The following is a 144179-nucleotide window of genomic DNA, read 5'->3' on the forward strand; positions in this document are numbered from 1 at the left end:
AACCAAGAAGGAGAAAAGTTACATTTAAAATCTTTAATAAATAACAAATCAAGTCATTTGTTTGTTGCAACTTGATTGGGAATTACATGTTAATTTAATCACTAAAACTTGTATGAAGCTGGAATGATATGTCATTTTGTAAAATGATTCAGTTCAGCTATTGAGAGATAAAACAGAGTTAAGGCTATTCATAGATGGTTGTGCTTTCATTGTACTGGTCTATTCAACTCCAAATGAAATCCATTGTTGGACCATAAAATATAAAATGACCACAAATATGATCTACTAATGTGCTTAAATGTTAGGAAAATGGTCATAATGTCACTCGCATTGGTTTTATGTGCAAGCTACTGAGTGTCTGGACAATAACAATAACCTTGTCAGAGTTTCAGTGAGATTGCTCGTTCCCCCTGTGTGTGTGTGTGTGTGTGTGTGTGTGTGTGTGTGTGTGTGTGTGTGTGTGTGTGTGTGTGTGTGTGTGTGTGTGTGTGTGTGTGTGTGTGTGTGTGTGTGTGTGTGTGTGCGTTTGTTTCCAGATTTTCAGGGTACCCCTACAGTTCATGATGTAGTGATGACCTCTGTTTTCACTCAAATGAAGGATTGGCAGAGAATGGGTGGATGGATTCATGAGGTGCTGATAAACAAAAATAAAATACTGCAACAAAACAGGAATGTCTGGACAACAGCAGCAAAAGAAAAACCTTGCAGAACTTTAAAACATTAAAGCAATGAGTAATATAAGTGTAATATTTAAATGAAAACAGAGCAGCAGGGTTTGTTTTGTTTTTTTACAGAAACTATATCACAAAAAGAAATGTAAAACAAAAACTCTTGAAAAAAAGCCTTTTGATTTTTGTTAAAAAAGTCTTTGAAGGTGATTTTTAAAAAGTATACTGATAAGGTGAGCTGGAGCTCATCAGGGTTTTTTTTCTAATTGCAAAACTCATTTATTGTATTTTTGATCAGGCAGTATCACTGTCAGTGGATTGTTAATAGAAAAATAGTTTGTTTTTTCAGTGTAAGAGTCTCCATAGTGTTCCTTCATCCTGCGAGTCATTTCTTTACATCTCAAGATCAATCGTACTATCATTTGATTGAAGTTCATTCCTCTTCAAGCTGCATCATGCCATATATTATATCACCAATACCTGAGTCGCTGCTCAACTCACGGGGGATTTGGCTTCTCCAGCAAACTGTTTTTGTTTAATTATCTCCCATTTTTGTGTGCATTCTAATCACTAGGCAGGTTATGTCAAGAATCTTGCAGCATTTTTCAAACTTCTCACTAAATTTCTCCCATCACTTTCCCAATTGCTGAAATAAATCCATCAACTATTAAAATTGGGGCAAAATGTATGCATTCCATTTCTGTGCAAACCACTTATTTTGCTTCTCAGAAAGAATATAATCCACTTGATATTAGAGCTAAAATTAATGAACATCTGCTTCAATGTGCTGAACATGTTCAATAATCTGAATGAATGGGTATTTACGAACAAACTCCTGTTTCTAAAGTCATCAGAAATGCTCTTTTTGTGGAATATAGCACTATAGTATTGACATGAATTTTGTCTGCATATTGAGTAATTGAGTTCTTATGAGCGCAGACATGAATTTTGAAGGAAAAGTACGCAGAAAACCAAAAGGCACCAAATGACATGGAGCACGGTGACGAGCTGTAGATGACTTCAAGGCCTGAGAAGATTAGCCATCCAGACATGTGTGGCAGGCCCGTAGAAGAAGGCAGTCAAATGAAAATGACTACATAAAACCCTGCCATACATCGAAGGCATTATTGAAGTGGCTTGTGGCGGTAACAACACTGTTTGATGTTGTTGCTTTCATTTTCATAGTTTCCCAGTTTAACAAAGGCAGAACAAAAAAATGACGTGCCTGCACATTTTAATCCTCTTAACTTCCTTAAACCAAGTTGCACCAGCGGGCTTTTTAGAAACGAGACGTGCTTGGAATTGTTGTTTGTTTAATCCCAGCAGTGACGTCTGGCCACTGGAAGAAGTCAACCTTAAAACACAACCAGTTTAATGATCATCAAGGTAAAGGTTCAACAGAATCCTCTGAGAGGCGAAGTCTTGTGGGACCGACATCAAGTTAAACAAGTCTGACCCCACAGGGCATTTAGAGGGCAGAGGTCAAGAACATGGCCGCCAAAACAGACCATGAGCAAACTTGAGAGCCAACAATAACATCTGCTGGCCCTGCACTACGTCTTGTTTGTGTGCATAAATAGTATCTCTGTAGGTGTGCTGAGTGACACGGCTCTGCAGTCGTACTCTGTATTTAGAGATGTTTACATGGTGGAACATCTGGATAAAGCCTGAGGTCACAGAGCATGTTCTCATCGCCGGCACGCTATGAAAGGTCTTTCCCACGCTGGGTGGCTCAGTCTGCTTTGTCCAACCTCGACACAGAAAAACAGCCAGGACTGATGCTTTATGAGGGAGTTTAATGGCTGAGTTTACCCAACTGAATCAAAAGGTAAAGATAATGGAACAAAAGAAGATTTTTGTTTGTTATACCTTAGTTCAAGGTTCTTCACTCAGTTGGAAGTTGTTTTGTAGAAAAGTATGCTCTACATCCCCCTGAGTAAAATGTTTAATTTAGGACGGAGATCTCTTTTTTTTATATCTAATACCCCTGAGCACTACGATCCTCGAAACCAGCAATGAACAACTAATTTTCCTAAAGGGCCACATGAAAAATTAATACTGCTACAGAGAGATTCAGCTTCACTTGAGTTTTCATCAATAAGAATCATCTCCAGATAAAATATAGGGGTTTTTGTTTGCTTTTTGGATACAGTTGCTTTGCATCACTTTCTCTTTCTCAGCCCTTGTCTGGAACTCATGATTGCATTTTTCTAAATCTTGAGTTCAGTAAACAAAGTAAATAAAAACAGGATTATTTGAATTAACCTCGTTTGTTTTCTCATTGTCAAACATTGATTTAGAGAGGTAAAAATGTTCTACTCTGCTAGCCAAGATGTGAGAAACAATAATGTAATAATGAAGCACAAATATAAAAGCAATGACCATTTTAGATGCATGAAGTGAATAACACTCATTTTTATTTGATTCAGGATTTCCCTGTGCGATAATGGTGCGCAGGTCTGCGCTGCACATTCAGTTTTTAAATTCATCTATATATTGCTTGACTGACTGCTAAGCCTATATCCTTTTTTACATGTGTGGAGAATGATGTGTTCTGGGTTTTGAATCTGTAACTGTGGCAGTACACAAGCTCGCTCTCGTGCCAAGTGGCAAAAATATTGTTTGACAATGAGATATTTGAGATCAACTAAGAGCACATTCTGATTGAGGTAGTTGGGTAGTTGTCGGGTTTTGTTTGCACTTTTATAGGCAGGTTCATATGTCAAATTGTAATTGATAATGTGGTAATGTTGTTGTAGAGTTATGACTCTCCCTATAGCCTCAGATACATTTTGTCCGGTGGTACTTGCTGTGAAATCATCTTCTCTGTCCTTTAATATGCACTGATATGTTAATAAAAAAATCAATGAGTTGAAGTGAAAAAAGAAATACTGAAATCAAGCCACCACACTGGTAAAAGGAGTGAGTATTCACACCAAAATGTTTAAATATGATGCAGCAACGTCGACTCAAGAAAATGTAGTTGGCAGCAAGACTCCACACGAGTAAGATTTTGTTCACTTGAATCTTTATTGTTTCTAATTCAACATAGATAATAGGTAATCATGTCCTTGATGTGTTTAAAATGAGAGAAAAAAATGGTAGGGTTAAGCTGAACCTACTGGTAAAACATTGCTTGACCTTGAGGAAACGACACAGCTGCACAGACAGGAAGTTTTCCATTGGCAGAACACAGAAGCACATATAATTCTGGAGTGGATATCATCTCTGAGTCTCCTCCTCTCCGTCCTCCTCTTCCAATCTAAAGCCAGCATGGCTAAAAATCTAGCAAATATTCAACGGCTGTCAATACTAGAGGTGGATCTGTACATTGGGAACAACATGTACACTGAGCATTACTGACTATTTTTCTGTGCAGTGAGAAATATACCGACCTATTATCCTAAATATCACTGAAATACATAGAGTAGGATGGTAGGGTCACAGTACTCCAGCAAACCCACTTTCTTTACTATTCACACACCACTGAGAAATTGTCATGTGAAGAACAGGACAGTGTGTATTTTAAAAAGACAAAAAAAAAAAAAAAAGTGAATGGTATTTTTATACGTGTGTGTATCTACTAACCACAAAATACCCAAAGAAATATTATCTGGCACAATCTTGACGGGGAGAAATACAATAGCAATGAAACAAACAAAAAAATAACAACCAACAACCAAACACAAAGGGTGTTAAAATATTGCAGAGAAAACATCAAATCTAATCATGCTTGAAGTAAGGCAACCTACTGCATATGCTTTTTTTCTTTCTTTTTTTTTTAAACTTTTGAAGATATAGAAAAAGATACGGTGCACGCACTATGAGAAGTGCGCCTATTCCTACAACACCTGTAAGGACTATCGTCAGCACTGTCTGCTGAGTGGACACTTAGAAACGGGGGCTCCTGGGTATCTGGCCCCGCCTACAGACAGACAGTCTGGTGCAGACTAAAGTCGTCACTCTATTGTACAGCAGAGGTTACTGGTAGTGTTGACCATCATCGATAACTTAAGTAATGCAAAGTATGCTCTTATGCTACAATAAAGCCTTACTGTGGACTTTGACAGGAAAATAGATGTATCAAATTCCAAGTTTGTTCTTTTGAAACTACAGAATTTTTTTTAATTTTATTTCTCTTCTCCTTTTTACATTCACTTTTATTTTGCAGTTAATATTCTAGGAAATACTTTCATAGATGTACTGACTTATATGTATAGGAGTGTGTTAGTGTGCGTATGCACATGTAGAAATGTGCAGTGGGGTGTGTGTGTGTGTGTGAAGCCTGTGGTTGTTTGAGAAGGTTGTGTTTTACAAATCCTTTGTCTTGATGAGGGTAACCAAAGGTTTGTCATCAGGACTGTAGTCTTCGTAGGCGATGGGGGTGGCGTCGTACATGGCCGGCCGGGACTTCTTCCCAAATCTGATGAGGAAACACGAAAAACAAATGTCAACAGATGCTGAAAAACTGAGTGCGTGGCACTTCAGATTTCCACTGATAGGTGTTAAAATCCTCCAGATCTGGCTGAATATGCTTCACGACAGAAAACAGCGACTGACTCCCCGCCGCCGCTCACCTGGCATGGCGGATGGAGGCGATGGCGTTGCTGAACTCGCTGTCAATGCTGCGGCAGTTGTAGAACTCCTGGTAGGCGTGGCGCGACGAGCCCTGGTACTCGATGCGGCTGATGCGGCAGATGCCCACGATGAGGATGATGAGCATGAGGACGAAGGCCACGCACAGCGCCCCGATGATGATGTAGAGGGAGTGGCGGGGCATGTTGGTCAGGGTGTCCTCGGTGTGTGCTGGCTTCCACTGCAGATCTGATACACGCAAACACACACACACACACACACACACACACACACACACACACACACACACACACACACACACACACACACACGCAGGTCTGCATATGTCGCAGCAGAGATTAATGGCTGAGGACGTTCGTCCTGACAGGCCGACTTACGGATCTCGCAGCAGGGCCCCACCCACCCAGGTGGACAGTGACAAGTGAAGCCGTTCGATTGGTCAATGCAGGTGCCTCCGTGGTGGCAGGGATTGCTCTCGCACTCGTTGATGTCGATCTCGCATTTCTCCCCTGATCAGACATGAAGGGTTGCATTTAATGACAGGAACACAAACAGTCAGATTCTCTCATAACAGGTTTTTAGGTTCCAGATTCATCAAAGGACATCAGGGTTATTTATTTATTTTTTATTTATATGATTAGGAATCGCAGTTCTGTATTCTGTAGTGAGTGTGCTCCTTGTTCATGGCATCGGCACTCACCCAGGTATCCCGGTGAGCAGGCGCAGGAAGCATTAAGCCCTGTGCTCTCGCAGCGCCCTCCATTCTGACAGTGCATCTTCAGACATGGATCCTTGTAAATCTCACAGTGTCGGCCTGCAGAACACACACACTTGCTTTGTGAGGAGTGGAAGCTAATTGCACCGAATGTTTAGACCTGTGAAAATGTAATTCTGGCTTGTTCACACACCTTCAAACTGTGGCGTGCAGACACACTCGTAAGCATTGATGAGGTCTCGACAGGTGGCGTAGTTCTGGCAGGGGGCCGACAGACACTCATTGTACTCCTCCTCACAGTACAAGCCATGATATCCTAGTCGGGACACAAAAATACAGTGTTTACTAAAGTTACAGTCTTTTAAAAATGTAACCGATGGTACTGTTGAATTATTAATGCACCTCTGAGAGGATGTTGAAACCTTTGTTTATCAAAGAAAGACTTTGCTGCCTTTTCTGTATGTGGAATAAAGACAAAGTACTGCAGCAGGAAACTTGGCTATAACCTAACGGGGCCTTCTCGAACCAGCAGCTCCACTGGGCCCAGAGTAACTTTCATCTCATTTGCATTTCAATGTATTAAAGGAAACTACTAAACCACAACAGCAGGGCACACAGGGGCGACTGAATCCCTTATCCACTGTTCTTGCTCATAGTTTACATAAAGACAAAGATATCCCTGAGTTATACTTTAACCAGCTACACAGTGTTGTCGTGACTAACTCTCTCTCACAGCTGGAAGACCCCAAGTCAAATCTATACAAGATACCTTCATGTGCAAAGACTGCATGTCCTCCACATGTGTACGAGGGTTTTCTTGGGGTTCTCCAGCTTTCTCGCACTATGCATGCTCGGTTAGATTAACTGAATTGAGGATGGATTGAGTTTATCCATCCTTGGTGAGGTGACTAAGATGAATAGCAATCTGCACATTGCTGTTTAATTGCTTAATAACTGAATGATTACACTGTTTAACTATTGTGCCATTGAGTTTCAGTGGAACTGGACAGAAGGTCGAAAGACATGCAGTGCACTGTGTTTTCCATGGGATGGCAGCTGTGCACTGAGGCAGAAGAAGCCACCAACAGTGGAATGACTTGTTCCCCTTTTCCATCACACTAACAAGTAAAAAAAACATTTTTTAAAAAGAGCAAATATCAAGTGGGGTTTAAAGACATAGTTTTATTTACCTTTTATGTAAATATGTGTCTCAGTTATGAATCTACAGTCAGGTGACGAAGACTGGAAAATAAAACCAGCAGGGAGGATTAAAGGTTTTATTACTCTCTCTCCAAATACTGAGCAGAAAGACAGATCGCTGCGCCGCTGACATGTGCACTTGTACACAGTCCTGACATGGAAACAGTATTTCATTATAGTGTTCCGCCATCGACCACAGAGATCTAAAACCACCAGAGAACCAATTGAGCTCTTTCATGACTACTGTAGCAATCTGTTTTCATTAGCTCGCTTCCAACTTTGACTGACTGGATTCCTCATTCGGGTTACAATCCTGAGTGTGGGTTCACCTCACCCTCGCCGAGCCGCAGTTGACTTGTGTTTTGGGGAAGAAGAGGAGAATTAATGAGGGGCCCCGGTCGGAGCCTCTCGGGTCCTCTCTGTGAAATGCCAGTGAAATGTCAAGTGCCTTTCCAGGACTCTATCTGCTTTCTGTGGGCTGGCAGCCTCCGAGCTGGATTACAGGAAACTGGAGGACGGATCCTTCTACATATCAGCTCCCCGGCAGCTTTGTTTCCAAGCGGCCAATGGGCATTTACACAGCTCCACACACGGACACTTGACTGCCGCAGTCGCACACACACATGTGCATGTGGGGCCCAGTAATTGACAGAATAGATTTCCTCGCTCAACACTTGGTGAAAGCAAACACCACAGCTACATGCCTAACCTCAACCTTGATTCCAACCTTACCGAACACCGAGTCATCTGAGGCAATGGGAAGCAGCAGACGCGTGCTCTGCACCACGGCACCGTGGAAGTCGCACCGTTTGAATAAACACAAAGAATGAGAAAAAGAGGAAGGATTATCCACTTTAGTAAAAACTCAAAGAGTTCAAATATGTAATCGTTGCTTCGAGGTGTGAAAACAGTCTGGAAGGGAACACGATTTAAAAAACCTCGAAGTGTTTCAAAATCTGCAAGTGAACGGCAGAAGCAGCTAATTATTCCTCATTCTGTGTTTATGTCAAAGGGAGACGTTTCCAAACAGCGAAGCAATATACACATAATTAACATCAGCACAGCACAGGTTCAGGTTCTGAACCATGTTGGGACAAAGACAGGAAAAGGAGCAGATCTTGAAGCTGGAGGATGAGTGTGGGCATGAAATATGATGAAGATAGAGACGAGTAAAAGCACAGAGGAGCTGGAGTCAGGTGTCAAATCACGCTGATGGGTCACACCGTCCCACAGAGGTAATTACAAGACGATGGATAATGATAAGTCATCATTCCACTCAATTGATTCAATCACAGAAGCACCAGCAGCACGATCGCCGCATCTAAATAGAACTGCTCACTGCGGCGGTTTTTACCACTACCCCAAGTCTGAGCCTGTGTCACAGCTTTTTATGTATCACTAGGCTTTATGTGCTGGTTGTAAAGTCTGATTTGCAGTGGACCTGACAGAACAGACAGGATTTGGAAGTCTTTCTAAATGGCAGTCTTAAACATGGACTTAGAATTTAAAGGATCTGTCTAAAGTAGAAATAGAAACATGTGACAGTAGAAATAAAAAAACAGAAACCGAAGGTATATTCATCCTTTCTGAAATATTTTAGATGTATCTGGAGGTTCTGATTTTCAAAGCTACAGTTGATGGAGTCACCTGCACTATTTCAGAGACCAGAGCTAATAAACTCCCCTCCTGTTTCCTGCCAAAGCTTCACTTTCACAGGAAGCCTCAATTTTTGTGTCTTATTTTCCTCATACTTTTCTTTGAATGTCTCAATCATATCATGTCAGTTTGGTCATGTTTTGTTTCATTCTAACATAACAAAACATGTAAATCTGTCAGCTTTGGTGGACATTATTGGAGCGCCAAGAGGTTCCACAGCTACATCGTTGTGTCGTCCCTTCTGTTGGACTTTAACTACATTCCAAGTTTGAATATTTCACCTACGGCTCAGACGTTTCATCAGTTCTGACTAGTTCAGAGTTTAGGATTTAAATTGAGGATGGAAAATGCGTAACACTGACATCAGGGCTGGCCCCAGTCTCCATGGGGAGCTACTTAAAATATGAATGCCGATAATATGGATCAATGATCATTAATGCACCTACTATAAACTTATTTCATTTTCTATTTTGCTTCTAAGAATACACTTGTAGAACTCAATGCGCGACTTCTTGTTTGAGTGTAATCCACAGTGATAAAGGCCACGGAGGCAGCCCGCACCATGTACTGCACACCACACTGCGCACGATGTGGCACACTGCACCGTGCGCTGCATGCAGCAGCCTGGCTGCAGCACGGAGCTTACCCCCTTTCACACTAACCTACTGAGTCCGCAGAGGTCTGCGGAAAGTCACGGGCTGCAGTACATGACTGTGCGGAGTTGTAAGAGAAGAAATTTCTCCTCAAAAACAAGAGAAAGAACTTGTGTTTACGTACTGATGTTAAATCACTGCAATATTACACAATCATCCTCAATTATCCCATTTGGCATAATTCATTTTCCTACGACTGCCTACCATCTCGTATGATTTCGGATTAACCACACAGTGATGTCGGACAGTTCTAACTCTTGTCGCATTTTCTGGATTCATCTCGGACTGTTATCGTACTCCGTACCAGCCAGTCCGCAGCAAGACATATAAAGTTTTTGGAAAAATCCTTTGGAACTGTTTCGGACAGCTTCGGACTGTGTTCATGTTATTTTTGCAATGCATTTCATGAAGCCACGTGCCAGTCAATCCTGCCATCATGGACAGAACACAGCCCGGTGTGAAAGGAGTATTAGAGCAGAGGGAGGAGAATAGTAGCACTGGGTTTTTATATACAATTTTACAACTTTGGCAATACATGAATCATAATCCAAACAAGCAACAAAAAAATCAGTTATTCTTAATAATAAAAGTGTAAAAAAATATTTCAGAACATGAACTGCTCTTGGGGGCCTCCTCTTGGTGAGTCCAAATACACACCAGAGAGCGTTGAGCTGAGGACGGAGAACACGGCTCCTGCTAAAGTCACACTGATGAGTGAAGACGATTCACACCCTGTAAGTTGTCTATTCTGAGGCTTCTTTAGTTTTGATGAAACTATTTCTGGCCTGGTTCTTGTATTGGACTCCATACTTCAGCATCCTCTTTAGTTCTTTTATTGACATAAAATACCAAATTGTTTTTAGATGTGTGACAGCGTGGCTCACCTGGGACACACAGACACCTGTAGCTGTTGCCCACGCTGCGGCACACCCCGTGGGCACAAGGGTTCAGGGCGCAGAAGTCCACCAGCTGTGCACATGTGGGGCCCGTGAACCCTGCCGTGCAGGTGCAACCGAACCCCAGGGGCCCGGGGCCCTGGGCGTAGCACGTCCCGTTGTTGTGGCAGGGACTGGAGGCGCACGGGTCCACCTTCTGCTCGCACGTAGCTCCTTGGTAGCCTGCCAGACGAGAGAGGAAGAGACGGCAGATAGAAGGAACGTAAATTGCAGAAAGACGTGTTTGTGTGACGTCGCTTGAAAAAAAAGAAAAGTGCAGGAAAGGCAAGTGAAAGTGACTGAAACTCATGTTTCACACATAAAAAATTCACACCTGCACATGCCGAGGTGCGTTTTGTCAGTTTGGTGGCAAAAGAGGGATGGAAACTTCAGATTAACCCACTTTCACAGTTCAGGAGTGAAACAGCAGGGGTGGTGATCATGTAAATTGGGTGGTGCAAAGGGATATGTGACATTCGTGTTGCCATGAAATCACACCCCCTCTTCGGCCCACTGAGACATCCTCCTCATGCAAATCAGCGCACACAGAGAATTTGCAATGTGTTGTCAGAGGAAACATACAAAGGTTTTTGAGTCCAAACAGCACAGTTTGGTGTGTTCAGATGACGACTTCATAATGGTTTGATCTCACTCACAGAGTGAGGAGGGTACTGAACACGACACATCCCGAATACACAGAACCAGGGACTGGAATAACTACACAACAGAGGGACTGAGGGTGACTCCTCAATGGGAAAGGACAACCATTGTGGATGAATGGATGAATGGATGAATGAATGAATGAATGGCTTATTACCGTAATAACTCATACATCTGACGTACGAACACACAGACACAAAAAAGTGCACGATTTAAATGACCCAAAAAGTAACAGGCTGAAGCCAGAAGCTCATCTAAGCTTAAATCTAGTGGAATAAGCAAGAATATGAGCAAAAAACAGATTTAAATAAACAATTAAGAATTATTTTCCATTCTGTGTCATCTTCCTTCTAAACTGCAGCAGCTGTTCCAAAGGTCAACAGAGAGCTAATAAATTTAATTTCATTACTCACACCATTTCAGTTAGAAAGACGTTTATATTGTCAATTTATCTGATTCTAAAATATGGAATTCTCTAAAAAGAAAGAAAAAAAAAAAACTTTGGATACAAATAAGAATGTTTTACCCCAAATCAAATATAATTTCAAATGTTTTACAATACACAATATTAAAAAAATAATAATAAGGCATGGTGCAAATAATGAATTTGTGAAATCTAAATAACAACTATTATTAATTAAGCTACAGTCCTTACTAAAAATAAAGCGATAGTGGGGCTTTGTTTGTTTTAAACCTTTGAAAAAAAAAAAAAAACAAGAGGAACAGCACTACATTAACTCACTACTGCCACCTAAAGACCAAAAAAGGCTTTCCTTAAATCGTGTACTTGATGAGAGAATTTTAAAATGCTTTCATTAGCAGTTCTGAATTTCTCTGAAACAATAGCTAAATAGATAAAAACATTTTAATGCGTAACAAAGGGATGATCTGTAGCTACAGCGGGAGTTGCATGTTTTAATGATAATTTATGATTAAAAAACATAATAATACCTTGAACAGGTGTCTGGGACAAAACTGACAGCGGTGTGGAAAAAAGATCTTTAATTGTATTTTTTTCAAAATGTTTTCCAGAAACTGTCTCAGGGAGTAGAAGCTCAACAGATACGACTGCTTCCTCAAAAAGAAGAGAATGAGGTTGGATTCGGTCAAACTCGCCGCCGTGAGCAGTTTTAATGTTTTATCCGTCCCTCGCTTGTTGTTTGACACAAGACAAACGGAACGAAAGCAGCTTAGGCCGAATTGAATCCACGACGCTGACAGGAAGGCTCCGCTGATCTGCTGGAGCGGTGTTTTTCTGGAGGAGGGCTGCTCTGTTGGCCTCTCTGTTCGAGCCCCCAGCTCCTCTTTCTCCTTCTCTCATTAGCTGGCAAGCCTCCGCTCCATTCACCTATCTCCCACTTCTAAAAATAGCCTCCTTTCTTCAGTCCATCTCCTCCTCTGTCTTCATCTCCCATGAGAAGCCCCGCTGTGTGCTGCAGAGGGGCTGAAGGCCTGCACACGGCTGGAACATGTGGGCCGTCGATTCTACTGTAACGGCGCAGTAAATCCTCGTGCTGACTGCACCGGAGCGCACACTCCATTGAGCTAATGAAGAGATCTCTGGTAAGCATCCATTGATCTGCAAGACTTTATTTCAGTGTGCGAGGAAGGCATTCATCATTCGGCAGAGGATGGAGTAATGTGCAGCCGTCAGGGGGAACTCTCACCCAGGTTCCTGTCTCACCCCACCACCCCCCCTTACTCCTCCTGCCACCTCATCTCTTTTCCTCCCTCCTCTTTAATCTGAAGCACTGGCCCTCACACAGATGCTAACACATGCATGAATTTAATTTTGCGATTTGTATTTGTTCCTGTCACGGTTTAATCCCCAGCCTTCCCCTACATTTACCGTCTTGACTCTCTCTAAGAACTTGAGCTCATTTATTTTCTCTCTCTCTCTCTCTCTGTTTTAAGCCTATTAGTGTCCACATCTTTCCAAAATGACCAGAGCAGGGACCGCACGCACGGCGACACGAGCCGACGGAGAGGAGTCCGTCGGTTTTCCGCTGCGAACGGTGGAACCTGCCGAGGAGGTAACAGTTTAAATTTAGCTGGCACGCTCACTCCTCCGCTCCCTCTCCCTCTCTGACTGGAGGCAACAACAGTCCCCGCGTTCACACCTCGCTCTGCTCTGTCACTTTGTGCCGCTGGAAACAAATTTCATCTCTGCTGAGGAGCCAGACTGCAAAATGAACTGGCGCGCACACACAAACGCGCACGCACACGCACGCACACACAAAAGTCAAACTGTGAACGCGGGTTGACTTCTTCATCACCTAACATTGAACTGAGAATGCAGAGACTTCAAAAACTATATTTTCACACACTTTTTTTTTTAAATTTGCATACACAGTTTTCATAGCAGAGGAAAATGAGGAGAAGAGCACAGCTGTGAGACACCTGCAAACACAAACACACTGTGTGTTCTTCTTTATTAATCATATATTCTAAAATTACATGAGGACGTAAGTCAGGAGGAGGGATAATACATGGTGGCTAAAAAAACCAATATATATAGTTTGTAGTTGATATAGTTTGGCTCAGCATTGCAGAAACAAAAAGGAGTATATGTACAAGATTGTGTATTCGAGTGTAGCATTTGTAATTTTCCACATCTCTGTAACTATAATGCGAGCATATTAATGACCCAAAAAAGGCGCTTCACCCGGCTTTATGGCTCAATGATCATTTAAATTTCCTCAATTCTTTTCACTTGTAATAAAATGAAAGTGAGAGCCTTATGGATAGAAAATAATCTGTAGATAATAGAAACAACAAATTCAGATATTTGTTTGCCAATCTTTAAAGAAAGCATTTGATACCATTGATCATAATATATTAATAAAGAAATTAGATAACTACGGTATTAGGGGAGTTGGGTTGAGTTGGATATCGAGTTACTTAAGAAACAGGCAACAGTTTGTACAGATAGGGAATCATAAATCAAAACTGATGAATATTACATGTGGGGTACCACAGGGGTCAGTATTAGGCCCAAAATTATTCATAATGTATATTAATGACATATGTAGTGTATCTAAATTATTGAAATTTATTCTGTTTGCGGACGACACAAATATCTTTTGTTCCGGTGAGAATTTGCAGCAGATTTTGGAGACCATCACAACAGAAATGAATAAATTAAAACTATGGTTTGATAAAAATAAATTATCATTAAATCTAAGTAAAACAAAGATCATGCTGTTTGGGAGACACAGAATAGATTGTAATGTAGAACTTATAATAGATGATAACAAAATAGAGAGAGTAAGTGAAATTAAATTTCTTGGCATGATTCTGGACAACAAAATCTGCTGGAAACCTCATGTGAGCTACATACGAGCAAAACTGGCAAAATGCACATCAATACTGTGGAAAACTAAACATATCCTGGACATTAAGTCACTGCACACCTTATATTGCGCACTTTTTTTGCCATATCTGTCTTATTGTGTTGAGGTCTGGGGAAACAGCTACAGAACCACTCTACAGCCGATATGCACGATACAGAAAAGAGCAATTAGGATAATAAACAATGCAGGATACACAGACCACACTAACCCACTATTCATAAAATCACACTTGTTGAAATTCATGGATCTGGTCAAATTCAAAACAGCACAAATAATGTTCAAAGCAAGAAATAATTTACTGCCAAAAAATATACAGGGGATGTTTGCGGAAAGGGAGGGTGGTTATAATCTAAGAGGAGACCTGAATTATAAAAAAACCAAAAGTTCGAACTACACTGAAAAGTATGTGCATGTCAAGCTGTGGAGTGGCTCTGTGGAACAGTCTGGACCCAGAAATAAAACAAAGTAGCAACATAAATCTGTTTAAAAAAAAGTACAAAAAAATATTTCTTAATAAGTATATGGAGGAGGAAGTCTGGAACTCTGGACGATGACAACAAATGGTGTTGAGTATTATACATATAGTGGAAATTGATATATTGCTGTTATACTGTAGTTATATTATAATTATTCTGTTATATAGTATATATTTATGGGGATAAGTATATGGTATGTGTGGGTATATATTATGTATTTATAGGGATATCTGCACGGTATATGTATACATATATTATATTATGTGATGTCCTATGATGTATGATTTTAAAACTTGTTAATAGTTAAAAAGGGGTAGGAATCTCTAAAAAGTGTTTACTTCTTCCTACTCCTTTTTTCGAACTGTGCTGTTATGTTGTTTTTTTTGTTTTGTTTGTTTTTGTTTTTTTTTCTTTTTTCTTTGATTCGCATTAACTTTCCTTTTTATCTTTTTTCTTTTTATACATGTTCGAAAAATAAATAAATTCATTCATTCATTCATTCAATATTACAACAGGGATTCACGAGAGGAAATACGGCAATGATTTTCTTTTCTCAGTCGAAAATCAGAAAAAATTATGCTCTGAATAACACTTGTTTTAGAAAATCTATCTTTAACAAATAATCTCATCTTTTTATATTCAATGTTGTAAATAAAACAGCAGCTTCCCATGGATACACTTGAACAAATAAAAAATATTGATGCTTCAATTGGTGAATGCGGATTATTTTTATTCAGTTCCGGTTAAAAGCCTTTAATGAGCTGATTAGACACAACGCTGCTGCAACGTCTCCACAATACTCTATTTGTGAGCTGAGTAGAGAAAAGTTCAAGGCAGCACTTAATTATCACATCGCACACAGCCGTACTGCGGCGTACACTCATCGTCCCATTAACAGTCAATGAAAACAAGACCTTGTCATGAATTCAGAAACCCTCTAGGATGAAGTGAACCCATCCTGGTAAAAGAGGACGATTCTTTATCATGCATGACTTTCGTGGACGAACTGCTTTTGAGCATTTTTATTAGGTAGCTGCTGTAAACAACGTCACAATTACTGGTCAAAATGCTGTACTGAGCTGTGACAGAAGATAACATTTTGATTGTGGAATCACCACTAAGAATCGGGCCGCTGTCCTCATTACGTTTATCCCTGTGGCTTCAGGCCAGCAACGCGCGGACAGACACCCAGAAGACCGCATTCGGCTACTCAGTTGCGACTTGACTGGCGTTCTCCCACGAAATTTGTGGGTTTCTGAGAAAGGCTGCTGACAGAAAAACAAACATGGAGGAAAATATCTTGATCCCTGCGGGGTGAATCGAGCCAAAATAAAAATGCGGCTCATGCTGTCAGAGCTGGCCTTGTGATCACAAAGCTGATGCATCTCTGATGACAGCTCCTCGATTTGTCATGCCACCCATCATTATATTTATGGCTGGTGTCTGCGCAGAAACACCGAAGGAAAGCTTGGAGGTGATTTATGGGGATGAGAGGGAAGATCCAGGCTAAGCACCGCAATGCTGAAATAATGTGAATATGCTGGAGTGAGCTTGCTTTTCTTCACCAGTTGAGGACACTTGAGTACAAATCTAGGCTCAATTATCATGCGTCGCCGAGCTTTTCCGCTCAGTCCCCGAGAAACACAAGTACAGAGACTGAGAAGGATGTGTGACTTCTGCTCCAAACAAAGAAATAAAGGCTTTGTCCAGAGGGAAATGAATGCTGGAAGAACAACCGTGAATCTAATTCTTCTTACAAAATACTCATCAGCTTTTGTTTTATTCTTTCTCGTTCCTGCTCGTGATTTATGGAAGGATTTTATCCGAATAGTAAGAAATGAAGAAAGAAACTTGGACATACAGTGTTCATGAAAGTCTTGTTTTGATAAGAGATTAAATGTGTAATTCAACCATGAAATCTCCTATAGTCACGTAAAGGACCTTATATTAAAAACATCAGCATAGAGAAAGAGAAATGTTCGTCCTCGTTTGGAATATTTGTACAAATGCTGTCTGTTCAGACGTTCCAATCATCCTCTTTAGACTTGCTCATCAGAATAAGTGCAGGTCTCCATCCGCCTGCTTTTTTTCTTTACAGACAAACTTCTGAAAATGAAATCCCTTCATCACCCCTAAGAGACTCACACCGAATATTAAGCATAAACAGCCGGATTCATTTCTGATACACATTCAGGAACAAGCAAGGCACGGAGAACAATCAATACTCAACCGAGGAGGATGTTTGTTGATACTTCTTATGTTGTCCTGCTGGAATTTTTAAGTACTTTATTCAGTGTTTACTGAGATTCTGTTGGTTTTCTACATTGTTCCAAACTACTGTCTTCATGTGAAATGCAGGGCTGTCTCATCACTTGTATGAGGACAATTTTTTTTTTCATTTGTAGTTTTGAACAACGGAGCTTTTGGTTGATGTTGCACTTTCATAAGAATTGTGTCACTTATTCATCAAAGATCAACTAGAAAACAATATAAAGTGCAGATGATATGTCTGCAACTTTCACTGTAGCTTTTTTTATCATTTAATTTCCCCTTCAATGCATTAACATCACATACAGTTCTGAAATGTTGACTTTAAGTCAAATTATTGACTTGATAATAGAGACAGACAAAAAATGAGTGACAGCATGTAGGCGTCAGGTAGACTTGTTACAACTCCTGACAAAAAATATGGAATCACAAGTGTTGGCGAATGTTCATTCATTTTGTTATGTTTGTAGAACAAATATCAAAAAACAGACACACCACCAAACTAAAGTCATGTAAAATAATAACTAGCTGACTTTTATGAACGCATAAAAGAAATCAGGAAAATTTTTTGTCAATAACTGGTTTTTTTTTTTTTTTTTTAGATCAGATGGAGAAACTTATGGAATCACTCAATTCTGAATAAAAAAGTACAGTAAGTGTTCTCTCTTGATGCTTCTTCCAGGTCTACCAGGATGCTTTCCTTTTACAACCTTCCCATGTTGTTTGCACTTGGTCCAGATTTCAGAAACAGCTGACTACAAAAAGCCAACATCTTTTGCAACATTCTGTGATGATTTATCTAATCTATGTGATTTATGTAAATTTAGTAATCCTCCCCTTTGTTTCTGCTGACATCTCTGGGGTTGGAGCCATGATTCATGTTGATCCACTTGGTGAAACAGCTCTCTGGGGTGTGAGCTCTAATGCAGACTAATGAGCAGGTTTGATCTGATGCAGCTGTTGGTTTTGGAAAAGAAAATTTACAGGATTCTATACTTTCATTCCCTACTGAGAAAAAAAAACCTAAAGCAGCTAAAAATAGTTAAATTGATTCAAAACTGTTTGAAAAGTGTCTTTTAATAAAGAATGAAACCCTGATCAACTATCTCAATCTAATAAAACCTTTAATGCTTAAAGGTGCATTAAGGAGTTTTACAACCTTAAAAATACTTATTTTCCACCATAAATATGTTACATATTTTTAATGATGTGTACAATGTGCCCTGACATATTCATTACAAGTACCTCTAACAGCGCTAAATTGTCCCTTGAAAGTTGCAGTGCCGGTCCGGCACCAGCATTTTTTTGGGGAGAATTTGAAAGGAATGACGTAATGCGCGCTCCGGCTCGTTAGGTTTCATTATGTCCGCCATTACTCCGCCAGATGCTTAGTGAGCAACAACTGAGCAGGATCTTCCAGAAAGTAAGAAAAGACTGGCTTCTAGCACTGCCACAGCTCCAGCACAGACTCCACCAGGTAAAAGAAACTTAAACCTTACTTGAGCGCTTCTAAACAAGCGAAGACGGAGTCCCCCTCTTCCGTGCACGGGAGCCACAGGGACGAGTTTTTCACTAAGCTGTGTTACGCCCAAGGCCTGCAGGGGGCGGTGTTTCGCATAACATGCAAACTCCTTAAGGCACCTTTAAAACTGTATCGACAGTATTTATACATGGCAAAACTTCCCACCTTGACGAACGGTGTTTATTGTCATTTCCCCGGATAAACGTGTCTTGCAACCTCAGATGAATGTTATTAGCTGGAGAGTAACAGAAAATGGCTCTTTGGGTTATGAAGGTTGCACACTTCTAGTGTCAGCATTACTCTGCAAAATCGATCGAAATTCACCAAATAACTGACTACAAGTTAAATCTAGGGTTGGCGATCTTGGAAAACAAGCACGTAGCATGAATCTAGCATCTCCCTAAGGCTCTGCCTAGCTCCGCCCAACTCCCATCCCATTGGAGGAGCTCCGGTTGGGAGCGGAGACGTTCGTGGAGCACCTCCAGTGCGTTCCTGGCGTAACCTGTCCTCAGCGCTTCGTTTCTTCGTTTTTCGCACTACGCCAAGTTATGGTGCACTCAACGGTAAGTAAACCCCCAAAACATTCTTCTCCGCCATTCTGCAACGACGCTCTGTCCTTCTACGCGCGCACTGAATCAGGGTCAGTGCACGCCATTGACATGTACGTGCAGGGGGCAGGTCGAACGGCGAAGGGATTTGATTGGTTTAAAAAAAGGTGTCCTGGCAAGACTATTGGTTGCTGTTTTTCCCGTTTTACTCCTGCTGTAGATAGCGGATATTTTCCCAACTACTTTAAGAACACGCTATGAATTGCTTCCCATCGGGTCATGAAGATCATTTTAACCAGTATTTAAAAAAAATGTATCTCATTCAGATCGCCAACCCGAGCTTTTAAAATAAAAAATCTGTCAGATTTATAAGTCCTCTTGTAATAACTGTGCTGGCGGTGTTATTGCTGCAGCTTTTGCCGCTCTTCCTCTCATTTTATGAGAATAAATACATGAGCAGTGGATTATGAATTCCGTCCCTCATTGGAGACTGTGTTCTTTTGGCAGCTGTGTGTTAATAACGCAGTCAGGCCTCTCTCTGGATCAGGAAGAAACTGACAGTCAGGAGGCGTACCTGGACCTGCTAAACCACTTTATTGCCAGGTTTTCCATCCATCTGCTGCTTCTTTATCTCCACGCTGATGTCCGCCGTTACGTAATAGTATCCCTGTGATTTGGATGGACATGCATAGTCGGTGTACGTCGTCTGGGTTAATTGCAAACCAACGGGCTCTGGTTGGGAAATGCTGTTTCGGCGGCAGTTTCGCGGTCACATATTTCCCCAGAGAGGCTGATGCAGGTCGCTCAGGCTATGAAGACTAATTAGAATGAAGGAGGAAGGTTTAAATTAAGCATCTCGGTGGCACAGATACTGTTCGACATGCAGGCAGCCTCGCGCTCTCGATAATAACTGGGATTATACCAGTGAAAATAAATGCAGACGGCATTGCAGGATACACAAACCCTAATCCTACGCTCCCATTTATATTCAGTTCTTTCATAAACAAACATCCACAGCAACTGAAATTCACATCAAGCTCAAACAAAAGAACGAAACACAGGTGTGTGATGAGTGTGAGTGTGTGCGTGTGTACCTTCAGGACAATAGCACCTCGGCCCCGCCAGGCTGCTGAAACAAGTGGCTCCATTCTTGCAGGGCCGAGAGAGGCAGTGGTCAACCAGCAGCTGGCAGCGCTCCCCTTCATAACCTGACAAACACACACAATCTGATAGTTTCAGCAATCAACAAAAACTCATTATTAAACCAGATCTTATCTTTCAGTCATGGCCTGGCTGCAGTTCAGTGGCCACATAGAGCCTAGTTTGATTTCAGTAGGTCCAATACATAAAACTGAACCATAGTTACCTCTGAATGTTCCTTATGTTTTAGTGTAAGAAGTATGAGCACTTTATGAAATTTACTTAATCCTTTTGTACCAACCCAATATGAGTAACATACATTTCATATTGTGGAGTTTCTCTGCGGACAGTTATTAGTAAAAGCCTAATTCTTCTTTGAGCAGTAAGACCTCTGCAGCCTTTAAGGAGCATATTTTCACGATATGACGTGTTGTTGCCATATATGAAGATTGATTTACCATTTATGAGAGTATAATAGAACCACACCACAACACGAGTCGTCATTTTACCCACACAAGGAACTCCTCCCCACAGCCATACGACAGACAACGTAACAGAGGCAGTCCTGATCTCAGGTGGTCATATTGCCATGATGCATTCAGGAACACACCTGGCTGGCAGGCGCAGGTGAAGTTGCGTCCTTCCCCTCCCTGTCTGACGTCGGTGCACGTGCCGTTGTTGCGACACGGCCGGCGGTGGCAGGCGTCAAACTCCTCGCAAAATATCCCCGTGTATCCGTCTTCACACTCGCAGAAGAAAGTGCTCTGCGGGACACAAGTGGACATGAGCTCCTCGTGCAGAACGGATGAGGTGCGACGCAGGCAGGGGAGAAAAACTTGTGAAAAAAGAAATAATGAGATTGCTGATTGTAAAATGATTCAGTGACGCAACAATGCAATTATGGGCCACAGTGACATAATGTGATGTTCTGGACCAGCCAGGGACTTTATAATGAGGGAGAAAATAAGGACATCATGACACTCTGTGCACTCCTCATGCATGGAGTCACTCCTGCTGCTTCTCTCAGGGTGTGGATGTAAACCGCAGGATCTCCACTGAGGCTTCCTTCTGCTGCTGCGCTTCTGTCGCATTATGTGTAGCTTCTGTCTATTGATAGATTTAATAGCCTTCACGTTAAAAATGTCTGTTTTTCCTAATAAGCAAGATGCAGTTTATGATTATTTTGTTTATTCTAAAGTAGGAAGTTCTTCTAAATGTCTCCAAAAACTTACCAGTGATAACAGTACTTTCCACAGTCACACACTAAAGCCTGATCACTCTGAAGACATGTATGAAGCGGTGAGAGAAGTTTCTCTGAGCTTCTTACTTTACATGAAAACAGTCGAAGAGCTGCTGTCTCTCTATTCCCAAGTGGGGGTGCTGTTGTTTGTTTTGTAGTGAAACGTCTGTATGTTTTTTCACTGTATCTCAGCTCATTGGTTTCTGCTTCTTCTTGTCATTAGATCACAGGTTTCATTAAGGGAAACAGGATTAACTACAGTACATGCAGTGAAACATCCATCCATCCATCCATTTTCTACCGCTTATCCGGGGCCGGGTCGCGGGGGCAGCAGTCTCAGCAGGGATGCCCAGACTTCCCTGTCCCCAGACACTTCCTCCAGCTCTTCCGGGAGGATCCCAAGGCGTTCCCAGGCCAGCCGAGAAACATGGTCTCTCCAGTGTGTCCTAGGTCTTCCCCGGGGTCTCCTCCCGGTGGGACATGCCCGGAACACCTCCCTAGGGAGGCGTCCAGGAGGCATCCTAACCAGATGCCTGAGCCACCTCAGCTGGCTCCTCTCGATGCGGAGGAGTAGTGGCTCTACTCCGAGCTCCTCCCTGGTGACTGAGCTCCTCACCCTATCTCTCAGTTAGCGCCCAGCCACCCTACGGAGGAAGCTCATTTCAGCCGCTTGTATCCGGGATCTTGTCCTTTCGGTCATGACCCAAAGCTCATGACCATAGGTGAGGGTGGGAATCAGCCGCGGCCGGTGGCGAGGGGCGCAGGTGGCGGGAGCATTTGTTTTGTCCACCAAGACCGCCAGCGGCGGGCGGTGCGGCATCAGTTCACTTCCGCATTGGCGGAAGCGCTCGTTTCCATACCTGTGCAGTGTTGAAGAAACCAGCTTATTAAAAATAATCGTGGCCTACCTGTTGTGTTGTTTGGAATGCGCCTTGAATGCGCGGGTGTGCAAACGAGCGCTTCCGCCAATGTGGAAGTGAACTAACACCGCACCGCCCGCCACTGGCAGTGTAGATGAACAAAACAAGCGTTTCCTCCACCAGCGCCCCTCGCCACCGGCCGCGACTGGTGGGAACGTAGATTGACCGGTAATTCGAGAGCTTCGCCTTTCGGCTCAGCTCCCTCTTTACCACAACGGACCGATACAACGACCGCATCACTGCAGCTGCTGCACCGATCCGCCTGTCAATCTCACGTTCCATCCGTCCCTCACTCGTGAACAAGACCCCAAGATACTTAAACTCCTCCACTTGGGCCAGAGTCTCTCCACCGACCTGGAGAGGGGAGGCCACCTTCTTCCGGTCAAGGACCATGGCCTCAGATTTGGAGGTGCTGATCCTCATCCCTGTCGCTTCACACTCGGCTGCGAACCGCCCCAGTGCATGCTGTAGGTCCTGGTTCGATGAAGCCAATATGACAACATCATCTGCAAAAAGCAGAGATGAAATCCTGTGGTCCCCGAACCGGACCCCCTCCGGCCCCTGGCTGCACCTACAAATTCTGTCCATAAAGATTATAAACAGAACCGGTGACAAAGGGCAGCCCTGCCGGAGTCCAACATGCACCGGGAACAGGTCCGACTAACTGCCGGCAATGTGGACCAGACTCCTACTCCGGTCATACAGAGACCGGACGGGCCTTAACAAGGGGCCCCGGACTCCGTATTCCCGGAGCACCCCCCACAAGGCACCACGAGGGATGTGGTCAAATGCTTTCTCCAAGTCCACAAAACACATATGGACTGGTTGGGCAAACTCTCACGAGCCCTCAAGCACCCTATGGAGGGTTTAGAGCTGGTCCAGTGTTCCGCAACCAGGACGAAAACCGCATTGTTCCTCCTGGATCCGAGGTTCGACTATCGGTCGGATCTTCCTCTCCAGTACCCTGGAATAGACTTTCCTAGGGAGGCTGAGGAATGTGATCCCCCTATAGTTGGAGCACATCCTCCGGCCCCCCTTTTTAAACAGGGGGACCACCACCCCGGTCTGCCAATCCAGAGGCACCATCCCCGACTGCCACGCGATGTTGCAGAGACGTGTCAACCAAGACAGTCCCTGCACATCCAGAGACTTAAGGTACTCAGGGCGGATCTCGTCCATCCCCGGTGCCTTGCCACCGAGGAGCTTACCGACCACCTTGGTGACTTCAGCTTGGGTGATGGACGAGTCCACCTCTGAGACCTCAGCCTCTGCTTCCTCTATGGAAGACGTGTCGTCGGGATTGAGGAGGTCCTCGAAGTCTTCCTTCCACCATCCAACAATATCCCCAGTTGAGGTCAGCAGCTCCCCACCTCCACTGTAAACAGTGTTAGTGGAGACCTGCTTTCCCCTCCTGAGGCGCCGGACGGTTTGCCAGAATTTCTTCGAGGCCGACTGATAGTCCTCCTCCATGGACTCCCCAAACTCCTCCCAGACCCGAGTTTTTGCCTCCACAACCGCTCGGGCTGCAGTTCGCTTGGCCTGCCAATACCTGTCAGCTGCCTCAGGAGTCCTATGAGCCAACAAGGCTCAATAGGACGCCTTCTTCAGCTTGACGGCCGCCCTTACTTCCGGTGTCCACCACCGGGTTCGGGGTTTGCCGCCACGACAGGCACCAGAGACCTTACGACCACAGCTCCGAGCAGCTGCTTCGACAATGGAGGTGGAGAACATGGTCCACTCAGACTCAATGTCCCCAGCCTCCCTTGGGACATGAGCGAATCAGTCCCGGAGGTGGGAGTTGAAAACCCTGCTGACAGAGGGCTCAACCAGACGTTCCCAGCAGACCCTCACAACACGTTTGGGTCTGCCAAGTCTGTCCGGTTTCCTCCTCTGCCAGCGAATCCAACAGTGAAACACTTACAGTGAAATAAATAAATAAATCTCAGACCTTAAATGTGACTATATAACTAACTAATTCACAGAGATAATTAGAAGTGACAGGTCAGGTACTTCTCACAAGTCATGTTTGTGTCAGTAACTGGGAAGCACATTCTTTTTCATTTTTATTTCACTAAACTGGATTTGAAATGCACAGAGGTCATTATACTCTTAGAAACTCGTACGTGTGATCCGTCAAAGGTAAGCTGGGACTAACTTGCATTTTCTTCAGTTTTATATTTTACTCTATATTTTCTCTTTGGTGGAATCTTATCAGATTAACAGAACTTTAACCTGACTCTTGTGTGAATGCAAAACAGTTTTGAATGAATCCAATTATCCACAACATGTCATTAGACCTTGAAGCACATCCTGGTCTCATTCTAAAATATATATCTATTGCAAAGTCAAGCTGTAATTTGTTGCATTGTTTATTTTCTCCAGCTATTTAATGAAATCCACTAAGATTAAAATAAGGTTCAACCACTAAAAGTACAACATCAGTGATAATATTGGTTTTTAAAAAGGAAACCTTTGCTGATGTTGGTATTTGTGTGCGAGGCGTGAAGTGGATGATTGCTGAAATCAAGCTTTTTCAAGCATGTTTCCATTCAGATGTGCTGCCTGACAGCTCCATTTTCATTTGACTGTGTTTGAGCTTACGAGATTTTTTTTTCATTCAATCACAAAATGATGCAGCAGGATTTTCTCCGGTGCAGCCCAAATGGGCTCTTGATGGAAGAAAAGAAGGATTTCATGTTTCCCAAACCCTCACCTCAGAGGGCTGCGTGATGCATATGCCCTTGCCGGAGCACTGAGGGTCGCTGAAGCTGCTGCCCGGCTCCACGCAGCTGCTGGCCTTCACCGTCAGGTTGAGACGCAGGGTGACCTCGGGGGCTGTGGGAGCCCCCACACGGATCATACCTGCCACAGGACACAAGATCACCTCACATACTGTTCAACTCTTCTTATTTACAGGCTGAGAAATATTACAAATACCGGTATATATATGCATATTATACACAGTATCACAGCCCATCATACTGAGGGTCACAGGGGACTGGAGTCACTCCAAGCTCACAATGGGTGAAAGTCAAGGAAGTAGTTGGGAATTTGATCATTAGGACCTGAGACATATTTAAATGTGTGCAGCATTTGTGTGCTTCTCTCTTCACATAAGAATTGAATGTGATCTGATTTTGTATGGATTTCAGCCATGAACAAAGAATTACAGCCCATTCAGTCCAGATCATGTTGGGTTAAAGATTAAAAGTCACTCATTATCAGCCTCAAATTAACTGCAGGCATGCGCAACAGATAAAAACTCTCTTATTTGTATTGTGTAGTTAACTTAGTTATTGTGTTATTGTATTATGTGTATCCTGATTATCTCTACATTCTACATGTTAGATTATTTTTGCCCAAGGCAAACATTCAGTTGAGGGTTGTATTTTGTTCCTTGATTGCTTATTTATTTTCTTTGTTCCATCAGTACAGGGTGCATACATATTGATGAAAATGTGGATCATCAAATAATAAATTTTGAACTTGTTCAACTTGTTTGAGCAGCCTCAAGGAGATCCTACAAAGGTTTTCAGAGGACGACAAGATGCAAACAGATGAGCACTAAATGTGAATAAAAAGCGTTCGTGGCGGCTGGTAATTATAGCGACCACGCCACAGTGTGTGCATCTCCGACTCCTCCCTCTCTCCGGATCTATAAATCCAGACCATCTCCTCCAGTATGTTCAATCACAGCTGACAGCTACACGGGCCCTCGGATAAAAATAGCGTCATAGTGAATATTAAGTGCTATTTTTTAAAGAGCCTGATCTGAGCCAACTCGCTGTAACTCCTCCGGTGACGGGCGCGGTGATGCAGGCTCTCACGGCCAGTCAGGACACAGATAACGCCGCGCATGTTCCTCTGCCACACCCCCATCGGCCTGATGACATCAAACAGCAGACCTGCACGGTCATTTCTCTGTCAGACTGCTGAGGCACACGGCCATCACAGCATTTCTGTCACGTCACTCCTTTGACCTTGCATGTACGGACAGAATGCATGCTGGGTAAAACACTTGCGAGCACCCTTAGGCGTAGATGTGAGCATGCTGTTACAACAAAGTTTCCTGCTCTGCAAGGCAACCTGGAATGTAACAACAAAAGGTGCATTTAAGCCACTTGTTTCTTCGTCTTTCGCTCACAATTTGACCTTCTTTCTGCATCCTCTGTAATCCCTTCCTGTCTCCCCATCTCCTTCCTCCTGTCTTTCTCCCTCCTTATCTCACGCTCCTCTCTCCCACCCACCCCCATTATCCTCTCCCTCCCCTCTGATTTAACTCCCCAATGTCACCCCGTCTCCCCCTCCCTCCCTCGTTCTGGTGAAGCCGAAGCTGTTGCTGCCACACAGTAAGCAGACGTGTCAAGGTCAACAGACGGGAAGTGTAATACAACAGCATCAGGTCCGTAACGCCAACCCTCCGGTAAAAAGACCTCAAGATCTTCAATTACGACTTCAATTGCTCCCCCTTGAACTCACTTCACAATCTCCCTTCTCGCATTGTGTGACAGACTCAGCATTAAAATAGAGATATGAGTGTCAACGCGTCTGTTCGACATGCAAATATACCAGTCTGACTCATACATGCTAATGTTGTGTTATTATCCCCAGTGGTCTGTCAAGAATAAATGTTGTAATTACAACTTATTTAAATTCATTAATCCTCTGATGTTTTTTGGCTCGGCTGTAAATGAGCTACTTGGAGGTAATTCAAACGGTTTCCCATTCACCCACTCAGCTCCTCCGAAGGAGGCTGGATCAACCGTCCTGCACATCAGATGTGATGGTGATAGGGACGAGAGAAGCATTATTATTATTGTTGCTTAAAGTCGCATGTAAAAGGACTTTACCACTAAGTCACAATTACTGTTCGTGTCACAAAACAATTATGGTCCAAAAATCATCCACTATCTGCAGCTGTTAACTTAGTCGTAGCAACTGCATTTCTAAAAGAAAGAACTCCGAAAGATTTAACAAACTGCAGCCTGTCGCTGCATGCTGCAATTTTAAATACAGCATGAATTATTATCTCCTCTTGGATGTATAATTTAATGACTCTGTATTCCCAAACTTCAAATCTTACCTGAAGCCGAGACAGTGAAAGCCAAGTAACTGGAAAATATGGATCTCTTGCCTTGTACCATTTGTACGAGCTTTCCAAAACAATCTGTACAACAGCGAGCAGAACTCCAGAACGGTCAGGTCACTACAGAATTTGAGGGTTTTTTTTTTGTTTTTGTGTGGTGACTCAGCACTGCACCAAACACACCAAAGTGGTGCTATATACACACACACACAGATGAAGTGGAACAGGAGCCGATGCACTACGTTAACAGAAGAGTTTTTAGGCCCTGTTTACATTTTCAAGTGAAAACGAAGACCCTTGGTTGCGTTTTGGGTGTCTATTGACATGAGAAGGGTGCTCAGAGTCACTGAAAAGTTAATGTCACGACCTGCATATTACATTTTTGAAGTTTCAGTTGTTTCCATGGCCAAAGCAATGTTGCGCAAACGGGGCCTTAGTTCAGAAACTGGAGACTTACTGAGGAAGTAGTTCTGTCCCAGGGGCAGAGAGTGGTCCGGGACCACCAGTCCATCAGCAGCCTGCAAAAACCACATGGCGGTGCCGTTCAGAATGGACGATCGCAGGAAGCCGTCTTCATTCACCCGCCACAGCACCGGAGCGCCACTGGCATTCACCACGACCCTGAGTGGACAAGAGGGAGGAAGTGAAGAAGGTGAAGAGACATGAGATCGAGGAGGGAAGAACGGGAATATCAGGAAGACAGTCCTGCAGACAGTTTTGCCTGAAAACAAGTTTTCATCCATCACCATGATCCACTTTTAATTGGTGACACATTTCAACAGCTGCTTCAGCTCGAGCTGCAGGTTTGCAGCCTTCAGAGGGTAAATAAAGGATTTTGCCAGAAGAAACACTCCAAAAGCCTCACTGACAAAAACAGAACTGAGAAGTCATCAGACAGTAAAATGATCTACAATCAGAAAACCACTTGGCTTGATAATACGTTACCCTCCACGGGAAACACAGTGGTCAGCAGCAGCTTAGCAGTCACGAAGCAAACAGGCCGTTTTGTAGTGAAGGTCACTGTGCCCCATGTTTGTGTCTGATCATCAAAAGACGTGTTTTCCCGTTTGTTACACCAGTCTTGCATCATGGCGAGCTCTGTGGAGCAATAGCTGCCAGAACTGGTGCCAAAGTTAAAAGAAACATGAGGACTTTTGAACTTTTTCAAAAGACAAAAAAAAAAAAAAAACAGTGGAGGGCACAAGTGGATCTTGACACACAGTATGCTACAACTCCAGGGCAGAAATGTTTCTGTGACTTCTTTAACATGTCAAAATAGTCCATATTCTTCATTAATACATTTCAAGTTTAAACAACTGTTTGGAGAATTCAAGCTTTTTTTTTTTGCCGATAACAGATGGAGAGTAAAGTCGCACAAATAACTGCAAAATATATGCATTTAAAACAGATATTTGTATGACAAAACCTGAGCTGGTAAACACTGTGTAGAACTGGTATTTTTACTGTTGCATATTTGAGTTTTTTTAGGTGGTCTGGACATGAATGGAAGTGTTGATGTTAAATATTGTATTGTAAAAGATTTATTGATTCCTTGTGCTACATGATGCTCCGGCTCTGTGTTTTTGTAGAGTATTACTACTGATATCAATTATAGATCTTGCCTCGATCCATAGCTCTACGGAGGACAGACAGTTTGTCCGAAATCAATATTTTCTGCTTGTGAATTAGTTGTAGGGAACACAGAGCTTCACAGCTCACTCTCAGTAAAGCCACGAACGACACAGACCATGAGGACAAATCCTCTCTCCGGAGATCTGCTGTGGTCAAGTATCTCGCTGCCAAAAGCGGAGCCCCTTGATAGGGCTCATCATTTTATCTGTAAAATTTCCTCCCCCAGTTTTCCTCTGGGTGGAGCGAGGAGAACAATGCAGGCTTTGCCCCAATGAAAGAGATGCTGACTCCACCAGCTGCTGGCTGAAGATGCAGGAACGACCCGAGCCAAGATGAGCAGAGCGTGGTTCTGTTAGGGACTGAACCCGACACAAGAGCACAAAGCGATCTATCACGCCGCCCTCGAACAGAGAGATTCAAACAATGAACCAAAAACAAACAGGAAACGGTCATGTCAGTTCTAAAGCAGGAAAATGAACATGACAAGAAGGATGGAAGAGACACAGGTTGAAAGAACGATGCAGTCAGGGAAGATGCAGGACAGAAATGGAAAATGTAACAAGAACCAAGAGGGCATTACTGGAAAGCCACAACAGAAGGCAGTAAATACTTGGGTTGTGACAGGATTCTTCAAATACAGTGACGCAATTAAGACAAACAACCTGACAGCATCAACTAAACAAAGCAAAGAGATGAGCTGTTGAAGAGCATTGTGGATTCCCCACAGTGTGGATCAGTAGTCTTACGAATGCTGTGTTAAGTAGATTTCATATAGATGGCTACAACATTAAGTTTTGGATCATAACTCCAACCTCCAGAGGCGAGAACAACCATATTTGTCATTCCTGTGCAACATTAAGATATGCTGCCAGTGTGTTAAGGGAATAAGTCAATGAAGATAACAAAGGAAAACATGCTTGGTGTAGAAATGGACTTGGTCAGCAAGTCTAAGGTCATTACATGTTACATGGTGCAGTGGGACGGCAGTCATTGAATTTTGGGCATTATACAGATATTAAACCAGATATTTCCACCAGGCACGGCCATGATCGCAACTGCTCATTTTTATCCTTGGACAGGTTTAACTTCCACTAGAACACAGTTCTTTTCTGGGTTGGTTTCATTTATCTCTCTCCTGCCATTCTTGAAATACTTACAGGACAAAGTTTCTGTTCTTTCATTTTGATTTATGGCAGATTCAGTGGAGTTTGACTTCATGCACTCAAACTTACTGTCATACCAAAGTTTATGAACGGACAGTGCACCACATAATAAACTCACAAGACTGCTAAAACTGCACAGGCTGTAGGAGCTTTGAAACTCTGTGGTTTCCAGTTGATACAGATATAACACATTGTGTTTACTATAAATCTACCAATGAGGGTTGTAAGAGGAATTCTCCACGGCTTCATTGAGGCTCCTCGTGGTTTAATGCTTCCGAGCGCCCGTCTAACCTCACTCCCACACCTGAAAGAATCATTTCCACATTAGGAAAAACAAATAAAACCATGTGTGATTATCCTCCCAGCCCTCGCCGTACTGTAGCTATCTGCTTTAATGAGTCCCCGAAATTATTATTATTATTAGCCCCTCAGCAGAGTGACACAGCTTTAAAGGGCTTTACAAATTAAAAATAGATGTTGGGTTGTGCATGACTACAAATGTGTGTATTCTTCTAAAGGGTTTTCAGAAAGCTGCAATCAGTAAGTAACATCCTGCTAGACTTTTAATAAATAAAAATAGTTTGAGCCCTGGTGTTTCATGTTTTTTTAAAATAGATAAAATGTTAATGAGTGAGTCTTAATCACAAGCCGACATCTAAGATATGCTTTAAATATGACAGTTCTCTTCAAACAAATAAAGAAATATGAAAGTCTCTCGGACCACGTTGGGGATGTTTCCAGGTTGAGCTTCGCAGGCGGATCAAGGTGATGTCCATCCCAAAGAGCCTGGGTGCAGAGGGAGCGGAGCCTCAAGGTGAGGCTGTGAGCGCTGAACAAACTAATGAGAAGCTGGACAGGAAAAGTTGCAGCTGAAATTAGTTTTCCCATCGCTGGAGCCCGAGGGCCCACATGAGAAGCTTCGGTATCCGGGGAACTTCTGCTTCATGGAGTTAAATTGAGTCCTATTTGACTAAAAGTTGTGGAAAGGAACCATATTTTATAGGTATTAGGAAGGCTGTAGTTTTATGATTCAGATCATTTGATCATCTGATGTTGACCTTTTCCAATATAAAAATCTAATTTATTGATAAAGCGATCATATTAAAGAGTAAATATTCTCATCATGGATGTACAGTAGTAGTTTTAGGATTACTCCCGCCTGCCTCATTATATCACCATTATCATCTCTAAACCGATGCCACTTTAGCATCACTGCTTCGTAGTTAAGTGGCGCCTGTGAGTTCGCATGAGTGTCCTTCACTGTCTGCGTGCGTTAAGGTGTCGTTTGTAATTACACCGGAATGAAAACAAAGCAGCAGCAGCTGATTAACTCGCAGCTCCCGGTCTGCCATCGTGATCGGGCCCCCGAGTCGTGCCTGCCATCCACAATGAGGAACAACATCAAGGACAACCTACCTTCACCTTGACCAATTCTTCTGCATAATTCATTGACCCTTATTTGCTGAGCAATTGTAATATTGTTTATGAGCAAGCGCGTTCTGAAAAGACTGGAAAAGAGCACACTGTTGTTATACAGAGGCTTTGGTGGCAGAGGTGGGTCATCATGAGAGGATTCAAATGACAGATTATTATTAAATACAAAAGGCTCTGCGGCACAGTTGCTGAGCGGTGTGCAGACAAAACGCTGTTTGAGTGGATTCGGTTTCATTGTTTCTTTTATGTTATTTATGAGGGAAACAAACGGCAGAATATGCTGTGTTGAATGGGATCCAGAAATGTTTTTGGTCTAGGGGTCTGGGTCTGGTTGACAGTCCCTTTGTGAATCCAGAGATCTCCAAAGTGTACCCCAGCTTCTCCCATAATCCACTGGGACTGGACTCAGTGGTCCGCAAACTTCAGCTGGATTCCTTTCTCGGCTGTGTGGTTCTCTGCTCAAAAGACTCAGTTTAACAATCCACAGACGTGGTCATTTATATAGCTTTCGATATTTTTATAGTAAAGTGAACTTAAAGGATGCTTTTGAACCACACTTCCTCTATTTCATTATTCACTTCTGTTGTAACACTGACACTGGCAAACTTTACAATGAAATTTTATTTTGTGTGCAAGGCGGCAGTGTGAGACCTATACTAAAAACATAAAGGAACTATATCACAGGCAGAGCAAAGAGCAGATTAGGTTATGCAACATTGGTCAAAAGATGTTGGAGATGGAGCTGCCAGGAAGAGAGGAAGAAGATGTCAGAGAGGATTGATGGATGTGGTGAAGAAGGGGGTGGAAACAACAGCAGAGGAGGCAAGAGATAAGGTGAGACGAATGAAGATGATCCTGAAGGGAGCTGCTGCAAGAAGACGAAGAAAGAGCGAACAAATATCTGAAAGACAATGAAGTGTGCCTAGTTAGTGTTCAAGATGTACAGAAAGAGCCCAAGAAATAACCTGGCTTCTGTATCAATGTCTTTTACATGATGAATGGATTAATGTATATTTATATAGCACTTCTTTTTGAAAAATGAATTCTGAATCCGGAGTCCTCAGTTCTCAGTTCCACTGAAGGCTCGTCAAAGGTCTGGGAGAAACAACCACTTAACCCTAAATAAAACTAATTCTGAACAACTGTTTCTGAAAACAGACTAGAAGTGAAAGGTAGCATTTCTGCATCTCCGCTGGCGGAACAAAACAAACAAGTAGCACTGATGTGTTCCTGATGAATCTCTAAAAAACTCCAAGTTGACCCAGAAAGGAAGTTTCCTAAAATCCTGAGCAAAGCACGATTAAGCCGTGGTCTGCAGTCTGCTGAGTAAACTGCAGTGATGAGTGGATAGATAAACAGTAAAAACACACACACACACAAAAAAAAAAAAGATTGATCAGGCGTAAATAAGGGCATACGGCTATATTTAGTCCATCTTGTTGGACAATCTTTCCCTGCCTGAAGAGGGTAAGAGGCTGGTGTATATATATATATATATATATATATATATATATATATATATATATATATATATATATATATATGTATATATATATATATATATATATATATATATATATATATATATATATATATATATATATATATATATATATATATACATATATATATAAAAAAGTACTTGATGGAGCTCTTACTTCACAGCCGTTCCTTCAGGCACCTCCAGAGACATCGTCAGCGTTCCTGATGTAAGCTCACAAAGCTCAGGACTCACACAGTGCAGACCCTCAGTCACCTGAAAGACACACAGACACACACACGCACAGAGTGTTACTTACCAAACATCTAAAAAGAACAACTTGGGAGATTAAATTCAGCACTTAAGAAGTCATCTCACTTGGCTGGCCTTCCATAGCACCAGCAGCAGCCTCTGCCCAGGTTTGGGTTGCCATGGCTGCAGGGTGGGAGGTGCTGGCGTGGTGGAGGTGGTGGTGGTGGTGGTGGTGGTAGTGGTGGAGGAGGAGACAGTGGTCGGCTGTGGCGGCTGAGTGGCTGCCGGTGTGGTGGAGGCGACGGGGGTGGCCAGCTCAGGGGCGGAGGGGGTGGCGGGCTCCCAGTCGGTCGCCTCGAACTCTAACGGGAGCCGATCGCATCGCTCGCCCTCGTAGCCGTCGAAGCACGTGCAGATGTACGCCGGCTCCCATTCCCCGCCGTCGCTCCGGCTGCAGTTTCCATGGAGACAGGGGCTGCTGGCACAGGGGTCTGTGAAAAACTGAGATAATAGAGAAAACAAACAAATGATAAACAAATAAAAAAGGAAACAATGAAACAGATATCTGGCTGTTTCTCTGCTGCCACCTTGTTGTTCACTACATGCTCATAGCTCTTCTTTTATTCCACTCGGTTTCTACCAAAAACCTCTAAACGTCGGTTTTAGTTGAATCAGCTTCATGTCCTTAAAACAAGAAAGTGCATAAGTACAAATTCAGTCATTATTTTTCTGTAAAGACTTCTTTTATTGCTCTTTGAATCAGCTTTCTCATTTTCGGCTTCAGCTCTTTTATTGTATTTTCACATTGTGGTTTTATTAAATTCTGGAGTGGCTCTTTCCTTTTTTTCACTCCCACAGTATGAAAACACACCTTTACTCACATACTCAGATTTTGTCCCCAAATCCGGTTGTCGGCCTGTCATGCCACAACGAGAGAAATGCACCCTGACAGCTCTCTTCATGCTGGTTCCTGCATCAATAATTGATCATATTTGGAGAACACTTTTCAGTGAAGGTGAAAGAGGACAAAGCCACGAAGTTCATCGTCGGAAACGGTTGCCTTCCGTTTGCTTTTCAAGCCCTTCAAACTATCTATGATTCCACTGCCTCTTGCTCTTTGATTGATTTTCCTTGAAGCTTCATCGAAGCAACATCAGCTATCTGCGGCCACAGCTGTCTGATTTAAATGTGTTCAGAGACACTTTTAATAAAGCTATAAAAAAAAAAGGAAAACCGAAGCTGCGGCGAGCATCCTGACAGTCGGTAATGATTCTCACACTGATTCCCTCGGTGCATGCAGATGTGAGAGTGTGACTGTACATATGTGAGAGACTCAGCGAGGAGCAGAACAACAAAGCGTTGTTAGCAGGCTGCTCTCTCCACGACAAAGTCACAGCTCATTAGCACTAATGCATCTCAAGATTTATTTTTTTTCTCCATGCGCGATCCTTCTATTACCTGCTCCTCAGCTCTGAAGCTGAGCAGTCCCAGCAGTCCACTTTCAGGTGCTCACAAAGTCTGCAGCTCTTGAATCCACTGAGACAGCACCCGGGATCCAGTTTATCAACCTTCAGAGAGCAGCAGTGCCAGCAGGTCCAAATGAGACGCGGCAATCGAGTCCGGATCGTGACCTTTTTCATGAGTCACACCTGATTACCGGCCTCCCTTCCTAACAGTCGCTGTCAGAGAAGGACAAAATGTTCTCCAAGTACAAGGATGACAAAACAGGATCAAGAAGACCCGACCAGCTGTCTTCTGTCCGGTTTTATTGTCAGGAGGGGCTGGAGAGGAAGAGATCACCAGTCCATCACAGGCCAAACAAAGAGTGACAGAAAATCATCCTCACACACAAACATATAGGTCTAAAGTCTTTTAAGGAGACACTATTTCACCATTACACCTCTTTTGACTAACTCCACACAGAAAGACTTCCAAGTCCAGATTTGAACTCTAATTGAGAGTCTTAACCACCACACCACCCAACACTGAGATCAACAACAAAAAGCTGAAAACTGCATCAGGAAACGGGGGGTTAGATCATAGTAGGAGTACTGATGTGGATTTGGTCCCGTAGGTCTGGAGGAGTAAGGTTCCAAACAGCGTTCAATCTAACTGAACCAACAGCACCACAATGTAGATGTGAACCTCTACTGGTTTATTCCATTTTCACTGACACAATCAGAGTTTCTACATTTCTTTCATCTATTATATTAAAACAATTTAAGGATTAACTCTGTCATCACCAAGCTTTATCCTCTATTTTAATTTCCCTCCTTCAGTTTCTGGTGCAAACTTCACACCAACCAGGACATTTTACTGAAAACACATGCAACAAGAGACTCTTTACCAATTTATTTTGACATCCAGCTCTTTGTTCTTGCATTATTCCACCGTGTACATGCTACGTGATCATTTCATGGGACTGGTAATTCAGCCTATCGTGCCTCATTTTGCTTGATGCACTCACATTACCAAAGAGCTTGCATGGCCTCAGGCTTTGGCAAACCAAGTGAATCAATTTCTTCTAAGCAGCTGATAATAACCCACATTAGTCTATTTATCTGAATTCCTCACACACCGACAAACAGAACAAAGAGACCCTCCAAGGCCAGAATAATTGCTTCACAAGGTGCTGCAATCCTGTGGACAGGAGGCACATTAAAGGAAAAAAACAACACTCAGTATTCCGATGAGGTAAAGAACATTACCGAGTCTTTCTGTAATGGAGTTTGCATGTTTTCTGTGCTTGCATGGGTTCAGTTATCTAGCTTCCTCCCACATAGACAGGCCCGATGAATCCAAGACTTTCTTGTTTGATCTTAAAAAATAGTTTGGGCCAGTGAAGCTGCTTTAGGTTTACACTACTGTTAGCTCTTTTGGCACAGGGCTTTTCTGAATGTCTTTAGCAATCCAATAAGCAAAATGTAGTGACTGCAAAGCTCAAGGCTTGTCATTCGTTGAAATTGCAAAGACATAAAGTCTTCTAGTGCCCCTCATGATTTATAGATTGATTCATTGTAATCCCAGAAGAAACCACTTGCATTAGGTGAAGTCAGGCACAAACCATTCTCCCAGAGTGCTTCACTGGAGTTAAACATACGGCATCACGTTGTGCAGGTTTTGTAAAAAAAAAAACTGAAAAAAAAAAAAACCTTGTCAGACAGTCTCAGTGGCAATCATTGCATAGAGATAACCAGAACAAGTCAGAATTGGGATTTCAACTCCCAAAATTTATTTATGAATTCACCGAACAACAAATTATAGGAGTCACACATCAAAAAAATCTAAATAGAACCCTTGTCCATCCCACAGGGAGCTCCAGCGCCACCAGGCCCTGCCTGGCACCGCCTATGCTTTCAGAAAGTACCCTCTGTTCTTTGCACCAAAACTCAAAGGTACCCGTTAATATCAAGTGGGGCTCGATGTGGCCCCTCAACTGAGATTAATTTGACACCCAATTGTCAAAAACAAGCAGAGAGATTGCTTGTGTGATCACTTTTTCGGTGGATTTTCTACCACTGAACTCCCATCTTTATCTTTATCTCAAACAGGTCGTACGGTATTGAGATGTCCTCCTCAAAAGTTGCATTTGTGGACACTGAATGTGCAACTTTGAGCATGACTGTAGTTTTCCCCAGCAATCAAAAGATACAAGTGCAGTAACTGTTCACGACAGATTCTGAGCCCGTTCAGAGGCGACAGGTCTTTCTGATTAAATTTACTTTAAAATCTTTAAAGTTAACAAGATCTTTTCATCTGTTTTCCACTTGAGTGTTCATTAATTTCAATTTAAGTCACTCATTTTTATTTGCTATTTCAAGATGTCCACCCCATTATCAGGCCAAGAGAAAGGAGGAAAATAGCAATGCTAATTAAGCGTTAGAATGAGCAGTTTGACCAAACGGAGGAGTCTGCATGGTTTCTGCACACACACACACACACAGACACACACACACACACACACACACACACACGGAGACCCATTTGCACTTCAACACCTTCCTAGGCATTTGTGCTCATTGTGTTTTAATTGGATTAGATATAAAGAGGTGAGAAGTGAGAAGAAAGGAACCAGAGAACATGAGGATGAAAGCAAAAAATCACAAAAACAAGATGAAAACTGCAAGTTTATCCATTTTAAAAATCAACCGAATATAACGGATAATTTAATTTGGCAGCGTAAGCCAAACATGTGGCCGTGGTATTGAGCTGGAGAAGGCAAAGCATGCATTATATAACAAGCAAGATGGGCACAAATGGCTGAGTAAAGATGAAGAGAATGCACCTGCTGTACATATGCTTAGACCTTTTTGCATAATTAAAGTGAAAGTCCTTTGCTGAGAGTCTGAGGTGGAGTAAAGTGAGGAGTGATATTTTTTAAAAGAATGCTAATCTCTCAATCACACAACTTATGTCCTCTGATAACCAATATGTTTAGGGTTTAATGACTTTACTGACAATAAAGATTCACCTACAGCACATGATTAACCCCAACTGTACTGAAGACAGAAAAAAAGAACATATCAAAAGCCGCGCAGGACTGTAGAGAACCAGATATTAAAAGGAAGAAAACCAGTTTAAAGAGGTAATTTAAAAAAATATAATCAGGCACCAACTTCTTGGTTATAATTGAAGTTATTAAAAAAAAAAAATTACAGACCCATAAAAATGCTCAAAATATGGCGCACTTATATCTGTGAAAAGACGTTATGCTGTATGGGTGGCAGATTAATGAGACAGTTTCTTTATTAGGGCCAGAAAAAAACTCATAGGTGTGATGAACACTTCATGACAGTAATGACAAAGCATTTGAAGCAGTATTTTTCCACACACATCATTGAACCAACATAAATATAACTCAGTCGTATCAATGTCCCCTTCTTGTCAGCTGAATTGTACTAAATCTGGATGTTGATGAAAAGACACTTGGCACCGAGGGCCACGGTTTCAAAAAGTGATATACTGATACTAAAACAGCAGCGCAGCAATTGATTTGCTTGTCTGCTTAGAGTGAAAGTCCTGTTTGTGTCCTGAGCATGACTGAGCAAGATGTAATCCTTCAAGTAAAGCTTTAAAACGATCAATAGCTGGAGTCATGAGGAGTATGGCCTAATAAGATCAGAACAGAGCTGAAATGCAGCGTGTGATGGAGCAGAGGACACAGTTATTTCAATCGACTCAATTTATGAAACAAACCATGTGAGCTGAGAAGTGTAGACCTGATATCAGGTGGTACACAAAGACCCTAAAGGGGGATCCATCTGTCTTCTATGCTGTCTAATCATGTGAAGGGTTGAGGGGGCGCTGGAGTCAATCCCACACACAGAGAAAACATGCAAACTCCACACATAAGGGTTCCAGCTGCTATTGAACCCACAGCTTGAAGGCCACAAGATCAAAACAGCTCGTGCAGTTTTTTTTTTTTGGTTTTGTTTATTAAAGGATGCATTTAGTCACCAGTTCAATAGGAGTGGCTTTCAACGTTTTATTTTAAATGACAATCGTCACGTATGAAATTTCTCAGATTTCTGAATCGGGAATTAAGTCAGATGTAGTAGAAGCTGTTCACTTCAATTCCAATTCACCTCATATGTAAAATAAGTACATACGTTAAAGGTACAAGAAGCAAAAATATGCACAAGTATAATAAGCCTTCTGGTTGTCATGGTAATCTGTGACGCCTGTAAGACTGCAGCAACCAACAATACAATAACTCACCAAGAGCTGCTTGATTGAAGCAAAGAGGTCACTTTTCAAAATAACTAAAATAATGTATTTATTTCTATAGTCTGGTATATTTATTTTTGAAAAAATTAAGTCACCAAGCACGGTCACCTGTCTGAATGCTGGGAGCAAATACCACTTGTAACTTCACATTATGGTTTGGTTAAGTGTGCAAATTCAAGTTAATGAGTTCAAGTTCATGTTACCCTCATCTCAAACACGCTGTTTTGTTGACACATGAAAGAAATCAAAGTGAGTTAGGGTTGGGAACGTCTTACTTTTTCGATTACTTAACACCTTTTGAGCCTTTTCATAACTAGAGAGTGTGTCCGACACAGTGAGGGGCTCAGATGGCCACTCTGCAGGTTCCCCCATATAATCAGAGGTGTTGTCATAGCTACGGTAGCTAGGTAACGTAAGAGCAATTAGCACACAATACAACACACGGTGCTGTGAGCGTTTGTGTGCAGTTCTCCCACCCCCACCCCACCAAGCTCCCCTGCACAGTCTCAATATTTGCCCGAAGAGTCCCGACACGCCGTGGAGACAATCCGTCTTCTAATCCACTTACAACCTCATCTGGACTGTTTATCAGCGTTTTACCTCCCTCAGTCGCAGTGACAGCAGCCCCCACTGTGGAGGCACGAACAGATACCGATAGTATTTCTCTTAATTAATCTCTCATGAAAACACTTGCTCGCTAATGGTGTGATCGGGATCTCAGCGGGTGGAATTGTTCTCGTAGCAATCTGACCCGGAGCAGAAACTTAATGTGGCGAGCCTACCAGAGGCCTTTATTTCATCTTTTACTAATGAGCGACGTCGTTAAAAATTGATGCGTCTGATCTAGATCCATCCTCTTCTGAGGCGTGCGGCTTGTATTTGTCGGGCGCGCGCCGTTCGCTGAATTCAAAGAGCGACGGAGAAGTGGAGCATCTCTTCGCACCACGTAATCTCGGAGGAGCAGCGCAAACGCCAGGAAATGTAGCGCCGAGGAGAAAATACAAGCCCGCAACACAGAGGCCAAGCACCTATCACCACGAGTACCACGCTATTCTCCATAGATCTGCAGCTGAAACGCGTCGCCGCCAGAACTATGAGGCTCTAACAGCCAGCGAGGGAACAAATACTAGGTAATTATATAATCAATCACACAGCAATTAGCTCAATGAACCAAATTAAACTTTCATATACCCAGCAGTAATTTTTATCTTGAATGTGCAGCACATAATGAGCACCAGCAATTTAGCTAAAACAAAATATTTAATTCATGATAGTGACAAAATAATACTCGGAAATCATCCCTCAATAGAGTCATTTTCCTCCCTTACAGTTCTCTCCGCAGTCGCCTCTCTCGAGGTTTAAGCCTCGGGTTGCGATCTCATTATATTCACTGTGCGCGATATAATAAAGAGAGATGAAGAAAACACACTGAGAAAAGCACGAAAACAGCTGCTGGTGTGTAATTAACTGTTTTAATCAGGTGAGGAAACGTACAGCAACACAACACTTCTGGGTTCGCATCCAGACATCGAGTCCCTGGAAGATGTTGCTCTTTTCTGCCGCGCACCATGCGCTTTATGAGCAGAGAGGCTGAGGGAATACAGCCGAGGAGGAGAGGCAGACCAAATGAGGCATAAAGAAACAAATAAACCGCAGAGTAAGGAACCAACAAAGCAAAAAAAAGTGACTCAGACTGTAGGCGATGAAGACACAGGAGCTTTGGAGCTACAAGCCCACGTATGGTTCTGGGTATCAAACAGCAGTGAGAGAATCTGGACGTCTGTTCCTTCTGCGGCCGTAAGGAATACAGCCAAGTGTAGGCACCAGGCAAGAAAAACACCACAGTGAGGGTTATTTTAAATGCCGGGCTTAAGGGTCTTGCTCAAGGAACCCTGCTGGGTTTCAAACCTGCTAACTTCTCATCCCAATTCTGCTTCTCTAACCTCGAGAAAGCCACAGTCAGAAGGGAAATCAGAATACAATGATAAAAGATCCAGGATATGTTGATATTTAAATTCATTGAAACACGAACTAGGAAATAAATCAATAATGGAGACTAATTAAAAGAAGCTTCAGCGCTAATCAGAATCAGAAACAGGTTATTGCCAAGTACAGTAGCCTATACGAGGAATCTGTTTTGGTGGCAGTGTAGACAGATAAAAGAAGGAACCGCCTTAAAACGGCACAAGTATAAAATATAAATAGAAGGAATTAGGAGACAAACAAATAACAAAATAGCAATAACAATAAATACGAGGATTTACAAAATCAACATAATTTACAAAAATTACAAAGATACAAAGGAATTTAGAGTAATGTTTATGAGGGCTGAATATCCACTGGTGTAACAAGCTAAGTGTTCTTAAAGACTTGTTTAATATTTCAATTTATTATTGAGTGCTTTTATTTTCTGTGGATCCTATAAAGAATAATACCACGAGCAAATCATTTGGAAATCCAGCATTCAACCAAAGGTCACAATTGTGGTGTGAGGGGAACGTGTGTGTGACATGAGAGTTGGGGAATCACAAAGTGGATCAAGCTCTTTGAGTAAAAGGTGGGATTAATTTGCCCACGCTTCAAAACTTTAAAACACTTAGCTGTCTGCACTGACTATGTCTGACAAGCAGTTTAAAGTTTGGGATTTTATTGCATTCATCACAGTGCAAGACTCTGTCAAGCGTTTTTATTCACGGACCTCAGCGGCAAGAGGATCAACATTCCTGCTACAAAGTCTAATCTCTGCTTGTTCCCAATAAAGCGTTGAAAGCAGCTGAGCAACAGCCTGAGTCTCAAATGAAAGGGGAAGATTTGACGAGTCACTGCAACCATGAATGAATTGGCTCTGGTAGGAGGCTGATGTTAATTTCAACAAGTTTGTTTGGAAACTTAAAAGCGGGGAAAAAGAATATTGAACAACTGCACTGGTGGTGAAAATTAATAAATTAATTATTATTATTATTATGAGGATTAGTTGCTCAGGTCTGAATTATTAATAATTAATTAAAAATTAAATATAGACAACTGTATTTCATCTCTTGGTGAGGTATCTGTCTGTATTGGATCAGCCTTCAGGTGTTTGTTTGTGTGTGTTTGTATGTATGTATAGAAATGAAATGTTTGTGGTCTGTATCTGTACAGACTTTTGTTTTTGACCTACAGCAAATACACAATTCACTGTACTCTCTGTACAAATGTGTGAATAGCAACAATATCACAGCCAGACGTATTCTGATGAAGTGCCTGAATGTGCATGTCAGTTTAACAATGTACGCTGAATACAAAATGTAAACACAAAGAAACATGAGTTTCTGAGAGTTGAAGAATTAAACAAAATAAAGAGGGACTTGCGTTGCTTCGATGGTTTTGTTTGTTTTGTGTTACATGTGTGCCAGTGTTGGGCAAGTAATTAGTTATAGTTACAGTTACAAGTTAATTTGTCAAGACCATCACTGGTCTTGAGGATGAAGCTCAGTTTAATCTAGATATGCAATGGAGCAGCTGATCAAGTTAGAGGATGGCGTCACTGAGAACTTGCCTGACTGAGGAGTTGGCAACAATGTATTGTTTTTTAGTGACATCATCATCTAACTTGGCCAAGATATGCAAATAAGCAGATAAGCAAGTTCTAAATGTCATTTAAAACTTAACTGACTGAGGAGTTGGCAACAATGTTTTTTTTTGTTTGTTTTTTTTAATACAAAGCACAGTAAAGTGCAATAATATTATATAATAAACATATTGACAGTGTCAGCTGGGGTGCCGCATCAATATGAAGCTGTGTCTGCAAAGTGACACATCATCTATTAGCAGGACGCCACAGTGGGAAGCAGTGTGTTACATATGATTCTGAAAACTCCCAAGTCAACACCTAATATAAATGAAATATCTTAAAGCAACACTAAGGAACTTTCAGTTTTCGTTGATTTTGGCGGCGCCAGTGGACAAAAGCGGTAGTGTTTTGACTGAAGGAATACTACAGTTCCCATGAGGACTAGCGCGTGGCGTCGTAAAATGCTGCTCCCGGTGGCATGCTGTCGGACTGAACTCACCTACATTTGTTTCCAGTGGCTGTGTGAAGGACGGATAGCGACGAGGTAATGAATCTAATGGTGGCTAAACAATGTTATATCATGATGTGACGCATGCCGTAAAGCAGTCCGCACATTTGGAGTTTTTTAGTGTGCAGGGTTCCTGCCACCCTCCTGACAGCTGCTTAGTCCAAGTGAAAGCAATACTGACGCCCTCAGGCCGTGACAGAGGGGTCATTCAACTACTTGTAAGTCGATGTATCATCACAAAAGATATTAAAATGTTTTTTTTAAGGTTGAAAAGTTCCTTAGTGTAGGTTTAATTTTCACCAAGTCATGCACCGACAGCCTGTCAAAAATCACACTTCCTCCAGATCATGTTAGCAAGTCTGCAAAACAAAAAAGAGGTGAAAATGTATAAATGGGAATATTTCTCAAGCTGAATGACAAATAGGCTATAAATGGAAAAAACAACCTTTCATCCTGTCATCAAGATCAACTTAAACAACACAGTATTCAAAGTCACACTGGTGCAGTGTTCAGGTTTCAGCTCTGCGGTGACTTCCTGTCAGTGCTGGGAGCAGACCTTATTGTTGTCATGATTTATTACACCTATCAGTCAAAAAAAGCATCCAGTATGAAAACCCTTTATGATCCATCCTCATCACTGTTACTGTCAGCTAAAACGCACCTGTCTTCCACACTCACCTGGATATTTTCATCTAGTCATCTCACAAAAAGAAGCAGAATGCTCCTATTAGAAATTCTTATATCACTTGTGTAACAGTGAAGCCTTTTTATTATACTAGTGCCAATAAACGTAAGACTTGTTTTCTTTCTGGAAGGAAAACCAGGACAGAGACATTCATCTTTCTGTATCATGAAAGCAAAACATTCTTTATTGTTTGATCCTGTGAAGTGATGGCATTGTGTCTTGTTATCGCAGCTCATTAAATTACATTAACAATCTTGTCATTTACAAACACAACAAACAGAATAGCGACCCAGTTCTGGGTCTGCGAGGTCTAAATGTAACAGGGGTTTTTCACTGAGCACCAGACATCTTTGTGTTTTTCACACTGTAAGATGCTTTTTTTTAATGACTGTTGGGCTCTAAAGGCACTAAAAGGCTGAATTCTTTTTGTGCACTGACTGTCAGAGCTGTTAGACTCACGGTTTCATCATTTGAATTTGACTTTATTAAACCTAAAATAAACTTGAATATTTTACTGATGTCTTCCTCTCACAAACTGAAACAAAAGAAGTCTTTCTAGGAAAAGGCATCCCCCTGACCCGGAGGTTTACTTGGTTTATTTCTGCTGATATGCTGCCCTGAAGCTCTCTCCTGCAAAAAAAAACATGAATCACATCATCAACTTTGCAGAGAGTGACAGCTGTCAGGAGGCATGACAGCAGAGGTGCAAACAAGCTTTTAGAGAGTTTTGAAAAAAAAAGTGGAGAGCAAGAACTGCAAACAAAAACTTTTTTTTTTTCTTCTGGAGCAAACTTTCTCACATGAGGTGTACAAACACTATTGGGTTTATTGATCTCCACAAGGAAGCTGAGGATAAAAATACAGAAGGTCAAAAGCTGTTCAAGCTGAGTTTTCTTTTCGGTTTTGTTAGTCAGTGCGATCAATAATATATAATACAGTAAAATAGGAAAAGGCACCAAAATAAGCGGTGTCCAGATGTGCTTCTTACGCGGTTCGGCTGCTCGCCAGAGTTTCTGCAGAGAGTCAGCGGGGCAGACGGCAGGAACAGCAGCAGCCGTTCTAGTGAAAATCCGACTCTTCAGCCTCAACATCATGAACTGTCAATACTGCGGCATTGATCCCCTTAGGTAAACACCACGGCTCCCCCTGTTCACCGAGAACGGATACGTACCGCGTGTTCATCTGCACAAGCTTCAAAAGAGGCAGCAGTTCTTTCATGGGTCTGTTTCAGTGTGTGTTTTATTAGGTTTTATCTTGTGAGCCGTTCTGGGAATGAAGTTAAACTGAAATGAGGAGTGTCAGCCGCCAGTCCCGTTATCTGCGAGGTGATTGATGAGTCTGAGAGAGCGCTAAAGCGGGACGAGGCGCTGAGCTCGCTCACACCACGAGCAGCTGCTGGCTGACAGGTTAAAGCTGCACTTATCATCTTCCCATATTCACAGTTCATCAGAGAATGATTTTAATGTGAGATGCTTCTGCATCTTTTAGCATTTATTCTCTTTTCACAACAGTAAATGGTGACCAGTATCTCAGCAGTCTGCTGAAACACAGAGCAAAGAGGCATACAAACAAATGGATGGTCAAATTTAGCTTGTGAAACTGTTTTGTCTTCATGTCCTTCAACTCTGCAAAAATGAAGCCAAAATATTGCTTATATATTTGCAGTTGTGGGCAGGGTTATAAAAGTCCCATCTTTAATCCATACCTGCAACTGATGCAATCTGAAGTGACGGCTTGTCCAGCGGCACTGATCAATCACAACCACAAAAGAAGTTATTTTAAACGTGTGTGTTGATCGTTGTTATCGTTGTGAAACTTGAGATCTACAGCTTCTGTAGTCGATGAGAAGAAGATGAACAACTTATTTTCAGAAGCCTGAATTCAGATGAATTTATCAATGCACTGCCTAATGAAACAGCAGCTCCTGATTTATACTATGAAGCTTCACGTCACTCTTCTTCACATAGTCGACAAACACTGCTCTTGTAGCTCCGAATTTTGACCTTCCAACAAAGTACTCAAGAGTCTGATCACGGTTCCTATATAATCTGCGTAATGATGTCTTTGTTTGTGAATGGTAGTCATTCCATTATTGAAAGGTCAACATTTAGACAACTATAAGGCTTCAGTGCACGTAAGAAATCAATACCAGTGTCTGTGTGAAGCCTCAGGAAGCAGGCAGCAAGATGATCGTGATAGAAGTAGAAATAAAAATTCACACACAATGAGTGTGAAACAGTCCACAGCTGTTTTTAGTTCAATGCTGAACTTCCTCTCTTTCATATGAATGTACTATATTTTGACTCCTCTGACAAATCACCCAAGGAAAGCTATGGACAACCTGATACTGATTTAAAAGTTTGATGTTACAATTTTGTATTTATTGCCGACGTCTATGGAAATAAATATCTTTTTTTTTCAGGCAGCACATCAGCAACTAAGGCCCAACTTAATACAATGTTTCCTCTGTGGCAGATCCATTTTCTAAAGCATCTTCAACTTTAATGTTCAACGAGCACCTTGAAAATAATCCAGGTTGTAATCAAATCCGTGTGTCTACCTTCCAAAATAAAAGCATACTACTCCAAGATGAACTCGAAAGTTCTAAATCCTGAATGAAAATAAATTAAAGGTGTTTTTGTACCTGTTATGTGTAACAGGAAACTATTTGATGCGACCATATTGTAGTTGGTAGGTCCACATTCACACCGACTCTTTCTGCTCCGGTCTGAAAGCCAAAACGACTGACACAGTGTGATGTTTCAACGACGAGACAACTTGGTATTTCTGGAAACGTGAAGATTTCCATTTCAACATGTTCAGTAAACAAGACAAAACGTGCTAAAAAATGTTAAAATGTAAAATCCAGCGAAAGCATCCAAGGCTTGGTCATATGAACAATGGTTGATATGAAAATAATGTCACTGTCCACAAGTGAAGAGTTATTCACCAAATACATACAGAACAGCTTTGCATATTGTTTAAGATGAGTAACTGATTCCCATAAATCTTGTGAAGCTCTTCATGCAACCTCCTAAATCCAAAGAATTTATATTTACAGCAAAGAGAGAGTCACATAAAGATGACATCGATCATACTCGCTCTTCAGAGCTGTCTGTTGATGTCATTTAACATCTCGCTTCCAAAAATACACAGAAGTGAGACTAGAAGCAGGATTTAAACCTCATTAAATGTTTTTTTTCTTCCGTTAAATATTCTGGCCATAGCTGCCGGTATCAGGCTGAGCCATGTGACGCATTGCAATGAGCACATTTACTGTGTTGAAATCTTGAAGGGCAGACAACACAGAAATAAAGCAATTTAATGATTTCTAATAAATGTAAAACCATGTTTCCATTCAACAAAAGGAACAAATCACTTTTTCCCTCAAACTATTTGGCTGTCGGGGCTCCATTGTCCTCTCCAAAAATCCGAACTCAAATCACTCTGGGACACAAAGCCCATCTGCAACCATCGCTCTTCAATATTATCTCAGTTGTAGCACCATCCAGCCAAACAGCTTGTGCTGTAGCCAGGAAGTATGTTTTTTGTCGGTGGGTCTTTAATGTTATCTATTTCTGCACATCAAAGTGCTTGTCGTCGCTCTCTCTCAGACTTCCACATCACTTCCTGGCCCCGCAGCTTCAAAGACTGCCTCCTCTTTCAAAATCTGAATCTATGAGGCCTACGCAAACATGGCCGAGCACCTTTATAAATTTCAAGCTCTCCTTGATGCATAAATAGATGTAAATGTGGCGGCAGAGGAAAGATGGGAGGGAGACACGCTAACGAGGTGGAGTCGCCGTCCGCGCTCAAAGCGCACATTTTACATCCTTTCACCTTTTTTCCCCCATCAAATTATGTCGGTGACTAACTTCCATTTTCAAGACGTCTGCACTGTGATCACCCACAAGGAGCCCGACGCACACACAGGGCGAGGCTTAATTTGACATTAAATCACCTCAAAATTGCCTCACGCCATCCCTCAAAAGACAATTACTGCTCAACTTTAGCAAATGCCAAAGCAGACAGAGTGATGGAGGGCGAGGGGCCGATGCACGAGAAGGAGACGGAGTACAGTGGGAGACTGGGAGGAATAAGGAGAATACTAAGTGAGATGAGAATTATTTGAGATCTGAGGTGCTGCAAGACTCTATTTATACCTATGTGAGTGGAGCCGGGGCTGCGGGGGACTCAGCCGTCTCCTCTCCGGGACCGGGACACAGTTGTCTGTCTTCCCATTTCACCAGACAGGCACTAAAATGGATCAGGAGCTCTCAGGCTATTTGCGAAATTATCAGAAGCTGCTCTTGCAGCAGATGCACTGACAGATAGAGGAATAGAGATTTGTTGTTTGGTTTTACGTCTCCCACATGCAGCTTTCGTTGTTTCCCTCTTTGTCATCGACTTGCTGCCTGACAGATAAGTTTGCTGGAGATGAGACTGCAACACTTCAGTTATTTATGATCGGCTCCGACTTTAATATTAGCTTTGTGTCACTGCCGAGACAAGAGTGATTGAAGGTTTCAAATCCAGATCATGGAGACACTGCTTCTGTATTCAGATTGTTCATCCTACTCTCCCTTTCATTTGCAAAGAGAGTCTGATTTACTAAGACCGTCAAATAAAGAGCATAACTTTGCATGTTCAGGCAAACAGACTGTGGCCTGAAATCTTTGACTGACAAAAACTGCAGTGTTTTTATGAGTGTTTCAAAATGAGATTTGATCGTCTGAATTTGTGAAACAAAAAAAAACTGATACGAAAGGGGATCTGTCAGAGAAAAAAACCAGAGAAGAAATCAAGAAAAGTATGAATAGAATGATTAAAACCTCATAGAAGTGGTGGCGTCTAACTGAATGAGCCTCTCAGCAGAAAAACAGCTCCTCAGCTGAAAGGTGAGCTGATATAAACCTTTTCACATGTGTTAAATACAGATGCTATTCTAATCAAATCCCTCCTGGCATTTAGACGACACTGTGTCCCTTCAAAGCGATTCTCTTGACTTAAGGTCCTACCTGCATATTCCAAGTTTTGCCAGAAGCAGTGTTGCATTATGATCAGAGAAAACACATTAAAACACATTATTATGTTCATCTGTCAGACGCAGCGTGGTTCAGTGCAAATCATTCATAACTTAGATGAAGGAGGTAAAATAAATTAAAAAATGTAAAAAAGTGCCTTCATTTGGACCAGTCATCTAAAAATGTTGGCCTTTCACGAATTTTCTGACACAGCTAGAAAAGTGGGCAGCTTTGTGCTTGAGCCAGGTTGGAAGCATCTGAGTGAAGACGCACGGTGGGGTTCAGCTCCAGCAGGACTGAATCCAACACGGGGCAGGATGTCAGGATGGCGGAACGAGAGCTGATACAGAGAAGACACGATCATCGTTTAATATCGGGATGACAGAGAGCGCTTTTTCTGACAGCCTCGCTGAAAAGACTTCATAATGCGACACTTGTCCACGTGAAAGGAAGCGGAGTTCAGTCCCTGGGTCCTTTCTCACCACCGCACAGAGCTGATCAGTCACTGCTTGGAGCATTTGGAGATGCTGTTTCCAAACACTGACTGACTGATGTACTCCACCTCTCAACTTCTACCTGAACATCTGCTTTGCTGCTCGATGTGTCCTTCTCAGCACAGCCACTCTATCATCCACTTTCTTAGATCGGCCTGTATTTGCATTGCACGGTACCAACACACCTCTTTATGGACAGACCTGCAGAAAAGATCAGGTTATTTTGAATGCTTCAAGTTAAAATAAGATTTCAGTTTTCCGAAAAATATGCAGATTCTGGGTGGTGTTTTCATCTTGTTTCAATGAACCTATGAGAATGTTGCTAATAGAGACGAGCTCTTCAATGGATTTCAAAGTATGGAACATTCAGTACTTAGGAGGAGCAGCAGCAGGGAGGGGTGGCACAGTGGGACAGTGGTTAGCACTGTTGCCTCACAGCTAGATATTCTGAGTGTAAATCTGCTGGAGTCCTTCCTGGGACGGGCTCCAGCCCTTCATACTCGATATAAGGCAGGTAGAAGATCGATGGGAGAATGGATGGCTGTTCCTGGCAAAGCATCAAATGAGCCATTAGGCACGGTAGGAATAAATCTTTTTTTTATGTGTATTTACACTTTGGTGCAGTGCTATCACGAGGAAGCTAATCCATGTGCATAGATCACAGAAAGGACTTCAACGTGTTCATTTTGACAACGTATCATATTCTTATTCATTAAGGCTTTTTGAAGATGAGATGTTGAAAGTGAATTAAATCACCTCTCTCCACATTCTGTTGCTCGGTTTGAACTTCAGTCACTCATCTAGACCATGTGCCGATCAAGATCATCACCACTGCCTGTCCCAAACCTCATTCCAGGACCGACACACTCATCTGTGTGCAGACCCAAAGCACACGTTTCAGTCTGAGCGCTGTGGTGCCGCAGTTACATACAAGGACTGCGTTGACACTTAAAAGCATCCGTCAGCACTTTGTGCTCAGAGTTTATAGGATTAGTTGAGTAACAAAGGCATGGTCGCGCTGTTCTCTCTTCTTAAGTTCTGCAGGGAATACGCAAACAGCTTGATTGAATGCCGGGAAGGCGCATATTGAATTGCTCACTGTCTGCTTTTCATGCTTCCCTCCTGGATTGAACAGTCACTCAGACAGCAGTAACTCACCCGCTGCTTAAAACAATATGCAGTAGGACAGAATGCTTATCATAGGCGGCGCAGCGCCGCCTTTCACTTCGCTCCTCTCATCTCATGCACACACACACACACACACACACACACAGAAAACGCACCACAAATGGAACTCAGACGTCTGGCATTTGTTTATAAGTCCACGTTTGACAGCGGCTCAAATGAACAGACATCAAACTCAATTTCAGCGACGCTCCGCTTCTCACAGGAATCCAGCACCGATCGCGTCCTGTAATTTGCGGCCCTGTGTAATCTGTGACGGCTTTTGAGTGACATAACATATCATCTGGTAAAGGACGGGAAAACCCCCCCTTCACAGCTACGTCGGCACATCACAGCGTTCCTTCTTGGATTAAGACAAGAAGCTTGATATAAATTATCACTCATTCTCAGTGTGAGCTTTCTCAACAGACACATCGTGGTCAAACTGAGGATTCCGCTGCAGGCGCTTTTCCTGGAGAACGATGTCATCCGTCTTCCACAGCGACGCGACGACACCGGCCTGACAGCTGATATGTGTTTATCACACATGCATTAAACCTCAAGGACACCACTACAGTGACACAACGAGATCAGCAGCTGTGTTTCTGTGTCGTTGCTCCCTGCTACCTGCCTCAGACTTGTAAAAGGCTCCGCTGTGCAACACAGAAGGATTGGATTTGAGTAGAAGCCCTCCTCCTGGTTTTAAAGCTGTCTCTCTGTGTGACACGCTGTTTCATCATTGCCTTCCGCATAAGAAAAAAAAAAAAAAAAGTTGGTACCTACTGCAATGCATCTTACAGAGAGGCAGGAACAACATTAGCTAGACGCTATGATGAATTAGTGCAGCAACACTCAAAATAAATGGGGTGTAATTTGTGTAAAGTGTGTACTCTGTTATATAAATGTCGATAAAGCTGTGTGTGTCTGTCTCGGGGCACAGCTGGTCTGGATAGGTGTCATTCTGTGTGCTGATCTACAAGCTGGCTGTTCCTTCTGACCTACATACACAGACAGTTGCTTGCAAAACAAGATATCTGCTATGATGAAAAAAAAAAAAAAGTGACACCTCCGGCTGGCATGATTAAACACGCTGGCATGAGCGCAGAACACTGAAACTCCATCCGAGGCATGAAGAGTCTTCACGGGTTTTTTGTTGTTGTTGTTGTTGTTGAAAACTGAGCTGAAAGATTTTCAAGTCACATCTTATTGTTTCAATTAGGTTTGAAGCAGATTAAAAGAAAAAAAAAAGTCCCTGTTTGTTTCCTGATGGCCTAAAAAAGCGCCTGGAGCAGGTCCTGCTGCCGCAGGGAATTACAGTCACTGAAACACAGGAAGAGGGACATCTTGTTCCTGTTAGACAAAAAAGAAAGGATGCACATCATCATCATCAGTAATTTTACCTTTCTCCCTCACAAAAAAGTGAAATAATGTGCTGCTTTCTGCCCGCATGCTAAACCATTTATACCAACAAAAGAAGCTTCTGAACATTGTGCGGCAGCAGCGGCGGCTCAGACGCTTCCTGCTCGGTGTTACGTACCGTCCACCTGTTGATCTTTTGGCTCTCATTGCCACTGCTCTGTTGCCATGGCAACCGGAGAAGTGGAACGGGGGCACGGCGATGAAAATTGGGCCTCGTAGTAGGAGGCGACACCGGACATGTATCATCGCGGCCCTCCCACTGCAATTGTCCCCGAAGAGGGAGAAAATGTTTTTAGAAGCCGCGATGGCAGAGATACAGCTTCTCATTCAGCTCCGGACCATCTGAGGCATTCGCAACACACGCCCACTGAACATGTTTGTAGCACGACAGCCGGAGAGAGGAGGACGGCAGGAGAGGAAGAACTGAACAGACGAAGCCAGATATGCTTCAAAAAAACAAGTCTGTAACTTGTGCAGCACAAAAAAAAAAAAAAAAAAGAAAACGTGGTATTTGTGGTTCATTTTACGAAACAGTAGTTAAGGCTCCTACAAACTGATTTCAACAATCTTGTACATTTATCAATACAACATAGACAACACATACAATTGACCAAGCAAAATCAAAATGTAATTTCTTGGCAAATCAGATAAGAGAACCTCCAGAAACTCCAGGGAAACAAGCTGATGATTTGGCACATTTGGAAAAACAACACAAGTTAAGTAGAGCAGCTTTTACTACTTTGACAGATCGTCTTTAAAATTGTGCAAACCGAAGTGTAAAACATTTGTTTTATGCTGCTTTGGAAGATGGACGTATTTTGCGCATCTTTTTGTTCTTTTGTCAAGAAAACATCCTTTGATCTCACTGTCCGTTGTCCATTCAGGAGAAAAACTGTTAAATATAACTTCATCACCATTCTACTGAAGTCTCTCTGAATGAGGAGAGGATAACATTGAGATCTAGTGATAAACTGATTTGTTTTGCTGTTCTGTGTGAGTTTCCTGCCTCTGCTTTTCAAATTCCAACTGGCTCGTTTTCAGTTTCAGGTAATGGTAGAGCATACAAACACACGAATGTGTGAAGCCCTCCAGATAGGAACCGTGATTGACTGCTGATCAGCGAGGTTTGATGTGATCAGAGGGGAACGGTTGGGGGCGGATGAATCAGTAGGAGGTGAAACTGCAGACATGATCGATTCCTCCCGGCAGAAAGCCCGACTGGCCCCCCACAGCTCAAACCCCAGTAGAACGTGTACCGTGGTTCATTGGCTCCCCAACTCTGAATATCAAAATAATCATGAAATGATTATAAAAACTGGAAATCCAAACAGGTATCACACATGGCGTACCATACAGAAGTTTGCTTTTTTCAAAATGAAATCTTATTTTTAACTTTCAAGACATAAAAATTCAAATTAAATTTGGTTTGCAAACATTTTTTTTCTATCAAAGCTGAAAAGTGGTTCCTTTTTTTTTAACAGCTTTTCCACTACAGTTTAAATCTCTTGAGAAAAATCAATCTTCAGTGAATTTTATCATTATCACTCTTTTTCTGAATAAATTCCCAACAAAACCCCAAACAAACAGCCAGATTTTTTCACCAAGTCTCTCGTATCAGCTGGAAGGCAGGCCGGCTGTTAATGCGAGCTAATTTCTGCGTCTAGCACCCGAGGCGGGCGACGGCGCCCCGCTCCTCCCTCTGTCGGAGGTGCTCCGCTGCTCCTGAAGGGATTTTTTTGGGGGGGATTAAGCTGGCATTTATTGTCTGCAGCTGAGAGAAGATGTTCATGAAACACACACACACAGACACACACACACACACACACCACAGTGTGCTGGCTTGTCTCCCGGTTGGCCTCATTAAATAACATATTGTCACGTAAACTTCAGTGACAAGTTGCGTGCGTGTGTGTGTGTGTGTGTGTGTGTGTGTGTGTGTGTGTGTGTGTGTGTGTGTGTGTGTGTGTGTGTGTGTGTGTGTGTGTGTGTGTGTGCGTGTGTGTGTGCGTGTGAGGAGGAGGCAGTAGGAGTCAGTTCTGCATCTGTTACTGAGTCACCATCATTTGGAGGAACGGAGCCAGCAGAGCAGACGCCGACATGCACACCAGCTCCACTGACACTCTCTCCTCCAGCACTTGCACATTTGGACAGATCAGGGCCGCGACACTTAGCCTGCGCTCAGATCCTGGAGGCGAAACACATATTGGAAGGAGAGAGGGCTGTGACTCGACACCAACAAGCTCAACAACCCAAATTATCTTGATGAAAACTGCAAGTTAATTTTTTTTATTTTCTTACATTTTGCACGAGTCAATATACTTCAGAGTTGCCATCATTAAAAATGATCAATTTATCAATCTTTTCTTCATCTTATATCTTCGATACCCCCCCACACCAACACACACGCACACGAAGAACATGCAAACTCCCCCCTGGCCTGACAGCTCTTGCAGAGAGTGTTTCTTCCCTCGACAGCCCTCTGCTGCCCCCTCTCACACACATTCACAGTGACTTTCAGAATGTGGATGTCAGCTTAGGCTGGATTGAAACAAACTTTCACTGAGCTGCAGGCTGGAACTGAACACGAACCGCTGGTGATGATCAAAATCCAAAAGCAGTGTGATTGAAGCAAACGCCAGGTGTGACAGGTGTCATGAGCGCTGCCTACATGGAGAGGATTTTCTGTGTTTTGACACATGTAATGTGGGAATTTCCACTGGTGATTTGGCTACATTGTGTTATGAGCTCTGAGGGCTTTTGGGTAATAAGGAAAATGACACCGTGAAGATCACACAAGAATTTATCCCTGTTCAAAGGACCGCTGTGGAATATCAAAAGATATTCGCATTTTTATTACAAAAGTGTTCATTTACACGTTTGGTTTAAATCAGAAAGCTACCAGTCATCTATGCCTCTTGCATCACTGATTTCATTCTGACTTCAAACAAAAGGCCTCTGTCGGCCTTAATCAGCCTCATGTATAAATTTGTAACATTTCTGCATGTTCTAAAGCCACATTATACGGTTTAGAGCAACTGACAATTGCCAGTAAAATTGACATGATATGACATTTTTACATTGTAAGCACCCACTTTCTGAAGTCAAACAAACTGCAAGAGTTAAAATATGGATGCAGAGGATGGAGTAAGTCCTTTCCGACAAACGTCAACACACACACACACACACACACACACACACACACACACACCTCCACTGCCACGTACACTCTTTATGTTGACAGCAGCAACAGCAAGACCAATTATTAGAGGCGGCGACACAATCATGGTGTCAGTGCGGACTGGAGGGTTATTGTCAGGGAAAATTAGTGCTGAGTAGGAGCTCATCTCGCCGTTCGGTACGGTCACCGTGGATTGTGACACAACTCGCTGTCCCATTAAAGACAGAAATAGAAATCAGGGCAGACACAATGCAATAAAAACACCAAAACTCAAACCGCTGGGAGAACTGCGATGATTTCCTCTCTATCCAGGACAGAGTTTTGAAGTTTCTCTGGCAGCCTCCAAAAACATTTCAAGAGCCAGTGACGCAGCGACATGATGAGCGGCGGTGATAAAAGGAGGGAGACGGGACAAGAGCTGCAGATATGTGAGCAAAACTGCAAAGCAGCAGTTCAGATTTCAAGGAAACTGGAATAAAACGCCAGGAAAACAAAGTAATGTCTTTATATTATCTAATGTGGAGCTGTGTTTGTTTAACTCAAGATAGCTGTGACATAAGGGTTGTGCTTCAGCTCTGCTTCAGCCTTGTGTCTGTGTGCTTTTCTGTTTTCAGAGGGAATATTCAAGGTGTTGAGTATCAGATATAATGTTTACTAAGTTCTTATCTTACTTTAGGCTTGTAGCGTTCCAATTAGTGAGACAGTTAAAGGCTGCGTTGTGCTGGAGCGGTTGCAGCTTTCTTCTTTCCCTCTCTGTTTGATCAGGTACGGTGGCCCTGAATGCCAACGCAATTCAAAAGCGCCACAGAAGCACCACAGCAAAATGGCAAAAGGGAAAGCAGCAGCGCAAAAAAGTAAAGACAGAAATGAGCAAGCGGCAGATTGTTTTCAGGACTGAGATGCCATTTATTTCTCTTGTGACTTTTTGGATTTATGCTTTCTTACTGTTGTGGTCTTTCAAGACCTTTTTGGATGGGTTGTATGCTTTTTTTTGTTTTTTTTTTTCCTGTTTAAACCTTTTTGTTGATCCATTGGAAAATTTGAACATTTATTGAAGTGAAAATGTACAAAAACCAGACTGAAGCAGGACTAGTAATGTAACTGAAGTGTGACCCTCTGGATGCAGCATTTCACAGGAACATCAAACCAACGCAGTAAGAAATTGCTGGTCTAATCTTTATCAACCTTTTCGAGGGCAATTCTTGATATGTAGCTTTAATGCTCAAATAAAAAGTTACTTTCATCTTAGTGACTTCTACTTTTGATCGACGATGCTGTTTCATGTTATTTATATGGACAGATATCTGTTTAAAATGAATCCAAATCTTACCATTTACAGCTACAAAAATACAAAATATCACGTGTTTGTTGCTGGATCTCTGAAATAGGTTATTGAGAATTAAAGTCCAACAATACACACTGACTAGAAGTTGATTCTTATATTATCACAATGCTTTGGAGCTCATTTAAACATATATGTAAGAGATACTTCAGTCAAATGAAATGTGCAAAATAAAACAGCATCTATCATCTGATTACTTAGTTTGAAGCAGAAGTTGTGATATTTTTCAAATGTTCACGAAGCCCAAACAAAAATCACATCAGTCTCAATACACAACAACTTATTTTCATTTTGTGATTGTTTTTGAATTTGCAGCTTGGAAGACATGCAAAGAAATTAAGGAGTTTCCAAATAGAGTCCCTTTCTCAATGAATCTACTGCGCTGAAAGACGTTGCCAAAAAAATGTACCAAAGTAGAACATGCAGTGAAAATAAAAGAGCATTAATGGATGCACTCCTCAGAATTATACAAAAATGTACTTGAGTAAATGGACGTAATTACTTCAGAGTGGTGGTTTCATCCATATGTGCAGATCCGTCTCACCGGCTCGTCCTCATGTTCTACCCAAAGGATCAAAAGAGCAGGTGATGTGTGATATGGAAATGACCCAAGCGTTTGGCCACAGTCCCTCCTGTTCAAAGGCTTCACGGCTCCCTTGTAATATCCTGGGACATCAGCATGAATCGCAGCTCTGCCCAGTGATAATAGCTCAAAGAAATCTCACTTTGCTGATGTGGAGCTGCTGAATCAAAGCTGTTGGCTGGTTGGCAACCAGCATTCATCCATCCGTCTAGAACCGCCGTGCACACACTTCCCCCTGCAAAATAAACTCCGAAACTCCAACAGACGACTTACTTTTGCAAGGCCGAAACTATTTTTAGTCGTTGCCTTGAAGAGATTTGAAAATGTTGATGTGTTTATACTTTTGACACTTCATCATGAGCTATCTCTTGTGCCACCCTCAGGCCAACATGTCAGCACGGTACAAAGGATATTTCAAGATCTAAAACCCACAGTTCTATCTCACTGCTGAGCTGAACTCATTTTAAGTTTCCTCACAAATATGATACGTTAATGGTAGACTGAGGATTTTCGAAATTCTAACAATTAGATATGATAAATAAGGACGATTCGAAGTAACGGAAAGGCAGAGAGAGATGAGTAATATTTCAACAGTCCTAAAATGCCTCTTCATTAGGAAATGGAGTGGAGCGGCTCCAGAGAGGATCTGAAATCATAAATTCATTAGGAAGACATGAAAGAGAATAAGTCCTGAAAATAATTACAGATTCATTTGGAGATCAGTCTATTTTTGGTGGGTTATCTGCCTGCTCTCACATGATGTGGCGTCTGGATCGGACTGCGTTCCGTGTGAGCTTGAATGTCATGAACATTAGTGTCGCCCTGCATTTCACCCTCTCACTACACTTTTACATGCAAGTTTCACCCATTCACGCCTGCATGGTAACACTGGGTGCAACTTGGAGACCAACACTTGCACACATCTGGACAGATGGGGGATCAAACAGACAACATCTGGACCGGAAGATGACCTGCTCCACCCACTGACCCACAGCCTCCACCCAGCTGAATGACATGAGCTGTCGGAAAAAGACGCGTATGAGGCGGAACGTCAGCCGGCCCTCTGATAGATGATTTGAACTCCGTGTCTTCGTTAGTACGGCTCTGCGCCTTCCTTCCATCCTCCCTCCGCCTAACAAGCCAGCAATATCAAAGAGAGCAGAGGCTGGTGATGAGCTCTGAGCTCTGCTTAATTGGATGTAGCTCTGACGGTATCTGCAGCGGTGAGATTTCCAGGGAGGTGCGAGCTGACCGCCGCACATCCTCATCCTGACACACACACACAGACTTTCTCACACTTCCGAGGAGCTTCCGGACGACTTCGTTTATTTCCACTCAGTCCTGTGAGAGGAGGGACACTTCAGTGCGCCAACACAATGCGCTGGAGGGTTGTTAGACTCAACCACACTGGGGAAACATAACACAAGTACCATTACACCAAACAAATGTCACTTTCTATGTGAAGCTTTCTGTAGTCTGAACTGTAAGTGAGAGGTTGTTTCCCACTGCATTGGCATTGAGCATCTAATCAGCGTAGTGTGTCTGTTTCTGACTGCTGTGAAAATAAAAAAAGCTGTCAAGAGTGTGATGATTCCACTTGTCTCCAATGCAAATCAAGTTATTTTAAGAAGTTGCGTCAAGTACATCAGGTAGTTTGATGCTGATGTGGATGACTATATTTTCTAAGCTACATTCATACAGAAGCACACAGTTCAAAGGATCCATCGCACAGAATCTTTTACTGAGATTGAAGAGGTATTCAATACTGTAAAGTTTTGAAAGTGTCTACAGTTGCTGTCTGGAGGACCAAATCTTTCCAATATTTATTTATTTATTTATTTTATGAGGCAAGAATACTGAGTCAAAGAGTTAAGATATGAAGCAGAAAAGAAAGAGACTGCAGCTTTGCAACCATTTTCTTGTCCAAAACAAAAGATTTCAAGGAAACATGAAAACTGTAATGTTTTCATGGCAGCAGTTACTGCTGTAAGCAGTGCTGTTAAAGTCATGTGTTACTTCATAGAAACATTCAATTTAGGCCCCATTTGCACAACATGTAAAGAGAAAATGTATTGTTATTGCATTTTTTTTAAATAAAAGTAAACACACATGCCTGCAGACAACATTGCGCTATAAACATTACCAATGAAGAGTACGTACACACTCTGATGTACAGACAACAAAGTTGGATTGCTATTAGAGGTAACTCTAGAGAGAATACGACAGAATCTTGTACAGACAGGGAGTCATGCCACTCTGGAGGCCGCCGTCGTTACTGTTCATCACATCTGCAGAAGAACTATTTACTGAAGCTGTGGTGCACATGCGCAGCAGCAGTGTCTCAGAAACTTTGTGTTTGCCCCTGTTTCCTCAGACATTAAGTCAGAGCTTTTTCAAAAATTTGCGTTTCCCCCCGTTGCCAAAAAGGCGGAGTTTTCAGTTTCACCGTGACAGTCATTTTAAAAATGTTGAGTTTTCAGTGATTTGCAGCACCACTGTCGTATAAACGGACACGCAAAACACAACAGAAGTTTTGGAGCCTAAATCTGCTGCTGGGGGAGCACCAAAGAAAAAGTTTTCAAAGAGAAAAATATAAACCTATATCAAGAGGTTTTTCAGTTAGGGCTGCTAAAACATATCATATATATTTGACAATTTATGAATAAATAAGCAGAAAATTATCAAAAAGTCAAACACATTTCCAGGCAAGACTTCTTCTGTGTGGAGTTGGTGTGTTCCTAATATTCCTGTGTTTTTAATAGTTGGTCCACTTTCCCCCAAAAAGTCAAAATAAGCATGTTAGGTGACTACTGACAGTAAACTCCCTGTAAGCATAACAGACTGTCTCTTTGTGTCCCTGTGAGGAACTGGACGTACCGTGCCTTTGCCGACCCTCAACTCAGCCAGACTCCAGTCCTCCCAACCTTCATGAATCATTTCACTAAAATGTGTAAATGATACAAATCATGTTCAAAAAGAACCAGACTAACCAAGTACTGAAAACCTAATCTAATTTATGAATGCTGTGCTGGCTGTAGCTCCAGATTTTAAAGTGAGTAAACCCTGAACCCAAAATTTCTTTTTTTTTTTTTTTTTTTTACTTTCTTTTCTAAATATGGCTAAACCAAGGCAACAGGAGGCAGAAACAGGATCTGGAAATCACAGTGAGATGCCTATGTGCTCAAAAGATGCTCATGGAACCATAAAACAGAGATTCACGAGTGAGAAAATACGGCTAGGTGATGAAAGAGAGGCAGCTGTGATTAGAGCAACTCTCCAATGAGATCTAAAAAAGGATCACGAGGATCAAAAAAATCCACCGCAGTTCACCCCTGCCTGCCGCAGAAACAGCTCCGCTGCTTCTCTACGACACATCAAATCTTTGACAAGTCCCACATCCTCCCTTCCAAATCGCAGTGGCGTGAAAATGCGGTCTGTGTTCATGGTGTCAGGGCAGTAAATTTAGGTTCAGCCTGGAAGTCCAGCTATGATCCACCGCTTTCATATAACCGAGTGGCTGCAAAACCCAGCAAGAGCCTCCTGAACTTGGCTGGTGATGGATGGCTGTTTTGTGCCGCCACAGCCCTACTGTGTTGAAGTCTAAAGCCACCAAATCCATCAGGGTGCACAACAGGCCCTTCAATAATAAATAAGCAAGAGGCTGAAAAACTAATAATTCACAAAAAGGCCAGTGGCAATGAATTCCAACGGGACAGCTTACAGGCTGCCAACCAGGAGAAAAGGTGCAGGCAGATATTAAAACGCAGCAAGTTTAACAAGTAGAGTGGTTTTGTTTTCCCAGCGGTGCGCAAGCTGTGGTTTTGTATTAAGCTGCTTTGATTCCTGCAGTATAAAACAGCCCAGGAGCGAAGTCACAAGGCAGGATTAAGCAGCTCAGCCAGACAATTTAAAAAATGTTGTGAATTAGACCAAAACCAACACGTACAATACTTTTTTTTATGCCCCTACAGAACCTAAGTGTCTTTGGCTCAGTTTGCAGAGTGTATTGTCTCAAAATTATTAGGATGGCAGCTCATGTTCAGCTTTCAAAGTCAGAAAACCACAAGTTGCTCCAAAAAGTGGTCAAAAACATCAGGGCACCCTGGAGGGCTGATGGGGGTCAAGGGTCTTGCTCAGGGGCCCACAGCTGTGACCTGTCCTCGATGGGAATCAAACCTGCGAAGTCCCGATCCCTGCTCTGCTTCTCGAGCCTCTACTTTTACTTTTTTTTCCCTCCTGTTACCCGACTTATTCCTGCTCATGCACTCTTCGATCTCTCCTTCCCTTCCCTCGCTGAGTCTGTCAGTCCTGCAGAGGACAGAAGATGCAAACCAGCTCCACGCTCTGCGAGTCAGGTCATTTACCAAATCTCGATAGACTGCTGCTCCAGTTTCCATGGAGAAGGAACGACCGGCCTGAGACAGGCAGCGGGGTAAAAAAAATCAATGATTCCCCCTGGGCCCGGCCTGGGGCTTGTGCTGGACCTGAGCTTTGGTGCATGAGATGAATAAAGCGGCGGCGGACGCAGTTACGCCTTGTTATTTCGTGGCAGAAGTGAACTGTGGGGCAGCATGCTGAGGCGGGAGCTGGTTGCTCTTCTGGTGCGTGCGGCGCCCGGCCTCAGCTCAGGCTGCGTGGCGACGCCGTCCTCTGTGGCCTGAGTGGAGCAGCAGTGAAGCAGCCTGCAGAGGCAACCATCCGCAGCTGCTTTTTTTTTTCTTTTTTTTTTTTAATTGGGAGTTCAATCCAGGACATCCAAGGAGATGCGCATCACCTCATTTAATAAGTCAACATTATCAGTCTAGATGTTCTGCATACGAGCACAATGTACAGAAGCGTGCGTTCACACACAGGCATTCGAGGCGGGGATATGGCTGCCACCTGTTGGTGGTGCTGCTAAAGTTCACCCAGTCACCTTGCTGTTTGACTGTGTTGCTGCAGCAGACTCATTTATCCTCTCAGCTGCTGGCGGATGCTCTCATTCACCCCGGCATGAATGACTCAGAGGCCTGGCTGCATATGGAGCCTAATTCCACTGCCGCGACGCCATATATCGTCCATTTGCGTTAAAGCGTCAAATGAATGCCATCCAGCATCGAGGGCAGCTTTATGTGAAGATCAATAAAGTGCTAAATTAAAAATAAGCAGCTTCATGTGTCCTTGAACATAGAGAGCAGAGAAAAATACCATTGCTTCTAGATGAATGTGGAGTCTTTTCCTTTTTCCTTTTTTTAACTCGTACTTTCAGAAGGCATTACTGAAGAGGAGCATCAGAAATCCAAATATCAATTGTGACAAAGTCTGTTTTTTACCAAGCTGAGAACAGATGGACTGACAGAAACAGAACAGGCACTTCTTTCTTATGGGTTCCAGGTATCAGCAGGCATGAGCACAGCATGGATGAGTTTACACATACTGCAGAATTTTTTTTGTAACTTTGCACTACTTCACTAATAAAAGACCTATCTATCTATCTATCTATCTATCTATCTATCTATCTATCTATCTATCTATCTATCTTCTGGTGGCTACTCGGTTGGCACAGAGCAGAAAAAGTGCAAGATTCAAAAGGCTTTGACAGAATTTCATCTTCTAAATGTACTTGTGCATGCTTTTCCAGTTTCCTTTCGCATCTCCCCGCCGCTGCTCATTCTTCCTGTTGCCACAGCAACGCAGCACTCGTCTCCGTGTCTCAGAAGCAGCACATGCTCCCGTTTAAAAAAAAAAAAAATCATCGGCAAGCAACACAGGAGAAAAGCGCGTATATCATCATTTACTATATAGGAAGCATGAAGATCAGAATGGATAAAAAAAAAAAAGGCAGTTTATCAGGATCCATCAGCAGTGGCAGTGAAATTCCATTCACAGCATATTAATAATGGATCCCACCGTGATGTGATTCATTGAGAGCAAAACCAGAAAAAAACTAAATTCATCTCTTTCAGAACAGAAAAATGAGAGACTTACTTTTTTAACACGTGGATTCAAGACCAACAACCTCACACTGACCACTTCTTGTCCTCTGCTTTGCACTCAGGATGTTTGACTTTCTCTGTTAACTGCACTAAAAGCTCACTCTCAGAATCCAGAGGCTGTCCGGTGGCCACAGGTTAGGCGGAAAGCCGGCTCTTACCTCACAGTTGCGTCCGGTGAAGCCCTGGCTGCACGTACAGGAGTACTCCCAGGTGTCCTCTGGCCCGCCGGCCGAGGTGAGAGCCAGGCAGAGCCCCCCGTTGAGGCAGGGGCGGCCCTCGCAGGGGTCCGGACGAGGCGCAGCCTGGGTTGGGGTGGGCTCGGCGGGCGCCGGGGTGTCCGGGGCCAGCTGGAAAGGAGAGGGGACGGCGCCGATGCTGCTGCCGGCGCCGCTGCCGGTCAGGAGCAGGAGCGGGAGGAGGAGGCGCAGGGGGCACGTAAAGCTCCGTGCGATCTGTGTGGGATGGAGGCAAGACGCCGCCGGCACGTTCAACACGCTCATCCCCATCCTCTCAGTGTGGAGTCTTCTCTTCTCCCTCTTCTTGTGTCTTTCTCCTCAGAGCTGCTGTTTGTGCTGCCTGGGTTCAGCAGCAGCTGAGAGGTGTGTGTGGGAGAGAGAGAGAGTGACAGAGAGAGAGAGAGTGAGAGAGAGAAAGGAGGAGGTGGGAGCTGTTAGGACGCTGAGCCTCAGCTGTGCGGGAGGAGAATGACTGAGAGGAGTGGAGGCAGAGGGAGAGAACGTAGGGATGCGGGAGGAGAAAGGGAGGGCTCTCTGCTTTTTTCTGCCTCCGAGTCACAGTGACGAGGATCACTGACGACACACTCGCACACTGCCCCCTCCCAAACACCACCTTCATGCACAGAACCTCTCCTCATTTAGAGTCGAATCATATATAACCTCTGCTTGGGCCTCTGAGGAGGGAGGCGGCTCCTCTCCCAGCAGTGCTGATGATGGAGAAGAAAATCTATTATTTGCTCCGTCATAAGATGAGCGGCATTAACATCAGGTTGTCTGGAAACGGCAGACTCGCTTTTATCAGGAAAGCAAAAGTGGTTTGTAAAAACTGGAGCCAGCAGTGTCAGAGATCCAATCTTTGTTCAGAATTTAGATAGAGTAAGAGTGATCTATTAACAAAAACCCATTCTGCAAGTTTACAGTTTTTCCAACTGTGTTTGTTGACCACTTCAAGTCCGTTTTGATGCAGTTTTCCTTTTTTCCAAGACCTGGTAGGTAGAAGTAGAGTTTTAAATGTTTTCTATGTCCAGACAAGTGGCTTCTGTGAGATAAAGATCTGACGTTTAACGAAGCTCATTATTTCTATAAGAGCACGATACGTGGTTCTTAGAACAAGTCCTGCTTCTTTTTTAAGAACGGTCTTCTGAACAACTTGCTTGATACTGCTTACATACTGAATCAGTGACACTGAACACAGCAAACTCTAAACCCAAGTATGTATGGAATGGAAGAGCACATAAATGAAGATCTGCTTCAGGTAACTCATTCGTGTTTTCCTGTTAATGATTCTTTTGAATTACAGTTCATCTGGAAAGTATTCAGTACCCTTCACTGTTACAGCCTTATGCTAAAATGGGAAACATTCTTTCTTTTCCTCATCAATCTACAATCAATACCCCATAATTATACAGTACGAAATGATTTTAAGAACATTTTGCAAATGTAATAAAAATAAAGAACTGAAATAACCCATGTAAATGAGTATCCATTCCCTTTGCTGTGACACTCAAAACTGAGCTCAGCTGCATCCTGTTTCTACTGGTGATCCTTGACATGCTTCCACAGCTTGCCTGGAGTCCATCTGCGGTCAGTTCAATTGATCAGACTTGATTTGGAAAGGGGCACACCAGTCTATATGAGGGCCCACAGCTGAAAGAGCAAGCCAGAGCAGAAAAAAAGCCAGGAAGTCAAAGGAGGGGACCTCTGAGACAGGGTTGTGTTGAATCAAAGAAAAAATTCTGCAGGACTGAAGGTCTAGAAGAGCACAGTGGCCTCCATCATTCACTAATGGAAGAAGTGCAGGAGCCTTCCGAGAGCTGGCCGCTCATCCAATATGAGTGAGTGAGGGAGAAAGGCCTTGGTCAGTTAGACGCCCATAGACCGGAGGTCAGTCTGAAAGAGCTCCAGTATTCCTCTGAATGGGAGAACATTCCAGAAGGACTCCACCAATCAGGCCTTTATGGTAGAAGAACCAGACGGAAGCCTCTCCTCAGAAACAGGCTCATGAAAGCCTGCTGGAGTTTGCCAAAAGGCATTTAATGGACTCTCAGGCCAAGAGAAACAAAACTCTCTGGTCTGCTGAAACCAAGGCTGGACTATCTGGCCTGAATACCAGGCGTCACATCTGGAGGAAACCAGGCGCTACTTATCGCTTGGCAAATACCATCCCGACAGTGAAGCATCTCTGGAAAGACCTCAAAATCACTGCGCAGCGACGCTCGCGGTCTAACCCGACAGGTTGAGAGGATCTGCAGAGAAGAATGATGAAAAATACCCCAAATGCAGGAGTGCCAAGCTTGTAGCGTCACACCCGAGAAGACTTAAGGCTGTCATCGCTGCCAGAGGTGCCTCAACAAAAGTACTGAGTAAAGAAAATGAATACTTATATGCATGTGTGATATTTTTTCAGAAATTTGCAGAGATTTGTAAAAAAGCATTTTTCACTTTATTATGGTTATTATGTAGAGATTGTTGGAAGAAAAGTAGAATTTATTCCATTCTGGAATAAAGCTGTAACACAACAAAACTGGAAAAAGTCAAGGGGATTGAATACTTTCCAGATGAACTGTGAGTTGCTTTCCAGTTGACTTGGACCACAGAGTAGTTAATCTATTCTAATGTTAAGGTGAGAAAAAACAGGTTGCAGTGCTACGGGTTATCTGAACATTAGAAGCAACAAAACAACATGGATGCATACATTGAAATTGTTCTTGCTGTATACAGAAAAACATTTAACAGTAATATGCATCTCCGCAGCAGGGAAAAGGTAAGCTGAGAGTAGAATCAAGAATAAAGTCTGTGCCCACTTTGGTTTAAATGTATCAACGTGACAAGTAAACCTGACTTGAAATTGGTATTAAAAAAAAACAAACAAACATGGAACAACAATACAAAGCCACATCTCAGACCTGCTTATTGAGGAAGCAGATGTTGTTATTTTAAGACTGTATCTGGATTTAGATGCAATTTTAAAAACATATTTCCTATTTTGTTCACAAGGCCAACTAAAATCGGGACATCCAGCTCTGAGACATGATCTGAACTTCAATATTTTTGAGATTTCCATGAAGAAATTTGTTCACACTGTCCTATAAATATCTACAAGACATTATAACTTCATTGCCTGCCTTATTTTTCTATGTTGTTTCACTTAAGCCCTGGTTGTGAGTGTATTCAGACCATCATATCCTCTCGATGTGCACAGTGGGTTTAAGAGTTTTCCTCCTTTAGCTGTAAACTATTTCGTTGAAATGCTGGCCTGTTCTTCCACCTTGGATTTGGTACAGGGAATTAAGCGCCTAACACCAGATAAAGAGAGAAATTCCTCTTTGAAAAGTGGGTTTATATGTTTAAAACAAAGGCAATATTACAGTTTCAGAACAATCGTGTTAATGAGCAGCAGAGAAATAATAAGGCACAGTATTTCTTGCTGTTGAGAGTCCTTTTGTGGACAGAATGGCTGAAAAATGAAGAACTGATTAACAGATTGATTCAGGAATGGTTTTGGATTATTATGGACCAAACTGCAGATGCTAAACATGTGCCTGAAACTATCATGACTGTAAAACTGAAAATGGGTAAATTAAACAACTTCTTTTCTAAGGTCTCAATTCCTTTTTATATATATATTTTAACACAGTAAACTGCATTAGGCTTTTGTCGTTTTAATCTTTTCCTATGTACTTTAAACTACCACACACAAGTAAACATTTTAGATAAAACCATATTTGTAGCCAACATTTTAAAAATTTCTATCACTGGAGGGGAAAGAAGCGAGAGGAGAGACGAAATGCATGTTTTTGAAACCTACTCACCGTTCTGTTGTTTCCTTCTTCCAATTTAAAGATATTTACACCTTCTCGCTCAGGATTGGACTGTTAAAGCAAGGGTAAGGCACGTGCTTGTTTTATTTTATCATTTGTAAACTCAAACAATCGCTCCCGCGTGCTGACCATTGGCAGATGCGACCGAAGTGTAATATGGGAAATGTAGGCACGCCACGAGATTTGTTAAGTGGAAGCACAAATGGAAGAAACTAATAAGACTCAGATTAAACATATTTAGATGTATTTGGTTGTCAAGTTTATTATTTTACTCACTGACGTGGAATTTAAAGCAGGCAATGTGATTTGAAAACCATAAATCACCACTGCTACAACTATGTGAATTAATATGCAACCCTTTTTTTTCTAGGAACATGTCTGCTGGATTTTTAAAACAAACCTCTGTCTCATAAGTGCTTTCACCTAAGGTTTCCTGTATTCTATACAGGCAAATATAAGGAGTGCTACTGGCAATGCAATTACAAGTGGTTGAAGAATAATTTCTGTCTCACCTCACAGCAAGAACATTCTGGGTTTAACTCGGTCTCTGTGGAGTTTACATGTTCTCACAAATACTCTTGTTTCCTCTCACAGGTATTAAATCAGTAGAACCTGCACAGTTGCAGCAGTTAACACAACTGACCAAGACTCAAGACACTGCTGGGGTTCGGTTCAGCATAATTTTTACCATTTAGCTTGAGCAATCACAACACTCAATTTGATTTTATTGAACAGTTTTCAGTTTGAGAACACGGTTGAGTAAAACTCCAGCAGGAGAAACTAGTATTTATTAAACCATGCTGAGAACTACAGGGCAGCATTGGAGGTGAGCCAGATGAAGAGCCACTGTGTCTACCTCCATGACGCCTCGCTAAAACCCTGTCCTCGGCACAGTGCCGCCGAGAAGCAGATGGACCAAGATGTTGGAATCTACGTGTGTCTGGAGCGACCGAGCTCCTGCGACGCAGCCGAGAAATGAGAGAAACCAGCACACATGAGTCAAACAGTTACTTTATTTATGTTCAGGTAAAAACATGAACCTGATGCAGTAAATTATTGCAGATCTTAGAAACCAGCACATGAACGATTGGGCCAGGAGAGCATACAGTGGCGCCCTCCCCTGGCCACAGACTGCAGGTGCACACCACGGTTTGTTCCAAGCCAGCAGTGCAAAGAAAAAAAAGTCAACTACAGCAAGAAAAAAAGACAATATAGAAAATTAAAATTAAAATAAAAAAAAAAAGGTAAAGCAGACATTCCCACCTCAAACAGGGTGTGAAACTGCATATATATTTTATTCCATAACTGAACTTGAAATGCTCTCTGGCCATGAAACGATGAAATGAGACCAGCCAAATTTGTGCCCAGCTACATTACGTGTTGAGGGTTGCTCAGAGCTTGGTCTACCAAGATAACCCTACACATCCAGTAGGGCCCAACAGAAAGACGCTAACTCTATGAAAACAAGAGCAAAAACAAAGTTACCTGATCAACACATCGGTTTACAACTCTTGGTGTGAGCCGAGGCTCCCTAGAATCAGGCCAGAACACAATCTCAACCCGGGGTAGGGGGAAATAAAAGATAATATGAGCTCGTCACTACCCGCATTCAACCAACTGCAACTCTCATAGTCAACAACTTGAAGCAAAGACACACGGTGGGAGGGGTGGGGAAGCCAAACCAAAAATGCAACACACGAACTGGGGCCCAATATAATACAGAACAAAATGTGAACAGACGAACCGAGGGGGGGAGACACGAAAACAAAGAGCTATTCTATCAAATGTTTAGAATGAGCAAAGTCTGCAAATTTGTCTGTACAAATGATCTTTGGAGCTAAAGTAAACCTAGCTTGCTCAATGGAACCCCCCCCCCCCCCCCCCCTTTTCTTTTTTCCCCCCCTTCCTCCCCCAACACCCAGAGATGCTGTCCACCGCTCTGGAGAGGAGACATCCCTTTTTTTTTAAATATCACATAGCAATGCAATTAAAATGTCACCCAGATGTTTTCATCTTTTTAACATTACTCAACTACTGATATAAGTGTTACACTCTCTCTTTTTTTTTATAGTTTAAGTTCTGAGTCATGGAACACCCTTCCATATTTTTTTTATTTTTTTTTTATTTTTTAACTTTTTTTTTTTTTGAGAGACGGGGGCAGCAAATATATATTTAAAGTCTTAATTTTTCTGCAAGCTGCTTTCTCTAACAAGAAGGCTGTACACGTAGCCTTAATGTATGTGATTACAAAAAAACTAAGAGGAAGTCATGATTTTAATCAGTTGCTGTAGAAGGCATTTTAATGTGAGATGTGGCGAGATCAGGAAAGGTGGAAAGACTGCTGGCCCTCGCGGGCCGCAATCAACAGTTTCTCTCGCATGATCTCTATGCTGGAGTAGTCAGGCAGCTTCAGGTAGTTGACGCAGGTCATGACTGAGGGGAGGAAGTCGTCCGGGTTCTCCGTCGACTCGAATGTTTTCCTCACAATCGTTAGAGGGGGGTTCAGGCTCCGGAAACCTGTCCGACGAGAGCGACAGCGTGAGCGTGCAGCACAGCCTTCTCAGCTTCGTATTAAAATCGGAGCGCGAGGTAGCGAGGCAGCTTACCTCCAACAGGCAGTCTCGGGCTTCCTGTGACAAACTGCAGGAAGAGTCTCTGCTGCTCGGCGTCGAAGCTGCTCAACACCTCGAACAGGAACCGGACTGCACGGCTGTGCACACACACACAAACACTCATAACGTCAGGCTCAACTCAAGTCTATCACAGTTCGCTGTTAAACAATTAGGAATGATTTTGTTTCAGAATGTACTTCACTGGTCTGAGAGGGTTACGAAATGTCTTGATAGTGTCAAAGTGAGTTAGAATTAAAGATAAAAGCAGAAGTTAAAGCAACTCATGTATAGTGTCTTAAACGCGCTCGTCTCACCTGTCGTGTGTGTAGCCGTGATCCGGCCGACAGCACTCCATCAGCGTCTTGACGTCCCACGTCTCTGATTTACTGCCGCACAGCAACTGGTCAAGCTAGACAGAGCACAGAACAAACCACTTGACTAAAAACAAATATTTTGCAAGTGCTGTAACGAAATGAACAGTCAAGACTTTTCATTTCAAAAAGCTGCGGCAAGAACATTTTACAAATCATGAAGTCCAACAACAAACTTCAATGAACAAGTATGACTTCTCTTTTTCTGAATTGATGAAAAGTAGAAGAAGGAAACTCCTCACCTCCTCGGGGTAGAAATACTGCAAGTGATGCAAGGGGAAGACCGACTCGAACCCTTCCCTAAATGACTCGAACTGTCTGGAAACTCCTTCGTTTAGAGTCCAATAAACCACCAACTAGGAGAAGAGAAGAAAAAAAACAAATGAATGAAGGAAGGGAACAACGGCGAGAGCTGGAAAGAAAGTGCAGCACATACCCTGAGGTACTCCTCCAGGTTGTAGATGGTGACTGGGACGTCTTTGCCACCTTTTTTCAGCTCGATGTTTGGGAATCCTGGAAGAGTGAAGTCCAGCCCCAGGTCCTCCACTGAGCAGCCGTTCATGTTGAGGCTCTCCAGAGCCTGCTGCAGGGTCTCCCTCGTCTGCTGGACGAACAAGGATTATCATAAACCACAGGAAGAGCAGAACAACCGACCTGTCGATTCATCTTACTCTATTATTTTCAGATTAGATGCTTTCATAAAAGACAGTTAAACCAAAAGAATCGAGCCGGACACATTCAAAAAGCAAACCTGTGAACGGTCCTGTTCCAGCCGCTTCTTCTGGCGGATAATATCCTCCAGGTGCTGGATGGACTTGGCCACGCTGGGATCAATGTTCACCAGGTCATGGGAGCTTATAGACATCTCGTGCCGAAGCATCCATTTATAGAAGGGCAGCCCCAGGGGCAGATCCAGCTGGAAAAAGGAGCAGAAATTATTTATTCAATCTAGGAAAAAACACATTTCTGCAGCACATGTTCATTTACCAGTGTCTGAAACCACAAAATATAACTGATGACATTTTGAATCGAATCTGAAAACGGATCAACGGAGCAGAAAATATGAGCATGTAAATAAAAACTTTTGTTACCAGTCTGAAGTCCATAATGGCTTTGGCCATGAGCTTTCCTAAGAAGCGGAACTTCATTTTGATTTTGGCTATGTGTGCTGGTTTGGTTGTCCTGCCGAAGGGAACAGCAAACAGTCCTCTGGAGCTGAACATGTACTTAGTCCCCTCCTGGTTTCCTGTTCAGTGTGATGGAAAGTGCAGTCAGTGACGAGCCAGCAAAACAAGTGAGCAGTGCCACACACACCAAGACCAAGAAGAAAAAAACACATTTTAACATCTTAATCAGATGAGACATGAACTCATGTCAGATTGCTCCATCATAAAGGTATTTATCGATGTGAGTTAACAAAGTGACAGGATGCAATAATGTACCTTTAGGATTGGCCAAAGTGACCTCTTCGCCTCTCCAAAGGCCAAGATCGGCCCGCTGAAGCTCCTGAGACACCAGAGCGTAGAACTCCAGAGTGGGTCCAAGACCTGTGCCAACCTGCGAGGACAGACCATTTAGAATCATCTTCCACGGCGGGCAAAATCTGGAGAAAAAAACTGCAGCACTGATAAAATAAAACAAACAATACCTCATTCTCGTACTGAATCTCCAGCATTGCCCTGGAACTACCGAGGTCCTGCATTACAGACTCCGCCTGTTTGAGCAGCTCGTCACGGTTTATCGTCCTCTGAACACAGAAGCACAAAAGGGAAATTCAGTGTCACAGAATCAGCAGGTCGACGGGTTTCATTCACCTTCAATGTACAGGCGTGATCCAACAAGGCAATGCATTGTTTGTTTTTTAAATTCTCCGAAACACACTGCACCTTTTTCCTGTCGAGGCGCGGTGCCACCCTGCTGTCCTGAGAGTCTGACTGGTTGATCTCAGGGTTTGTGTCCAGCAGGCGCTGCATGGCTCTGTCGCGGTCAAAGGCAGTTACGTAAAACAACATCTGCCGGGTGTCGAAGGGAAAGAAGAAGGGGCTGCGGAGAGAAAGAGCCGAATGACAGGTGACTACCAACTTCATTTATGTGACACTTTAAGTGCTTTTCTCAGCATTCAGCGGTGTGGAGCACCTACCAGGTCTTTCCAAGCTCGATGAGCCAAGTGGGGATGTTTCCCGTCATGATCACCAGCGGGTCTTGTAGCTGACGGTTGGCTTTGGCTGTCAACTTACTGTTGATGAACTCACTGGTAGGAACGATCTCCTTACATACAGCATTCTAGAAACAAACACATTTATTGTCACAAAAAACAGGTATCAGACTTTTTGTAGTTTGAAATGAAGGCAGCATACATTTTTGTGTTTACATTCTCATTGTTGTGACACTTACATCATACAAGTAGAACCAGTATCTACTGATGGAGTGCAGGACCCTCAGCAGCAGGTTGACCTCTAAAGAGGGGTCATCGAAGGTTATGGTCTCTGGTGGCTCCGAAGTGAGGTATGTCTCTAAAGGATTGATGACGCTGGGACACACACCATCTGTAAGAAATCCGCAGCTTTGATGAAAACATCCGCTCACACACGGCTCAGAAAAGACAAACAGGAAGCCACGGCAATGATGACCGATACTAAATGCTGCCAACTGATGCAGTAATTTGATACATTTTCTGAGACAATACAACTGAAAATAGGAGCCCAGCAGTCTGTTTATTTGACTAAAAAATGATGTGTGAATGAGTATCTTTCAAGGTATGATGATCTTCACAGCTTGAATGATGGCTAATAGATCCTCACCATGCCACAGCTCATCCTGCTTCTTGGCGTTGCGAGGCGAGGTTTTGGTGGGAGCAGTCTGGGCTCGGCCTCTTTTTCCACCCACAGCGTCTTTGCTGCCGTCCTCGTCCTCTCTCACAGGCTTATACCTGCCGGACACAACATTTTATCTCAATTTATCTTCACGGGCATGCAGACGTGTGCAACAAGACCCACAGTGCATCTCTCAATGGGTAGAACATACAAAAAAAAAAGATTAAACAGAACCTGCAGTTTAGTTGAGTTAATGCTCAGCACCTCACCATGTGAACATTAAATAAAATTTTGTTTCAGGAATCCAAGTCATTGCTCAAAGAAAATGAATACAGGTCTAGTCATGTTAGAAACGCATCATCACCATATTGTGTGCGTTTTGGTCCAGATGCCAGCTCGCCCGAGCGGGTTTGCTTCGTCGTCCGTCGACTCTCTCTCTTCTTCTGCCTGAAGACTGTACTGCCGCACAGCCTGATACACAGTCATGTTGTATGGGAGCAGGTGGTCACCGATGTAGAACTGTAGTCTGTGACGGACACTGCCAGAATTCAGGAACTGTGCTGCCTGAGGAGCCAAGAAATCACATAGAAAAATCACAGATCAAGGTCACAATGAACAGAATTATACGTGGATGAATGAATATTCATTCCTTTGCCAGCACAGTTAAAACTGCATACCAAGGACTCGTCGATTTCATCATCTGAACCATCGTCGTCGCTGTCTTCATCCTCCTCTCTGATTCGACCGTATCCTAGAAAGAGGACATTTAAATAGTAAAACAGAGAAAAACATAATAAAACAGCATGAATACTAATGAAGATTGAGAATGTAGCAGACTGCTGCCTTTAATGACGGCCTGAAACATACCATTTAAGAAACAGTGAATCACTTTACAGTTCTTTCAACCTATGAGAACAAGCCTCACCTCTGACCACAAGATACCTCTCGATGGCCTGCACCAGCGCCAAGGGGTCAATCTTCACAGGACCTCCTTTCCACTGTTTAACATTAGTGCAATCTGGGTGTCTTTGAAGCTGACACTTGAGCTGATGTGTGTTGAAGAACTTCAGTGCCTGAGACCCCCTGAAGAGAGAAAACAAATTAATGAGTGCACGACGTAGAGCGTGGCGTCAAAAGCTGGATTACAAGGTGAGTGGCGTCAAAGACCTGCTGCCGTTGCCATTTCCACTGGGGAAGTCATGCACTTTGACAGGGAACTGTTCCATTTGGCTCAGACAGCTGTTCATTTTGTGCACAAGTGCCAGGTAAGGCTGGTTCACTGAGGGGTCCATCCGGCCCACCGGCTCCATTCCTGGAACCTAAAAACCCACAAAGTCAAATATGCAATTAGGAAAGGCCGCAAACAAGAAGCAGGTCACCAAACATCCAAAGTGGGTGCACAGTGCCCCACCTTACAAGATAAAACAGTAAAAACATGTGTTTATGCTCTGCATGTTGCATTCAGAGAAACAGATTGACTAAAATCTGATGGTAACTTCAGACAATCTCTCACCGGACAGCCAGCGAACACATGGAGGAACCTCTTAAGCCGAACATCTCGACTCAGCAGGTCTCTGTCTGTGCCGGAGGTCAAATAGACCAAGAGCTGCTTCACCAGCCCGCTGTGCTGAATCTCAAAGGACGACACGTCCGACTCTGAGACAATACTGGAGATCTCCACGAGGCACTCCATACCACCGTCCACCTGGAAGACGCGTCATTGGATAGATGAGTCTTGGCATAGCCACACTTTGGAACTAAGGTAATGTTGGCTTCTAGCTGCTGAAGAGCTCGGTGACCTGATGCATTTAGATCGACAAAGTAAAGTCTGGAGTGTAGTTTTCTAGATGGTTGCTTACAGTTGGACATGATAAGAATAAACAATGTTTTAATGTTCTTACAGCATGTAGAGCTTCGCTGGAGTGTCGCCTGTCTGTATGAACTTTCACTGTGGTTCATTAAATGCAGCATGATGTTTATTTATAGTCAGAAAGCGCTAGGGCAAGACCTGCTCTACTGGAAGCGTCCGTACTGTTTTGCTACTTGCAACGTCACCTGCACACCTTGTTTTTCCCGAGGAAGTGAGGCCATTCTGTTACAAATTCCAAGTAAATGAGCAAATGGAAAGCAGCATGGCTATACTTTCTATGATCTTTGATTCACGTTGCATTTATGGGACCCGAGTTTGCTCAGTAAAAACATAAACATTAAAGACAATTTCCAATATGGTCATTTCTGTTGAATGCTAATAATCTATATCTTACCTGCAGGTTGAGCTGCTCAGTGGCTGTGCAAAGTCTCTGGAGTACATTCAGTGCAGGGTTGCTGCCGTCCACGTTTTCAGAGTTGAAGTAGCGCTCTACAAACTTACTCGCCTGTTCTTTGATCCAGGCCTTAATTTTGTCTCTAAATAGAGAGATTACACACACAGAAAACACTCATTTCATATATAAGTCCAGACATTAGTGAGCAGCTGATCATTCAACATAAAAAAAAAAACATTAAAAAGGCAAAACTGTTTCTGACCTTTCATCATCATACCTGTTATTTGAGATCGAGTCCTTCGGAGGTGCCCTCGCCAAACCACTCACGCCTGCTGTACGCGAGGGCTCCGAGTTGGCATTATTTGTCTGGGCACCCAACTTCCCCCAGGTCTTGGGATTGAGACTTGCCAAAAAGGATGATTTGGGTGACTGAGTACTGGTGGGGCTCTTGGCTGCATAGAAAATGAGATTAAGACGGTTACATGGAGAAGAAAAAGACACGCACAATCTTTGTCAATCACCAACATTTTCATCTGCCAGATTACACAGTAATCAGTTAAACGTTAATCACTAAAACAGAAAAAGCAATCTAATTAACCTCAATATCTTCATCCTTTATGAAAAATTAAGATCGCAAGAAAATATGGAGAAAAAAAATTCTAACTACTAAACAACTGTTTCCTGATGCTGCCGTTTGACTTGTACGATGCTCAGCAGGGAGCTCATTGATAAACCCACGGCTTATGTACTTCCCTTCTCCTGTCACAGCTCAAAAATGACAAGGACACAATCACTCACCCTGATTGTCTACTTTGTCATCGTCTCTTGGTGGCGAGTACTTGGGCCTTCTCGGCCCTCTTTTAGGGAGCCGTTTCCTCTTCAGGACATCACTTAACCGTCTGAATCGAGGAAAACAATAGTTTAGAAATGCATTAAAGCGGTTGTCTTGAACTAACACTGGCTCATTCATTTATTAAAAAATAAAGAAATATTGACACAGTGATCAGGAGCACACATTGCTGATTAAGAACACATAAGAAAAAAATATTACGATTTTCATTTTGGTGGTCACCTATTTCATGCATTTAACAGTAAGGGAATGTTGTGCAGAGACAAACAACTCTGCCAGAAATATATTTTTCTCACTGTTCTGTAAACAGCCAGACCAAACCATCAGTGGCCTCTGACTCACCCCTGCGGGCTGAGGTCCAGCGAGTCGTCCATGCTGTGCTGGAAGCTGGGTGAGCCCAGGTCAGGAGTCGCGTTGTTAGCAGAGGTGGTGGACGCGGTGCTGATGGTTGTGGTGCAGAGACTGGCAGTGCCACTTGGACAAGCCTTTGGTGGACTGGTGACAAGAAAGCTTTCAGACTCTGCCAGGTTCTTCACCTGGTGCATCACACCTGGAAGAGCCACACGGGAAAGACTGGTATTGCCACAGAGCTTTGAAGGGGGGGGCAGCATAAAATGCACACTTGTTTCTTGGAAGTGGTATCATAATGGTTTAATAACGAGATGCAGGGAGTACAAGGACTACTGTTTTTCTAGCATTTCTTTTTTAATTCAATAGTTTCTGATAAATGTCTTGTGCTTCTTTCGTGAATTTTTCAGCCAAAGGTTTTTAAAAACCGTCAGTAAAAAAAGTAAGTATCAAACCACTCCTCATTCAAAGTGACAAGCTTATCACTTATGTAAGCTTTGCTGTGCATTTTAACTGTTAAAGTTGTTGCATTTCATTTGTTCCAGTCACTTGTAGATGTGATTGAGTTTTTCACATGAACACTACCTTCTCTCCTGAAATAAACACTGAAGACATCAGGCAACTTCTGCATGAGGATCTCAGCCATCTGCAGAGAACCCACTACAATCTTCAGATCCTGGCTGGACAGCATGGAGGCAATGTGACTGTGGAGAACAAGACACACACATGGATGACGTTTCACTTCAATACGGACAAGAGCAACGTCTTTGTCTCTTGAAACTGAAGCGAGCCCGCCTGGTGCCGTCTCTTACCTGGACACAGCATGGTTCCTCAGCACATCCTTCAGCAGCTCTGCATCAGCAAAGTAGATGATCCTGAGGATGGCTCTAAGGCACTTGTGTCTGACAGCAGGGCCAGCTGAGGAGCTGTACACCTCGTACAAGACCCCAAACAGAGTTTTGATAAAGCACTTTGCCAGCTCAGGGTCCTCCTTCATTAACTGGGCTCGTGCGTCTTCTCGACGAACTTCTTGGTGACTCCCTGGAAATTCAAAGAGCAGGTGAGTTTAACTGCAAAAAAAAACAGGGTTTTAGATTTTTCTTTTCTTCCCCTCAATGACTGAAGTTAAAAATCAAGCTGTTTCACGAGTCTCTTTTGGAACTGTGATTCTCGTCAGAGGACACTCTAAATCCAAATTGCTCAACACTGATTTTCAGGGAAAAGACAATAACATTGTCATTCCAAGCAGGTGTTACCTGTGTTGGGGTTCGCAAGAGGGTTAGGCTTCCTCTGGATGCCACGGGCTGTTCCTGTGTCCTCATTGATCTGCTGCATAGAGTTGAAGTCAATTGTGTATACACGGCCCAGGGTTGACAAGCTGATTTCATCTTCCCCGTTCTGGTGAGCCGTCTGCAGGAGAGAGGGACCGCACAATGTCAAATATAGGTCAATAACATCGGTCAATGAAATTCAAGTCAGACATTCGTACCTCAATAATGCGGCTGTCGATGCGGTTGTAAGGATGCCACAGTCCCCGGTCGTCCCGCCACTGCCAGATGGCTCCCTCTGTTGTCTGAGCACTGCCCTTCTTCAGCATTACATCGACTGCAAAGATGCCCTCTCTCGGCAGGCACGGCATCAGCTCACTGGAGATGGAAATAAATGACTTTAGACAGGTTTTGCTGCATAATGACTTCACAGCTGTACTACATGCACTGAAGAAAAGAAATTACTGTTTTCCATCACCGCTGTCTCATGTATTCTAATTACGTCTTTAGGTAATCAAAAATCAAGAATAATCGTTAAAGAAGAGTTACAAAAGTGACATGCTACCCAATATTTTACTTTACCATTACAATATCTAACTCTGAAGGGGAACAATGCATACCAATTGCACAGTTCTCCTTTTTATATGTAATTACTCTACGTGTCCCATTGGGCCTAGAGTGACCTTAGCAAACAGATGTTACCATATGAGGGAAGTCAGCTCGTAAAGCTCCTGAGGACTTCGGGGTACAAGTTCAATCTGTTCCTGGCAGCTGCCATTTGATGCCCCACACAAGAGGAAGCGCAGAGTTTCTGCTATGTCTGTTGAGAAACAAACATCACGTCAGTCATTTTTGTAGTGACTTCTCTGTTCATGAAATATCTAATACTCCTGTCATACAGACAAAAGCCAGTAGGAAGCAAAGGAAAAAAAACCAACAACAAAATATCGCGCAAACGAAGTATTGCATGATAACATCGACAATGTTTATCCATCCAGTTGATGTGAAAAGATACCAACCCTTTTTGTAAGCACATTTTTATTGCTTAAATTGCAATAACTTCAGTGTGCATTTAAATGTAGGAACAGAAGCAGCAAAAACATCAAAACATTAAAAACCTCTCCTGCTGCGCTGACATTTGACTGGTGACTGCATCATGCCAAGGACGATCTTGCCAAGTTACCCTTTCAATACCGTTTCACACCAAAAAAGACCCACCCTGGATATTTTCTGAAATATGTAAGAGTTTTTTTCCTGATAGATTCCTTTTCACTTTTTATCTGTTCCTGAAATCTGTATCATGCATCAAAGGCCAGCGCACTTCAAACTACCTGCAGATAAATTCAAGCCAAACAGAAACTTTGATCATTGCACATGACAATAGATCCTCTAGATTAGAACCCATCTTGGTTCTTCTGGGTTCCTCTGCGCCTCAGAAACCTCAGTGTTTTGTTTGATCAGGCGTCTTTGGAAGCACACTCTCGTCAGCAGACCAAAAACTCTTCCAAAAAAATCACTTAAGAAATATCTCTAAAGTCAGAAAAATGTTGTCAAATTCTGACCTTCAACTGATCATTCATGTTTTCATTTCATCACGTATTTATTACTGCAATTCTCTTTTACTTGTTTTAACACAACTGCTTTTAAACTCCAAACTGTACAAAATACTCAGTAAGACTACTCACAGGTACGCTGAGAACATACCACATCACCCAGTTCTGTCCAGCCTCAGATTCACTTTAAATTTTAGGTCTCATGTTCCATGATGACGCCCCCCCAGTACATCTCAGACTTGCTGTGCCCCTACTCCTCACAGAGAACCCTTCGGTCTGCAGGCCAGAAACTCCCAGAGGTCCCATAGACACAGTTTAAAACCCGGGGAGACCGATTCTTTCAGGCTGTTGCCTCCAGACTCTGGAACCGCTTGCCCTGTCGCTCCATATGACCGAGTCTCTGGCCTCCTTCAAAAAAGATTTGAAGACACTCTTATTTAGAGAAGCTTTTAGCTGAATATCTCACCAGTGAAATCTACAATGTGTAAAATGTCCATCTTTTTATGTTGTACAGCACTTTGTGATTTTATCTGACGAAAGTGCTTCAGAGATAAACTTTAAGTTGAAATCACCACAGATGAGCAGCGTACAACCCAACCTTCCATCATGAATAAAGGGACTGATTTCTGCAATGGTGTTACTGCGTTGAGGACGTGATGGTGAGGAATGCCACTTATGCTCGACAACGCACAACGTGTTTCTTCCTTTTCTATTTAGCCAACAGTGAACCCATACTTTCATCACTGTTGTTCTCTCTGTTTTGTATCCGTTTGCTCCAGTTTTTTCTTTGTCTCCATCCATAGTTTATGTCTATGCTTATCTGCTGCAGCGGGCCATCAACACTGAAAAACCACCAGTCAGATAAAACAATGTGCTGAATACAGAAATTCAAAGAGTTGACCAGACAGCTCTGATTAATCTAAAGGTGAGTTCAGCAAAGCTTTCCTAAAATATTTTACTGATCAAAGTCAAGAATTAATTTACAGCTTGCGTTGTAGTCTCACATTTGAATCAATTATAAGGACATTTTATTCCAATTCTGAAAGTGAGCAGTACCACAGAAGCGTCTCCTCTACAATCCAACATGTCAATATGAAAAAAAATAACACTTGAGTCCTGGAAGAAAGAAAACTTTAAAGAGAAAGTACCTATCAGATTACAGAATGAATGTGACAGATGTAGTGACTCACTCTGCTTCATGAGCTGGACAGCCAGGCATGGGCAGTTGGAGCACATGAGCGAAAACATGCGCACCACCATGATGAACATCCCTGAGCTGAGCACAGGTGGGGTGACGACCAGCAGCTGCTGGATGTTGGTCAGAAGGTCCCGAGACGCCACCTCCTGCAGCAGGTTCTGTAGAGATCGTTCACAAACACATCAAGGGCATTAGCCAGGGTTTAGAAAGCAAACCGAGTGACGAAATCTCACAGAGGTGGCGTCAGAAGACGCACTGGACTGATACGGTACGGACCTCTTCATGTTGAAAGTTGTCCACTAGCCTGGCAAAACAGAGGCAAGTGCTTTCCACAGACTTTTTATCCTGGGGAAGAAGAAAGCAAAGAAACATTTAGAGAGCATGTCAGAGTTTCAAGACACAAAGATAAACCTTTTTTCAAGAGGAAATGTAAGGAAAACTGGCAGAATATTGTTTTGAAAGTGCAATGCTCGTTTTTCTGAAAGGTGGTAAAATATATTTAGGTGCTTCCATTACAATGTTCTGCTCATTACAGTGATGCCAATGTAGCTAGTGGTACTCAATAGCATCATTGTGTAACCTTCACATTAAGAGAACATGTAACCAATAGTTGTAATTACTGATACCCTTGCTGTAAAACCAACCACTGCATGATCAATAAATCACAACCAGATCACATTTTACAGGCTTAATGTCATGACGAAAACATACCTGGTGTGTGAGTCTCTGAGTCAACAGTGGCAGAGAATACGCCACAAAGTGGAACTCGTCTGGAGTAATGCTCTGGCAACAGTTAGCTGCAATGGCCAAAGCATTCCTCTGAGCATTGATGCTAAAAAATTCCAAGTAGAGGAGGCAGTCAGCTAGTCCACCCTGTGAGGAACGACATGCTCAGGTTATTTTGGTGTACGATTGTGGTCAGAGGACACCAGTAACAGGATAGAGGATACAACAAAAACAAAAAAAAAGATGAGTGCAACACTTACAGCCTGCAAAATGGCTTTGCTGTGTCTCCTTGACAACATCTCCAAGGCAGTCAGGGCCTGCTCTGCGACGTCAATGAACTGTATCACCTTAAGCTGCAGTCAAGCAGGTGGAGCAGAAGATTAGCATATTGAAAGGCCACTATAGAAAAATTAACATATGATTAGGTCAAGAGAGCAGGGTTTTTTTTTCTTTACCTTGTCCAGGAAAACAGGAATAGCATCGACCACAACAGCAGATGATCGAGGGAGAGCCTCCATCATGTAGGTGAGTGCACGTGAGGCATGATTCATCTGAGAGAAAAGACATTGAAATATATCATAAAAACGAAAAAAAAAAAAAGAACCAACAGCTCAAAACGATCACCAAAAGCTCATCATACTCACAATGTCAAAATTATGCTCCATCTGTAACAGTGTAATCTGTGAAAGAAAAGAAATCAAGACCAGTGATTTTTCTTGCCGACTGAATGCATTTACATACGATGGTAAAGCTCAAGTACAGCCCTAAATCACAAAACAAGGCAAGACTTACCAGAGCGGGCACCACGCTCTTAACCGGGAATCCCCCGAGTGTCTCCTCGTTGCCCATCACCAACAGCTGGCACATCTCGATGGCCGCTTGGAGCTGCTGAGATTCGTCGCCTGTGGCCTGGAGGCCCTGCAGCAGCTGCTGAGCCTTGGAGCCTGGAAACAGAGGTGGAATGGTTAGCGGGTCTCCATTTCATGTCAACGTAGGAGTCACAGAAGTGCACTCACTGGCTCCGCTGCCTATGGTCCGGTGAAACAGTTGTGACATCCTAGGTCCAAGAGGTCCAAAGAGATGTGGAGGGAGACCTCGTGCTTCAAGCAGAGCTATAAGGAAAAAAACTGGTTTTTCAGCAGCTGTGAAGGGTGGTTCACAATACCTACATAAGTCACGATTTTCCAGTTTTTCTGGATCAAGTTATCAGTTATTTGGTGTCACAGGAGCTGGGAAGTTAGGCTAGTGATTTGTTTGTGCAGTTACAGTGAGCCACGCAGAAAGAAAGTCAAGAAAAAAAAAAAGCAAAAGATCCTGCTGTCCCATCAACGAAGGAAAAACAAAATTCACGTTTTTTTTCTTGAAAAAAGCTTTTTAAAGAAATTATTACTTATTACTTATTATTAATATTAATGACATGGATATAAAAAAATAAACTAAATACAAAGAAGCAAAACAAAATAAGACATGCACATCATCAATTTATTTAACTTTGGTTCATTTAATTTCATGCCGTTATTTTCATTAAACTTGCTTTGTTGAATTCTTTAAACCATTCAATGAGTTGTGGGATTGTGAAAGTGTTGAAGGGCAGGTCGAAATCTCAGTATGGTGTTTGTTACATCTGGCCTGCGAGATCCGAACATTCAACTATGTACAAAGCAAAGGCGCATCTTTTATCACAGCACATATGGCTCGTTTTTTTCCCTCATATGCAGAGAACGCGGCAGAAGGCCCGAGTCTTTTCACTGTTTCAACCATCAGTTTTTCACCTTCAAATAGAAGAACATCCATCCATCCATCCATGAAAAGTAGGGTTATGGGATAAAATCACGTCAATGGGGACTGCAATAAAGTTCAGGTTGATTGCTGTGGGCTTTCGGCTCATTTTCTCAATACTGTGACAAACAACAGTGGGGTTCAGCCCAGGGGGCAAACAAGTCGAATTGGAGCGGACACATGAGTGGGAATGTTTGATGTGCTTTCATTTTTGGAGTAAGTTTCAACCAGCTTCAGCAATTATCATTTATTGGCTATGGACCAGCATCTTGGCTATCTTTTTATGTAAAACACTGAAAGTACGATATTTAACTGGAGTTTCTAGAAAAGCCGAGTACCTATATTTACATCCAAATGATTACAAATTCAGTTCACAGTAGTGTAAGAGCTACTCCAACACCACTTTTACTATGACGGTGTAAATGCAATTTTTAGACTGTCATTGTGGAACACGGACATTTGATTTCAGAGTAGAGTACAGCATTATTTTATTAATCCCACACTGGGAAATTCATTTGATTTCAGTCACACTATGTTGTGTTCCAGCCTGAATGTCACTGGTACATCTCACTGCTGCCACGCAAGGACAGAGATGTTCTTTTTTTCTCCCCTTGAATGTTTTCAAAGAGGGAGGTAAAAATACTTGCATATGAAAGAACTCAAAACTTCACTCCTAAGTTAATGTTTAGGCTGACACATATTCATGAGGGCCCTTGTTGACTGCTTGTAGATACGAGAGATCAGTTTGGGGTCAGTTTGGGTTTCTTTGTTGTGAGCAACGAGTGCAATGTGCAAAGTACACCTACAAAGAATTTAAAATTTGAGTTGGACTCTTCTCTATGTACAATCAGTAATTGAGCTTTATATCATGGGTCTGGTGAATGAAGCCGACTGCAGCGTTATGGATCAAACTCAGCCACTCCTCACTTGTTCCTGGCCTTCATGAAACAATATTGGAGACAGGTTAAGCCTGGTTGTTGATGGTTTATCCTGCTTATGTGAGACACCTCTTTGGGTGTGTACTTTCTTAGCTGTGACCAAATCAATAAAAACCCTAAGAGTTAGTTTAAACATACCTTGAAGTCTTCCCATTTCAGAGTCGTCAGACTCACTCTCTCCGGAGGTGGTCATACCCACTGCTCCAGCAACGGAGCTTGAAGCTGCAAACAGAGAAGAAAAAAAACTGTCAACTTCCATGTGGTCGTAAAAAACTCAGTGGGCTTCAGTTTCACATCCAGATCATATATTGAGAAAATACTACCATGTTGATGTTTCTACAGATAAAATAATTCAGCCACAGCCCAGTCCGAGTGTAGCACCAGAGTAGTGAATGTGTTTACCTTGGTTCTCTTCAAGTTACTTGACTAATGAGGCTTTTTGCACTCTGTGGTACAGCTGCAGCCTGGCTCAGGCAGATTTGCTTTCACACATACCCGTTTCAGCACATCTAACTGCATACAAGTGACTGAATCTTTAGCTCAGTCCTGATGAACTACCATCTTCAAGCCTGAGGTCATGGATTATACAAACAGAAGTGCAGCATGACAAGTACCTGAAGCTCCTTGTGAAGCCTCATCAGTGCGAGCCGCTGATGAGTTGGCCCCGTCTTGGTTGTTGTCAGAGTCGGCCATTTTCTCTTGTCGGCGAGCGTCGGCTGCTCCGCGCTTGCCCAGGCCTGAGCCCCGCCGACTGGAACAGGAATACCAACTGATATCAGATTGCATTATCTCGCGCTCCATCATAACACGTTGTACAAAACGTACACTTTGATTTCTCCAAGTTATTTGGACTATAATAATACTATTATTATAAAAATAATAATGCAAGTGTTCTCAGCTTTAATGTTTAACAGCAACATGTTAACATGCTCGCATGACATTAATATTTGGGGAATGGCAGGTTAACATGGTTTGGCGACATGTGATTCCACTTCATCATGGGAAATAGATGTTTTGTCACTCTGAGGTTCCCGCGTACATAGAGATGTTTGATTCCCACTGTTCTATGCATGTCTTTTGCAACTTAAACCTGTCAGTCATTAACGTGAGTTAATCAATAGCCACTGCGGAGCTAAAGTCGTTAGAGTTTGCCATTCAGCGGGAGCGATCCGTAGTCTGTCTCATTCTATTAACATATTTGTACAACAACAAATTACTTTCCAAGTAGAGTGGACTGAAACACTTATTTACTATTGTTGGAACACAATTTTCTGTGAAAACTCCAGGATGTAGAAGCAATTGCAGTATTTTTTCATCTTTAACTTTCAAAAGGCCACAGAAAAATCATTTCCACCCCATTGACACAAAAGAAAAGGTTTAAAACACGTACACTTCTTGAGCATACTACAACATCAAGAGACATTGAAATAGATGTCAAATTCAAAAGATGAAATTGGAAATATGAAAGAAAATCTGTGATTTAAATATTTCTATTGATTAACAGCTCCTGAAAACATTTTGATACATTATTTGCAACACCTGCTTTGAACAGACACTGACCATGTCCGCCATTAAAATTATTCTGAGCATTCAGTTCTGATCTGTACCTGGTGCTGGCACAGGAGCCCGTGGTCTTCTGGCGTGTGCTCCGCCGACAACTGGGGAGCTCTGCTGGAGGAGACTCGCTACGCTTCTTAGTTGATTTCCTCAAACCTGCAGTGGAAAAAGGAGCATCGGAACGTCAAGCCAACTGACGCTGGTATCAAATGCTCCAGACTACTTGATGAACTCAATGCAAGTCAAAAACGGCAAGATAGCTGGATTGATTTTAACGTCAAATCATCTCCAAGCTTTTCAACGAACCCGCCTGAGCACCATGTTTAGGTAAACAACAGGAATGAACTCGACACCACAGTATACTGGATGAATGATTGTTTCCCTCAAAAAGTCAGATGAAATAAGCAAGATAAAGGTTCAGAGGGCGACTGATGCTGAGCATTGCTTCCAAAGTTTGACTTCAGCATGCAGTGAAAGCTCTGCTGTTGACTGCTCAGAGCTCTGTACAACTGGCTGGACGGATATTTATAGCAACACAACCATGGCTCCATGACAGGACAACCTTCATGTTGGATCTGCAACTCATAATTCAGTAGTACAAAAATAAAACAGGAAAAAAAACTGATCAACTGAAAAACAAACATACACAAACAATTCACTGTAAACTTCCACTTCCCTGAACTGCATTTTCTACTTGATCTTAAACTACACCTGATTAAACATTTACCTCATAGTCGAGCCAGTGAGTACTCGCAACAAACTAACTTTATATTAGGACCTGTTACTAATTAAAGCTCAATGAATGAGTGAAAAGTCAAAAAGAAGCTTTGGATCACATGCAGTAGGTGTTCACTCACCATTTCAGCTGAGAAAAACGTGCATGTGGGGGTTGTCAGATATAGGTACTAAGAGAGTGATGATGGTGGTTGGTTTTGACACTCGTGGCTTACAAGTCCTTCCCTGCCCTCAAACATACCGGTGGTCAGCTGGTGGGCCGACACACGACAGGAGGGGCTGGGGCCCGTGGCACAGGTCCCACCAGTTACTACCCTGCCACCTGGCGAGAACAGCCTGACCCCACACTGACCTGAGCAGCCTACACTCCCTGCACTACATAAACCCCATTTCTACTGTTTCATATGTGTCGGACCACCTTTAAATGCCAAGACATTTTAGCTATGATTCACTATGCTGATAGCTGTGACCGGGCATCACCCAGGTGAGTGAATTTATCAGAAAAAAAAAAATGGATTTCTTAAATTTCATTCAATATGGTAACCGTAATGTATTGGAGTTGAGGCTTGGTTGATCTAAGCTTATTTTTGGATCAATATGATACAAACCAGTGCAATATCGACACATCGAAGTGACTGAGCACTCAAGTCCAGAATATTTCTCTTATTTTAGATCATGACATTTGTAAAGACTGCTTCCAGTGATTTGTCAATAAGATGGAGCCATAAAAAAAGTAAGTGATTCGTTTTATAAAAAGGGGTACTGTGCAGGTTTTACTTGCAGCTTGTTTGTAGATAAGAAGAACAAACTGAACTTTTTGCAATGCCCCCTCCTCTCAGGCTTCTGTCGACTTTGTTTTGGAAAACTGAAACACGGACAAGATGAACTCATAATAGAGCAAGCACAATCAAAGGTACCAAATCTGCAACAGGTTTCCGCTGATCAAAACGTAGTTACTCTGAAATATTTCAGTTGTGATAGGGATCTCCAGAACATCTAACACATTGGCTATAAAAAGAATGTACAGCTGTCTCCCAAAAAATAAATAAATGAATAAAATTGTTTTACAGCAAAGGCAAATCCGTAGTGATGTTTATCTAAACTCAGTACACGATGCTGAGAGTATTAACTCTAAAATTATGTTAAGATGATCCCAGCAACAATGCACTGATAACATGTGCTTCTTAAGCACATTAGGACAGTTCAAGCCCACACTATCACACTAAGCACTAACACAATCATGACAACATTCTTCAATCAATAGTCACAAGACAGGAGAAAGACTGCAAAGGCTGATTCACTCCGACTGCACTCTTTTCAAAACATCTCAATGAAACCCGGCTCTTTTGAGCTCTTCTCCGGGGTCGGGCTGCTCGTCCTCCAGTGTGAAATGTGAGCCCGCTCAAGAGGATCCTCAAGTCCCAACTCATCACGTGAACCGATATTCCAGGAAAAACATAGGCGTGTGTTTTATTGTACATACTGTGTGGGCTGGGTACCGTTTAACGGTACCTCAGTGGTACCGACCGAAAAACTTCGGTATATACTGGTACCGAACAAGAGACGTGTGTACGGGTATCAGTTTTGGTTATTGAAGTGGCTGCGTGGTCAATAAACATGCGCGGAAACGATCGTTCAGTTTGTCTCTTTTACTGAAAAAACGGTGCATCGCATCATTCAACATGTTACCACGTCTTACCGGCTCACACCTCTTTTTCTAACAACATGCAGAGAGAGGCTCAGAGAGAGCCTGCAGCGGCTGCAGCGCCATTCTTCCTCTGTGGTGTCGGTGTAAAATAAGGTTGAGCATGCAAACAGCACACCTAGTGGCATGAAGTGCAAATGCAGTCATGGCATCGTCTGTGCTCCATGAAGGCAGGTACCAAAAAAAGTACCGTTCAGGAACCGGTACCGAACGTGAGGTATCGAAAAAGTACTTGTGCCTGAAAAATATCTAACGGTACCCAGCCCTAGTTCCAAGTGTAACTCAATGTTGTTACATGTGACGTGTACACAGAGTGAGAGCTGCACGTCTGAGGAAAATCTTTGTGAAATACTTGATCTGATTAACCTAGACAGAGTTTTATTAGGATTGGGCTCTGTGGTGTGCTGTAAACTGGTGACAGCTACAAACATCAGCGTCAGCAAAGCAGAGTGAGGTTTTCTAATCGGTGCTGTGACATTTAATCGCAGAGATAGAAGCTTCATCCCAGCACATGAGAACAATTTGCTGACGCCCTGCGAGCCAGCTCTGTTCAAAGCCCCAATCTTTGAACACAATCAACAACAAATTCCCAAGTAGACATTAATGTAGTTAATGTATCCTCTGCATTAAAAAAAAAAAAAAAAAAAAAAAAAAATTGTGAAGAAACCATGTAAACGGTTGAATTAACGGAAAGTGACTCACTTGCTAGTTTAGCTTGTAATCCTGACGGCCCGGGTTTGGAGCTCTCGGTTTTGGAGGATCCAGGAAGGGACAGTTTGGGTTTTGGCAGGTTGACTTTGGGGTTGAAGCGAGCTGGCCACTCAAATTTCGACGAGCTGGTGGCTTTGGCCTGCTCCTTGTCCCGTGTGCTGCGGCGAGGGGAGGGGCTGGACGCTGAGCGGGAGCGGCGGGCCTTGGTCTGGTCTTTTCCTTGCTTGACTCTGGCGCCCTGCGTGGCGGCGCTGTTGGTGCCTGTGGCGGAGGAGGACGATGAAGTGGAGGCGGAGGAGGAGGAGTCTGTCACGTTGCTACACCCAGCTTTGGCTGAGGCGGCCGATTTAGACGCCAGCTTGGTGGGTTTTGCAGTTCTGCCCTCGGTACGGTTGGGGAGGGACCCAGCGGTGCTACTAAGACCAGCCACAGAGTCCACCTTCTTCCGTTTCTGTACTGATGAGGTCCCAGTGGCCACGCTCTTCTTGCTCTGACCTCGCCCTGACGGCGCAGGCGCTTCTGAAGCAAGAGATCGCTTCTTGGATTTGGCTGGGGTTTTCTTGGTCTCTGAGGTATTGTCGCGGGATGGTGGGAGTGATTTGGACTTCTTTGCTGGGGTGGGTCCAAAGGTGCTGATTTGGTCGGGAGCTTCGCTTCTCTTCAACCCTCGAGTGCCTTCGCTCTTTGACTGGTGGCCTGGTCGCTCTTGTTCAGATGTTCCTGCAGCCTCGGGCTCGTCTTGCAGCACAAATGAAGCCACGGATAGAGCGAGACCACTTCTGTCAGGAAGCAACAGGAAACAACACTTAGAACACGTCTGAAACTATGAAAGTCATCAACAGCAGTGACTGTAATTACACAAAAGTGAAAAGCAACCTCTCTCTCACTCACACACACCACACACACACACGACTAGAAAATAGGGGTACCTTCTTGAGCTGTGCCCTCTGGACTGGCCAGCGGCTGAGCTGGCTGTGGCTTTGGGAGGGTTAGAATTAGGTCTTCTACTTTCAGGAGGGGAATTTGCTTTATGTTTAACCTGCTCTGACTGCAACCTGTAAGGTTGGAAATTAAAGAGCAAGGAAGAGTATGGGTTTCTGTCATCAAGCCACATGAAAGAGTTGAGCAATCTCCATATCACTTCGCCTGATGATGAAATCTGCATATCTAGTGATCATTAACACCTATAGAACGGCACCACCAACAGCTTCAACCCACCTCATCATCATTTGACAATGTTAAAAGAACATGAGATAAGCCGCTCTCTTGGTTATTGAGGTCAACACAACCAGAAGCAGTATGTTCGAAATTCACTTTATCAGCTAACAGCCCTCCGCATGACCCCTGTAACTTGAGCCCACTAAATAACAATTATCTCACATTTAATTGAAGAAAAGCACAAACTAACACTTTTCCCACATACTGTAATGAATTGACGTTTGATTAACACAGAGGTGTACTCACCTTCCCGTGACTGTGTGGTCTTGTGGCTGGGCCGCAGCAGTGTTCCTCTGTGAACGGCGCAGTGACCCCCCTGGATTGGAATTAGGCCGGTTGGACATTGGCACCTCTCTCCTGAAGGGACATACCCTTTCTAGACACTACCATTCACTGGAATCAAACAGAAGCAGAGAAGAGTTCAGAATAAATGTGAAGGTAAGCTTGGAACTGTTTTTGTCCACAGGTTCAAACAGTATTTTATGGTGGGACTGACACAATCATGCACATAAACGATTTTCTCATACTACCATCAAGAAGAAATGTGCTGCTGAACAACAGGTAAAAGGAAATTTGATATAAGACTAAACATATTAGGGGAAACTAAGTTAAACATCCCCAAATTATAAGATTACCTTCACATTTCTAAAAAGCTTTGAAACCAGCAGTTTATTTTGAATTTATAAAAAAGGAAAATCAGGCCTGAGAGATGATGGCAGAGGATGGAATCAGTTTCATGCAACTAGTGAGTTAATGACATTAGCAATGCCTGATGTGGTTAAAACTCATTAAACCAGACTGGTTAAAAAAATATATCAAACAAGACCAATACAACGCAATCTCGATGCTTCACGTTCAGAACAAAATAAATATCACCGACTGGCTGATTTGATCAGCGTTTCAAAGACGACACCGTGAATATTGGTGATAAAAATACGCCACTCTTGTCCAGCTCACAGGGCCATGCTAGGCCTGCACTGACAGTGCATCCTCGTCTTTGTTATTCGTCTATCCTGACAACTGGTGCATCACACTCAGTGCATGATGCGAGTCGTTGTTGAGCACATCCAGTACCGATCAGCCTCAGATGGTCGCACATACTTTGTTTCCTTCACACACCGCGACACACAGCCACGACTGGATCTAATTTTGCTCTCCTTCGTTTACAGAGGCCTGTATTTCTGACGTAGTTGTCTGCCACCACAGACCAACGTTAGCATGTTTAGCTACTCGTAGCCAGTCCCATGTATTTTGACAGTAGCCCAGTCACGAACGCAGCTTCATTAAATACTGAAACGACCTAAATATGAAGCTTGAAGCGAGTAACTGTAGGAGCTATTGATGAGAAAACGCATACCAGACGAGTTTCAGGGGATGGTAACACAGAACGCCAACGAATGTAGCAATAGCGCCATGGAAATGCGTAGTTGGCGTACCGGTGTGTCAACCTATTTAGCTAGATAGCAACGAAACCAACGCCAAATTTCCACAGCATAATAACCCATACAATCAGACAATGTGTTGCAAAATGGCAAATACGGCCTCCTAACAGGAAAACAAACGATCACGTTCACTTGTGATTAGTTACACACCGAAAATGGCAGCATCGACTGGATCCATCTTTAATAAAATAAAGCTAGCAAGTTACTGGTAAACCAGCTACTGGTTAACTGGGTTTTCCAACTGCCATGGAAATGTGGAATGCGTCTGGCTGACAAGTCTGAAAAATATGCGTACATGTTTCGCACGCAAGTTAGCTCACCTCTCTACTGTGTGATGGGCCGATCGAGTCCGAAATACACAACTGTCACGTCGGCAGGTACAGACACAGACACAGCAGCTCTCTTAGCAACTGTTAACGCGATAGTGGACCAAAGTACAGCTAACCTAACGTTGCCGAACCGTGAGGATCAATGTTTTCTAAGCTCTCTTAAGGCCAATGCCTGCCTCTCACTGAGGCGCTAGCGCTAGCGATTTAGCTTCCGATAGCCAACAGGAACATGTTATCTGCTAACAAACGTGCTCATAAAAACACACGGTTCACGTTTAGAGGTACAAAAGACGCCGAATAAACGTTGATATCCGTTAAACGGCGAGTTTCTAGGTCAGGAATGCAGAAACACGGCAAGTTAATTATTAGCAAGCTAGTGCTACATTAGCTAAGTTAGACTGCAAACGGCTCTACAATGACCGCAAACATTAAGCTGACAAAAATAAACACGTTGCTAATAACCATACGAGCGACCGTATCTTCTCCTTATTAATGTAAAGAGTTGTCCGGTTGACGGCGAATCACTGACCGTATCAACAAGGAATTAGCTGCCGCAGGACAGTCACGCAGCTGACGTTAAATCAAACAAGAGCGTTATAGCTATTACCAGCTAACCTTGGCATGCAAGCTAATTATCACTAGCCAGCCTTGTTGTCGCTGGCTAAAGCTTTGCCAAATCGACAGGATGTAATGAACTCTCTAATACGAATGACACCTTTGGTTTCCATTTACTAATTCGGCGTCTTTAATAGTAATTTTGTTCAAATGCAGCGAACATTTTACAAGTTGTTTAGCTAGCAGCTAGCATGTTAGCTAGCAAAAAAAAAAGAGAAGAAATGGCCTCTGATACCTTTTAGACACAAAAAAACAGGAAAGCAGGAACGGGATTCGAGATATTTTCGACACAAACAATCACAATTCCTAGAATATATCTCGACACTGATTAACTTCGAGACTCCAATAGACAGTTGACTGAGATGTCAGTGAGCATTTCTTAGCTTTGGTATAATATTGTTACCTATTTGTTCCAGTGTTGTAGTTGTAACAGACAGTGCACCAGCTCCTCTTTTCTCTCTCTAACCCTGCTAGTTTCACATCAGCTGAGGGGCCTATAACTGCAATATACATCCGCGTGATTCATCCGCTCGGGGACTACTTTGTTTAAGGGGCTTTTTAGCATCAGCTTGTTTTTTTTTTGTTTTTTGTTTTTTTAGCCACAAAGAGCTGCGGCTAGTGCTCGCCTCTCTGCTTTGAGAACATTTCCATCGTACATAAAAATATATATATTTGCATATATAATTAAAATTAAAGACAGAACTTTGCTTCTGAGTCCACGCAGACGATCGCCGCAGCACTGCAATCACTAGTAACGTTGGCTTGGTCGCAAATTAATAAATATCAATCCGCTGGGTCGTGACCCTCCCCTCCCCTCCCCCTCCACCCTCCGTCCTTTTAAATGCACCGACATCAAACACCCATTTATATGCAGTAATAAGAAGTTATTTTTCAAAGTCCATTATTACCTTGAATGTGAAACAAAGTAGTCGCCAGACCGGATCTGCTGTGGGTCAGTGGCATTCCCAGTTGTCATGGTTACGGCCCTGCGTCCACAATGGCGTCCTTGCTTGGGTCAGGAGGACCTCCCTCCACCTGAGGACCTCCTCCAACTACAGATTAACACGAATCATAAACAATACATTTCCTGTAAACCACACTGTGTGAAAAAAAAAAATAAACAGTGAATTGGAAGTCTACTCAATTTTATTTTCATGCACATCAGGAAACATGTTTCCCCCATCCAAAGAAAACATGTTTTCTGATGTGCATAAACTTATGCACACATACAAGAAGAGATAAAAGAAATATGAAGCCTGTTTGTGACGTCTGCCTGTGTTTACATGTAGAGCCAGAAGAATATGGACCAGACCAGTGTGCTGAGAGTGATTGTTCCTACTTTGTTAGAAAATGGTTGGTCCTTATTTCTCTTGAGCATAAATGATGGTTGCCAATGATGTTGGCGACATCAAAGATAGCACTACGCACGAGGCCAGACTAGTCAATACGAAGTACACACATTCTTAACAAATCAACATTTTTTCTTTAGCTTCAGTGCAAGAAGGTTCGATACATTTTCTGAAAAAAAAAAAAAAAATCTTTACAAGGAGAAAAAAATTGATGAATTTGATTTAATGTTGCTGAAGATCACGGAGGTGCTCATCATCGTACATTTAAAAACATCTGTATACTCTGCATTAAATGAATATTTTCTAAACCTCAGCCTTTACTTTTTAGGTAATATGGACACACTGAGGGATTTCTTTGTGCCTTGAACTGGACCACTGCAGTTTCCTACATGACAAAATGCTACAGTGTAAGGCTTTTTTTTTTTCTTCCCTGAGCAATCAATTCACAGAAGTGATACTATATTCACTGTATGGCTTTATCCCCCAGCCAAGGTTCATCATAGGGCAAACACGCACACTCAGTAACACTCAGATTCACACTACGTGCAATGCAGCGTCACTAGTGTTGGGTAACTTGAAAAATTGTGTTTTTGTGTTCTTTCTGCTAACAGTTAAACCATATGACTGAATGTTCCTTTTGTTCAAATAGTTAGCTTCATGATACATAGTTTTTTTTTAATAACTCACAAAACTAATTGTTTTGAGATTCAGGCCTGGAAAATTTTCTGATAAGACGTCCCATTTTTTGCAGAGTTGTGGATCTCAATAATGACTGCATTGTCTTCCAAGGTTGTTTTTCTCTAAACTGCCCAGCACCTGCGTGCACCTCTTAGGCTGCTATTTTTTTCACCTCCTGCAGAAGAAACATGTGCTGTGTTCTGTCAGCAGATCCTGGAGTTCAGCAGGTCACTTCGCCAGGGAGAGTTTGATTATCTGGAACATTTACTTGAATACATCCTGCTCAGGATCGTGTCCCACCTGCAGCTGAGAGACAATGGCACAGGTCTCACACAGGGTGGAAAAAGGTAAGTGCCTCTTATAATGACAACTGATTCAATGAAGCTTTGGCTTTATTAGCTTCCATTTCATGTGTTGGTACATCGATAACTACACCCTGAGGTCTGCACAGTGCTTTTGCCTTTGTCTTTAGGCTTGACTGGAACGCATCAGCTCTGAAACTCTGTAAAGCTTTGGGAGCAGGTTGTGAAGACTCACTGCACTGGCTTTTCCCCTGACATGGCAGTCATATCCAGGACTGGAGGAAAATTTTCTTTACCTTCATTCACACCAATAGTAAGAATACAATGTTCACACGTGTTCGACTGAAGCCAGCCCTCAATAAGACAGCCATGGATAAATCAAAGACACTAAAAGGTTTCAAGAAAAGAAAGTGATCAATTTATTGCTGACAAACACACACTATTTTGTTTCTTATTTTTAATTCTCAAATGTACTACCCCCTCCTCCTCTTTGTTGAAAAAAAAAATGTTCTCCCCCCAAAAATAAATATAGAAAAGCTTCCCAACACTTCAAAGAAATAATTTTAGTTCAGCATTTTGAGTAGAAAAGTTGAAAGTACTGTGGTTGTCAAACATTTTACTCAAAGGAATCCCTGAAACTGAAGCTATTAGGTTATTTATTTCAAAGACAGCTGTTAATAAGTTACACACATTTTTGAGCCATGAGGGGAAGTCAAAGCACCTCACTGATAGGAATCAGCATGGACTGAAGAAATGTCTACATGTAGATATAAAACCAATACAGTCAACCTAATTTAACTGCTTTGAGAGGAGGGCACCTGGAGAAAATCCACACAGAGGAAGAACATGAAAATTCTCCAAAGAAAAATAAATAAATGAACAAAATGGACATTAAAACTTTGTGTGGAGTTAGCATGTTTTCTCCAGGCAACCTCCTAGGCTTCCCACCACAGTGCAAAAACAAGTATAAGGAAAACTAGTGACCTAAATTGCCTCTAGGTGTGAAAGTGACTGTGTGTGGTGTATATTTGTGTTTGCCCTGTGATGGATGGATGTGTATGTACTGGATGTACTATGTGCCCATAGTAAGCTGAACTGAACACGATGAGGTGGGATAGAATATAGACAGATGGATAGTCTCACTGTGAGGGGAGTACTAATCCCTTCAGTAGCATGCAGCCCTTGCCATTATTGCATGACTCCAATAGGCTTGTTATGTTAGTATGCATTTAATTTTATGCATGCAACACAATCTTTGGTATGAATAGCAAAACTACTTTTGAAGTTAATGAACTTTAATCTTTTTTTTTAGGTTAAATAAGGCCAACGGACTAATTTTATTTGGATAAAAATTTGCTAAAATGTCCATCTTGGCCCCTGCTGTACACTATACCAAATGGAACACCTGAGGAAGCACACAAAGCCTCACTTCCTGTTTACATTTAGCAGTGAAGCCTTGTGCGCCCTCTGCTGGAAGCCCTCTGCATTCCACATTGTGTGTGTGTGTGTGTGTGTGTGTGTGTGTGTGTGTGTGTGTGTGTGTGTGTGTGTGTGTGTGTGTGTGTGTGTGTGTGTGTCAGTGAAGCAGCCACCAGAGGGAGCAACATGGCAATGAAAACTGGAGTCAGATGATGGAAGGAGGAGGAGGATCAAGCAAATAAACCCTCCTGTAACGTGTGCAAAACAACTGCTGTACTTCTGGTTACCATATCCTGGCCTAGACACTACTACACACTCAGTCTGGATTGAAATCTGGTACGCGTGTGTGCGTGTCCAAGGGCATCTGCCATCTTTCACCTGAAACCTGCAAAAGCAAGCTTCAGTAACCTAAGACAAAGGTATGCACAGCTTTTTCTTGTATTCTCAGGCGCCTTCATGAATCAGAAACATGTGGTCTATTCAGTGTTGATAGTTGCATTTCTGCATCTTTGTTTTGATGTTGCTTCTACACATGACAAGAATAAAGAAGGGAAATACAAATCCTTGATGTGAAGCCAAAAAAAGAAAAATACTGGCACACGCGTAGTCATTTTAACATCAATGTTTCCTTGAATATGATCTATCCCTCTGTCAATATGTTAGCTGGGTCAATCCGACATGAAGCCCTGGTAGGTACCTCGGCCTATTATTAGCCTCTGATACAGCCTTCTCAGCTGGGTCTGGTCGGGGAGGAAAAATATTCATTACGTAACAATAAAGGATCTGTCTCAGACTCACTTCCTGAATACCACAGGCAGCAACTAGGCCTCATACTGAGGCAGAGCGGAAGCCTCATCCGCTTGTTTGTTGGAGCAGCGTGAAAGTAGTGTCGCTTGTTTTCTGCTCGTCTCTGTGTTCCACTCATTCTGCACACCACCCCTCCTTCGCAGCTCCTCTTTGTGGGTCAGTGATGCGGCGAGAGTGACGCAGCAGTGACAGCAGCCTCCAGAAGTCAACTATTCTCAGCAGGAAGGAGGGAACCTCTGCCAGGACCAGAGTCCACAGACAGCAGTGAAGAGGGACGATGGTGCAGGCCTAAACCCAGGCCCAAAGGAAGAATGGGAGCCGGGTAGTCGCTGTCCTCGCCTCCTCCTAAACAAACACCAAAAAAGACATCCAGAGCCGAGGAGGCGGTCGCGGCAGCACCTTCAGCAGAGACATTTTGGTAGGCGACTCTCTGTATCAGTGCTTCTTATGGCTAGCTGCATAAATGCTCCCGGAGAGGAGAGTTTTTGTGCGCTAAGTGTGTGTATGCTTGGAGAATGAGGATGAGGCCTACTCAGCCTGGTACTGCAGTCTTTGGCTCCCTGCTGATGAGCGTCCCTCCAGGCCGCAGCCGAGCTCACTGAGCATCAGAGGCACACAGGCCTGTGCACTCTGTCCTGTGGTTTCCAACACTTCCTAGCTGTGACATTGAGTGCAGCGTGCGGAATATTCAGTGCACGCCACTGCCCAGAGCGGTTCGCTATGTGCTTTCTGGAAAAGGGAGTACATTTTGAGATCAGTGTTGAAATGTGACCGTAAAGCCAAAACTGGGCCACAGTATGGGCAGACTATTTTATCCCTAAGGGGAAAAAAAATGTTATTTCAATGATTCAAGGATAATGGTGAGATATTTTTCTGAGAACATCGTGATACAGGGAGTTACAAAAAAGGATCGGCACGGTAAAAGTTGCTATAAGAACAGCTCATAGTAATGTCTGCGGCTCTCAGACAATGGTCAGTTGTCAGCTGTACCAGTCAGGAGAAAAATGTTTAACTCAGTATTTTTCCATTGGATACCTGTCACTCTGTATTACCTGGAATTTCTTATCGAAGAAGAGAACATTCAGTCTCCGTCTTTCCACACAGGAGAAGGTGTGTTTTATTTATTGATTGGACTTCGTCTCATGTGTGTCTTTACCGTGAATTTGAGAACCACAAGCACACACATCAGACCAGATGACGGTTGGCTGCTACGAAAGGACAGAGCTGATACCAGGAGATAAAAGTCTTACAGGTCTAAGCCCGGACACAAATTGGCCTTCTGACATATTTGGAGAATGTAAGAAGTGCAAAACCTCTTGCACTATTAAAAAATGAGATGTAGGCTCATAATTCCATTTTAAAGCTCATTGTTGAGGTATTGTTCATTATTGTTATGTCATGTAACATCTTTAGAGGTTAGTCTTGACGTGTTTCATTTCAAATAATAAGAGTCTTTGCAGACACTGGCAATATCACGTCATAATTGTCCTCTGTTAAACCTTTGGCTCTTTGTACATTTAGGGCAGTTATTTCTGAATCAGTTTGTGCAGCAGATTGCACAACACTTGTGTATATCAGCAGGTGGTGTAAATACACCTATCTACAGAGAAACATGGAAGCATCTTTTGCACAAGTGACATTTGAAATCAGTTATTGTTGCTATTATTACTCCTTACTTATTGTCATTATTATTATTATTATTATTACTATCTGTCCATCCATGCTTCCTGCTTCATCCACATGTGATAGCAGTGGCAGAGGCCCAGATATATCTGTCCCCAGTAACTTCATCCAGCTCTTCTGGGGGGACCCAAAGACGCTTCCAGACCCAACAAGAAATAGAGTCAAGCGGCTGCTATTCTACATTGAGAGGAGCCAGTCGAGCCTATTACCTCTTATCAGAAGTTTACCAGGGACATCCGGCAGGGAAGAGGCCCCGGGGTCAGCCCAGGATGCTCTGGAAAGATTATTATTGATATGTTTTTTTTTTTAAATTCACTCTTGATTTTGTGAGAATCGTATCAAATGATTCCACAGTCATATTTTATTGCACTACCATTTAAATGTTCTTTATACGTTTATAAGTTCACTATAGTGTTTAACATGGAGTAACTAAAATTCTGATAGTTTCAGGTGATGTACAAGATGTCTACATCCCAAAAAGTAAGCCAAATGGTCTCTCTACACTTATAATGAAAACAATGAATTGGCCACTGTTAAATTAGCTGACATTCAATTAGATTCATTTGTATTAAAAAATATATATAGTTGTTTTATTCATTACAGCTACATATGTACTTAATGAATAACTGTTCTAGTAGAGGATTATCCAAATATAAATTAATCTCTCACTTTCCATTGCAAGTCTCCATAAACTGAAAGGAAATACCGTGGTAGATGTGAACACGTCACAAAGAATGGAAAACTGAATAACAGTGACGATAGAAACTGCATGTCTACCGTGCCACATGCAAGCTGTGGCCAAGGTCGAAAACCTTTTGCTGTCTGTTTGGTGATCTCAGGTGTATTGACAGGTTGGATAGTGTAATGTGTAGCACCGCTGTCAGCAGCAAGAGTAAAACAGCGCATCTGTGGTTAGGAGTGTGTTCATGAAACATTGAAGTGTTATATGCTGAACACAGATATGAATTTTTCCAAAGTGAGTGCATCTTAAAAAAAACAAGCCGCCAATGCATATTAAAGGGCACGTTTTCTTCCTCTCGGGAAATGGGTACGTGCATGCATAATGACACAGCACCTGCTAATTTTTTGTCTTTTGAAGTCGGCAGCACCATAAAATCCGAGAGCTTTGAAGCTGATTTGAAGTGGTTAGGAGTCTGAATGGGGGAGAAGACAGTCATATGACTCCACGCTCAGTTGTGTAAATAAAACAGTTGCTTCCGTCCTCAGAGGCTGGTGAGAGGCTCACAGAGCCATGTCGTGTTTAGCTAGCTCCCCTCCCCCTCGTCTGCAGTGCTGACGCATCTGCTGCTTTTGCATCAATCAGCAGCCTCTACATAGGTATACCCACAGTCCTGCTCTTTCTCTCGCCTTTTGCATTCGGTTTGCATGCTTGCTGCAACCGCAAGACTCTCCTCAGAGGTCCTTTGCCTGCCGTGTTACACAATAGGACAGTAGTCAGTGCCATCCTCTCTCATATTCTGCATTACCTAACAGTGACTGCGTAAGCACCGACCGAAAGCAGAGACTGTGTATACGAGCATTAAACAGATGGTGCGGCGTTATGCATTCAAGGTGCATCATCTTTTAGCGAGCTCGGGATAATTATGTTTCATGCAAAAGACGTTTTCCTTTTTGGTCAACATCGAGCAGAAATGACTGATGTGGTGCTGGGGAGATTTAACGCAGCATCTGCCGTGCGGCAGAGGACCCCTCGGCTTGGGCTGCTAATAGCAAGGCAGCTGAGCGTTTTCTCTGGAATCGAGCGCGGAGCTGGTGTGTGATGGTGTGTGATGTAGCACCCTGCATCTCTCCACTCTCCTTCCAGCCCTCTGCCATGCTTGATAAAAGTTGCAGTTTCCTGCTCAGTGGCTCCAGATCGAAAGCTTCAGTCGGCCAGCGAGCACAAAGGCAGACCCACACTCGGGTTGAGCTGCACGCTGTAGAAGCCGTGAGTTATTCCTATAGCTGTGGTCGGACAGAGGAGGGCAGGGCAGATCTAGCCCGGGACCGGGGCTGCATGGAACGAGGCGAAGGACGTTGGAGCCGGAGTCGTCTGCACACAGAGAGGGAGGGAGAGGAAGAAAGACGTCAGAAAAAGCTCTGCTTCTGACAACACCACTGTTCAGCGAGCATCATAGAAAAAAAAAAAAAAACTACTTTCGCCTTGCTCTCCTGAAACTGTTTTTAAACATATAGAAGGGCATGTAGAGCTGTAGAAACGGGATACCGCATGACACTGTTTCCTGTTCGCCCTGCATCATTTTCTCTGATTTACTAAGGTATGTTTTGCATGGTTTCCCACAATTTCTAACTTGTTTTGTGCGGAAGTACGCTTTGCAGAGGTGCGTGAAGTGGCTTTTGCTTTGACATTTCGCTCTTTGTTTGACAATACTGTCTGTAAGCTGCACTGTCATTTCTTGGGTTGTGGTTTGTTGTGTGGGGATTTTTACTTTACCTATGAAGAAGTAAAAAAAAAAAAAAAAAAATCACATTGGCTTTGAAAGTAAACTAGGGTTGGGTGTGGCAAATGCATGAGCACTGGTGACAAATTCAAAATTTCCGCTTCGCATTTGGTGCCAATAAAGCCACAACAGTTGATTCAAACTGAGAAAAATGATCTCGATATTGTGTGAAAGCGACCTAGAAGAAAGGGTAAAACTATGATGCAAACGCTATAAACTTAGTTACTGATATATAATGTGTGGGGCATCACTTGCACTTAAGATAGGATGGCCGAGAAAGTCCATTTCCTCCTGCAGACAAAGACCTCCAGACCAACGCACATACACCACGTATACTGAACGGAGACAAAGGCAAACCCCGGCGGCTCGGCAGGCTGCTGCGCGCTGCAGGTTCTCAGACAGGGCAGGATGCTTGTGAGAGAGACGGGGCCGAATACCCGGACAGCTAATACCGTCAATTGCCATCCAGCTGAATCCCAATAAGTGCTGCGCCATAGCATGTTGCCATGACAACAGAGGCCTGTCTGAGAAAGAAGGCAGGAGGGCGGTTGTGTTTCATCAGGCTGCGTGGCTTCCAAAGCACGGCAGCCATATTGTATTTGTTGCACAAACATAAAACTGCAGAAAATATATATATATATATTTTTTTTTTACAAAACAAAGAATTATATCAGTGATAAATTATTAACGACCGCCTCAAATATACAGCATTGTACTTTAAGCAAATCCAAATATTAGGCATCAAGCTGTCACTGCAATAAAACTAGAGATAACTAAAAAATAACGGAAGAGTTTTGTTTTTAAAATAATTTGCACGGAATGTCAAATAGGGCAAAAATAAAAATAGAAATAAAGATGTGCTGTTTCCAGCAGGACGTGCATGCAGATCATTAACTGCTGTCCGACAGAGAGACAGACATAGCAGCGCTGCCTCCACAGTAGCAGTTCACCCAGGAAGACAATAACTGTCTCATGCTAAGTTGCGCGGTCAGTGCGTGACTTCTGGTTCAGCCATACGCGGAGGATTAAAAAAAAGGCAATTACTTATAAATATGCCTGGGACATTAACAATGCATCAGTGCAGTTAAGATTATTCACCTCATGAAAGAATCATTTGCATGTGTCTGTCAGCATGCTGTGTAAGACACTAAATGATTCAGTAAAGACAAATGACTATGTATAGGGTCACAATGGGTTAACTTCCTCTAAGGTTACCAGATCGCTTTTGCTCGTACTGTGGAATCAAACTCATCTATAAATGCTGACCTGTCAGGATACAAATAGTATGCAAACTATCCTCCAATGGAAAATCTGCTTTGATTATTTAATCAGGCCAATGTTGTATTCCAGTGTGTACTGGCCTTTAAGATTCATCAGAATACTATTAACATAAATTAAAAACTCATTACCACATCAACAAGATATGTTCAAATGTTTCTGCTGTTATTAACATCAGTTATCTTGTATATAACATTACATCACTGTTTTCATAATTACAATTTCTCTCACCCAGCTTCTAATAATGGCAGCATATGGTGAGTTGACAGCAACTGTCAGTGACACAAGTTACAAGATCTTGAAGTAGAGACTGTTTGGTTCATTATAGCATAATTATCCACGTGTCATGTTTTTTGCAACACTGACTAGAATAGGCCCCTAATGTCAACTGTACAATCAGTCCCAGTGCACAGCTGAGAGAACACACCAGACAAAGTATCACGCAATCAATTAACAAGAGTTACAATTTAAAACAGTGGGAACTGATAGAAAACCTAGTTCCTCCTTAGCTTTAACAAAAACCTAATCCTCTCATGAACTGGTCCTGAACCACTGATTTAATTCAATTCATGAAATCAGTTCATGAGTATGAATGAGGAAAAGTGAGCTGATAGGTTTATCAATGATTTCCTGTGACGTCACATAATGTTTCAAATTTGCCGTGAAATGTGATGAAAGCAGGATGCAATGATTTGCAAAACTAAAGAAACCCATGTGGGAGATACAACAACTTTAAGAACATATCAGGTGTTGAACAGAAGACATTTTACTCAACGTTTTTAATTTGATGGCAGTAACATTTTTAAAAATACCGACAGGCTGATATTTACCATTGCACAGGATCCTCTCTTATTATACAATATCTGTGTAGTTTGGAAATCAGTTGATGAGGTTTTCTCAGAGAAAATGTTGCCCAATTTCTGCCTGATGTTGGATTTTAGATCTTATTATTCAGTTTGTATGTTTTTTAAGATGCTCCAAGTGTTTTCTCTTGGAAAAATATCTGGACCGCAGGCAGGTTAAAAGAGCACCTCGACTTTCTTCCTGTGGTGACGTGAATATGACGGATGCAGAATGTGGGTTATCACTGTCTTGCTGAAATATGTATGAGGAATTTTGGCTGGATGAGAGAATATGTTGTTCTAAAGCTTCCATGAGCTTTTCAGCATTGATCAAAGCTTTGCAGACATGTAAGCTCTCTGTGCACCAGGTTTTAATGCAACCATTGCATGATAGAGCCCAATTTCTCAGAAATAAACACTTTTCAGTACCTGATCATGTTGACTAACAACTGCCAGTATCAAAGCTTACCAATAGCCTTGTCCTTATACACAAAGATTTCTTCAGAAATTTGACTAGTGTTATGCAGTTCGGAAAGTTTTATCTTCTTTCACATTTTGCATCTTAGAATGGGCCACAAAGTGGTGTAGGGGAAACCACAGCAAGAACACCGCAGCTGAAGTCCAGGTTGACTTTGGGGGCCTCTCTGTGTGCAGTTTGCGTGTTCTCCATGTCCATGTATGATTTTATTTGTACTTTTCACTGACTCTCTAAAATGCTCTTTTATACCGAGCCATATTACTGACTTGTTGTCAATTAATCCAACCGGTTGCAAAGAAACCCTCTGGCTGTTTAATTTATAAGCATTTAGCATACATTTTAGGCCTTTTATTGCACCCAATTCAACTATTTTGGGATGAATCATTCCTGTCTAATCTCAAATGTGCTTAAAATTGTAAATGGCTTCTTTCAACATGGTTTTCTATTATGTGAAAAAAAGGGTTTATGAAAATTACATCGCACCCTGGTTTAATTTACATCCCACACACTGTCCCAGACTTTTGGGAATTGGGGTTGTATAATCGCAACTGTGCATGAGTATGTGATTGGCAACGTTTTGACACACTGAGTCACACTGTTGAGTGATAATGCACTGTTTGCAGTATTTCTATGTAGTTGTATGAGTCACTCACGACTCAGGATTTTCCAGTGAAACCTGTAGATCATTAGGCAATTTCACTCCAACATTTGGGAAGTCAAAATCCTGCTCAATGAACGCTGACTGTCGTTTAATAAGTAATTCCACATATTAGTCATCAGCTAACATTTGAAATTAGGTCATTTAATACATACTATATACATTCTATGATTTCATTGAATGCTTGACAAGTGGTTTAAAGCTTAATATTAGTATTGACTGATATATAGCTAAATGTGAGGATGGTCTTTCAAAATGTTACATAAAATCTTTACCATTCATGGCAAAGTTTATCTGCACAAAAAATATAAAGAAGCACTTAACATCAAATTCAATCCTTAAGTTTCTTTGTTTATTGTTCTTGTTTTTTTTAGTTTTTTTAGTTTTTTTTTTTTTTTTTGTATGATGGGACCTTTTTAAAAGGATGAAATGGAGAATGTGATGGCTGAAGTTATCAGACTGTTCATGCTGGAGTTCATCTCTCAGAACATTACTGCCATCTAGTGTTGAAAAACAGGAAAGGCTAAAGTTCCTTTCAAATTCAAAATGTACATAGTTCTTTTCCAATTAGATTGTATGGAGAAACTTAATCAAATCTCTCTCTCTCTCTCTCTCTCTCTCTCTTTTACTTTTAGATGACTGTGGTGTCCCCGTGCACTCAGAACCTGATGGATAGCACTCACCCACACACTGTGCTAAGCAAGCTCAATGAACAGCGCTCTCAAGGTCTCTTCTGTGATGTTACCATTGTGGTGGAGGATGTGAAATTTCGGGCCCACAAGAACATCCTGGCAGCCTGCAGTGGGTACTTCAGGAACGCTCTGACCACTTCTGAGACATGGAGCTCTGGCCAAGTGCTGGAGCTGATGGACCTCAAGTCTGAGGTGTTTGCAACCATCCTTAATTTCATATACTGCTCAAAGGTAACGTCCCCCGCTGCAGAGGACACAGGTGGGCTGGTAGCAGCTGGAAAAAGACTTGGAATTCCCTTTTTAGAGAAGCTTGCAGAACATGACAAGCAGGACAAATTAGTTAAATCAAAAGACTGCTACACAGCCCCGGTGTCCAAAACTACTAAGAAAGAAGTTCCCAGGCTTGAGGAGATCGACAGTGCCAGAGGGCCACGCATCACCAACGCCTTCTCCATCACTGAGGTGTGTCCAGGGAGCAACCCCTTCACGCCTCTGGTTCAAACCAACGGGGAGAGGCAGTCACCAGACACAGGACAGCTTCCATCCAATTGTCCTACGACGTCCTACTTCAATGGGAGCAATGAATCAAGCCACGCCCTCTCAGAACATTCGTATGCAGTCAGCAAATCCACTGAAGGCAAAGACACTGGTCAGTGGGACAACAAAAAGTTCATTAAACCAGTTGTGTCACAGCCAAAGCAACTCATTTACAGGAACGCAGGCCCCTTGAAAAAAAGACACCGGCTGAGAGGAATTTTGGGTCGAAGTATACTTCCAACACCAGCTGAGACACAAAACAATGAAAATGCAAAGGCGCCCACATTAACGGATGGCGTTCCTACAGCACCTGCTGCTGTCACGACACCACCGCCACTCTTTTCAGAGGCAGAAGCAGAAAAAAGCCCCAAAACACCGACTTCCGCTGACAATGCTCAGATGGAGTTGGGTCCACCGACCCTTTCGCCACAAACAGACGACAGCATTTCTATCTACAGCTGTGAGCAATGCCCAGAGATATTCACAAATAAAGCTCTTCTCACCATTCACTCAGAGGTGCATAAAAAGCGTTTCATTAGTCATTTGTTTTGCAAGTTTTGCCACAGAAAGTTCATACACCTCAAAAGGATGCGCAACCATGAGCAGGTCTGTCCCAAGGCTGGGAGAGGCCCACAAAAACTGGATCCCGGGGATTTGTCAGCCAAAGAGATGGACCATGCTAAAGACGAGGGGTCGGACAAGGAAAGTGTGGAGACTCAACTTCCCTCTCCCAATGAATCGAGTCCTTTAGCAGCAGAGAACCTTCAAGTAGATCTGTCAGGGCTTCATGAGAAAGCTGTGAGGCCTTTTGGTACCCAAAGGAGGTACAACTGCAGCATGTGTAAACGGGTCTATGTCACCCTATCCAGTCTGAAACGACATGAGAATGTACACTCCTGGCAGAGGGCCTACCCCTGTCATTATTGTAATAAAGTATTTGCTTTGGCAGAGTATCGCACAAAGCATGAAATTTGGCACACAGGTGAACGGCGCTATCAGTGTATATTCTGCCTGGAAACGTTCATGACGTACTACATCTTGAAAAACCATCAGAAGTCCTTCCACGGCATTGATCCCAGTCTCGCAGTTAAGAAAAAGTCTGCCAATGGTGGCCTGAAAGCCAGTGTTTATCCCATCAAGCTCTACAGGCTTCTGCCCATGAAGTTTCGAAAGCGACAATATAAGACTTACAGTCAGACATATTCGGAGAGCATTGAAAGACCCGACCAGTCCTCACTCGGCAGCAGCTCTCTCATCCCTCCATTTGAAGACAGTAGTGTGCTCGGTCACCCCGATCCCGCTTCATTCCCTCTGACGTTCATGGCAACAACGAAGACGGTCTCACCTGTGATGCCTCGCATCAGCTTTGACAAGCCGTGCGACCAAGATATGGACCAACATCTGAACAGTGAGGTGGAAATTCATGGAGGCAAAAGAAAACAGGCGGAGAGAGGAGATCCAGCCTTCGCTAATTATGAAAACAGCTTCTCTTTGCGACCCAACACTGAATCTACAACGGGTTACAACAGCAACCCACCGGTGTTAATCAACCCAGAGCAAATCAGTCATGGCATGCCATTCCTGAACTCCTTGAGCACTGTTAAAAAGTTAGGTGAGCTATCGGCTTCTGCAAAAAGAGTTGAGGACATGACAAAAGAGATACTTCAAACAAGCACAGAGAGTCTGCTGCATGATAAAACAGTAAGGGCAAAAACAGAAACGTATATTGCCAAACCCGCATGCCCAGGTCCATCTATGGACAGTGACGCCATGCCACTCTGTCAGATAACAGTGAAGATTGGAAATGAGGCCATCATCCGCCGTCAAATCAAAGGATCTAAGCTCTTCCCCAGGAAGAAAAGGAGAAGTAAAGAAGTGAGCGAGGAGCAGAGCCCACAACGGTGCCATCAAACAAGTGACGAATCAGAGATTCCCAGACTCCGCTTCAGATCTGAAGCCACTGCTACTACAGAGGCAGAAACGTTCGAAGATCTCAATGAGTGTGACACGGCTGATAAGCTTTGGCGACCCTACTACTCTTACAAAGCTAAAAAGAAAAGAAAGAAGCTCAGATACAAGCACAGGAAAGCTCTGCTTCATCGTTATCTTGAAGCATCAGGAGACAGAACCCTTGCCAGCGAGGCCCACCCTGACAGAAGTAGTCGGCTGACCTACGAGAGCGTTTCGGGTGGCAGTACAGGCCTGAAACATAGTCTCAGTAGAAACTGTAGCCCGAGGGCGACATACAACTGTGATATCTGTGACAGCTCCTTTATCACAGAGACCGGTCTGAAAGCGCATGTCATTGGGTCTCACCCGTGTTTCTGCCGGACCTGTGGCAAACAAGGTCCACCAGGTGAGGCACCCGCCAGCGGCGATTACATCTGCAGCAACTGCATGGAAAATGGCTCCTGCTTCGACAACACGCCCCGCAGCCCCAACCCCGAAAAGAAGTACCGCTGCTCCTTCTGCCCCCAGCGCTTCCTCTACCTCGCCACCAAGAGAAGCCATGAGAAAAAACACCAGGACACAAATGAGGAGGGGTACAATTATGACGACTTCACATCAGGTTCCAAATACTCTGGACACCTTAGTGAAGACGAGAAACAAGCAACCATCAAGACAGAAGAAGCTGACAATCAAGCTGGCACTGACATAAAATGTGAAATGTCAGAGGAGGGACTCTTCTCTATTGATAAGAATAAGTCTAAATCTGAGGACACAACTGACTTTATATCTTTGAATGCCTTCAAAGATGTGTCATATTCCAGTATTAAAAATCCACTATCGCCCAGCATTGACCCTTTGTTTTCGCTGACCCCGTCAAAAGTGAAGCATAAAATAGTGAAACAGAGGCTCAACACACAGCAGTCTCTGCATTTCATTTCAAAAAAGCAGGCGGCCTGCGACAGAGACAGAGAAAGAGATACTTTGATGGGACCAAGAATAAACAGTCATAGCACTCGTGAGAAGTCCTGTAAACCCTTTGGACAAAACGATTCTGAGTCTGCAGGTCCCCACATTTCTGTCCACAAGACAGAGAAACGAGTGTGCAAAGAGGAACCATTTTTCTAAAGATCTCCGAGACAATGCAACTGACTAGATGCAAATCAATCAATAACAAATCAAAACAAAAGTCTGAATTGACATATGGATTGAAGTGGCCACTCTGGTGATGAAATTTATTATTTCTAATGTTGTACTTTCAAATTAACTCATTGAAGTGTTTCAAAAAGACCTAAGCATTAGGATCTAATATCAGTGTTGGTTGCAACATCATTCCTCCAAAACCAAGCCACTCAGTAATTCTTTTCACCTTTGTCTACCTTTTTTAATGATAATAAGGTGACACATTCTGTACTTTGTCCAATGTCTATGCATGTAAAGCAGACTTGATGACATGACTGTAACCTGAAGAAAAGACGTGGTCTCTTCAAAAGGTGTGCAATATCAGAACACAGTGAGTGATGTGTTGGACTGTTGAAAGGCTTCCTAGTGTTGTTACATCTTCACTTTTTTAGACATAAGTATGAGAAAATCAACATGAATTATGAATTTCCCATTCAGTAAACTGGGAATGGTTGCACTTTATTGGTAGACTATGCTTATTAGTTCATTTTAATACTTTGATAATTATATTTCAATTCTAAGCACCATTGATATGACTGTAATTTCTAATTAACACATGGCACCATTCAGAATAAAGTTACTACTTTTGTGTGTTTATTATGTATAAAACATGTACAACTATTTAAATAAATATTGTTCATATTCTATGAAGCCTCGCCCTGTCCTCTGTTGGCCTGAAGTGCAAAGTACAATCTACAGTACTCAGTAACCACCAAGCAACACGTCACATGGGCATGTTGTGAACCTCAGACAGTGACACAGAAACACCCTGCGGTTCAAGTGTAAACTAAATTTTAAAAGATGTGCCGGTATGACAAACAGACTCTTGAATATAAAGCCACCTGGTGGTAATGGGTTCCTCACCATCCTTTTGGGACCTTCAGCCCATCTGAGAAGTCCATCCCTTCATTCTTGCACACAAACTGTATCTGCACTTAAGAGTCGGGCCTCAAGATGTGATTTCCAGATGTTTAGAAATGTTTTGCTTTTTGTAACATAGGGCCTGTGCTGTAAAGGTAGGGTGAATTATTTTTATTGGCATGACTTTATCCCTATCCTGCTAAAATGTCACAAGGTTGAATATGTATAGAAAACAAGACTACATGATTTAAATAATAATATTGATCCTATTCTAGATCAAATCTGAGTACCAATGTTTTCTTTTCATTGAAAATATAGAAACAATAAGATTTCAGTGCATTTTCAGTCAGAAAAGAAGTACTGGCTCAATTATTCTCAATGTTTTTGTGGTATTGCAAACTTATCAGATGTTATTTGTACCCAATAAAGGTTTTTGATTTTGATTGAAATGGCAAATATTTTTTTGAAAAACTAAAAATTATTTGTGAAAGACAAAAATAACCTAAATTTCAGAGGATAATTTCATAGTCACAAGCAACACACTCTGGTCATCTGATCCTCCCACAATTGCTGGGAAAAGGGAAATCACCAGGTTTTCCAATGGTTTCATCTTTCCTACAAAAAAGCAGTGTTACAACAAATTAATGTCTTGGCAAACACAGTTTTTCAGGGTTTTTTGTGCCTGATTTAGATGGTGTGACCTTGTGTATTAGCAAGAGACAAAGACAATGCAATTAAAATGGTCTTTTTTGCATACCTGACTTCCTGAGGCTTTGCATCAGTGAAGAAGACTGGACTAGTATCTCCTTGAAAGAAAACAAATAATCTCTTAGTTGGAGCATGGTAAAACACATGAAAGCATGACTTATACAGCACAAAAAAGCCATGAATTTTGCATTTCAGTGATGTGCTTCCTGAGACAGTATAGAATAGAATAAAAATACTTAATCAATCCCATGGGACACTTATTGTAATAGGTCAACATAGAAAAGACTGCAGAAAGAGTATAATATAAGTTAATTTATCAATATGGCAGAGTAAAGTTAAATAAGTTATAGTAAATGATAATACAGAGAGCTGGCCTGAGGAGTGACTGGTGTCGGCACAGATTGTAAACGATCCCTTTGTAATATTTTGAGAAATATTTTAAGATTCAAATTCTTTAAAATAATATAATCAGTTTTTTGTTAATCAGAATCCAAATATGCTGTTATAGCCTTAATAAGTGTCATAGACGTTTGATAAGGACCACGTGACAACACCACTTCTGTTTACTAACTTTAATATTTTTGCAATGATACTGAAAACTATATTAACAGATTTTTTTCCCTTCTACTTGCTAAATCGTGCTTCCTTGAAGATATATGCACCATTTAACCACTTGAGTAACGCTGTTTGGATGTTACCAATAAAGTTACAAACATTAATGCCACTGGAGACTTCGTGTAATTTCCACAACATACTGTATAATCTAAAAGGTGTCACTTATATATATTTTTTTACATTTCGCATGGGATGGTTTTGAACATACAAATTTGATGTTATCAAATTCACTTTTGTATATATTGTATCGAGACATTAAGGAGAAATAACGTTATCTAAACTTTCTTATTTTATTCGAACATTTTACTTACAGACTAGCAGGTAATTCACGTGAATCCCACGTGCTGCATTTAACGTGCATATTTGTAATCTGGTTGCATAAATTCGGATGTTTGTTGTATTTTCTATAAAGTGCTGACTCTCCCTCTCCTCCTCCTCCTCTGACACCCAGCCGTCTGTCTCCTCTCTGCGGGGTTCACTCACTCCAAGCGCCCCTGCCGTCCGCGCGAGCGGCTCGCATGGCTCCACGAGTCGAAGTATGAGTTCACCGCCGGCGGTACGGTTGCATAATGAGCGGCAGCAACACCCGAGACCTTAACCCCGCTTTAAAACTCCTGCCACCTACACGCTGCGGCGCGAGCCGAAGTGGGCAGCTCGACTTTTGAGGAAGCTGGTTATTTCTCCAAACGTTTGGAGGCAGCAGCAGCAGCGGCGGCGGAGTGTGCGGGACCACGACGTGACGCGGTAGTGGGACTGGCTTTCCTCCGCTCTGCCTGCATTCATAAACGGATATGATAAACCAGCGCTGAATGCACCGGAGCCGCGACGACAGTCAGCCCTGACCATGGCGGAAGAGGACGACGCTAGGGTTCGGATTTTACAGAGCCTGCGGGGGAAAATATGTAAGTCTCAAACCGCGGGGAGGAGGGGGAGAGAGGTCGGTAGAGACGGGAAGCCGGAGGGGCGCGGCGTGCTACCAGCAGGCAGGCAGGCAGGCAGGCAGCCCATCCGCAGCCTGGTACTTCACGTTAGGTTAGCCTAGCATGCTAGCAGAGGCTACCAGCCCGCCGTGGGTGATTTCATTCATCCCGCCCTCGCCTCGCCTCCCCCGGGTCGGCTCTCTGAGCTCTCCGGGTGTTTTTTTTTTTTTTTCTTCTGCCCGTTGGAGGTGTTAGCTAGCCCGAGCTGTGAGCTTCGCTAACGCTGGTGCCACAGCAGGCTAACCTCCATCACCACTAAAAGCTAACCCGTCCAGCCACTCACTGCAACCACAGTGCAGGCAGGTAACTTGTTACACGGTAATAACACTACAACCAACAAGTCAGACCGCATAAAACACCCTCAAACCGTAGCCCGGCGTCCACCCACACTGTAGACTTCTTATCAGAGACTAAACCTTCAACGTCGGCTCCAGTTCACCCATCATTTTCTGCAGATAGTGTTTAGAGTGTGTTCTGGGTTGATTTTGTTGAGGATTATGCCATTATTTATTGCTATATTACCAATATAGCAGAAACAGGCTGATAGCCAACGATCATGCTTCGAAATGAGTGGGTTTTTTTTAAAGTGTTTTCTTTCCTGGCAGTCGGTGTACTGCTGGGTTGGGATACATGCCAGGTGTCCCTGCACCTGTTTGAATTTGCACTTTTTCCTCTTCAGAAGTTAAAGCCACTGCTGGCATTTCAACGTTTTCTCCCCAGAAAGTGTCTTCATTCAGAAATAACAGAGCCTCGTTCAGTGACCTTTTTTTCTTCACACATGCTTTGACTAAATCCACTGATTCATGATAACATTTTTTTATTCAATGTCTTTATTTTCTTCCCCGTTTGTATCCAAAATAAGTCTTGTGTGGCAAAGTGGAGCAGTGGACAGCAGTGCTGTCTAACAGGATAACATTTGCATGGTTCTCAGTGGGTTTTGAATGTTCTCTCCCACACTGTGGGTTTTATTCAGTTACTGCAGCACAATCCAGTGACCCGTATCTCAGGTGAATTGGTACCTCTGAATAGACAAAGTGTGAATGTTTGTCACTCTTTACTCACTCCATGATGGATTTGTGACATGTCCAGGGTGTGCACTGCCTCTTGCCCAACATCAGCTCTGATTATCTCCAGCTCTCCCTACCCTTTTCAGGATAAAGCGGATGGATGCGTCATTGTTGTTTTTACATGTTTGGCATCTCACACTGCGTTATCATTTTTATAGCTTCCATAATGTTGCTTCTGCTGTATGTGCATGAACTCAGGTGAATGTAGGCTAACTAGCACGTAGGGCTTCAGTGCGTGGGCACACAGCAGGAAGACAAATGTCAGTTTCACTACGATGTATTAATGAGAAAACAGTAAGCAGAACAAAATAGAGGAACTTTCATGGCATGTAGCTCACTTTGCAGTCTTACGAAACTCCATTCTTCCTCGTTCACACTCTGTCCTCTTTCCTTTAGCCAACATCAATGGAGGTGATGTTCTGATATTAAAGCAGCTCTTAGTTTGGCTGAGCGATGTCTACATGCACCTTTTCTTCATTTTCTTCTCATTCTAAAAGGCTGCTTGCCAGAATGATGTGGCTGTGTTGAGCTGAGACGAACATTGCTTGACTGTGACCTGTGGGTGATGGTTTCACTCTCGTTGACTTGCTTTTGTTTCAGTGGAAGTATTGGGGTGGAAAAGAGAAGGAAGCTGGACTGGTTGGCCGAAGTACGCCGCGTGTATCTGTGTTTGCATGTATATGTGGTCGTGTGCTCGACTCCCACCAGGTCATCCTCATCCAAACTTAGTGACAGCTTGCGTGTTTCACTGCTCATTACTAAGATTAGCCATTCTCCATTATTAATAGCCTGTTTAAAAAGCTGATCTTACTGGTGGCTTTCACCTAACAAGGTCTCTCGCTGGGTTAAGGATTCCAATCCACAGCTTCAGGACAAACTTAGTCTGCCACTGCCCCTCTAATCCACTGCTCTAAATCTGACTTGCGCTGAAGTTATTGATAGGACTGGGTTCAACCAGCCACTTGCTGCTTTGACAGTGCCGGATCAACCTTTCTGGCCACCATTATTTACATTTTCCTTGTTTTTATTCAACTAAATTGAATTGTATGTACTTTAGACCTGCTGCGATGTTTTGGAAGTGGTTTGTGTTTTCATTTGTGAATCAGCACTGCATTGCCACTGTGGGTTATGCTGAGGAAATCAGTGTTTCGTGTTTCTAACCACACATATGAGCCTGAAGTCTACTTGAGCTACATCCGCTCTGCAGTCTGCCCTGTGACAACTGGCAGGAGCCCGTGTCCTCCACTCAACACGAGGATGTTGCACATCAAAGCATATTTTACAAGCATCCTGAGTGTGTTTCCACTTATGAAAATATTTTGGTCGGGATTTAGTTAAACAAATCTCATAACTATGATTTTACAAGATCTGAATTTTTTAATTTTTTTATTTTTTATGTTTCTAAAGGACTACCAGTGTGTTCAAACTCAACTTGTTTTACTTTGAACAAAACTTAATAACTGCAGAAGGAAAGGACGGTAAACACAGCCATGCACCGTCGATCATTTTAACAGCATGGGTACATTATGTCAACTGGGAGTAGGCCATGTGTTTTTGTAATCAATTTATTTACCATCAGGAAGTTTGACTATTGTTTTGACAACAGTTGCAAGTGTAATAACGTTCTGATTTTGGTTCTGCAGGTGAAGCCAAGAACCTGGGTCCGGTCTCGGGTCCAAATCGACAAAGGGACCTGTGTACGTTTTGCACCATCAGTCTGGATCAGGAGGAGGTGTTTCGCACCAGGGTGTTCGACAAAAGCGTCACGTAAGCAGGAAAAACATTGTTACATGCTTGGAGGAAATTTTCGTCATGATTACGTTTGCAAACCACATTTTTAATCCCTCTGATTAGATTTGCACTTTGAGCAGCTGCTACTCCAAGTGAACTATAAAACTTTGAAACGTCACCTTTTAATTATGTTCATAAATATTACATAAACGTGCATACCTTTTTTTTTATCAAGAGTGTGATTGAATATTTTATACGTTAAGTCAGTTCCTTAATGTAACATGTCGTGGTAAAAGTCTGGCCTCAGTTACATACTGCTGTCACATTTCTGAAGTACCGTATGAGAAGGGGATTTTTGTTCCGGATATTGATCGTAAAGATTGGGAAAAAAAAAGAGAGAAAAAAAAACTGTTCTGAAAATTTTGTCAAGAATTATGACTGATGTAATTTGGTCGTATCCTGTTTCCTTTGACAAGATGTAGGAATGCATCTTTAATCCCAGAAAAAATATAATCGTGCCAGAAAACAGAAAGAGAGGCCTTGAGTCCATTTATTAATCGTTATGAGCTATTTCATGTTTTCACATGGCCACACTGTTTTTCCAAGCTTATTGAATTATCTCCAAATGAGAAAATTTAATTATCCTAATTACATGAGGAACATTTAGTTAAATTGTCAGATTAATGTGGTTTATGGTACTCTTGAGCCCACATCCAGCTTTTCCCAGAATCATCTCTAAAACTGAGGATGGAGTTTTTTAGCTTGACCAACTGAGCTTGTTGTGTTTTCTGTATCAATTGAAAGATATTGTGCTTATATAGAGTTCACAGGTTTCCTGATATAATCATGTACAGAATCCAAATTTATTCTCATATAAGTGTTAACACGAGGCAACTTTAGTCCGATCAGCCAAAAATGTGATAAGTTATGGTCCATGTCAGTGAAGCTAATGATGTTGTGCCAGAGTACATGTTCAGTGTGACCATCTGATCATCGGACGGCTGTGACTGGAATATTGAAAGTTGAGTTTATCTTGAGAACGCTTGAAAAGGTGCTCACACTCTTGCGCATTTTTCGAAAATTGTACAGCCACAAAAAAATCGACACAAATGTGGAAGGTCTGATAACAATTATTGTTTTGACAAAAGTGAGCCCACCACAGTACTTCTTGTTAATTCTCTTCCAATCCAATAATCAAAAGTCTCAAAATGTGAAAATGATCAATTGTAACCTGGTGTAAACTATACACTAATATGTTTAAAGCTCGTGTCCGGAGTTTCCGTTCGTTTCCAACGTATGTATCATTTTTCAACAGAGCTTAAATGTGTCAGTCTGGTTCGATACTACAATATAATATTAGCATAAAGCAATATAAAAATGTATTTATGAGCCCCGCCTTCGTCTCATAGACCCCCATGGTATCCAAAAAAGCGCCGGTCAGCATCAGCCAATAGAATGCGAGCTTCCGCATTCTCGTGCTGTCAGTCAACATGTGCGCGCAGCCAGAGAGCACGCGCACTCGCCCAGGCAGAGGAGAGTTAGCAACACAGCAGCCGCCCCGCTTACCTCGGATATATCCATGGTCTGCTGAACATCCACCGTAAACAGCTCAACATGTAGGATGCTGTAGGACTCAGAGGCTCTCATTTTCACCCGACAGATAATTCGCGTGCATGATTAAAGGGGCGTGGCTTGGTCGCTCATGAAAGCAGAGGGAGGGCGGAAAAAACCTCTCTCTTTCAAAACTCCGGACACGAGCTTTAAGGGACAAAAAAAAACCTCAACATTTTCTATAAAATTATTTGTTCTGAGTTTGTCCACTCTGAGATGCTCTGTTTGAGCAAAATTCACGTTTTCAACACAACACTGAGACTCAGAACTGAACAGCAGGCAGCAAACCACACTTGTGGCTGAGAGCTCAGCGATGCTGCCGTGAAAGCAGGCTGTCTTATTGCACTTCACCCACTTCAGGTTCTCCTTTTCAAATTTTCAGGATGTCGTCATGTTTTTGTTGTTGCTGTATTCACCCCTGGTTTAGGATATTCAATAAAAAAGTATCAGTTGAGAGACCCTCAGGTATTTATCTGCTCATCAGTGCAGTACATTGAGAGGAAGGTTTTTCCACGAGGATGAAACTTGCTGAGTGTTTCAGCATCAGTAGTTTTATCATTTGAAGTCGCGGCACACCTCATTGGGAGCAGGTAATGTTTTCTATACAAGAAATCCCAAACATCATTGTGTTTACATGTTCGCAGAGGTCTCGGGTTTGCTGTGTTATTTTCTCCTATCAAGCAGTGATTTATTTGCTTGGCTCCAGATGTGGAGGGTAAAGTCCATTTAGTCAGGTTAAAATGTCATCACACGTTTAGCTGCTCTTGCTTAGCAACTGTTTATGATCAATCAAGAAATGCTCCTCAGGCTCTGTGTCCACATGAATGACACATGTTTGACTTTTTTCAATGATCACATTTTAAATGCTTCAAATCTCATGATTACTATTATTTGATTACTCCTAATGATTGTCTTTTTATAGTCATGGAAACAAGCTCAGTGGCAAAAAAACAAGAAAAGAAAAAGTTTTTGTGTTTCCGTGTTAAGTTGTTAGACTCTTGTGCTGTGAAGTTTGACCCAGAAGATGCTTATTCTTGATGTAGCTTCTTACTCAGATCAAATCCAGACTGAAGCATGGACTGTGGTGCTTTGGACCATAATGTTTGGCTGCTGTTATTTTAATGCAGCTCTGAGTTTGTTTTGAGGTTGGAAAACAAAACAATGCTAAAAGAGAGAAGAATATCCTGTCGATTAAAATCTCTCATGTGGAAACGGTTATCCAAAAATTCTGAGCCCTGACACCAGTCATCCGGTTTTAAAGAGGTGCAGGAGATCAGGAAACCTTTTTAGGTTTTCATCTACACGATCAGCAGCTCGCTGTAAAGAGAGGCCTGTTTCCTTTAGGTAATTCACGATCGCTCTCTCCTCTTGATTTCGGTGCTGTTCAAAAGGATTTCACTGTTTCTGAGGAAGTGTGTCCTCCCACACTCTCTCCTGTTTTTCTCTCTGTGTCACTCTCAACTACCTTCGCCACTGTTTAACACATCTTAATAATCACTCAGCTTTGGCCCGCTGTTTATGTGATGGTGCTTGACTCATGCCTGTTGTATGTGCTCCTGTCTCTAATTGTTTAAAGGCTGTTGGGAAGCTCTAATTGCGGCTAATCCCTCCGACAAAATAGGCATGTTCAAACAGCTGTGGTCAAGTGGCTCTGGAGAGCGATTTTCACATTATTTAGACGCCAGAACGACAGCGTGGGAAACGGGGACCGTCGTGGGTGTATATTTGACAGTGCACAGAACAAGTGGGGGTGGGTTACAAGTGCGTAGTTTCATGTAACGTCGAGGAGTGTGTGTGTGGGAGTATACTGGATGTGTTGGACGAGCTGTGAGGACATTTCGGGCGAGATATTTCACCATTCAAGATGCACGAACTGTAGATGGAAGCAGGATGTAAGATGTGACGAGGTGATAAGGTCCCTCATTGCCTCGACTGAAGATTCAGGGACTACTGTAAATCCAGTAGGTTAGATTTTGTTTTTTTTCAAAATGTAATTTGATTTCAGGCTAATTATAATCTCCTGTCCCGAGCTGGTTCATAAAATCTGCATTTGAAAAACAAGAGAAGGGTTATGCAGATCATACATTAACAGACTAAAAACAAATTGGCTAACCCAAACACACAAGAAATACACAAACACACCTCAGTTGCCTCCTCGTCACATACAGCGTGTTTCCTCAGCCTTCTCCTCATACAGTTCTCCTGCCTTTCTGGTTTCAATTTGAGCTATTGTCAATTTGTTGAAACAGCATCAAATACGAGTATATACAAAAGGAGCGTGCCCAGCGTCCTTCACATACCTTCACTTTAGAAAAGGAAAATAAAAAAACATGTGACTTCAGACTTTGTAAGCCTAACTGGACTTTTGAATCTAAATGACAGGAAGTGCATTTCACCTGAACTTGTGAACTGTTTATCGGTGCAGTTCAGGCTGCCTGGGACAGGTGGTCCAACTGCAGGCGGCGCGTTCACCAAGGTAGTGCTTAGCCCGCAAGCGGCCGTGTCAGATCAAGCTGTCTGGCTCGCGGTCTCAGCCTTGTGGTCGTCCTGTTGGCAGCACGAAGTGGCGCAGATGCCCGGGCCTGGTGTGTTTGTGCCAGCTCCCACCGGGCAGACAGTCCTGCGCCCAACAGGAGACCTGTCGCCACTCTGCAGCGCCGCTGGCACGCCTCGATGTTGTAACTGGAGTTTGCATGTTCCGCCTGAGTCTGCATAGCTTCCTTTTAGGTTTGTCCCAATTGGTTAACACATGCAGGTTGCAGGGCCGGAAAAGAAAGAAAGAAAAATGTGTTTATTCAACCTTCAAACAAGCAGAAGCCCCCAATTTCAGCAGAACTAAACATCTCCCTCAAACCTCAGTGGGTCGGATTGGCACCCCGTGTCGTTCACCTTCTGCTCAGGCAGATAATTCCCTCGTAAATGAGCAAATCCTGCTTTAATGACTGTTGATTGTGTTGCAAGATTACATGGGAAAGATGACAAATACATTTTTTAATGGTAACTTTCCTTTCATTATAGCACCAGGGCCCAAGATCCTGAAATGGTGTTACAATGTGGGAAACTTTTTAAGATCAAGCAGTAAACCTAGAGCACAATCCTTTTTTTCTGTTTCTTCTTCTATGTTTTACTAAAAATTCATTATCCACATCAATTATCAATAGTTGGTTTTCGTACATCAACTGAAGTTGACTTTAGGATCAAAGTTTTAAATATTTTAATCGTTATTTTTTAGGCACTTGTACTGTTTTGTGTGATTTCAGTGATATTGCCAGTGGACATATATATTTATATATTATACAGTAGTATATATTATGGTGCATTTCTCTCTTTCTTACAGAAATGACTTGAAAGTAATAACATTTGTACTTTTATTCTCTTTTATGTCATAATAAGCCTATGGTTTTATTAGGTTAGCATGCAATTTGAATTGAAGTGTGTGTGTGTGTGTGTGTGTGTGTGTGTGTGTGTGTGTGTGTGTGTGTGTGTGTGTGTGTGTGTGTGTGTGTGTGTGTGTGTGTGTGTGTGTGTGTGTGTGTGTGTGTGTGTGTGTGTGTGTGTGTGTGTGTGTGTGTGTGTGTGTGTGTGTGTGTGTGTGTGTGTGTGTGTGTGTGCGCACCAATTACAACATGCCCATCTCATAGTGCTTAAAGAGAAGAAAGCATTGATCACAAACCTGCAGGAAAACACAGAGAGGAGAAAGATGGGTAGACAGTGAAAAATGAATATAGAGAAAGTAAGAAAACATTTTTTTTTTTTTTTAACATAAGGTCCCCTGGCAGCCTAAACCTATAGCAGCTTAACTCAAGTGACCCTGAAGGACCTGAGTCAGACATAACTGTAAGCTCTTTCAAATAGAAAGGATTTAGGCCTGATCTCAGCAGTGAAGACTGTGTTAGCCTCTTCAACTAAAACGGCGAGAGAAGAGACCGACAAGTGAAAGCCCCGCCTTCAAATCCGCTTTAAGCACCTCTGTAAACCTCCCGTCAGCAGCGTTCTGAGATGAAAATGTTTTGATGGCATAATAATATGGGACTAAAGCATTTCAAGATGTGGCGGAGCTTGGTTGTTAAGAGCTTTATATGTTAAAGGAGGAATTCTGAATTCTAGATTTTACAGGAAACCAACGAAGACACTCCAACATCCGAGAAATGTGATCTCTCCTGCTCGTTCATTTTAACACTCTGGCTGTTTTAGAATTACCTGGAAAACCTGATCACAAGTCTATTCTGGAAGAATGGAATATTCAGCATCAGTTTGAGCCGTCTCATTCCTGATTTTAGTTTTATATCTTTGGCACACTGTCCCCCTTTTATTACCATTAACCAGCTACAGTTCCCCACAAGACACTGTCCTGTATTGTTACAGTTAAAAAAAGAAAAAAAAAATCTGGAAACATCGATCCTTTGTTTAAAGTTTTCTGCTTGCAGTTTGCCATAAAGCATACCACCTACTTCAGTCTCTGCTCCTTCCTCATCCAGCCTAACTGTGCGTCTGCTTATTTCACCCTCTGCTCTGGTTTGCAGCCCGTTCTACGGAGAAGATTTCTACTTCGAGATCCCACGCCCGTTTCAGTGTTTATCCTTCTACGTTTATGCCAAGAGCGTTTTTCAAAGGGATTTACCTGTCGGTAAGTCACAGTGGGGAGTTTAGTGGATGTTCTAATCTCAGTCGTCGTCTCTTATTTCTATGTGTTTGACTTTTCAGGCAAAGTATCGATCCGGAAGGACGACCTGTGTAAATACAATGGGAAGGAGGACTGGTTCGGCCTTCAGACGGTAGATCCTAACTCAGAAGTCCAGGTAAATTGTGAATTGGTCTGGAGTTTGCAGATATAAAGCACCATTGCTTTGCAGTAACAAGAGTTATTAGTGTCATAGGTTTACACTTTTTATTGTCAGGATCATCGAATTAGTTTATACAAACTTTATTTATGTTGCTCCTCTAACTGGTGGAGTATCCTGATGGCGTTGATGTAAATTACTTTACATTTTGCCTGCAGCCTGAATCATTAGGTTTTGTTTTTTTTTAACCACATGCTCGTCGTCCTTCCTGAAGCCATTTTTTTTCCATGTAGCTAAAGGTTTAAAGTCAGTTTGTTAGCTTTAGTCTTATCTTGTTAGCATTCTTTTTTTGTAACATTTCAGCTTTCCACTGATCATTTTCTCCGGTGTGCAGCCAGAGTTTCTGTCACATACAGCGCATGCATGTGGGTTGTCCTGTTTAAATGGTGCATTTATTCAATCGGATAGCGTTTCGCGGCCTGGTTGAAACTGCAGCACACTACCACTTCTGTGCTGCTGGAGCTAACGTGTTGACTCTAGCTGCCATTAGCCCACGCCAGACTATTCTGGGTTTGCGCTGCTGCACTGATTCACTCACAAGTAGACACTTTCAACTGCAACATTACATCAGTGAGCCATGGAGGTGTGATTGCATTGCTTCTCTGACTTGGTCTTGGTCTGACTTGGCCAAACTGGGCTTGTACCCTGCATGTAGCAATATTTCACATCCTCATGTACCTTGCTGAGTAGATACAGGAGTCGACAGTGGCACGCCGCTTGAAATCCCTTTTGGACTATTTAATTAGCCAGTAGTAGTGGGATGCAGCTGGTCTGATGAGCGTTAATTTGTTGAAGATATCGTCTCATTTGAAACTGTTAGGTTTCACGTTTGCTTCAAGGCTTATCTCGCATCAGAAAGAACTTGCCATCTTAGCCGAGTGCTGAATTGCAGAGACAGAGTGCAAGTGTGTGGGCGTTTTGTTTAGCTCTCTCACTGCTGCTCACACGCTCGCCCTGTTTGTCTCTCTCTCTCTCTCTCTCTCTCTCTCTCTCTCTCGCTCGCTCTCTCTTTCTCTCCTTGACACTTCCGAAAGCAAGACCGGCAGCCTTCACCACATCCGACCCCGTAAAGATCTTCCTGAGTGATGACAAATTTCACAGCTGTTGTGGCTCTCGTCACACATGCTGCCTCCATTAACCTAAAACACGCTCAAACACGAGGTGAAGTCGGGCCAAAGGTCTCAGAACGATGATATAGAATAACTAGAAGCTGAGAGAGACAAACATGTAACTTACTGCAAATGAAATGAAAGTGTATTTCCATTGTACACTTAAAAAAAAAAAAAAAAAATCCATATTAACTCAGGATCTGACTTGAAACTTTCAACTGATTCACGTGCGAAGTTTCTTCAGTTGAGCTACTTTGTGAAACCTTGGTGTCCCCTCCTCGTTGTTCACAGGGTAAAGTCCACCTGGAGATGCGATTGAATGAAGTGATCACGGAGAACGGCTCCATAGGGCAACATTTACTTGTCCGGTAAGATCCAGGAGCCACTTTTTGTTATTATTTGCACTTAAATTTAAAGGCCAGGAAACTGAGTTGAATCTTCATATTTCACATTTGCCTCACAGTGAGAATATTCTTTGGTGCAATGTTATCAGCATAGGAAAAGGTAACATTACAAAAAGAAACAAGAAATCAAACAATTAGATTCAGCAGCATCCAGAAATGTGTGTCTTCAGGCTTGATGTGCTTTGTCTGATTCATTGTGGAAGCACATCCCCACAGGTCAGTGATCAGGTGAAATGCAGAGTGAGTTTAAACATGAGAAAGGTGTGTTGGTCACAAAGAAACCTCAATTGAAATGCTGAAACATTTCCTCTTCAGAGCGACACTGACCGCAGGCATTGACGTCGTACATGTTTCCATTGTGATTACGGCTCTGCGTTTCACGCACATCGCGTTATAAACTGGACCAAAAATGTATTTTGTGACGTGTGCTAATCAGAACCATCAATTTCTTTGGTTCAGAAACACTTGAGAGAGAGAGCAACCAAACGGAAATGTGTTACGTTATCAAAAATCAGTCATCACTGATAACAGTGTATCAGACTTTAGGTTTCCTTCACCTCGTCACCTTTCTCTTTCCAGTTGTGTTTTTCACATCATCAGAACACACAGCATGTGAAATGCTTTTATAGCTCATACTTTAAGTTTTGATGTTCTAGCTGTCTTGTTTGATTTCAATTTTTATGTCAATTAGTGTATTTGTTCCATATGTAAATGAATGTGTGTGGACTTTTCCTTTAGAATATTTATTTATTTATTTATTTATTTATTTATTTATTTATTTATTTATTTATTTATTTATTTATTTATTTATTTTTGAGTGAAGAACTTTGAGTTATGCATGCATGAGAGACTACATCTGCTGTTTTTCACCCCCCATTCATACTAAGCGAGTGGGTTAGTGAGGAGGAAGTGATGGCATCTGAGCAGGAAGCCTGCACGTCTCGTACTGCAGCCTGTGTGGTTTTTCTGTTGCTGCTGTCATTCACAGAGCCTCAGACTGTTTGTTCAAAGTGTCGGCCCGCTCACTTTAGACTCTTAAATCCACTTGTGATGATTAATGCAAGTTCATCTACCGACGAGATCAAACAAGGTGGGAAAGTTAACGTGCAAGGCGTCGGGTTCATTATTTTGCACACCTCCAGCCGTCCTGTTTCAGTCTGATTGGTCACCAGAGATGATGAGGAGAGAAGACCCGGGCAAAGGGGAGCCGGAGGGAATAATCGTCATGACACCTCCAGAAGATGATACACAAACATCCTGACATCCTGCTGCTTGACTGCTCCCTCTGGCCTCACTTAGCGATGGGCCAAATTCATTCTTACTCTCGAGTGACTCCCGCTTAGCAGCCACATCCTGTTTAGGGTGCCTACAGTGTCTGTTTGTTGTCACCTGAAACACCTGCGAAAAAAGCAGTGGTCCCTGTGTGACACGAGCCAAGCATGAGGGCGAGGCACGGCTTCGAAAATAGGACTTTCACACTTCTTTTTTTCTTTTTCTTTTTTTTTTTTTTTGTGACTCCAGCCACATGTTTTAAGAATGGAAGACCAGGCACGAGCGCCATTTTAAATACTGATGTGAGAAATTATGATAAGAGTCACCACAGAGGAAATAGTTTGTCTTGTCAATTTTTTGCACTCTATATAATATATCCATATAAACTAAAGATGTTTAGACATCTCTGATGAGATTTCCTAATAATTTGCAATGCTCTGTTTTTTCCCCTTGACATATAGAAAAACAGTACAGATATTCTTAAAAAAAATAAGACTACCTCTCGTCAAACTGGGGGCCCTGTGGTAACGCAGGTGGAGTGCAGACCGGGAGGGTTAATATCCAAGCGTTTCCGCTGAGTGTCTGTTTGACCAACAAGAAACTATTTACCATTCATGCTCTGAAGACAGTTGTTGAAAGCGTATCCCTCCTGAGGTGTGGGTCACTTTAGAGCCTGTCAGAACATCCGTCCATCCATCTTCTGTACTGTTTTTATCCAACACGAGGCTGGATTATTCCCAGCTGACTGTCAACAAACCCAGAGAACATTCTGGACACAGACGATTACATCTTACAGGCATTATAGAATCATTCGCTAAAAGATTAGTACAGAAACATTGGTTTGTAGGCATTTCTGTGTGTTGTGACAGCTCTTTATGTGTCCCCCTGTTTTCTTCAGAATAATAGAGTGCAAGGAGCTGCCTTTAATCAGCGGGCAGAACTGTGACCCCTATGCCACCGTGTCACTGGTCGGACCCGCCAGGTAACTCCGCCTCTCAGCCGAATTTCACCACATCAACATGTAAATTATCGTTGTGTTGCACATATTTTATGTAACTATAAAAGCAACCTGGGTGAGAGAATTGTATTTTGGATCAGCTTTACTTCATCAGTTCTTTGTACATCCTGTTCTTTAGTTTTTTTTTTCCAGCTAACATTGAAAACACAGTAACCTTGCATTTGTAGACCCACCCGACATTGGTATTCTCAGAGCATTTCAACTCTTAAATCTTAGACTTTGTGACATCGAGTGCAGTGAAATTTCAGAAAGGCTCCCACCGTCTGAACCTACAGAGAATGAACGACTAATAATAGTAATTATAATAACCTTTATTTTTAGAGCATCTCACATGACGTTAAATGCAGCTAAAAAAAAAAAAGGAACAACCCTGGCATACATTCAAACTTGCTTTTAATTACATGTACCTATTGCCAAAACATGGCCACCAAACCTTAACGATACTCCCGCTCTCAAAAAAATGCAAAAGCATGATTGTTCAAAATTAAAATCTTAAAGGTTTAGCATCGTAGTGGTAAAACAAAATCAACTCCAAAAGCAGGATTTAACTGAGGTTTCCTGTCTACAATGAGTCCATACATGTTCCAGATCTTGCGTGCATAACGCCTGATACAGCATAGCTTGTGGCTGCACACATAAAGAACTGTCGGAAATGCAAAATGTCATCAGATCAGTTTCTGTTCGTGTTTTCTCAGGTCTGATCAGAAGAAAACAAAGGTGAAGAAGAAAACCAGCAACCCTCATTTTGATGAGACCTTCTTCTTTGAGGTGAATTGTGCGACTGCGTGTTTTGCCCTGTTGCCACATCACAGGTTTAATTTAGACTTTCAGATGATTTACTGAAGGATTTCTGGCGGTAAAACTCCCCCGGCAAACATTGGCATTACTAAACCCGTTGGTAAGTTTTGATGTGTTCGTCCTCAGGTCACACGGTCCAGCAGCTACTCGAAAAAGTCTCATTTCCAAGTGGAGGAGGAAGACATTGAAAAGCTTGAGATCAAGTGAGTTGTTTCTGTTGTTGTTTTTTTTTTTTTCCTGTGCGTTGCGCTCTCTCTCTCTCTCTCTCTCTCTCTCTGTTTCTCCCTCGTGCTCTCCCTCCCACTCTTTCCCGTTTCCCCTTTATCGACCTGACTGAAGAAAAATGATTTCTTCACAACTTGAGGACAAGCGAAATGAATTTGGATGTGGTGTGTTTTGACTACTGACCACCAGAGCTTTGGTTTCTGGTTAAGGATATGTGGGGGCTTCCATCACAGTGGACTCATAGCTCTCTGGGTAAGGCTAGACAGAGTGAAAGGTAAAACACTCATGCATGGTTTTGAGGTTTGGATTTGACGTGGTGTCATTGCACGGGTATTGTATTGACGTTTATGCACCAGGCAGGTAAGCACCACTCCCCAGTTTGCCAGATAGGAGTCAGGTGGTTTTGTGTTTTTTTTGCGTTGAACTTACACAGCAATGCGAATCATGTTGTAAATGGTGTCGGTGCAGTTTGATGTGGTTTGTTGCCGTGCATCCACCGATGGAACGTTGTTGTTTGATTTCACATCCTCTCCTTTTTGCAGAGTCGATTTGTGGAACAATGAGAATCTGGCTCAGGATGTGTTTCTGGGAGAGACACGGGTCTCTGTCAAGATCCTGCGAAACGACCACATCCACAAAGCCTGGTGAGGAACGAGTGGATGACATTATCTGCATTTCTGTATGTAATATGAAAAAAAAAAAAAGGCCAAATCAGCGTGGCCCTGAAGATTTCATCCACCAAATGTTAAAAATAAACTTCAGGACAGGTTGTTTAAAGACACATATTTTAGACGATGTGTCATCTTTATTTCTCATTTAAAAATGTTGTTTCTGTGAACATGAAAATGGAAACAGCACAGAATATGTAGAAGAGTGTGTCTAAAGCCCGCCACACACTACAGGATTTTTTCAATCTTCCCCGATTCAGACACCACACACTACAAGACAACAGAGGACAGATCGCACCCGATCTTCCTCTCCTGATCTTCTAGTGTGTGGTGTCGCTCTGGAGCAGAACACACACCAGCAGATTCTTCCGCCGAGAATCGGCTCCTCACTCCTCCAAATCTCGCGTTGTCCAACGTGACTTTGTGCTGTTTCCCTTCGTTGCTGTTTTTACATTCATCTCCACTTTCATTAATAAGTGGAGAACTCATTCTTTTCCTCAGTTCATTCATTCACATCGGTATCGCTCCTTCAGTGCAGACCCCCCACCACCCTCCCAGTGCGCATGAAGCATAGACTGTCAGCACCTTGTCAGAAAATTTAAATGTTCCAGTACAGAAGAGGGAAACAGTTTCAGATCATTTTATTATAATTTACCCTCCACATTTAATAATAATTCAGCTTATTAGCTAATCTGTTTGTATGTGTGTTTTTTTGTTTTGTTTTTTTTTTACTTTTGAGTCCGAGTGGAGCAGTAGAATAAAGTTATCAGCAGACCGTGTCAAATAAAAGCTACTTTTTTTAAATCACCAAATATCTTAAATCATTCTTTATGTCCACAGATGTGATAGTTTACACCAGAATAAAAACATGTTGAGCTTTGATTAGATAAGTTTCATTATAGTCCGCTCTGTCTCTGAAGGCACGGAGTCAGCGGAAAGTTTTTTTTTCTTTTATTATTTTTTTTCTTCCCCATTCTTCTGTAATGGTTAATAACGGAGATTAATTAAAACATTGGGATTATTGCAGGACTGGCGGAGATGCAGATATTAGATCGGAGTTTGGGTCTGAATGGAGGAAATCCAGTTCATCCAGGAGCGACAGGATGAACCATCACTTTCTGTCAGTACAGCTGAGTTTAGGAGCTCTGGCCTTTCTGTTTTGCTGTCACATATAGTGAATATATTTCACAGACATATATTCATCATCCAGCTCTGACAGCTGTGAATGGATTTTTTTAATCAGCGGCACCTTGGTGAGACGGGGCTGTTCATCCAACCAGGAAGCTTTATTTCGAGGGTGTGGACAGCTCTACTCGGAGCTGATCGGCGCCTCTCGGAGCTCACCACACACTACAGGATTTGCGATCGGAAATATTAAACGAGTTCATTATCTACGATCTCCCCTTCCGACGCCTCCCGAGAGGCTCCGACCGGAAAAAATCTCTCGGAACACACCGCACACTACAGGAAGATCGGACCCGAACTCATTTGCATACTCCCGACAATCGGACCCTGTCGGCCTCGATCGGGAGGAGAGGATCGGGGCAAAATTCGGCCCGATTATCCTGTAGTGTGTGGAGGCCTTTACAATGCAGACAAGAGATAAATCCGGCTGTTCAGTTTTCAATGACACACCTGTGGTCCTTTCTGTTAATTCCTGCTTCAAAATAGACGAGAACAGTTTTTGTTTGGTACATGTGCGCACATTTCTTTACATTTCAGTGATCTTCACATGCCGTCTCAGGAACATGCAGTCACAGACACGCGCACACACACACACACACACACACACACACACACACACACACACACACACACACACACACACACACACACACACACACACACTGACTGATTTGCCCTGGAGGCACTACCGTACCGCCATGGCTGAAAATACACCAGCTCTGTTCACGCAGCATGCCAGCCCTGGCTCACACGAAGAAGAAACTGCAGGGTGGGATTCAGACAGGAATAAGTCCATGTTGAGTCTGATGTGTGACTGTTTTTGTGTCTGATTGTTGTGCGTAAACAAAACAACGCCAGACAAGATCGCTGTGATGCCACGCGTCCGTCACCTCTATCCTGACTGGAGAACGAATGTTGCCCCTCATGCATGTAGAAATTTTTTTTTGTTTTTGACATTAATTTTGCATGTTTGTCAGGACAAGTTGTGCCATTTTGTCTACCTGGCGTTCTCAAGATGATTTCAAAGATTTTCCTGATTTCTCTGTATTCAGCACTTTTTCTTTTCTTTCTTCTCCATGTGTGGGTGTTTCCTTCGCTCTGCGTCAGGGAAGGTGATGTGGGATTACGCCAGATAGCAATCTGTTAGTACATGAGGGCAGTGAGTCGAGTGCGTGGGCGGCGTTTTGCATGGTGGCAGTGCCTCGTGTCCTGTGTTTATGCTGGAACACAGCCATGTTGCGTTCACCCAAAAAATGTAAAATACACTTCAGAAAAATAAACCGGCTTCACCCAGTGTCAACGGCACGGGCGACCTGCTGAAGGGCTCCTTCGTCTAATGCAGCAAGATCAAGCAACTTATGTATAAACCTCCATTAGGGTCCTGAAACGTTTCAGCTCCACATGAAGTAACTCTGTGCTGTGCGCCACCTGTTGGTGTGCAGAAAGAAGTGTATGCTCCTTTAAACAATAAAAATGTTATCTTTCCAGTTCAGTTAATGACTAACCTGCTGAAAGGATAAATGGCCGACAGCAGCACAGACGGGGAGAAGCAGGAAGGCCGCAGCATCGTTCAGAAGAAAGCCCGGCCGCTTTCAGACATTTTCCACACGTGTTTATTTTCACAGAAGACATATGAACACAAAACCCCGTAGTTTATAAGAACACATTTTGGGGCTTGTGTTTTCAAGGAATGATTAAAAACAGTAATTCAAAATTTCGGTAAATGATAGCTTTTTAGGTTTTTTTTTTTGTTTTTTTTTTTTTTTTGCTTTCAAGTCAAATAATATTGGTGGAGTTTATCCATTATATCAGACCCAATCATTTGGATTATGTTTTATAATGATTACAATCTATTTTTATTCCTAAAAATATAACAATGACTGCATGAGAGGGGAGATTTGATTAAGATAAGATAAACCTTTATTTGTACCACAAGTGAGAAGTTGCAGATCGATTTATTGCAGTATTATTGCTGTGTGGTAATTACTTTTTTTCTTCCACCAGTTGTTCGATACCAAACAAAAGAAATGTTGAACATTTAGTCATGGAATGGTTTGACACAAGATGTGTATTAACATTAATAATTACTGTGTTCATGTGATTTTTAAAAATAGCTCCTTGTAGCTGAATAAAATTGAATCTTGCACATTTGAATTATACAGTTAGTTAAGCTTACATTTATCCACCATTTATCCACTGTGTTCAGCTGCAGTCAGGTTCAGTGTTAATGTTTGTTTTCATTTCATTCTTCACTCCGGCTTGATCAGCCAACTCATTATGTTACGACTTGAAGAATGAATGAACTAGCGTGAGCAGTGTGGCTTGTCGGTGGTTTATCTTGGAGATGGTAACCTGGCGTTCTTGTTCCCGTGCTCCAACAGGTATCTGCTCCAGCCTAAAGGGAACGGCAGCAAGTCCAAGTCTGACGATTTGGGATCTCTGCGTCTGAAGCTGACCTACATAGAAGACACGGTGCTGCCATCTGCCTGCTACACACCGCTCTGCAACCTGCTGCTCAAATCCCCGGATGTGAAAGTGAGACGTCGTCAGAGTGAAAGATAAACTGAAGGCACTGTGCAGAAATGTATACGTTTAGATATAGTTCTATGAAATCTGTTTTTTAAAAAAAAGAACAGTGGAATTGATCTCTCATGTTTCGTGTTGTCACTGCCATCAATCTGTGCATTTCCTCTTCTCCTCTCACCTTTCGCTGTTTCCCCTTTTCGGTCGCCTTCAGCCTATCTCAGCGTCGGCGGCGCACATCTTGGGGGACATTTGCAGAGAGCGATACGAGGCTGTTCTGCCTTTGGCTCGACTGCTGCTTCACCACAATCGCTTTGTGCCTTTCGTCTCTGCGGTGGCAGCGTTGGAGCTGGACAACACTCAGTGAGTGCTCACACAGCGCTGACACGCTGATGTGTGTGTTTGGATGATTTCACTCCATTTGCTTCTCTTTTACAAGGAGTGCCAAAACTTAAGTTCTGCTTTTTCTACAACTCTCTGGGCGTGAGAACTGTGGAGCCCAAGTTACATACGAAATAGGAAGTACCTATAAAACACAGCTGACATTTAAAGGTGGAGTCCACTTGTCCTTTAATCAAGGGTTATAACAATTATGAAGCGGACTGGCCATGTCACTTCACTGGAAAATAATAATGACCAACAGATTAGTTTCTCTATTTGAATCCACACCCAGTTCCTAAAGCATGTAGTGTCAAGTAGACAAATATTACTCGAGGTATGGAGTCACTGATGGAAGAGAATTGTGATTAGAATGGATGAATTGTTTGTCTTTGCAGGGAGGCTAACACTATATTCCGTGGCAACTCGCTGGCAACGCGCTGCATTGACGATATGATGAAGATTGTGGGAAAAAATTACCTAGCCGTTACCCTGAAGCCTGTCATAGATGAGGTATGACCAATCAGGACATATGCACACACACACACACACACACACACACACACAGATGCTAAAGTAGGCAGCATGAGTCACTGAGGTCAGTGTGGAAAAATCCACTGCAACATGTGTCTTTCCAGCTCAGAGAAGCAGATGTTCAGATGTAATCTTACAGGATCCGAATTTATGAAACCTGTTTTCAGTTGACGGTGCTGCATGGCTTTTAATGTCAGCTAAAATATTATTTTATTGTATCGTCTGTGGCAAGATGTGCCTGTAAGCTGCTGATAACGTTGTCTGCCACATGATGATGTTGTTCTCTTCTTACATGTGCTCTGCTCAACTACTTCAGGATATTCAGCTCTTTGGTGAAATTTCAGGACGGACCTGAAATGCACTGTAATCTGGAGAGGGGAGCTTAATGGGACCTGTTCTGAACATTTGAATGCACATGTCCAGCTGTTCAGTGTTTCAGTACAGTTCAAGAGCTTCACACAAAATTCTCCACAGGTGTTTGATTCATGAGTCGACTAATACATTTCCTGGTTCAGTTAGAACTGGCAGCCCTGCTCATCGTGCTGTTCACATTTTGACATCATGAGACCAAGACAACGCCTAAGTGTTGATCAACAGGACCTCGCCTTCAAACAGGATGTTCTCAAGCTGAAGAGGCTTCAGAGCTGAGTGGCACAGAGTGTCACCAGCGGGTTGAGCAGAGACACAGAGGCTGGAAGAGTCACAGAAAGACGTAGAAACGGACATCCTTTGGCCACGTGGCACACTAACGATCACTTCATACTGAACAGTGCCCTGTTGAACCACATGATGAATGCCATTCAACTTCAGGCACACTTGAGGGAGGTGAGAGGCACCAAGTGTCACATCAGACCTTAGAAGACCTTTTACATCAGCGTGTCAGACCACCTGCGAGGGTCCCTGACCACCACATCAGCCACAGGTGTCATCGTCTTTATGGGCCTCAGTGCTGTTCTCTGAAGAAAATCCATTCATCTTCTGCAGAAATGATGGCCGCCATTGATATTTTTTGTTGTGGTAGATCCACCACTGTTTGCTTTTGTTTCAGTTAATTGAAATGAGGAAATCATAAATCCACTCCATCCTTTGACTTAAGTGCCCCAATTTCATGATACAACATCACTAAAGAATCAACTTTTTACGTTTTCCATCAATTTTACCCAAAAGCCAAACTTACTTTTAACACTTTGATGAGTTGTGTGTGTTTATTCAGAGTAAAACAACATTTCTGCAGGCGTTTATATCCATCGTCTCCTATTGTTCCTTTTATTTAACGAAAAGTGAATTAAACTGCAACACAAAGTCTGTGGTCTGTTTCTCATGAATATAATCAACCTGACGTAAGTTTCTTTTGTCGTTTTTCCCTTGTTGTACTTTCAGATTTGTGAATCCAACAAAACCTGTGAGATAGACCCTGTTAAACTTAAAGAAGGTGACAATGTGGAGGTCAACAAGGTAAGTCAGCTTATTTCCCACAGCTATGTTGGAACGAAAAAGAAATGATTCTGTGCCCAATAAAGAAAATATCCTTTGTTTTTAATCCTGTGATGATGCCGTGTTTCATCTTACCTTTTATTATTTTATTCCTTTTTTTTAATTTCAACAGTGTTTCCACTTTTGAATAGCATTTTGATCTTTGTCTTTTTAGAATTTTAGTTCAGGCACTTTCAGGTCATTTCATTCTCATCATCCAACCATCCTCATGTGATTGTTAAACTGTGCATTATCTTTTTAATGTAATTGATCCCTTTTTTTAAAACCTTTAATCCCTCTTTCTTTCTGTTTCAGTGGTACTGCTGCACATTTTCAGTAGTACCACATGTAAAATCAAACTTTGTCGTTTTTTCTTAACTCAACAGGAAAATCTTCAGGTTTATGTGCAGAAAGTTTTCTCCTCCATCACTCAGTCCAGTTCCAGCTGCCCCCCACTCATGTGTGACGTATTCAGGTCTCTCAGACACTTGGCCTGCAAACGCTTCCCAGGTAACGTACAGATCCTGTCTGAAAAGTTGCTGGTCTGTTTAAAGAATACCTTCAACAAAAGACATGTAACCCTACTGCGAACACGCTGCCTTTGGTATAAATAGTCTTGTCAGTTCTAACAGACTATATTACTGTTGAGGTAACTTGATAATTTGTGTCCTCTCACTTTGTGTGGCATGTAGAACCACAAGGAAACCTGTGGTGTTAACCACCAGTAAGAAATAAACATGCAGATTATAGTGTTCAACACAGAAACCGATCAGGTCACTAAGTGAAACCAATCATGGATGTAGTTTTGTTCTGGCACCAAAAGATGGAGCCAAATATGTAATTTTTATCAGTCATCATTTTGTTGTCTGTTGGTGTTTTCTACATGCATCAGTCGCGTCTTGGTTAAATTGCCTTGGTTTTGTTTGTTTCTCTCGGTAGGTGACCCACATGTTCAGTACTCGGCTGTCAGCAGCTTCGTGTTCCTGCGCTTCTTCGCTGTGGCTGTTCTTTCTCCGCACTCTTTCCAGCTCCGCCCCCATCATCCTGTGAGTGCACCACGTCTGATCATCAAGTAATGAAACTGTTGAATTAATCAGCGGTTTAAAATCTGTGTCACTTTTCTGTAATCGCAGGATCCTGAGATTTCACGCACGCTCACCCTCATCTCTAAAACTATCCAGACGCTGGGCAGCTGGGGCAGTTTGTCAAAGAAACTGGTAAGAAGAAAAGCAGCAGTACACACTTTAAGATGTTTACCTGTAATCGGTGGTAATCAGGTTTTTGAGTGTATACTTCTCATAATCAAATCTGGTCATTCATCAGACAGAGGAAAAGAAGTTTGATCTGATGAGACTCTGTTAAAGTGTTTCCACTTCCTCCCTGTTGATTTCAGTCTGTTTGTTCTTCCTTTTCAGTCCAGTTTCAAAGAAACCTACATGTACGACTTCTTCAAATCATTCCAAGAAGACAAGTGTATTGAAAAAGTTAAAAAGGTATTTATTATCATCAAATTCAGGTCTCGGACGTGGATGTTTGCGTGTCATTATTGATCATGTTGTGTGTCTGGTTTCCAGTTTCTCGATGAGATCTCCTCCAATGTCAGCAAGGAGTCCAGTGGACTGGAGGATGCCGTGGTTCTGAAGGAGGGGTGAGACATTATTATATGAACTGGAATGTTTAGAATTGGAAATATAATAAAACAACAATAAGTACGCTGTCGCTTACTTTTCTTGCTTAAGTTTGAAGTTTGTTAGTTTCAGCAGAGCGGTGGGATCTTCTTGCGTGTGAGTCAGCCTCAGTCGTGTTTGTGCTCTCACAGGGAAGTACAGAAACGTGCTCAGGGCAGGAAGCGTCTCGGCAAGAAGAACTTTAAGAAGAGATGGCTGCGGGTGACCAACAGGGAGCTGTCCTACCACAAACACAAAGGTGAGGCGGATTCTGTCAGCTCGTCCGATGGACCCTCCTGTGGTTACGTCGCCGTGCTCGACAGCACAGCATCGTTCTTAATGATAAACAAAGTCATAAAGAAGTTTATTGGCAAAGTAATAGAGCTTCATTTGGTGAAAAAGACCCAGATTCACTCATGAAGCGGTTACAATGTCGCAGCTTAAAAACGAGTTTTATTTCACTCTGTTTCTGAGACTCGTTGTCTTAAAGTGTCAGCCTGCTGTGAAACCCTGTGAACACTTTTAACCAGCATGAAAAGTTTGATTGATTTTATGACAGTGCCGCATTTTACCACCTGTCCAATCGAGTATTGTTAATGTTTTACAAGAGGTACAAATAAACTTTTTGCTCTCCAGGGAAAGAGGCCCTCTGCACCATCAGTGTCAAAAACATCCAGGCTGTGGAGAAACTGGATGAAAGTGCCTTCAACCGCAAAAATGTGAGTCAATTCAGACATTATGAAGAAAAAAGTCAGATTATTGCTACACTGCAAATTTTTATTTTGAAAACATGGCATGGAAAGAGGCAGTGTGTGGTGTTTATCAGCTCCGTCCCTCCTGTCAGATGTTTCAGGTGGTGCACTCGGAGAAGCCTCTCTACGTCCAGGCAGGAAACTGTGTGGAGGCCAGCGAGTGGCTGGACGTCCTGGGGCAGGTCAGCCGCTGCAACGAGGGCCGTCTGACCACTTTCCACCCGTCCAATTACACCGCCGGAGCCTGGCAGTGCTGCAAAAACCAAAACAGCAACTCTCCGGGCTGTAAGCCCTGCACAACGTGAGTCAAAGTGAAAAACAAATTGAAAATGAAAAAAATAAATAAAAGAGGATGCTGCTGTGTGTGTTTGTGAGCCCTGGAATGATCTCCTCACACGTTGCTCCTCTCTGTTCTTTCAGCACCGTGATGGACAACCTGCAGCTGGACATCGACTGTGACCGAGAGACTGAGAGGATTTTCTCTCTCCTCTCCTCCAACGACACCAAGCTCCAGAACATGGAGGGTCAGTGTCCGCTCACACGCCGCTGTAGCAAACACCTCCACAGAGAAACACGCTCCTCTTGAATTGCACGTCTTGCGAACTGGGTCTTCTCCGCAGATGCGTGTGCCACCATGGTGGTGTACCAGGGCCCTCAGCGGGAGCAGGAGGAATACTCCAAGTTCACCATTCAGGAACCCAAAGAGACCTTTCAGACGCTCCAGCAGCTCCGGAACATCATGAGAGAGCTGCAGAATCAGCACCTCATCAGGAACGACACCACAGCGCAGTACGGCAGCCTGTAAGTCTGCGACCTGTCCGTTCATCCTGAGCTGGACTTTCATGGTTTATAGTTTTCATCTCATACATGCGCTCTGTATGCTGTTGATTGGCTTGGAAGCTGAACATCCGAATGACCTTTTACACAGACATGTGTGAGTTTGTTGTTAATGGTATTTGTGTTTTTTTCGTTTCAGTGACAACCCCATAGTGGGAAAAACCTCCTAACCTGTTCAGACAGGTGTGGCCCACGAACAGCCATACCAGTGGATGTAAGCTACACCACAGCAGGCCAAAAGGGTTCTAACAGACCCCTCCCCCACCCCGATCTCCAGACGCCATGAGTCCACTACAGCCGTGACACCGGGAACCAGAACAAGCTCCTGAACTTTTCCAGGATTTTCCAGGAACGTTCGAAGCTTTCGGTGTTGTCTGGTTTTGTTTGTGTTACTCGGCAGTCGCGATGCCTCCCCCCCCCCGCCCCCGCCCCGCCCCGCCCCCGCACATCGCAGATCCCTTAACAAGAGACTTTTTTTCTCTGTCTTAATTTAAATCCACTTTTACGTCTCCAGCTGTGTGAAATAAGGCATCATTAGATGGTGTGTGAATAGGCTGCTAATTTTTTTGTATTCACCCAGTTTTATAGCGACAGCTGTGATGATGCCCCCCCCCCCCCCCCCCCCCCCCCCCCGTGTCTTTAGAGCTGATTTAACAATCATCCTTCTGGAGAACCATTCTCCCTCTTTGCCCCAATCCACTTTTAATCTTTTAGTGTCCTTCTTCTGAACAAATGTGTACATAACTTTGAGTCGACGAAACCGATCTGCCTTACTTTGACAGATGTTTTCTTTCACATGAAATGCTGAGGGAGTCCTACAGAAGCACTTTAATATATTTGGAGCTCTCCAAATGGAAACGATTCGATACGTGGTATCAGCTTCCCCCAATTTTGATCAGTTTCATGATCTCGAGTACATTTTTGTTTCATTTCTGTACAATAACATTTATAGCCTGTAGATTTTAAGATATTTTTCTCGACCAAAGACAATTTCGTAGGTTTGAACTTGGACTTGAAAAAACGTTAATGTATTTTGAATACAAATGGTTTAAAAATGGAAACAAATGAGATAAATATATCTATATATGTTGTATGTTTGGTTGTGTACATTTTTGATAACATATCCTTTCACTTTCTCGTGACTTAAGGCAAGCAGTCTGCATGCATCAAGTTTTGAATCCTGAAAGCTCGACTGTGGTGACGAGTTGTTTTCCCCTGTGATTGTGAATTGTTTTGGTCCGGTGTGCGTCAGATATGTGTCGTCGAGGTAGGGGCCCGGCAAAGTGACAAATAGGGGCTTGTGTGTGTGTGTGTGAGAGAGAGAGAGAGAGAGAGGAGAATTCGCACGCAGAGAGAACTCAGAAACACAAAAACAACCATTTTAATCGTCCCAACAATCACAACAAGCAAACCCATCAAGACGTTTCTTTTCCACACCAGCAGCTGTCATCATGGGGCTATTATAGGAGCAAGGAGCAGTGTGTGTATGTGTGTGTGTGTGTGTGTGTGTGTGTGTGTCAATTTGAGTATTTATCTAGATACTTGTATGTGTGCAATCATATTTGTGGTTGTAATGACCTGTGATCTGTGCACGCTTAGATCTGTTTGTTAATGAGAAAAGGGGAAAATCTGCGTTTGCACAAAAAGCTCATAACAGACACGTATAGACTCAACTCTCCTCATGCAGGCTCAAATCATTTTGACGCCATATCAGTCTGTGCAGCTCACAGTAAGAACTTACAGCACTCCATGCTTCAGAGCAATGTCTTTAAATCTGAAATATTAGGAGGAAGAGGAAATGCGCCGTCACTCTCTTTCGATCCTTGAGTTTTCACCAGCCTTTGATTCTTCTGTCTGATTAATGAATCACTTTTGCTCTGAAGAGAATTACGAACAATCAATCTGAGTCTCCTCTCCTCCCCAAATGTTTCCTTCACTCAGCTGAACAATGAATTTGTGGAAACAGTTGAAAAAAGAAACTTGAATTTACTTAGATAACAAAAGATGAACATCTAATGCGATGATACAGGGTTAACTGTTTTTTTTGTTTTGTTTTTTTGCTTCTGTCTATCATATATTTCTACCATGCATGTCTTCTATATTTAACAATATATTTTTCTAGAAATAATGTATCTTTTTTTTAATGTGTCGTTTTGTTGGTACGCTTCCTGCTTCCTTTTGGTCTGCAATGCTGCTTTTTGTCCACATACATTCTCAGATTTCAACATGGATCTAAATTTGAAACCATAATTTATTCTTCTATTTAAGCTTGTGTGTCACTCAATGTTTAACGTCAAAGTTTTAATGAGGCCAGTGAACAGGAAGTCGAGGACACATGAAAAAAAAAAAAAATTAGGATAGTTTAAATATTGTTTTGTCACTCATAACTTATGGAAAATAAAAAAGGAATTTTACTTTCTGAAGATTATTTCGAGATATATTTTTAGTTTTTAAGACTTAAAAGCTACATTTGTTAACAAAAAAAGGCACTTAAGTACAGTTAATGAATCTAAAATACGCTCAGTTTGACAGTCTGTTTTCTTGAGAGGCAGCTGATTTTCGCCCGGCTGCTCCCGTGTGTCGGCGTTCAGTGAGGGAATGTGTCTCCCTGCTCAGCCAGCGTGAGATTGTAATACATGCACAGATACAATTTCATATCCAGACGAGACCAAATCAAAAGGGAAAATGTTCCTGTTTGCCTTGAACAGATGAGTAAAAGTGAATGACGCGTGGAGCCAGTGTGCACACCCGATGTTTTCTGTGTAAATGAGGGGAAAAGCATTCAGGCACCTGTAACCCTGTTATATCAACTTCTCTTAAACCAGGACATGAAACGTTAAAATAATGTTTTCTATTGTCTCGAAGTTGAAAAGTGAGTGCAGAGAAATGATGTGAAGGTTTTGGAGTGTGTCTGTGTGTTCACTTGCTGTGCGGAGAGTCGTCTCATCACTTCTGAATGTCTCCACACGTCTTTTTTTATTTTTATACACATCACACAGCTTATTTTTTTATACATGGTCTCTTCTGTTTGTTCACAATAAACTCTTTGCCAATGTTTCCCCTGCTTGAGTGAGAGTCTCTTGTGTTGCGCCGTCTACAGGCCAAACTGAAGGTCTGAACGTGTTTCGACACCGACACAGAGGTCACATCAGAGGTACATTTATTTTTCCATTGTGCGTTTCCAAAAAGAAGTCAAAATAGAATGATGAGATTTTTTTAAATCCAGAATGAAGTCGAAAAATATCATTTCAAGAAAATCGAAATGTCTCATGAGAGGCCCTGATATTCTTTGACATGGTGAAGACTGTATGAAGGTGAGTACAGACGGTTCACTGCAAGGTGTGAGACATTCATAAGCAGTGTTGAGGAAGTTACTTTTAAAAAGTAATTCATGATAGTTATTACTGGTTACTTCTGCAAAAATGTGACTGAGTTAGTAATTGAGTTGATAGATGTCTGTACTTCCATGTAAATGGTCTGGGCTCTACGGCTGTATGTCTGTCATATCACATGATTTACTTGGCTCCAATACGGTTTCTTCTTTTTGTACACTGACTTCATGTTCTTTCAGCTCGGCTCAGCTCCGGCGGAGAAAAAAACGAACTTGAAAGCAATGAATCATAGTAAATAAACACCCTCAATTTGACCTAGATATGCAAATACTGTAGACAGCTATGCAAATTAGATGGTGATCTCATTTAGAACTTTCCTGACATACTGTGTCTAATTTAATTATTAAGCACTTAATGTAATAGTACGATTTCACATTATGCGCTTTCATTTAATTTATTATAACACTAATATTTTTTAACACAACTCACCATTTAATTCATTTTTAGCTTCATTTATATAGAGTCCAGTACCACACAGTCACATCTTGGCACTTTTACAGATATAAACCCGACAGTTCCACATGAGCCGTGGAAAGCAAAAACTCCCTTTCAGATGGAAGAAACCACTGCACCGGGGTGGGTGACTGCTGAGCGCTCCAGTTTCCTACCACAGTCAAAAAACATGTGGTCGAGACCCTGCGACTTTAAACGCCTGTATGTGTGAGATTGTGTGTGATTGAATCTCCCCCTGTGTTTGTCCTGTTCAGGGTGTTTACTGCCGTCGCCCATATGATGAATGGATGGAGAAGATGGATGAAATTGACTGATGGATGGAAGACAATTCCGTGCACAAGAAAGCATTTCTGAGTGGGCAAAAAGTTGAGAAAATGTAAAAGAAAGAAGACGATTGTTTTTTAACTTAATTACGCAGCACGAGTCTGTGATGGACCGGTGATCTGTCCATGTTGTGCGCTGCTTTTGCTCATAGATAGGACTGGCTTGGCGCCCCTGAACAGCATAAAGCAGTGCAGACGATGGATCAGTGGAGTATTAAACACTGTAGACGGTTGTGAGAGGAAAGACCAGCTTGTGCTCTCCACAGAAAAGTATCACGCAGTATCATACATATCACCTTATTTGTTAATTGAATGAAAAAAGTTTTTTTTTTTTTTTCCATCAAGTGACCTTGACCCACTGGGTCAAGGCATTTGGCAACAATTTTCACACTGAGGGTTATCAGAGTAATTTAAACTAGCAGTGCTTTCAGTTAAAAAAAGGAAACCCTTTAGAATCAAACTTCCTTCAAGTTCTTTATTTCTCTAATCTGATCTTTTGGTCTGATGTGTGTAAAGTGAAGCTCACATACAGTGGAGTTTCACAGAGTTAACCACAGTTTTCTAACCCGAAACTATATTCACACATCATCTCGGTTATGCTACTGTTTTGATATATCTTCTCAGACACGTTTTGTCTTTCAGGCAATGCAGCGATAACCTCAAGCTTATTGTTTTATGATGAGGCACTCTCGCTTTAGACACATCCGGGGGCTTCAGCAGGAAGTGGCCTGGAACGTCTTGACATTTGAAGTCCGTCAGGTTCTTTTTTTTTCTTATCAATTTTGAAAGTAACAAGAAAATACTTTATTCTTCTGTCTGTGAGTACAGATTGAAAAAAACTGCAACAAAAAAGTTCTTCTCGAAATAACAGAGGAAGGTGAATGTGTGAAAGCGGAATGAACAGAGGATGAGCTGTGATGATCTTGTGGTTTTCTCCCATGATGCTGAATAAACTTAAGTCTGCCGCTGCTCTCGGTTTCAGATCAGAAGCTGATGATGACTGCTGAGAAGTGGATTGTTCTTTTAGCCACATGCCTGGCGTGTGTGTCTTCAAACGGTATGTCCTCTTATTCAAAAAATATATACTTACAACGACAGACATTGTTAATTAATGTATTTAATTTATGTAGATAGATATGTTCAGTTGACATTGGCCTCATTTGTCTTTTCTAAAATGAAAAAAATACATTTTAAATCACAAGTGGCTGAAGGAAGACTAATAAGTGAAACGAACTACATAAAGAAAGAAAAAAACAATGACAGCGATATGTCATACATTGAATTCACCATTTGTATGAAACCAGGACTCAGAGGAAGGAAACAACATCCAAGTATTAAGAGGAACAAAGTAATGTAGTGCTTATTTTGACAGATTCAACATTCTCTTATGTAACTTTAACATTAAATAACAGCACTATCTGTAATGTGGTCGTACTCATCTTCACTTGAAATGACAGCAAGCAAGAGATCTTAGGACCGGTGGGAAATTTGTACTTGTACAAAGTACAAGTAGGATATTTTATATATAACATACTAAAACTACAAAAGAACAATCTAATCCCCATGTTTCACCTGAACTGCACATGGCTGAAATAAACAAACAAACAAATGTCTCAATGACACAAAAATGAAATGAAAAAAAATTGCTCTCAGATTCAGGAAAACGTTAATTTTCACTTCTAAAATTTCTCTCCTACTTCTTTTCTTTCGGCCAATTGCCAACAATAATCCTAATTCTGGGATTAATCGAGATAAAAAAGTAATCTTTAGACATTGTGACTAAAGTACTTAACACCAACACCCTTAAGTGTGTGTGTGTGTGTGTGTGTGTGTGTGTGTGTGTGTGTGTGTGTGTGTGTGTGTGTGTGTGTGTGTGTGTGTGTGTGAGAGAGAGAGAGAGAGAGAGATGAGCTCATTACTGTTTGTACCGTCCAAATAATTACCTTCAACTAAAATAAATTAAGATTACTTTAGAGATCACACATACAAGTTGGGCAATATTTACATTTCATTAGTCACACTAGTGAGAAGAGACATGTTTGACAGAACAGTCCGGGACATTAAAGCTCTAGGCTGTATTTCTTTTGGCAGAGCAGCGAGGTACTGACAGGAAGTGAGCAGATCTGGTGGTGTGGACACTCACACCTCATGTCGCACGGACAAAGACTGCATATTTTTAACGTTCTTGTTTATTCTTTTTTCAGTGCAATCAAACATTCACTGTCAACAAGCAGATGGTTTAAAAAAGTTTGACTTAAGTTGTACATTAAATACAGAGAACAGTGGAAATGTCAAAGCTTTGATGCAATCAAACTCCTAAACATTTCTCGGAGAACACGAAAAATCTCTTTCCTGTGAGGAAATAACATGTTAAAGGAATTATTGCTCGAGCTGAAAGAGACCTACCTAATAATAATTGAATACAGTTAACTCATAGATGTGATGGATGAATTGAATTCACATATTTGAATCGGTTACTTGACTTGGTTGTATTAATTGTGATAGAATAATATGAATTTTTTAGCATTTTGTAAAATGGTTCTTTCATAATTCATTATTTAAAAAAATGTTCTTTTGAAGGTATTTTGAATTCTTCAGTATAAAAAGGAAGAAAACATTTCTGAACTTGTTCCTGTTTCTCATGCTTTCCTTCAAGACGGGCGATCTGAATATGGAGAATCTGATGAACAAGAATTGTGCAAATCGCACAAAGTCGGAGCTCTGCTCGGCTCACCGACGCTCCTGCCGTGCAGATTTTCACCAGGTAGCAACAATACCGTGACGTGGACCCACGTTGAACATATGGACGTCGTCCGCCTCTCATTGAATGGGAACATTCATTTCACCGATCACCGATACGGTCGAGTAAAGGCCTTTCCAAACCAGGCCTCAGAAGGCAACTTCTCCATCAGAATCGATGACCTGACTGAGTCGGACCTGGGCCTCTATCATTGTAGGCAAGACGACGTCTGTCACCAAGTGGAGCTCTTCATTGACAGTGAGTGGATTTCAAATGTCCTCAATACTAAGCAGCGTTCTGTGCAGAGACAGGTAGATTATCTTAAACCATAAACCTCAAAGGCCATTCAGACAAGTCAGGGAGCTACTGTTTCCTGTGGCATACATCTTTATGAAACCACAACCTCCTGTGCAGGTTCGCAGAGCGAGCTCATGAAGCTGCTGATTTGGGTCGGTGCTGCTGTGGGGCTTCTGATTCTGCTGTCTGCTGGAGCTTACTGCTGCTACAAGTGCTGCTTCGGTGAGGACGTATGTCTGTAAAGTATGAAGGCAAAGTTCACATTTTGTGTGAAAGATTTTCAGCTTGTTTACTCTGGTTCCTTTCCAGAGCGCTGTTGCAACACAGCGGGTGACAGACACAAACCTGTCATTACCGTTTCAAGCACTGTCAGTAAGTATTTATTCCAATAACGTCCCGTCCCGGTTCAGGTGAGGGCAGGACTCTACACTTATCTGCAACACTACAACTTACACTAGAGCAAGTATCAAGTCAAACAAATGACTAAATTCTTTTCATCCTGTCTTTCTCCAGCAGTGGCAGACGATCGTTTCGTTTATGGTACGTCCTCACATCGCTTCTTTTTGCTTTGATAAATTCTGTCATCCGCCTTGTTAAAAATGTGACTAAAATCTGTCTGAACAACAGAAAACGATGACCAGTGTCCGTCCAGCGCTGACCACAGCCGGAACCACGGTTTTACTCCCCCAACAGCTCCGCCGCTGCCTGCCGGGCAGCAGCCCGGTCACAGCAGCGCTGGGATCTACCCCAATCTGAATCAGTTCAACTTCGAAAGGGAGGAAAGCCAGAAAAGACGACAGAGGTTTCATATAGGTATCCGCTAGTAATCAATGAAGAATTCTCTGTTACAATCTGAAGTTATCGTTTCATGCAGTGACTCAGTCTCGTCTCATCCCAACAGACCTCTTCACCAGGCTGCGGGAGGCGAGTGTCAGGCGGCATTATTACGGTAATATCACCACCTTTTTCTATCATTTTGTTTCTGTCAGGAATGTCAATCATCACTTTTATTTCACAGTCAACCAAGTTGAACTCAACCAGCAACAAGTGGCGGCGGCGGCGGTG

The 144179-nt window shown here is 42.5% G+C and overlaps 5 protein-coding genes across 12 annotated transcripts in view; 3 read left to right on the top strand and 2 right to left on the bottom strand.

The window, feature by feature from the left end:
• Positions 1–4460: 4460 nt before the first annotated feature.
• On the bottom strand, positions 4461–63787 carry dner (delta/notch-like EGF repeat containing). Its single transcript, XM_030108114.1, has 14 exons — positions 63408–63787; positions 33724–34098; positions 33524–33621; positions 28094–28257; positions 25264–25412; positions 21001–21154; positions 20345–20458; positions 10373–10606; positions 6173–6295; positions 5965–6078; positions 5642–5773; positions 5246–5492; positions 4954–5091; positions 4461–4911 (listed from the first exon to the last, which is right to left on the bottom strand). Exons 1-13 carry the CDS (start codon positions 63753–63755, stop codon positions 4980–4982), a joined length of 2364 nt encoding a protein of 787 aa, XP_029963974.1. The 5' UTR covers positions 63756–63787; the 3' UTR covers positions 4461–4911; positions 4954–4979.
• Positions 63788–68301: 4514 nt separating this feature from the next.
• trip12 (thyroid hormone receptor interactor 12) lies at positions 68302–92846 on the bottom strand. 3 transcript variants are annotated; one of them, XM_030107880.1, is made up of 42 exons: positions 92742–92846; positions 90199–90345; positions 89664–89789; positions 88726–89513; positions 85634–85739; positions 84641–84777; positions 84165–84248; positions 82326–82421; positions 82102–82253; positions 81954–81989; positions 81765–81860; positions 81570–81662; positions 81295–81456; positions 80860–80928; positions 80576–80741; positions 78535–78652; positions 78054–78210; positions 77821–77974; positions 77377–77605; positions 77150–77268; positions 76559–76766; positions 76165–76265; positions 75644–75818; positions 75367–75508; positions 74616–74807; positions 74270–74421; positions 74028–74185; positions 73780–73853; positions 73467–73666; positions 73091–73218; positions 72684–72835; positions 72430–72572; positions 72176–72332; positions 71938–72036; positions 71732–71846; positions 71381–71535; positions 71041–71205; positions 70726–70893; positions 70532–70645; positions 70233–70327; positions 69913–70016; positions 68302–69823 (listed from the first exon to the last, which is right to left on the bottom strand). In XM_030107880.1, the coding sequence occupies exons 2-42, from the start codon at positions 90294–90296 to the stop codon at positions 69627–69629; spliced, it is 6180 nt and encodes a 2059-aa protein (XP_029963740.1). In that variant the 5' UTR covers positions 90297–90345; positions 92742–92846; the 3' UTR covers positions 68302–69626. The 3 variants fall into 3 exon arrangements, with proteins under 3 accessions (XP_029963740.1, XP_029963741.1, XP_029963742.1); XM_030107881.1 differs by lacking the exon at positions 92742–92846 and having other exon boundaries at positions 69627–69823; positions 70726–70890; positions 90199–90296; XM_030107882.1 differs by lacking the exons at positions 89664–89789; positions 92742–92846 and having other exon boundaries at positions 69627–69823; positions 70726–70890; positions 90199–90296.
• Positions 92847–96181: 3335 nt separating this feature from the next.
• Positions 96182–138973, top strand: rasa2 (RAS p21 protein activator 2). The gene is made up of 25 exons (XM_030107803.1): positions 96182–96196; positions 111557–111738; positions 114527–114650; positions 120749–120852; positions 120930–121024; positions 122467–122543; positions 124750–124833; positions 125565–125637; positions 125794–125870; positions 126435–126536; positions 130127–130280; positions 130483–130631; positions 131045–131159; positions 132561–132635; positions 133040–133163; positions 133593–133699; positions 133787–133870; positions 134069–134146; positions 134228–134301; positions 134473–134579; positions 134957–135039; positions 135165–135373; positions 135493–135596; positions 135693–135873; positions 136049–138973. Exons 2-25 carry the CDS (start codon positions 111681–111683, stop codon positions 136077–136079), a joined length of 2469 nt encoding a protein of 822 aa, XP_029963663.1. The 5' UTR covers positions 96182–96196; positions 111557–111680; the 3' UTR covers positions 136080–138973.
• Positions 96332–108652, top strand: zbtb38 (zinc finger and BTB domain containing 38). Of its 3 annotated transcripts, XM_030107800.1 has the most exons (3): positions 96332–96505; positions 97037–97311; positions 104930–108652. In XM_030107800.1, the coding sequence occupies exon 3, from the start codon at positions 104930–104932 to the stop codon at positions 108596–108598; it is 3669 nt and encodes a 1222-aa protein (XP_029963660.1). In that variant the 5' UTR covers positions 96332–96505; positions 97037–97311; the 3' UTR covers positions 108599–108652. The 3 variants fall into 3 exon arrangements, with proteins under 3 accessions (XP_029963660.1, XP_029963661.1, XP_029963662.1); XM_030107801.1 differs by lacking the exon at positions 96332–96505 and having other exon boundaries at positions 96791–97311; XM_030107802.1 differs by lacking the exons at positions 96332–96505; positions 97037–97311 and adding an exon at positions 100261–100855.
• Positions 138974–140879: 1906 nt separating the features above from the next.
• LOC115400132 (uncharacterized) overlaps positions 140880–144179 on the top strand; it is a 3835-nt gene continuing 535 nt past the window's right edge. For 2 of the 4 annotated variants that reach the window (XM_030107804.1, XM_030107805.1), the window contains exons 1-8: positions 140880–140954; positions 141060–141134; positions 142734–143075; positions 143232–143336; positions 143424–143486; positions 143628–143654; positions 143742–143927; positions 144016–144179. The exon at positions 144016–144179 is cut by the window's right edge. In XM_030107804.1, coding sequence (XP_029963664.1) covers positions 141071–141134; positions 142734–143075; positions 143232–143336; positions 143424–143486; positions 143628–143654; positions 143742–143927; positions 144016–144179 — 951 coding nt within the window. In that variant the 5' untranslated portion in view covers positions 140880–140954; positions 141060–141070. The remainder of the gene's footprint in view (positions 140955–141059; positions 141135–142733; positions 143076–143231; positions 143337–143423; positions 143487–143627; positions 143655–143741; positions 143928–144015) is intronic. The other 2 variants (XM_030107806.1, XM_030107807.1) reach the window with 2 other exon arrangements.

The sequence above is a fragment of the Salarias fasciatus genome, chromosome 14 (genome assembly GCF_902148845.1).
Source record: "Salarias fasciatus chromosome 14, fSalaFa1.1, whole genome shotgun sequence".
In the NCBI taxonomy this organism is placed as follows: domain Eukaryota; kingdom Metazoa; phylum Chordata; class Actinopteri; order Blenniiformes; family Blenniidae; genus Salarias; species Salarias fasciatus.

Coding starts and splice junctions, on each gene's coding strand:
- trip12 (XM_030107880.1), bottom strand. CDS start 90,296: ATGTCCAACCGGCCTAATTCCAATCCAGGGGGGTCACTGCGCCGTTCA. Junction 70,328..70,531: donor AGTATTTCTACCCCGAGGAG/GTGAGGAGTTTC, acceptor TGCTCTGTCTAG/CTTGACCAGTTGCTGTGCGG. Junction 69,824..69,912: donor CCCGAGACTGCCTGTTGGAG/GTAAGCTGCCTC, acceptor CTCGTCGGACAG/GTTTCCGGAGCCTGAACCCC.
- zbtb38 (XM_030107800.1), top strand. CDS start 104,930: ATGACTGTGGTGTCCCCGTGCACTCAGAACCTGATGGATAGCACTCAC.
- dner (XM_030108114.1), bottom strand. CDS start 63,755: ATGGGGATGAGCGTGTTGAACGTGCCGGCGGCGTCTTGCCTCCATCCC. Junction 20,459..21,000: donor CACCTGCGCCTGCCAGCCAG/GTGTGTTCCTGA, acceptor TGTGTTTGTCAG/GTTATGAAGGGGAGCGCTGC. Junction 5,774..5,964: donor CTGCTCACCGGGATACCTGG/GTGAGTGCCGAT, acceptor ATGTCTGATCAG/GGGAGAAATGCGAGATCGAC.
- rasa2 (XM_030107803.1), top strand. CDS start 111,681: ATGGCGGAAGAGGACGACGCTAGGGTTCGGATTTTACAGAGCCTGCGG. Junction 125,871..126,434: donor ATTGAAAAGCTTGAGATCAA/GTGAGTTGTTTC, acceptor TCCTTTTTGCAG/AGTCGATTTGTGGAACAATG. Junction 133,871..134,068: donor GCAGTTTGTCAAAGAAACTG/GTAAGAAGAAAA, acceptor CTTCCTTTTCAG/TCCAGTTTCAAAGAAACCTA.